The sequence below is a fragment of the Mirounga leonina genome, unplaced genomic scaffold, assembly GCF_011800145.1.
Source record: "Mirounga leonina isolate KUSES-001 unplaced genomic scaffold, KU_Mleo_1.0 Mir_180, whole genome shotgun sequence".
NCBI classification, from domain to species: domain Eukaryota; kingdom Metazoa; phylum Chordata; class Mammalia; order Carnivora; family Phocidae; genus Mirounga; species Mirounga leonina.
The window spans coordinates 10,369,068-10,513,246 of NW_023270469.1; the positions used below are offsets into that span (position 1 = coordinate 10,369,068).

The following is a 144,179-nucleotide window of genomic DNA, read 5'->3' on the forward strand; positions in this document are numbered from 1 at the left end:
ATGTCCCTTCTAGGGCCCAAAGAATGCTTTGATGGCAAAATGTAGGTTTGGACTCAATAATGGCAGCAATGGGAAGCCAGTGGGACCTTCAGATAGTTGTTTATTTTCAGATTCCTCTCTCTAAACATTGAATAAATAATGATGAAGGGAAAGGAGAGATTTTAGAAGTGGGTAGAATGTTAAAAAATATATGGTAGTCCTTTTTGGAAGGGATTAAGCCAGCATTGTGTCTCAGCAAATGGAGAAGTCTAGGTTAAGTAAATCCAACACCCGAATAAATGACTGTATATTATTGGTGTGATTAGCTGTTCTAGCATTCAACAAGAAATATCTGAGTATTAAAAAAAAGCCACCTGCTCATTGCTCTTTGCATCTTACTTATGGAATTTAGAGTAAATGGATCAGTAATTCATACAGTCTTTACACAGCAATTAAAAAGGAAGAGCTTCCCCAAGAGGAAGATGATGTCAGAAACACTTTACTTACCTGCCTTATCACTGAGTTATCCTAAGGAATGGTAAATTAGTTAACTGTCTAAATGTTATACTTTCTCCTTAATTTAGTTTTATTAATGAAGTACAGATATGTTTTAAACAAATATTTGCAATCTGAGAGACATTAGAACACCAAAATATTAGAGCTAGTGGGACTGGCCAGTGTGACCCATCTGATAGATGAGAAGGTGGGTTGGGAGAGAGATGTGGCAGGCCTGAGGCCACGTAAAGAACAGGTGGCTAAGATACTGGTCTTTGGATAGCCAGTCTAGGACTTGAACCTCCCTGCAGACCCAGGCCTTTGTGTTTCTTTCCACCTCATGTAGGGTCTCAGCCCCTGGAAAGTGTAAGCTGAAGAAGAGGCCTGGGAGTTGCTGCTGCTTTAAATGGCTTTATTAAAGTATAATTGATACACAAACCCTGCACATATTTAATGTATAAGATTTGATGAGTTTGGACATATATGTACATCTGTGAAATCATGATTCCACCTATACGAGGTACATTAAATAGTCAAACTTATAGAAGCCAGAGAGGTCCTTGTGCAGTATCCAGGGTGGGACAACGCCTTTTTTGCTCACATAAAGGCAGGTGTCCTCAAAAGTTGACCACTAGATGGCAGAAAGAATCCATGTACCTAATATGGAGGCACCTATTCCTAAAATTCTGGAGCTCTGAGTATCTCTCAAGAGACTAGCTCATCTGCCTGGTGAGTATGGGGGAATTAGGAGTCGGCCCACCGCCATGTCAATTCTGCAAATCCATACCTCTCTCCAGAGTCTGTTGGTTAATCTCATCCTTCTTTTCATTAAAATATATTAGAAGGAAATGATCTGATTTGAAAACTATTTTAGAAAAGGCTTGAATGACCATTAGGTAGTAATTCCTATCTCTTACTAGAATTTTCTGCATTACCGAAGAGATTATTTGACAATCCAGAGTGATGAATTGTTAACAGCTAGAGTGGTATCTGAAATATTTTTAGGCAAGGAGGAGTTCATCAGCCTCTGGAATCAAGTTAATGGAGGCAGCCAGATACTTCTAGTAATAATATTAGAAGCTTGTATTTGTTCAGCACCTACCACATGCCAGGCCCTGTGCTAAGCACTTTATATTGGTAAATTTAATATTCACAATAATCGTGAAGCAATGCATATTAAATCTGTTTTACAGAAAAGTATACAGAGGTCCAGAGAGTTTAATTAATTTGCTCAAGGTCATATAATTAGAAAAATGTGACTTAAAAATGTACTCAGACTGCACAGAATTAACAATATGGTGCTTGATGTTAGCATCATTTAGGGCTTTATGAATCCAGATGAAAAGTAATTTCCCCGCTGGCCCTGTGACTCACGTATGAAGAACATCTCATCACTGGAATACTGGAAGAAGTGGATCTGGAAAACTGATTTAGCTGTGTTACTCTGAGTAAGGATGAGCATAAATTCTTAAGGGAGCACTGTGAAATATCTAGGCTGTTAGCAGAGTATTTTAGACTAGGGACTGTTCTGCTGGCTCCAGGGCACGTGGCCTTCTGTGCAATGGAGTAGTTAAAGGACACAATGTGGCTGCTTTGAGAGGCCAGTTCAGGTCTATCTTCCATTTTCTCCATAGGCAAAACACATCCAGCCTGATGTATTTCTTGGGTGTATAACTTGATGTTCAGGAATTTTGTGTAACAAGTCAGCACCCTTGGGACAGAGTGAGCTTTGTTGGAGACATGGTGTCCCGTGTCTAGAGAATGACCCCTCTACTCACTCAGCCATGTCCTAACATTTGCTGCAGTTGTTAGGATTCTTGGTACAAAGTAAGAACCCAACTCTAGCCAGCTTATTTAAAAAGTGGCTATAAAATCAATTTAAATATATCTCGTGGCACACAGATGGAAAGCAGCTGGACTTCAAGAGGTTTGGAATTAGAAACTGGAAAGATCCTGAGATCTCTTTCTCTGTCCACCTCCAGTCCCCACTTTTACTTCTCTGTACATCTTCATTATTCTTACTTCTTAGCCCTGAACTCTTCCTGCTTCTTAGTAAAAATCCTGGCCATCCTCAGCTCTGAAATCCCCATGTTACCTGTTCTGCTACACAAGAAAATGTGACTTCCAAATTTCTCACAAAAATGCACGATGGGCTCATTTTGAGGCAATATTGTGCAAGGACCTTAATTTTTCTGTCTCAGGCCATAACATGCTTTAGAAGTTTTTTGTTTTGCTTTTCCATCATGATGGGGCTGTCCTTGCTCGCTTGCAGATAAGGCTGTATCAGCTCTGCTAATATAACCTGTTAATTTCAAAGGACTTTATAAGTTGGCTGTAATTCACATTCTCAGAATTGGGAAAATCTGTGTCTTTTGAGATAGAAGAGTTCTTTTCTTTTTCCTTTTAACTTTTATTTTTTCCCCTAAAATATGAGAATGCTATTTTTCCAGGTGCTATGTGGCTCTTTGACAACACACAGACTGCTTTAGTTGTTTTTAATGAATGCTATCGCCAGCTGCTCAGCTGTGGCAACTTTTGTTTTAATTTTTTTTTCCCCCAATTGTGGGAGGTGGCAGAGAGCCCCTTGTAAGATACGCGCGCGGAATGTCGCAGTCTGCATCATGGCTGCTCTCTGGGTACCAAGAACTCTGTACTGCAGGGGGCACCAGCACTCATCCTCTCTCTAAGCATGCGTACAAGTAAAGCCTCAGATAAAACTGTCAAGTGTCCACAACATACGTTTGGACCCCAGTTCCCTCCTTATGTTGCTCCTTTTCCCCTGAATGCCCGCCCTTGTGTGATGAGATGTTGGGTCTGTGGAACTTGTCCGGTTGCCTAAGAACTGATAAATGGGACCCAAAGTTGAAGGAAAAGAGGCATCACGGATTAAACAACTAGAGGCAGACCCCGGATCCTCACAGAAGTCCCCAGCTGTTCTGCTGCCTCAGTGTCACCCCTCAGCCCTTCCTGCCAAGCTTATATGAACAGAAGATTTGGAGGAGGGGCAGGGGGTGCTGTGGCTCTAGCATTTTAGAGATTCTCCAAGACCGTCCTTTATGAAGGATGCAGGCTTCAGGAAGACAGAGAAGCAATCTTTTTCCATGGCTGGGTGTGTCTGCTCATACAGGAGACTGGCTTGAAGAGCAGGAAAGAGAACTGACACAGACAGCAGGAAGGAAAGAAGACAGTGCAGTGGAACCCAGTAATTGTGGAGGGTCAAGACATGACAATGTCCCACGGATCAAGAAGAGTCCACCAAGAATGAGCTGGTCTTGAGTAACCTTGTTAAAACCAATAGTTATTATGACTTCATTCTTATTCCATAAATAAAAGTCAATTTCAGGTGGACTGTAGATCTAAATATGATAGCTAAAACAATGATGACTTCAGTACACAATTTAGGAGAAGGTCCCCATGACCCCGTGGCTGTCAACAATCTCTTCAAAAGGATACACTCACATGTGCTGTGTCAATACTACACAGTGCCAGGTGTTTTACCAAGTTATGTTCTACTCCTCGCACAATCCTAGGAGGTAAGAGTAACTCCCCACTTCTGTCCAGGAAAATAAAATTCCGAATCTGAGTGACTGTCGGCTTTGAAAACTTGACGAGCGTGCGATGGGAAGTCTGCTTGGAGTTCTCATCTGAGTGCTCATCTCAGCCCATGGGTTGGCTCCAATGATATTTCTAGTTAAAATCAGGGCTCTTTTCAAACAGAAGTGTTAGATATCTCAAATTAAGAGAAAACAAATCTAATATTCAGTAAGTGCCTAACATGTCAGGGACTAAACTAGCTCATTTATATGCTTATTCTGTTCGACCCTTACAATAGTCCTGTGAGGCAAATATAATTATGCCCATTTTTAGAGTTGATAGAAGTGACTGAAAGAGTAAACATCCTCCCCCAGGTCACAAAGCTAGAAACCTGAGGAGCCAGGACCAGATCCAGATAGTCACCTTCATTTCCTATCCATGCAGTGAAAAGGGCATGGGTTATTTGGCTTAGAAATTTTTCAGAACATATGCTTACCCACTGTTGGCCTCCACTATGGGATAATCTTAGTTTCCTTTACATGGAACCACAGGGTTTCCATGTTCTTCCTTTTCAATAGCCTGTCAAGTGGTTATTTTCCAATTATACTGAGAGACGTTTGGGGCTAGAGTCATTTGGCTTTTGGAAATTTTTGCTTAATGATTTTAAATGGAATGTCTAGCTACAGGACTATGGATGGTCTGTGCTTGATCTTTCAGAGCAGTGACCCATGCTTCCTTCAAAAACTTTAAAAAATTTAAATTTTCAATTTCATCAGATTCATAGAATTGGAAAAATATATGGAAAAATATATGGAAAAAGGGCATGGTATAATATTTGCTTTGTTGTTTCAGGAATTTTTTTTTATTGTCCAAATTTTTTTTTTTTTCAAAAAAAAGGTTCAGAAGCAAAGAGAATATCACCGATGAAGACCACTCATCCCACTCTTTGACTCAAACCTTTATATTTTTTGCCTTCCCCTATTCTTCTTCTAGATTATACACAAACTTTTCTGTGAAATCTGTTTTTCACTCAGCCTTCCCTCCAACGCTGCGCCCCGCCCCCTGCAAGCGCTGAAGACTTAAGAAGTAGATGTTGCTGTTGCTGGCTTGAAGATCGAGGGGGCCATGTGCAAGTTGTGAGAAGGAAATGAATTCTGTCCCTTCTCCCCTCCTGTAACCAGGAATTGCAGCACTGAGAGTGGACCTGACGGGCAGTGATTGCCATCTCTGTGGGACAGTCTCAGATGCAGTATCACAAACTAACCTCAGAGAGATGCTGGAGCAGTAGGTGAAACCAGAATGCCCAACCTCGGAGGTGACAGACCCATCCATGACTTTACTAGGAAATAACATACATCACAGTAGGATGAACCCATCCATGACATTTTGAGGAAATAACCATATAACCTTATCTTGTATTTCACATTATTTTAGGTGTTTATTTAAAAGTCATGAGTTAGTGCTGCTTCTCTGAGATGGAGAATCAAAGAATAATAAGGTATTATCTTGGACGGAGAATCAAAGAATAATAAGGTAATTAGTTGCTGAAGTATTGATTTAGCATGATGGGATCTAGTCCTGAGAAGTTTAGAAACTTGGGGGGTGGTGATAATCTGTAGAACTGGTAAGGTTCTTCCAACTTTAGCTTAGCTCAGGGAGAAATATGGCAGCATTACCTGGAAGGAAGACAGACAAGTCACAGAATGCCTGGAGGGGATTATAATGGTTATCCCTGGACCCAGAAACTTCAGGCAGCAGGACCTGGCAGAATATGTCAAGTCTATGGTATCTGTGCCAGATAGAGAACAATGGCTTCCTAATGCCACACAGCTTTATTCTTATGAGTGGGAACTGGAGTTAAGTTTTAAAAAGTAGTACCTAATATACCACTTGTTTGTTTAAGGTACTTATCCTTGAGGCGGGGGGGGGGGGGCTGTCTCTTTAACTCTTGTTTCATGTTATATAAGAACAAGGTTATGTTTGGTTAAAGTTAAGAACTTTATTTTTTTTTTTACTTAAATGAATTTTATTAAATGGTAAAAGTAATAGCAAAGAAACAGGAAGATCTAATGGAATTAACTATGGGTTGAAATCAGATATTGTTTTGGGCTTTGAAACCTTGATTTACCACTTCTTAGCTGGATGACTGTAGTCAGAGCACCTAATTATTGTGGTTTTCAGCCTTTTTTTTAAAAAAAAAACTAGGATAATGATATCTAACTTTCAAGGATGTTGTGAAAAACAAGTGAAATAATAAATGCAAAACCCTAGTTTAGTGCTTGAAACTTAGTATGCAACCAATAAACAATTCCATGTAAATGAATATTACTTCAGTCCCTTGGTTACACACATCAAGGGAGTTATATTTACCTGAGTCCTTCTTCCCTGGCTGGCAGCAACCTTTCTAATCAAAACAGAACATACAGGTATAGAGCTCATGAAGAAACAATTTCTTGCTAACTTATTTTGTAAATGCAAGGTATTTTAGTAAGAGCAAATCCACTGCTCACAGCTGCAACACTTACATGAAGTTTCTCCTCTTCCCATCATAAAATGCTACAGAGATTTATATTGAATAACAGAATTAAGGAGAGACCATGACCATGTCTTTAAAACCTCCAAATAAGAAGAAAACTGAGAACCCTCTGGGAAGAAAGAAAGCCCCCCCACCCCCCCTTAGCTCAATGAACCAGATGAAGCCACCAGTATTTTGCCTGAATAACAAAAATAGTTGAAGTTGCATATGCATGTCATGAGAAAACAGTTGCTTCTTGGCGGTTAAAATTTATCTACTTTAAAGATAATTCAGAGAGGTGTAGCTTTAGGCACAACATCAAAACGGTTTCTCAAGGGACAGCTCGAGTGAAAACTCACTGTAGTAGTGTTTACAAAGTGAAAGGCTGGGGACAGCCAGGCCATCCCATCCCTTTAAACTCCCATTTCCCAGAGCTCAGCCCCCGCCTCCTGGCAAGGAGGTGAGGTCTGCAAGAACTGGTGAGACTCAGCTCCATGATCAATGGAGCAAGCCAGGGAACAGCACGATGCTAGTTTCTTACAAAGACAAAACTGACGGCTGCCTTACAACCAATTCATCTCTTTATTCCAACCTATTCCTGGTGATACTAATATTTGTAACCAGGGATAAAGGTTCTTAAATACTTTTTACAGCATTTCACTGTTTTGCTGAATTAGGATAACAACAGAGAGGAGGGCTGTGGCTGCGAAGAATGGAAAATGACTCTGCATAGCTCAAATGCTAAGGGAAGTGATTTTAAGACTATTGGGTAGCTCATCAGATTGAAGGAAGAACTGAAAATCAATCAAGCACTGTAGCAAGGCAGATCTAAGAACCCAGCAGCAGAAGTGATCAGTGATATATGGATGATGTAGATCTACCTCCACTACCATGAGCTGAATTATCCTGAATATCCAGTGGGGAGGGGAAGAGCATAGGGCACCATGACTGATGCAACCAAAGATGTTGATCAGTTTTGCAAAGAAAAACCAGAGCGATGTTAAAGAACACTGAAATATTCTGGGCAGGCAAAGCTTGTCTCCACAGGTCACATCACTCTGGCAGGTAATGATTTTACCTGGAGTACAGCTTTCCCAGTAAATCAGTTGCTAATGATCAGTGAAGTAGAACAGCAGCTAATTATCTGACCGACACCTCACTCCTATTAGAGCTCAGGAACAGGAAGCACTTTGGCACAGATGATTTTACAAAAACAGGAAACGGCAAGAAAGAAGAGGAAGGAGGGAAGGGGGGAAGGAGGAAGGCCCAGTGGCTCGCATCGAAGCTACCATAACCCAGTGAGGGCCGGGGGTGGGTGGGGTAAAAGATATTTACAGCCCTTGCATCTTCCCTGTGCACAACGTGCTTCACACAGTTCTATCATCACGTCACATGGCACCTGGAAGAACATGCAGGTAGAGCCTATCCCCGGAAAGAAAATCTGTCTTCTAGATCAGCACTGCCCAAAAAAATAGAAGGCCAACCACGTAAGTAATTTTAAAATTTTTTAGTGAGGCACACTAAAAGTAAAAAGTAACAGGTGAAATTACTTTTAATAATAAATTTTGATTCATTACATCCAAAATATTATCAGGTCAACATATAATCAATGCAAAATATGAATGAGTTATGTTACCTTCCCTTCACACTGAATCTTTGATATCTGGGGTGTATTTTATACTGATAGCACATCTCAGTTGGGACGAGCCACCCTCCAATAGCCACATGTGGCTACCATACTGGACAGTGGAGGCTTAGAAGATTCTAGCATTCTGGCTTTGCTTTGAAACATCACAGTAATTGAACGATTATTGTACAATTCTACCATTGTATCCAGGGTGTGTAAGGATGGGGTGTTTTGGTTTTCTTTCATTTTAAGCAGAAGTAAAGGCAAACACACTTTATTTCCATTGCATGTTTCCCCAGCTAACATGTTTTGTTTTTGTTCTGATTTCCAGTTGCAATTTTTTCCAGTCCTGTTCTGAGAAGTCAATGTTCTGTGAAACTGCAACAATGGTTTCTTGGAGACAAAAGAGAAGACTCCTACACAGGAACATGAGACCACGTAAGGCTAACTAACTTGCCCAAAAGGCTGGGTGGTGGCAGAGCTGGGATGGGAGGCTTACCTGCCTCATCCACAGAGTGACCCTGAGCTTCACCCTGCATCAGACTGGTTGGTGTCTGACCAGGCCAATTTCTCTAAATTCCCGTTCCCTTGCTACTGACTTTGGTGTGTAGCTTACTGCTCCCTGAATCTCCAAGTGAGGATGGAGGTGGTCAAAAGGATAGGTGCCCCGCTTGAGACTAGGGGAAAGAGAAAGCTGCCTGTGTCTTCCCCCTTCAGAACCACCTTAGTCTACTCTCTACAAAGGTAGACTAGACTCAGTGGTCTAATGACTAAGTGTTTGATGATGCACTTTTAAAGCTTCATTCTCTTGGTTACAGGGAAGCCATCGGAGGGGCACAAGAGGGCTTGGAGAATGACTCTGTTTTGTTTTTTTTTTAATAAATTACTTAACATATAGTGTACTATTAGTTTCAGAGGTAGAGTTTAGTGATTCATCAGTTGCATGTAACACCCAGTGCTCATTATGTCAAGTGCCCTCCTTAATGCCCATCACCCAGTTATCCCATTCCCCCACCCACCTCCCCTCCAGCAACCCTCAGTTTGTTTCCTATACTTAAGAGTCTCTTATGGTTTTTTTGTTTCATTTATTTATGAATGAAACATGGTTTGTCTCCCTCTCTGATTTTCTTATTTTTCCTTCCCTTCCCCTATGTTCATCTGTTTTGTTTCTTAAATTCCATACATAAGGGAAATCATATGATATTTGTCTTTCTCTGACTTATTTCACTGAGCATAATACCCTCTAGTTCCATCCACATCGTTGCAAATGGCAAGATTTCATTCTTTTTGATGGCCAAGTAATATTCTTGTGTGTGTGTGTGTGTGTGTGTACCATACCTTCTTTCTTTTTTTTTTTAATTTTTTTTTTTAAAGATTTTATTTATTTATTTGAGAGAGAGAATGAGAGACAGAGAGCATGAGAGGAAGGAGGGTCAGAGGGAGAAGCAGACTCCCTGCCAAGCAGGGAGCCCGATGCAGGACTCGATCCCGGGACTCCAGGATCATGACCTGAGCCGAAGGCAGTCGCTTAACCAACTGAGCCACCCAGGCGCCCTGTACCATACCTTCTTTATCCATTCATCTGTCAATGGACATCTGGGCTCGTTTCATATTTTGGCTATTGTGAACATTGCTGCTAGAAACATTAGGGTGCAGGTGCCCCTTCTGATCACTATGTTTCTATCCTTTAGATAAATGCCTAGTAGTGAGATTGCTGGGTCATAGGTAGCTCTATTTTCAACTTTTTGAGGAACCTCCATACTGTTTTCCAGAGGGACTGCACCAGCTTGCATTCCCACCAACAGTGTAGGAGGGTTCCCCTTTCTCCACATCCTCTCCAACATCTGTTGTTTCCTGACTTGTTAATTTTAGCCATTCTGACTGGTGTGAGGTGGTGGTTTTCATTTGTATTTCCCTGATGCCAAGTGATGTTGAGCATGTTTTCATATGTCTGTTGGCCATTTGTATGTCTTCTTTGGAGAAATGTCTGCTCATGTCTTCTGCCCATCTCTTGACTGGATTATGAGAATGACTCTGTTCTTATAGGACTCACTTGGCTCATTAGTAGCACTCTTCCAACTCATATGCTGATGTGGATCAACTGCAATTTTTTTAAACTGTAGCTTTTTTTCTCATTATGACAATAGTACATGCTTAATGGAGAAAATCTGGGAAAAAACAGGTCTGAATCACAAACATAAACAAATGAAAGCAACCTGTATTCTTAGCAGTCAGGAAAGAAAGGCTCAAAATTTTGAATTTTGATATATTTCCTTCTGATATTTTTTCAAAATAAATGCATATGACATATACAGTTTGCAGTTTTAATGGGATTATACTGTACAATTTGTTTTATAGCCTTATTTTTGCCCTTTGTCTCATTGAGTCCTGTGGGTAGACTGGGGTTTCCAGTCTTCCTCCTGGGCTGCCGAGATTGCTTTACACAAGTCCTTTCCCGTTGGCCTCATGATCTAGCTGAGGCTGGACCCAGTGCCCTAGGTCTCCATGGACAGAAAGCCTCCATTAGCTACTCTGACTCCTGCTTGATTCCCTGAGGAGCCCCAGGATGGAGTATTCCAATAGGTTAATTTTTCAAAATATACAAAAACTTGCTTTGGCCTGCCAAACAGCTCCAAATACAGCTGGAAGTATGTGTAAGGGCTTCTGTGGGTTTGGAAGAAGGGTGTTTACAACTCCGGGGCTTCAGAGGGTGTGTTAGAAGAGAACACTGAGTGTAACACATGTGAATAAAGGCGAATTCTCAGCCCAATTTGTGGTGGGCAGACATGGTTACATAAAATGTAGGATGCTGCCACCCAGCCAGACCATGCCTGGTCCTCTCCACCCCCAACACCCACCCCAGCAGTCCCAAGGGAGGCTTAGCTTTCCCCTCTTTGGGGATAAGAACCATTAGATGGGCCTTGAGAGGAGGAGTTGGTTGTCCAGGTGGTATGTGTGGGGGCAAGGGGCAGTGACAGTGATGCATGTCTGCCCCTATAAGTTAATGTTCCCATTCACCAGGTACATTTGGCTAGACCAAAAAATTCCCCTTCTGCTGAGGGAGAGACCTTTTGTTTCCTTCTCCTAAGAATCAGGAAGCAACTGATTATCTTTTCAACTAACAAGCACCAGGAAGCAGTAAACATTTCTTTTACTAGTTTTCTTATGGATGCATTTGTTGACCTACTCCCCAAATTCATCATAACGTGTGCTGTTAACAGCAAGAGAGAAGCAAGGGGAGAGAGATTTTTCCAACTGCTAACACATGAATAATGGCATCTCTACTTTTCCTTTACTTAAAAAATAAAATGTACTGTCTACAAATACGGAAGATGACAGGAGTGTATGCATAGATAATTATATAAATTTAGCTATCCATTTGTCTAGGGAAATCAGCTCTGTTTCAAAGAAAATGAAAAAACAATGCTTTCTCAGAGTACTTTTCTCCTGTTGATCACCTTCTGATTGTTGACAGTGAGGTTTGCCAATTTCTTTTTCCCAGAAACTTTGTGCTCATGTCAGGATTCTCTCCAGCAGTGTTCCTGCAAAGGTATTGATTGTTCTTTCCCTCAGTAAAAGAACAGCCAAGCCCACCTTCAGCGAGGCCACTCTAGCCCTAGAATGATCAAACATTCTGCCATTTACACACTATGTGGTTCTGGGCAAGTCACACCAACTTCATGAGCCAGACTCCTCACCTGCAAGATGGGGATGAAGCTCTCTACCTCACCGGGGTGTGGTGTGGACAAAATGAGTCCTGATTGTGAGCGCAGAGAAAAGCAACAGTATTACTGTTGTCCTCTCCCCCAGAACAGAAGGATAAAAACAGTCCCTAACCACTTATGAGCATGTGATGTGTGTCAGGCATCTCACCTGCTTGTTCTTGTTTAATCCTTTGAATGTCAGAACAATGTGATGAGGTGAGCATTACAAACTCACTCTGCAGATGAGAAAAATGAGAGATTTAGGGATTCTTTTCATTACAAATGAAAGAGCCAGAATGTGAGGTCTGATGAATGGATCATCTCCAGTACTGCACCAGAGTTCTTCCTTCTAGGGAAGTCTTGTTTTCTGATATATCCTAAACAAGTGTGTGTGTGTGTGTGTGTGTGTGTATTTTACCACTTGGGAGTAAAATATGAGTAAACATTAGGCACAGAAATACTCCTCTTTCCCCATAAGGTGACACTGCTGTGCTGTTTCCCTCATCTCTGCACTGCAGAGCAGGTGGAAACCAAGCACTGTCCTAGGTTCCTTTGTCATGGTGGAAGGCTCCCTTCCAGAACAGAAGAAGCCAGAGGGCTGGGTGCCTGAGCATCCTCTGCCCTTCAGAGGCATCTGACCACTCAGTCCCTTGCTATACAAACTAAGAAGCTCACTGGAGAGGTGGCATCATCCCCTGCAAGCAGCATCTAGCCCACTCAGAGAGTGGTGAGGTAGCCCTGGGAGATGGTCCTTCTCCACCTTATCCACACATACTGCCTGTCAGCTGCCCCTGCTTCTGAAAAGAGCCTATTTATTTTCATTACTTTACTAACATATGGTTCTCTCTCTGCCACAACAATGCTCTGTGAACCTTTTCTTTGAATCCCTGAATTCCTTCTTGGGCTAGGTTCTGTGCTAGAAGCTGGGGACTCAGTGGTGGCCCAAACCGGCTGCATGAGGAGTGTCACACTCTCCGATCAGGAGAAAAGACATTACAAAACACAGCCCAAATTAGTCTTTGTTGGAGGTCTCTGTGCAGGTAAGAGAAGTACAGAACACTATGCAGACCCAAGACCAGGGCCACGTAGATCCTCAGAGCCTCACTTTCCTCATCTTTAAAACGGGTACTACAGTTTCTTGTCCTGCCAATAATACCAGATTGTTCTGAGAGTCAAATTATAAAGTGCTTTGCAACCTTTAAATGTCTTATAAATGCCTTTTTTTTTTAAGAGAGAGGGAGGGCACACAGGGCGGTGGGTGGGGGGAGGAGCAGAGGAGGAGGGAGAGGGAGGGGAAAGAATTGAGCCGACTCATTGCTGAGCACAGAGCCTGATGTGGGGCTGGATCTCAGGACCCTGAGATCATGACCTGAGCCAAAACCAGGAGTCGGACACTTAACCGACTGAGCCACCCAGGTGCCCCTTATAAATGTTCTTTTTATGCTTTTATATAGGAATAATTATTAGGATACCTAAATTATGAAAAAGCATATTACCCTAATTGATTATAAAATAAATCACATTTAAAACTTTTTCTACCTTCTCTACACACAGACTAAATAATTCCACTCCCACTTTCTAATCATTTGTATAGATGTGGATAAAGCTGTTCCTGGACAAAACTGGTAGGTGGGGGGAGTGAGGGGTCATAGGCAGTGAGGGCCAGAGGTGATAGGAGATTGCTCAAGAGAACATGCCTTGATGTCTACTATCCGTGCACATCTCGCAACTGCTTTACAAGATGGGTGTTCTTTTCCCTGTTTTCTGATAAGGAAGCAGTTTTTAGGGTTTTCATTGACCTTGTCAAGGCCACTCAGCGGGTAGGTAGCATAGCCATCAGCATCTGGAGCCCTGCTCTCCAGCCAGGCCCAGAAACCTCCCAGGAATAGGAGCTTTGCTGCCTTTTTGCCCCCTGGAGGTGATTATGGAGCTCACACTTTCTTGGTTTAAAAAAAGTAATCCGACTGACACTCACTGAAGGTATTTTTGACTTAGCTGTGAGTTCCCCATCCCAGTGCAGAGCTCCTTGAAAATGGAAACTCCTTTTTGTGATTGGTTTTTAATACTATGAAGCTTCTAGAAGGTATGCAGTACAAAATTTTAAACTGAACTAAATGACCCCTCTCAATGTCATTTCCACTATCAAAAATGACTCCGAAACGGCACTGGCTCCCTTTGGCAGTATTTCAGAGGAGAGAAAGTCTAGAGAAGCAATTAATGGTATGCATCCTGGAGTCTATGGGGGCACCCTCAAATCTGGCGCCCTACTCCACTGACTCGTAATTCTTGCTGAGGCTGGAGCTCTTTTCTGGAAGGCAGTTCTCCAAGCTCTACATCTGGCCTTGCTCTGATTCTTGGTGAGCACCATGAGACCCAAGCTCTGTAGCCTGCCAGGATACAGGGAAGTACTTCCCATTTGCTTTCTTTCCTCAGAAAAACCATTTGGTGAAGGGAAGTAAAAAATGTAGCAGACACGTGCATTTTTTTTTTTTTTTGGTGGCAGCAAAGTCTGGGATATACGCCCTTCTATAGCAATTAGGCTTCTCATTCAATCTCCAGTAATATCTTACACCTTGACATAATTTCTGATGTGACATTTTCCTACATAGATGCAAGGTAAGGTACTGGTTCTCACTTTGCATTTGAGAGGAAGTTGTTATGGCAGCTTGGAAGATACAGGAAAATAAGTCATCTTTGCATGATTTATTCCCAAAGCCCATTATAACAAAAAGCCCCTGATAATTCAAGTTCATATTAAATTTCTGCCATTCAGAGAAAGAACAATTTGGGCAAACAAGTGCTCATTAAAATTTATTTACAGGGAATATTTTCCATTAGGGTGTTTCATTATTTAAGAAGAAAATAGAAGCCAATGTAGTAATGCATAATGCTCACACCAACATGTCATTTCAGATAAATTACATTTGGATAAAGATGAACGTGTTTCAGTTTGGAAGGCTGATTGATTCTAGCGGCTACTGTAGTTGCATAATTATAAGCCAGGTTGAAAGAAGTTACTAAAAAGCAAGGATGAGCCCAAAGAAATCCACCAACATGCCAATACAAAATTATTCCATGCTGGTCTAATTTCTGTTCCCTTTGAACTGAGGTTTTGGGCCTCCATACAGGTGGAGTGGGTCCATGTGCATTACTGAGTCTGGGGTGGTTAAGGGGACAGAAAGGTAGTTTAAGGAGTGAACAGGGAAGAGTGGGCACCCTTAAGAATATAGACCCTAACTCAGGACATCGCATTTCATTATTTTTAAGGCAAAGGAAGGATGACTTGGGCCATATTTGGGGCATGACTCACCAAGGAGCAGCCGTGAAGTTAACGTAATCACACATCTCTGCAAGAGTTGTATTTTCCACTAGTAACTGTGGCTTAGTAACTGTCTTTCACACAGCCTCACAGCAAGTTCTATGGATGCCCACTTTCTGCATCAAGGCCCTCTGCCCAGACACCTTGGAAGATTTAGCTTTTTCTCTAAATAGGTTCTTTTTTTTTTTTTTAAAGATTTTTATTTATTTATTCATGAGAGACAGAGAGAGAGAGAGGCAGAGGGAGAAGCAGGCTCCCAAGGAGCAGAGAGCCCGATGCAGGACTCGATCCCAGGACCCTGGGATCATGACCTGAGCCGAAGGCAGATGCTTAACCATCTGAGCCACCCAGGCGCCCTCTAAATAGGTTCTGATACCAATTCGTGTGTGTGTGTGTGTGTGTGTGTATTCCCACACCAGCAAGCAATTCTCTGGACACCAGCAGGGGGTCCTACCGTTCAACTCAATTCTGACACCATCTACCTGGAGACAGCATCAGATTTCACAGGTTAGGGGCTCAGTCCTACAAGACTGCCCCCCTTAAGGCCCCTTTAGACACCAGTTGCTAGCTCAGGCTATTATCTGTATTACTGACTGACTGGCTATAAATTGGAGGTTCCCAAAAGCCCCTCCAGTTTGATTACTTTGCTAGAGTGACTCATAGAACTCTAGAGAAACATTTTCCAGATTACCAGTTTATTATAAACAGATGTGACTCAGGAAGAGCCAGACAGAAGAGATACAGAGGGCAAGATGTGGAGAGAGGGCGCGGAGCCTCTGTGCCTTCTCCAGGGGTGTCCCTCTCCTAGTACCTCCACGTGGTCACCACCCTGGAAGCTCTCTGAACCCAGGTCTGTTGGTTTTTGGTGGAGGCGTCATTACATAGGCATGACAGATTAAATCGTTGGCACTGGTGACTGACTCAACCCCTAGCCCCTCTCCCCGCCTCGGAGGTTGGGGGGACCAGCTGCTGAAAGCTTCAACCCTCAAATCATGTGGCTCTCCTGGCAACCAGCCCCCTTCCTTAGGTTACCTAAGGGCTTTCCAAAAGTCACCTCGGTAACATAATAATAAACACCTCTGTCACCCTTTGCACAAGAAATTCCAAGGGTTTTCGTAGCTGTGAGCCAGGACAAGCTTGAGGACCACATACAGATTTCTCAGTGACTATCACAGTATCAAACTCCCCATCCCCCATTCCACCTCCACCTCTCCTGGCCTGGAGCATCCTTTGCACACAGTGACCATGCTTACTCATCTTCTGTGGTTCCCGCTACTGGAATCCCCACAAGTTTTACAAACCCTCACTTTATGTCTACCTTGCTTACCAATTCCAACTTGCACTCCCTTCTCCCTCCTCAGCCCAAATGACTGCATGCTGCTGAGCCAGAAGAAAGAGTGACCAGAGCATGGGTGGAGGGAAGACATGATCAACCTATTGTTTTGGGACCTGGACCAAGGAGCCCATTAACTGCTTTAAGCCTCAATTTCATCATTTAAGAAATGGGCATAAAACATACCTTTCAGGGAAATTCTGGAAATGAAATAATGTGTAAGAAAAGGCAAGCAAGTCGCTATCAATTCAACAAATATTAATTAAGTCATGTTTTATGTGCTGTGTAGGACACAGTGTTTCCTGGTCCTTGTTTTCATTATACTCATCATCTGCTATTTGGAATGTGGGTGGAAGTCAATTAATAGTAACTGAGAGTGACACTGCCAAAAAATAAGTATTTTCTTTATTCTACATATTAAATTAAATGCCTAACTTTTTCTTTACACAACTTTGCATATGATCAACATTTATTTAATATTCTAAGCAGGCTGCCTGCAATAGTTTAGAACTTTTGAATGCCAAGGGCCAAATCAGATTCTTATCTCATACAAAGAAGCATTTGGTGAAAGCTTCTGATGGATTTCAACCTTATGTCACTTAGCATATATTAGGAGCAAGTCTCATCCCATTCATCAAGTGATGTCCAACATGATTAAGATATGAAATATGTACTTACCCAACTGAAATAGATAGTTGCTAGTAAGTTAAAAATCGGTATCATTCTTCTTCATGTTATTTGCCAAATTATGTAATTGCTGGATAACTTGAACTTCAACAGAAATTGCCAAGACTTGTAAGACCTACAAGGTAAAATGAATTTTAGTTCTAGACAGACCACCAGTACTTTCCTTTTTTTTGGTCCTACATTTTTTTTTTAACATCATTTATCATATTTACCTAAGTGGCTCTGGTTCCTCAGGGAAATAAAATTGATAGTAAGCTTCAGAGATGCACTTAGAGAAGCAGAAAAGAGGAAATCAAGATATTTAATTTTTCCCAAGATATTTCTGGAAAAACTGGAGCTCTAATTCCAATGTTCTTCGTTGATTTTTCCTCATATTTATATGTTGCCATCCTAGTGAGGGCCCCAATTTTGCATTCTCATGGTCTTTCACTGGAGTCAGACTTGGGGGTGGGGAATAATAATGGGGATAATCCAGGACCTGTCCTGCAGTGAAGATTAGTGACATGTTATGGAGCCAAGAAATGCTTGGGCTTTAGAGCATCTTCAGACCCCTATATCTTCAGGTACCAATCTCCTAACCAATACATGTTTAGTTTTGATTTTAAAGCCTTAACTTCAGAACTCAGATTGAGTTTTATTCTCACATGAGATGCTCATTAAAGTCAAGTGTTATTTATTTTATTCTTATGCAATTGTTACTTTCGATTCAACTGTGGAACTTCACTTTCATCCTTATTCACGTTCAACTTAGTTCACCTCATTGTGAACAAAGACATAATGGGGGATTAACACAATGGATGAGTGTATGTTTTTGTTTATAATAAACTTTTATTTCCCTTCAATCCTGAGATTTTCTATGACTATATCTTCTTTTTATGGCTGCATGGCTGGAAAAGGAAATACACGTGTAGCCATTGTTCCACCCAGAACCACAGAGAAAGCATAACTGGTATAACTTAGCAATGGTGAAGTTAAACAATGTTGGTTCCCTATCACCAATCATGTATGCTTCAAGTTCACTTACATAAGAGAAAATTTAACTGTTTACAGTTTATAGGGACCAGATACAGAAAATTATCATTTCCTCAAAAAAATTACTATTTTAAAAACACATGATCAACCAGGGCATTCAGTTGAGATCCCATAAAGTCAGTATCATTTGGGTAAAGATATATGTGTTAGGACAAGATCCAACCTAACAAAACATAAAAGTGGGCTTCACCAGGAACAAAATGATCTGTTGGTATTTTAACTGTACCTAGGACAAAAGCCAACACTCTTTAGAGGAAGATAACATAATATGGTGTCTCATTCACAATGTCCAGCATGCAATAAAAAAGTTACCATACATGATAAGAAGTGTCCAATTATAAATAAAATAGTCAACAGAAACAGACCTAGAGATGATCCAGAGTTGTCAGGCAAGGACTTTAAAAAACTGGGTACTATATAAAATAGAAGATAAGATGAATGTAAAATTGAATATTTCAATGGAAACTTATGATCTATAAAAAGAATAAAATCAATATCCTAGAAATAACAAAATACAGTATTTGAAGTAAGGAACTCATCCAATGGGTTTAATGGCAGAATGAACACAAAAGAAGACAGAATTAATAAATCTGAATAAATATCAAAGCATAGGTCAATGTACAACGAACAAAGAACTACTATAACAACAACAACAAAAAACCCCAGAAGTGAACAAAAAGGAAATGTGGGACACTTGTCAACAAGTCTAATGTATGTATCATTGGAAAACCAGAGAGGAGAAAAGATGTACAAAAATTATATTTCAAGAAATAAGAGCCAAGACTTCCAAATCTGATGACAGGACATTACTCTATTGATTAAGAACCTCAATTAACACCAAGCCAAATAGCTACAGAGAACACCACACTCAGGTACACTACATTTAAACTGCCAAACACCAAAGATAAAGAGAAAACCTTAACAGTATTTGAGCTATGTGTGTATTTTGTTGTTGCTATGGTTACCTCTAGTAGTAGAGCTAGGTGTGATTTTGTTGTTGCTATGGTTACATTTTGTTCCATAGGGGAGGAGGATGTGGGTGGGGATTTAGGCCTTTTGTACCACCCCATCCTCCATCTTTCTTGTAAGTACCCAGTGATGTCCATGAAGGATAACCTGTGAATCTGTACAAACTCCCTTTGCGTCTGAAAACCTCAGCTTGCCTATGCCTGGTCTTTAGCAAGTCATAAAAATTTTTAGCTGAAATTTGACCCACTTGTTTGGCTTATATGGGTTGGCTTGGTGAAGAAATTAGAATGATCTCCTTATTCAAGGTATAGTGTTATATCAAGTTTTCTCGGACTGTGGGAACCTCAACCTATGATGGGGAAAGAATATTTGGCCAACCTTGTCCATGGTGTTAGTTCTGCTGGTCTAAACTCACTGTCTACACTCAGCCCCAAAGCTGGGCAATTATTGCATTTGGATTGTTCTTTTTTGGGGGAGCAAAGAGCTGTGGGTCCAAGCTGTTGATCCATTCCTAAAACTATGTATTTATTTTGATTTATCAAATCTTATACTCTTTAAAATTCAGTATGATAATCTATTAAATTCCCTATGGAACTTCATAATCTGTGGATACATGTGGAGCAGAAGGAATCTTCCTAGACCCTTAACAGATACATATGCTTTTAATATGAATTGGCCAAAACCACAACTCACACTGGCTGAAGCATGACAACTGGTCTTCCTGGAGGAAGTGCACTTGTAAGATTTGAGGTCCAAACTTTAGAATAGTTAATTTAAAAAGATCATAAGGGTGGAAAGTACTTATTATGGGGGAGGAGGGATCCCTTTTACCATAATACCAGAACTTGTTGGTTGCTTATTCAAAAGCCATTACCCCCAATTTGCTTTTTTAAAGACCCTAGGTTTTTCTCAGGTACCTTCCTTTCTTGTTATCATGAGCGTCTTCATTAAGCCTATCATGGTATTAATTCCCCTTGTCAGGGACCGGTTTAGGAATGGATATGGGAAAAATTATGACAGGGAGGTGTATGTGTATGGAGGATAAGAGTGCTGGGTGGTTTGCTAAGATTGTGTGTGTGTGTGTGTGTGTGTGTATGTAGATGTTGTGAAAGTAGAGCTTCTTCTTTCGTTGGATTTTGTTGTTTTTTATGACACCTGGGATGGTGGCAGCCAATCTATGTCCTAGCAGAGTAGCAAGAGAGAAAGAACAGAGCTCCTTGATGATGATGGTAAGACACTGAAATACGAATTAAGCAGTCATATTAACAATCCAAGCAATTATAAATAAATCAAGAAATGACAGTATCTATAACTTCAAAGTATGTACCAACACTCTAATTTTAATAAGTATCTTGTTTCCTTTAATAATAAAATGAAAACATGTCCCTAGTGAAAAAGAGAAATGTACTACAAAAGTCTATCAACTTCAACATGGGCCTTTCTCTGGACCACAGTCTCCCTCTCGTGGGCCCAGTCTTTCTTTACCTCCTCCGAAGTAACCACTGGCCATTGCTGGATATCCTTCTCATTGTTCTACTTTGCTTTTGAGTACTAGCATAGGCTTACAATACACATAGAGTTTTATTCTACAAAATGGAATCACAGCATATGCATATATCTTCATAGTGATTTTTCACTTAATGTCTTTAGGTTATATTTCTGATTTACCACATACACTGTATATTTATGTACATAAAAAAAGCAATTCGGTAAGACTCCTAGAAGAGGACCTGCTGCATCAGTGGCTATGCCTATTTAAATTTTGGCTGATATTACCAGATTGCTATCTAAATCAGCTTTAGCAGGTTATGCTCTTTTTTTTTTTTTAAAGATTTTATTTATTTATTTGACAGAGAGAGGCACAGTGAGAGAGGGAACACAAGCAGGGGGAGAGGGAGAGGGAGAAGCAGGCTTGCCACTGAGCAGGGAGCCCGATGCGGGGCTCGATCCCAAGACCCTGAGATCACGACCCCAGCTGAAGGCAGACGCTCAACGACTGAGCCACCCAGGCGCCCCGCAGGTTATGCTCTTAACAAAAGTGTGTGAGAGAAAGCAATTTTATGTTTTCTGGAAAACTTTTTGGAGAGCTGAAGACAAACCCAGTAAGTTGTTTTCTGGTAGGTACCAGATTTTACATTTTTTACACCCAATTCCACTTTTAGAAATTAATCTTATAGAAATAATTACACAGGTAGTCAAAAATATATCATAAGGATGGCAGATACAGCAATATTTATAATCTTGAATTGGAGACCACTAAGTATCTGGCAAAAGGCAATTTGTTAAATGAATTATCATATGAAAGGCTGTGTGCTTAAAAAGAGACATTTAACATGTCACAACCACCCAGCTCAGGGAATATATGTTCAAAACACATAAACCCTAAAATCTAATGCTCTTAGTTCCAGCTGTCTTTGGGCAATTCCATGAACATTTACCCCACAGGTAAGGGGTTAATAACTAGCAAATGAGGCAAGAGAATATAGGATTTCAAACATATATTCTCAAATGTTTTCTTGTAGTTTTTTTTTTTTTTTTTAAAGACAAAAACCTCACAAACTATTTGACCTCAGGACTTAAAAGATGAGTATCAAAATCAGCCAGTAACAATTAAGAAGAAAAATGAACTCAGATGAAAGATGAAAATTTTAAGCAGAAGTGAAAGCAGAAACGTTTGATAGTATACACAACACTAGAACAGATGCTCCCAGTTCCACCCAATATTCATTCCTGTCCTCTCACACAGTAATAGAACTTTGACTTTTTTTTTTTTTCCCGATGGTGAGCTACTCAGGCTGCATTCCTAGTGCTTCCTTGCATCTTGCTGTGGCTCTATGACTAAGTTCTGGCAGATGGGTACACAAAAGTATGGCCAGGAACTTCTGGGAAGGCTCAGAAAGGGGGCTGAATCATTGGCAAACTGATTCTTTCATTTTGTTCTCCTTCTACCTGCTGCTGGCCAGAAATATGAACCTGATCATTAGAGCTCCAACAGTTATTGTGAATAATAAGGTTCATAAGGATGGAAGCCAGGGGTTGGGAATTGGAGCATGAAGATAAGTCTGGGTCCCTGATGATAGCAGGGTGGTGACACACCAGTCCCGAGCTGCACACCTCTGGACCTCTTTTACATGAGAGGGAAATGAAGTGTTCTCTTAAGATACTGCTCCTTGACTTTTTGTAATATGCTACGTTTTATGTTATATGATACAAAAAACCCATTTCATTGTTTAAAAAGACTACAGTAAAAAGGGAAGTCCCTGGCAAACCTAATAAACAGACATAGAAAATGAATATACAATGTTAGTAATGAAATACAATCTTCAAACACAGAAAAGCTTAGAGGTTTCTATTAAAGCAACTTGTACAAACTTACCATAATAAATTTGGGAAATCTGAGAGAAACAGGTAACTTGTTATCAAAACATAAAATACCTCATTTGACCCAAAAAGAGAGAGAAAACTTGAACAGTCCAATAACCACAGCCAAATTTGGTGGCAGGTTCAGATGGTTTTACCGAGTTTAATCTAAATCCACACATCACGCAATTCCTATGTTATTTTAAATAATTCTAGACCACAGAGAAAGATTAAAGTTCCTGAATTCATGGTATAAAGTGTTGTAAAGATAGCACACAAGAGAAAATAAGATGAATTCCAATTATAAATATAGGAGCAAATATTTCAAATAAATTATTAGAAGTCTGAATCCAGCTATTCATTTATAAAATTATGATATAAACAAATGGGATTAATTTCAGCAACGCAAGGACTTCAGAAATAGGAACTTTATCAACATATTTCATCACAACAACAAACTAAAGGATAACAATAAATGCTGAAAGCTATTCAATACATTCTAGAGCTCCGGTGAATAACTACAAGGAGAGTAGCATTAGAACGAAGCCGCTTAAGCAAATGTTATTTACTGAAGATAGCAAACACTATTTTAAAAGGTGTAATATTAAAGCCATTTACTATTAAAAACTGGAATCAGTACTAATCACTTCTCATATTTACTCTTTTAATGTTCCCATTGGCCCCTTGAGGAAAATTATTCATACCCCCATTTTAAAGACAGAGAGCGAGGCAGAAAGCGGTTAAGGTCACTTACTCAAACTAGCTAGCAGTGAGCCAGGATCTGTACTCAGGCAATCTGGTTCCAGAATTTTTTCCCCATCCAAGCAGTTTATTTGGTCTCCCGCACACTCAGGCCCGCATCCCCAGGAGGCCGGCCACGACTGCTCGGCCTGCAGCTTCACTCGCATGGGAGTGGAGTCGGCGCCACCCGCCGCAGCAGGATGCTGCGGGTCTGCGAGCTTCTACCCATTGCCGGAGTCCACCTGTCCTTCGGTATCAGCTTCCGCCCGCGCTCAAGGACGACCCAATGCCCAAGGGGCCAGAGCACCGCATTCCGCACGACGTCGCTCAAGCAATCCCAGGCCACAGCGCATGCGCAGCGCTCACTGAACGAGGTGAGCCTCACGTGGTGCGTGGAGGCGCCCAGCGGCATGAAGCGCACGCGCGTCACGTCTGACATGCGCAGTGGCTTTTCCCGCCTGGGGCCGGTTATGTTTGACAGTCGTGGTCTTAGGGGCCAGTGACAGGATTCTGAAGCTGGGAAGCGCTTTGTCCTTGTCGTTGCTTGCGGGTTGAGCATCATCTGGGCCACTCCTCGAGACAGGCTTAGGCATGAAGGGGTTGCGGGAGGGCTCACGAGGGCTGCCCCTGATCCAGGAAGGCGGCACCTGTTCCTGGGCCAAGGGCCACGGCAGCTCTTACTGCTCCTCAGACCCGGCACCCTGCTGCTTTCGTGGGCGTCCAGCTGCTGGCGATCTCCTCCTGCTGGTGCAAAATGTGCTCCAGGATGGCCTCGCGCTTGTGCAGAAAGCCACCCGCGGTGACGACAGGGTAGTGGCAAGGCCGAAGAGTTGCAGCCGCAGTCGAAGTTCTTGAGGGCGTTCCGGCTCTATTAGAAGTTGTGGGTCCCGTAGCCTGAGGCCGCCGTGTCCCTCTCATGGTAAGTGTAAAGGGCCCCTGCAGTGCGGTGCTTGGCTGTGCACGGCCATCCTCACAAAGGATTCCGCGTTTTCCCCTGGCTTTTTCACCTATGCCCCTACCCTGGCAAGACGCCAGGAAATTTTGTCTCGTATTAATTTAGTCAGTTCTCTTTGGTTTGGCGTTTTCATACTCTTTTCCCATCCTTTTACTGTTCACCTGTCTATTCTTTGTAGTGAAAGTTGGTATTTTGTGGATGACAAATAGTTCTTGCTGTTTATCCTGTTTGACCATCTCTGCCTTTTACTTGCAGTGCTTAGAGAATTTACCATTAATAGTAGTATTGGTGTGGTTGGGTTTAAATTTCCCATCTTGCTATGTGTTCTGTGGGTTCCATCTATTCTTGGATCCTTCTGCCCTCTTTTCCTGTCTTCTTTTGGGTTAATACAGGTTTTTTTTTTTTTTTTTCCTGGTTTTGTTTTGTTTTGTTTTTTGTTTGTTTTTTAGGGAGTGAGCACTGGGGGTGGGGGAAAGAAGGGGAGAGGGAGAGAGACAATCTTAAGCAGGCTCCACCTAGCACTGAGCCTGAGGGGCTGTATCTCACCAGCCCGAGATCATGACCTGAGCCAAAATCAAGAGTTGGATGCTTAACTGACTGAGCCACCCAGGCACCCCTGTACAGTAATTTTTTAAATGCCAGTGTTCTGATAAGCTATATCCAGATGAATCCAGATGAACATGTATCCAGATGAACAAACTCTGGTCATTATAAAAGAGTTGTTGTTCCAGATATGCAAACTATTTGCCTGGATAGAATGAATTGCAAGACGACGTGGATGGAACTGGAGGGTATTATGTTGAGCGAAATAAGTCAAACAGAGAAAGACATGTATCATATGACCTCACTGATATGAGGAATTCTTAATCGCAGGAAACAAACTGAGGGTTGCTGGAGTGGGGGGTGGGGTGGGAGGGATGGGGTGACTGGGTGATAGACACTGGGGGGGGTATGTGCTCTGGTAAGCGCTGTGAATTGTGCAAGACTGTTGAATCTCAGATCTGTACCTATGAAACAAATAATGCAATATATGTTAAGAAAAAAAAAAAAGAAGAAGAAGAAGGTAGCGGGAGGGGAAGAATGAAGCGGGGGAAATCGGAGGGGTAGACGAACCATGAGAGACGATGGACTCTGAAAAACAAACGGTTCTAGAGGGGAGGGGGGTGGGAGGATGGGTTAGCCTGGTGGTGGGTATTGAGGAGGGCACGGTCTGCATGGAGCACTGGGTGTTATGCACAAACAATCATGGAACACTACATCTAAAACTAATGATGTAATGTATGGGTATTAACATAAGAATAAAAAAAAAAGAGAATGAATTGCAAGAATTTCCTGAAGATAATAGTGAAATTTTATTAGGTTGCAGTCTTATCTTTTTGCATGGAGCCCTCCAGGAGCAAATAGTTGCATTTTGTTAATTCAGGTCATCATCTCTGTTCTCAGCCCACATAGCTCAGTTTAACATACCCACAGGGTAGGAGAATGGATAAAGTAAAACATTGTTACACACTTGAATATTATACAGCAGTGAAAATTAAGTAGCATTGTGAATTAACATGAAAGTGATGAATCTCAAAAGCTGAAAAAAGCAAGTTGTTAAAATGAGTACTTACAGTAAGAAATCACTGATGTAAATTCAAGAACACATAAATGATAAAATTACAAGTAAAAACAGAGGAATGGTGAAAACAAAGTTCAGAATAGTTCCACACCCTTTCTTTCACAAGATGAAATAAAAGAAAAATGGGATCAGGAAGTGTCACAGTGAAAGCTTAAATAGTCCTGCCATTTGTTAAGGTAAGTAGCCTATTCATGGTTCTTTGATTTATGCTTGTTTAAACTGTATACATGATATATTTTTTTATTTAAAAAATACTAATTTAAAAGGGCAAAATGCTAAACTTGAGTAGTACCCAAAACATACTTTATCACCCTCTTCCCTTTTCCAATCAAGCTTAACTGGCATTCAGCCACCAGTAAATTGGGGCATTTTCAAATTGCTTGCATACTCCAGTTTTATGGAGTATATTTTGCAGACAGTTTTATGTCTGCAAAATAAGGAGAAGCTGTTTTTATGACCAGTAAAGTTCCTTACAGAACTAAAATGCTTTGATTTTATAACTATATTTGAACCTGCCAAGAAAACCCCCAAAACCAAAAAACAAAAGTGGAGTCAAAGTCTATCATGACTCTTATTTTGATCTTTTTTTCCCCTCTTTTTTTTGGAGTAGCAGCTAATGCAATATGAATAAGAAATGATTTGCAATGAACATTGGAGAAAAGAGACTTGATTGTTGAGTTAAAAAAACCCATGAAACTCTACTACATAAACTATGAAAATGATGAAAGGAATTTAATAAAGTAGTGAACAAAATATATAAAGTGTTAAGTGCTATGAAGAAAAACAAGTAACAGATGTGTTAGAGGTTGTCTAGGAAGAGGCTACATAGTTTAAAGGTGATCGGAGAAGGTGTGTCTGCAGAGATATTTAAGCAAGACCTTGAATGATTAGATCTGTCTTGACCAGAGATGGAGGATGAGTGTCAAATCCAAGCTCTAAGATACCCTCCCGGCCAGTGGTTCGTGGGTTCAGAGAAGGAGGAGTTAGATTTAAAGGACCTTCAGGACACATAACTGTTTTCGGGGGAAGGTTGGAAAATACTGGCTTTCAGCTTTCAGCTGTTCTGATTCTGGTGGGCTGGTCCATGGTGAGCCAGAATGGGAGAAAGGAATGGTCTTTGCAAATCTCTGATTTACCTTTGCTTTGGGGGTAGAACAAACCCCTCTACCTAAGCCTGCCGGTTTGGGTTTGGGATCTGTTGGAAACATTCTTTTCCTGCAAGCAAGATGAAAAGTTCCAACAGTCCAGTGACCCCCAGGGGCAAACCTTTTGTCCAGCAAAGTAGGTTTTTTGACTTAATTCAATGAGGGAGCGTGTGTGAGGTGGAGCCCTGAAGTATCTCTTGGTAACAAACAGCAGGGAGAGTTTTAATTTTTTTTTTTTTTTTTTTTTATGAGACTTGTGCTCGTGTTATATGATTTTCAGGAAGGGCTAGAGGAAGCAGGAATCATCTCTGCCCTGTTGGCTATCACAGTGAGGTGAAAGTTGCAGAGCTGGGCTGGGGACATCTTTTGTGAAAAAATCGGTAGCCCTCAAAGAAGAGGGTCATTATGATATCCTACAGCTGCAGCATGACCTTTGGAGAAATACTCTTTAATGTTAACTTTGCAGTTGGCTTTATTGTGTCTGTTATCACAATCTGGTTAATGGCAGGCCTGATATTTAATACCTCAGAGAAAAAGTGTAAAATGTTCCTGACATTTTTAGGAAATCAGGGCTGTGATCAATAGCGTTTTTAGCCCCATTGTGCTTGAAGTCAGCAGAATAAACCCACAGAATAGCTACAGGTGGGCTTAAGTTAGATTGACTATCTCCCATCCAAGTCAGACTGACCCTAGTTAGGAATAGAGTCTGAATTGGAATGGTTTATTTTGCTGAACTGCAAATTGAATCGAAATACTTTTTTATTGAACTAAAGTATTTTTTCCCCCAAAAGTATTACCCAAGGAAAAGCAACCTAACAAACTACTTCAAGTGAAAATTTAACAAATCTAACTTTTAAAAATTTTTAATTTTTTGTTATTGTGTAAACACGTAACATTAAATTTACCATCTTAACCATTTTTAAGTGTGTAGTTTAGTAATGTTATGTATATTTGCATATATTTACATATTTACAACAAATCTCTAGAACTTTTTCATTTTTCAACATTGAAACTCTATGTCCACTGGACACTACCTCCCCTTTCCTCTTGCCTCAGCCCTTGGTAATCACCTTTCTGTTTTCTGTTTCTATGATTTTGACTATTTTCGGTATTTCATGTGAGCGGAATTGTACAGTATTTGTCCTTTTGCACTTGACTTCACTTGTCACAAATGTTCTCAAGGTTAATCCATGTTGAAGCCTGATAGGATTTCCTTCTTTTTAAAGATTGAATAGTATTCAAGTGCATGTAAAAACCACATGTTCTTTATTTGTTTATCTCTCAATGTATATTTGGGTTGCTTCCACCTCTTGGTGACTGTGAATAGTGCTGTCATGAACATGGATGTGCAAATTATCTCTTGAAGATCCTGCTTTGAGTTCATTTGGGTATATTCCCAGGAGTGGAATTGCTGGGTCATATGGTCATTCTAGTTTTAATTTTCTGAAGCACCTCCATATTGTTTTCCATAATGGTGCACCATTTTACATTCCCATGGATAATGCAGACAGGGTTCCAACTTCTCCACATCCTTGCCAATACTTGTTTATGGTTCTTTTGATAATGGCACTCCTGATGGATGTAAGGTGACATCTCATTGTGATTTTGATTTACATTCCCTAACTATTAGTGATATTGAGCATCTTTTCACATGCTTATTGGTCCCTTGTGTATCTTTGGAGAAAGATCTATTCAAGTTCTTTGCCCATTGTTTAATCAGGTTATTAACTTCTGTTGAGTTGTACAAGTTTCTTCCACATTCAGGATATTAACCCCTATCAAATATATGACTTGCAATTATTTTCTCTCATACTGTAGGTTAACTTTTCACTCTGTTTTTTATTATTTTTTATGTAAAGAAGTTTCTGAATTTGTTGTAGTCCCATTTGTCTAGTTTTTACTTTGTTGCTTGTGCTTTTGGTGTCATATCCAAGAAGGCATTGCCAAATTCAGTGTCCTCAAGCTCTTTCCTTATGTTTTATTTTAGCAATTTAATAGTTTTAGGTCTTACATTAGGTCTTTAATTCATTTTGAATTAATTTTTGTGTATTATGTTATTGGTGACACAAATTATTTCTGTATTGCATATCTATTAGCATAGATTTGTAATTACTTTTTATGCTTTTAAAAATATTTTATACACATCGATAAGGGATTTACTCATCTCCGTTACAATACCACAGGCTTCTGTATTTGTCTGTATGTTTATCTGTATAAGACCCTGAGGAGAGAGTGAAAGGAGAGTGTTGTGAATTACCTGCTGGGTTTTGATGTGGTTGGCCTCATGCCCACCTGTGGTTAATTAGTTTCTGCATTTCTCACCAAGGTATTTTGTTGCTTTGTTGTTGTTAAATCCATGTTTCTGGGGGAAGGAGGGTGTAGGCCCAATCTACTTTTTAAAATCAGAACCTGCAAACAGTCTCCACTCGATTTAGTTGAAGATCTTTAGCACAGAGTTTGTAGAAAATCTGTGGTTGGAAATGTCTGGAAGAGACTTAAAGAAAGCATACCAAAATACACCCAAATTTATTAAGCAGAAGCAGAGTGCTTGGTTCCTCCCTTCCTCCTTCTCTTCAAAAATATAATGGAAAATATGTTCAGATTTCATGCCAGGTGCTGGGTGGAGAAAGAGGAATGGCACTATTCATGTCCATATTTTACAGAATTATAAACTAAAGTTCAAAAGATTTAAAGAAATTAACCAAGAAATACATCTGGTAATTGACCAAGCTAGGATTTCGATTCATGCCTGTCTGAACCCAATTCCTTCAAGAAAACCATTGTTGGAGAGAAACCAACACTTTTAGACAACTATTTAGGTGTTTCCTGGGCCTTTTCACCTCACACAATCCTCTTTAAAGTTTGTTTTTTCCCCCCTTTCTTTCCTCTGTACCTCTGATGGCCCATTCTCCTTTGTCACCTAACTTCACTTAGAAGCCCAACATGGATATGTATGAAGGAATGATACAAGAAAGAGTTATCCTTAGCTTTCTCTGGATTCAGAGGGAAACAGACTTCTGTTAAGAACCAGGCATTGACTGAGCTGATATATAATTGTCAGGAGAGTAACCTACTTATTTTCTTGGTTCTGGACTTCTTTTCTTCTGTTTATAAAATGAGGGTTAGTGAGCCTCGCCTCCCAGTGAGAACGTCTATCCTTGAGATTGATAAAAACCCAGTGGAGACATCACAGACGTTTCAAAGAGCAGCATCATTGAGCATCCCTGGAGTTTTCAATTAGAAGGCTCCTGGGAATGTTGCTATCACTGTAGAAAACAATCTTCGAATGTCCACTCAAGAGTATAGGTTACTAGCCTAGGAGACCAGTGGGGATTGGGTAGTTATTATTGGAAGAGACACTACCTATCATTTTCCTCTCCTAATAAGATGTTTGAGCAGATAGATGAAATGAGAACTGGGTTCAGAGTGCTGCTTTTGAAGGCCTTCAGCCAACAAAAGGATACTCTTGCATTTGCATCCAAACTGGAAGAAGCCAGTAATGTGGCAGGAAGTTGTTTTTTTTTTTTTCCCCTTTGTTTGCTTATTTTTGTTTTTTGGTTCTCAGGTAAAATCTAATGAGGGAATAAAATTCAGGGGAGTAAGAAAATATTTGATTGCTATTTCTCTGGTGTTCTCGCTCTTCTTTCCTTTCTAGCCTGTCAGCGGCTGCTCACGGAGAGAGCACTTAATGAACTATGGCAACAGATGCCTGCTTTGTTATGCATTTCTTCAGTTTATAAAGATAGAGCAGACATGAAGAATGAATAATATTTTTCTCTAACCAATCCAGAATTGAGAGCACTAATCACTGCCTTAAAGGAAAGGTGATCTTCTCTGGGCAGGGATGATATTCTCTGGACAGTTGAAGAAGATTTGCTGTCAGAGAGGTTTGGTTGGCTTCAGTGGGAGGGCAGCATGCAGAAAGGGAATGACCTTGGCCATTGTTGGGAATAGTAGCTGAGGAACAAGGAAGACAAATGTAACGGCTAGTCTGATATTGGAATCCTGGATGGGGAAGGCAGCAGATGGGGAAGGCAGCGGAAGTCAGAAATTTAAGAGGGAAATGTAGGAAATGTAGGAATGAAAGAGCCATAGTGGACGATGATAAGGTCCACGTGTCCCTGGCAGTTTATACAGTTGTGCACATGCAGAAGGCTGCATAAGCTGATGAGAGGCCCTAGCATTTTACGTGCATCTGGCTGAACCTGATGGCTTGCACATGGGCAGAGGTGATATGATAAGGTTCAGCCAACTTATAAATTACTTGAATTATTAATACATTTCTCAACCCACACGCAGATTCGTTGACAGAGTAGAAGCCTTACTGGCTCAAAGTATTTGAGCACAACCCATAATGAATCATTGGCTGACCCCTAAGCTGTGCTGACCCAGGGGTGACATTAGGAAGCCAGACTTAAAAACTAAAAACAATATTTTAAAAAGTGAGCAGAGACTTCAGTGTCCACACACTGCAAGTCAGACACACTCTGTAGTGTTAATCCTAGCATATCACTAAATAAAGATGAAAAATAAACAAGAAAAGAAATCCATATCAGGGGCATTATAATCCAGATTTGTTATAAAATATTATCTGAAAGGTACAGTTCTCAACAAAATTTATGACACATACAAATAAATAGGAAAGTGTGACCCATCCACAAGGAAAAAAAAAAACTAATCAATAGAATCTCTTTCTGAGGGGTCCCAGATTTTGGACTTAGAAGACAGACTTCAAAGTAGCTATTATATAAGCTCATAGAACTAACAGAATGCATGTCTGAATCTGTAAAGGAAGGTATGAGGACACCGATTCATCTAATAAATCATCCAAATGAAAAGATAGAAGTTATTAAAAAAAGAATCAAATGGAAATTCTGGAATTGAAAAAGACAGTAAATAAAATGAAAAATTCATTAAAGGTGCTAAGCAGCAGACATGAGACGGCAGAAGAAAGAATAAGAAAACATGATGATAAGTCAATCGAATTTATCTAATCTGAATAAAGGAAAGAAAAAAATAAAAATGAACAAATCCTCAGAGACCTGTGAGGTACCCCCGGCAACCAGTATATGCATAATGGGAATTCCAGAAGGAGAAGAAAGATAGAAATGAGTCAAAAACATATTTGAATAAATAATGGATGATATCTTCCCACCTTTGATGAAAAAAATTAATTTTACACATTCTTAGTAAACATTTGACAGTGTCTTAAAATCTTAAACGTAGAGTTACAGTATGGTCCGGTTATTCACCTCCCAGGAATCTACCCTAGAGAAGATGTATGTCCACGTGAAGACTTTTATACATTATTCATAAAAGCCTCTGATGGCTCTGGTGGGGTAACCCTGAGTAATGCAGGGCAAAGGTGTTCCCTCCCAGCTCCCCACTCAGACCCAACTACTGGCGGGGGGAACCTCAGGGTCACCAGTGCTGATTTCACATTCAGTTTTTATAGTGCTAATTTCCTCATCTTGAATTCTAGAACAGATATTTGTACATTAGTGTTCACAGCAACATGCTTCACAAAAGGTGAAAACATTACTGAAATGTCTACCAGCAGACGGATCGATAAACAAAATGTGGTGTATACATATGATGAAATATTGTTCAAGCCTTAAAAGGGAACAGGTTTTTTTTTTTTTGAGAGAAACAGCGAGAGAGGGAGAAGCAGGCTCCCCACTGAGCAGGGAGCCCAATGCGGGGCTTGATCCCAGGACTCTGGGATCATGACTTGAGCTGAAGGCAGTTGCTTAATGACTGAGCTACCCAGGCGCCCCAAAGGGAACAGAGTTTTGACACATACAAAGATGAACCTTGAGAACATTATGCTAAGTGAAATAAGCCAGACACGAAAGGACAAATATTGTATGATTCCACTTAAACGAGGTACTTAGAGTTGTCAGACTCATAGAAACAGAAAGTAGAATGGCGGATGCCAGAGGCTGGAGGGAGGGGAAATGTGGAGTTATTGTTTAATGGTTACACAGTTTCAGTTTGGGAACATGAAAAAGTTCTGGAGATGGAAGGTAATGATGTTTGCACAATAATGTGAAGGTACTTAATGGTGCTGCAATGTATGCTTAAAAATGGTTAAAATGGTAAATTTTATGTATATTTTGCAACAATAAAAAAAACCTAAAAAATAAAAAGAAAGGCAGTCCTTTCCCCTGCCATAACAAATTGCACCATAAATCAAAATCCTCCACAAAAATAAGAAAGTAATCACAAGGAGATACTTGGTTTTATTAGTATTGTGGACAAATGTGGGGAATAGTCTAGTCCTGTTTTGGGGGATAAAAAGTAGGCAAATGGAAAAAAAAATAGCCAGGTGATTTTGAAGGATCTGGAAATGCTTTTTGGGCACCAAACATTGTACGGATGCAGCAAAATTATGTGTGTATTGTAAATACTGAAATACGTAACTACATGTTTCCAATGCTTTCTTTCCCTTTCTCACCAACATGGTTTGTCACGCATCCAGTGGCCACTGTGGGTCTGCATGAGGTTAGCAATCATCAAGGAGCGTTTAGAGTGACAAATACTGAGTGCTTTCCTTGATCCATTCCATTTACAACTCAGGAAAAACCAGGGAACCAAGAGTATTTGTTGAAATAAGTTAGTTTGGAGTTGAATTTTATAGTTTTCTCCCAGATACTCCTCATTTTTCTCTTACATTTAAAGGAATCAGATGTGTATGGTGGAAGGAACATGGATTTAGGATCCATAAAGTCGCCTCTGTATTCGTGTTGTAACCTTGAACTTCTCAAGATCAGTTTCTTCATTTGTAACTTGGGGGAAATGCCACTGACCTTTCAGAGTTTCTTTGAGGAGTAAATGAGATAAGGAAAGTGCCAAACTGAAGAGTCTGACACACAGCAAATACTGAGTAAATGCTAGTTTGTCTCTCTTCCTCTCCCTTCCCCTCTTCACGGCTGATCAAGATGTCAGAGGTGTGTGTATTAGTTTGGAAGGCGTAGTGTGGAGGGGTGGGTGAAAATGTGAGGAATAATGAATACCAGCTGTCAGAAATGGAATCCCCGCTCAGCAATCTGCCGGCTGTGTAACCTCAGGCGTGTTTCTCTAATCTCTCATTTTTCTCAGGAATATAATGCAGCGTATAAAATTATAAATGTACTCTACATTTTTTATGGAAACAGTGTGAAATAGAATTTATCAGAATTTCTGTGTTTGTAAGGCACTCTTACGTAGTAGTACTGCAAACAGAAGGTACGTCTATAAGTGAAATTGCATGTTTTATGAGTATAGACTATCAAAACTAAAAAAAAAAAAATTCAGTCAACCACGCTAGAGGAAAGACTAAATTAACATTCTATTCTTTCTAGAGAAAATGAGATTACAAAATTGTTGCCATGTAAGAAAGAGATCAGAGTATATAGGTTACAAAAAAAAAGGCAGAAAAATATTTTCTGGATGCGTACTAGGTACCTAGTTAATAAAAGTGTTATATGTCTGGATTTTGTAATAACGGTGGTATTTTTCAGATTTTTATAGATAATTTCTTGGTGATTTCTCATTCTAAACAAGCACACGCATTTGAACGTAATTCTCTATTTGTCATTTTATATTCTTTTTCTTAAATTGGATACCACAGTTGGTCCCTGGAGTTGCCTCTTACCAGATCCTCGTTCAAGCAAGTCGGTGAGGCGGGGAGGGGAGCCCAGACTAGAAGAAGTGATTTGGGGCCGTGGGAGGCAAGAATTCCACCTATGGAATGGTGTCTTCTTTCTATAACTATCCCCCAAACCTCGAGTGTTTAAAATAAATAGAAGAAAAAATAGTTCCGTAACTACTCTTTGAAGTTTTATTATTATTTTCACATTTTGAGACTTTTTTGTGCCAGGTGCTGTGACCACTTCCCATGCATTATCTCACTTAATAACCACAGCTCTGTGGGGTACATACATACTGTTATTATCTCAACATAATAAGTGAGGAAAATGAGGTTTGGAAAAATAAGCCCTTGCGCACAGTCTCCAGGCTAGAGACCACATTATCAGGTGTTTGGAAAGCATGACAGGAACAGAGGTTATGACAGGTCAGGAGGGTGGTGGGTATTCCCATCTGTTTGAAGGCACATGCCGGCACATTATTCGGTGAGTACCTGCATGCTATTTTCCTACTTGAACTTCTGCTGTGGGTTGATGAATGTGGAGACATGGCAGCCTCTGCTGAGACTTGGTGAGCCTAAATTTTTCTAGTTGCTGAATAGGGAGAGTTGCACTTTTGCAAGCTTCCATTTATTGCCACTGAAGAGGGCTTGTTGGGGGAAGGGGTCAGGTTTTTTTAATTGTTTGTGATTTTAATATGAAAAAATACCTTCCAAAACTAGCATGTTTTCGTCATGATTAAAATGATCTTTCTACCTTATGTCATTTTTTAAAAACTCTAAATGCGAAGGCTTGACTCCCTTGACATTTCTATTTAATTAAAATGATTTACAAACTAAATAAATAAGTGAATTAATCATACTAACTGCAATGATATTACCATTTTGTGACCCAGATTGAGGTCAGTATATGTAAATGATGCAAAATAAAGAGAAGAGAGGGGTCTCAATTTTTCTTTGGACAGGGAAAAATGATGTCACAAGTCAGGTACTTCATTTTCCAGATTATTTTTTAGATTATTTAATCTTTGCCTAATTTATATAAATGGAAACACATTTTATGACATAGAGCCAATAGGAACTTTTGTATAAGCTAAATGGTTTATATTAAAAATGAAGGCATGTATATGCCAAAGAAATGGATTTGATTGTATAAATAGTTTGGAGACGTCAAGACATGACTTACAGATTGATAATGTTCAGTTTCAGAAGTGGCATTTAATCATCTTAAACTCTTCACAGTTCCTTTTTTGGAACTCTTATTATGGGGACACCTGGGTGGCTCAGTCGGTTAATATCTGCCTTTGGCTCAGGTCATGATCCTAGGGTCCTAGGATTGAGTCCTGCATCCGGCTCCTTGTTCAGCAGGGAGCCTGCATCTCCCTCTGCCTGCCTCTCTCTCTCTCTTTCTCTGATAAATAAATAAATAAATAATAAATAAATCTTAAAATAATGAACTCTTATTATGGAAAATTTCGAAAATCACACCAACTAGGGAAATAGTATTTTAAAAAATCCCCACATAATCACTATCTGTATTCAGCAAAGATCAACCTTGTATTCATCTTTTTAAAAAAATCTATTCCCCCCTCCTTGTAGTTTTACTAAAGTATTTTAAAAGGGTTTCCATATATCATGTCATGTGATCCATTAAAAATGGAGTGGATAACATGGAAGGCAAAGGTAATGCACGGTCCCTGAGATGACAGTGTTTGAAATCTGGTTTAGGAGATACTACTGTGTACCACAGACCATGAAACCAATACATGGTGCATATTGATTTACAGTCAATTTCCTAAAGCCTTGGCCTGTGCTTTTTATAGAAAGTAACAGAATGAAAACAGTCATTGTGGATTGGAGCATTTGAAGAAGATTAATGGAGAATTGTGCATGTGGAGAGAGAGTGCACCAGTCCTGCATAGATGGGAGGGATTTCAAAAGAGAACAGTGGATACACCTCAGATTTTGAAAAAGATAATAGCATGGTGAAATGGTACTTAAGGAAGAACAATATATATAGGACGAAGCTGAGCATAGATGTGATGATGGGGAACTTTGGGCACTGTTGCAGTAGTGTGGGCATGAGATTATGGAAGATGAGAGTAGCAACAGTGGGATTGAAGAGAAGGGGGGAGGTCTTCAGACATCATCAGTAAATATACATTTTTTTCCTGACTGGAAAATAAAATCATTCAAAACATTCTAATAGTGATGAATTTGGACAATATAGACAAGTAATGAAAAAGGAAAGAAAAACTAACCATGTTTTCACTGCCCAAAGATGATGATTATTAACATTTGTCTTTGATTCTGTTTTTAAATTAATAAGCCTTATTTTTAAGAGCAGTTTTAGGTTCAAGGAAAAATTTAGCAGAAAGTATAGAGAGTTGCCATTTATATATCCCCTGTGCCCCGACCCTGTAACCACCCCAGCTATCAACACCTTGTACCGGAGTGAGCCTGCTTTAACGTAGAATTATCACCCAAGATCCATAGTTTACATTAGGCTTTGCTCTTGGTGTTACATATTCTGTGGGCTTGGACAAATGTATAATGACATGTATCTACCATGGTAGTATCGTATGGAATAGTTTCACTGCCATGGAGACCTTCTGTGCGCCACTTACTCATCTCTCCCTCCACCATAACTCCTGATAAAGTCGTATTATTGGAATCATACCATATGTGTCCTTTTCAGATTGTCTTCTTTCACTTAATAATACGCATTTGTTTCCTCCATGTCTTTTGATGGCTTGATAGCTCATTTCTTTTTAACACTGAATAATATTCCATTTTGTGGATGTACCACAATTTATTTTCTCATTCACCTAACTGAAAATTATCTTGGTTGCTTCCAGGTTTTGGCATTAATGAATAAACCTGCTGTAAACATCTGTGTGCAGACTTTCGTGTGGACAAGTTTTCAGCTCCTCTGGGTATGATTGCTGGATTGTAGGGTAAAAGTATGTTTAGTTTTGTAGGAAACTGTCAAACTGTCTTCCCAAGTGTCTGTACCATTTTGCACTCCTGCTAGCAGTGGATGAGAGTTCCTTTTGCTTCGCATCCTCGCAAACATTTGGTTTTGTGTTCTGGATTTTGTCCATCCTAATAGATCTGTAGTGGTATCTTGTTTTCATTTCCATTTCTCTGTTGACGAATGATGTGTGGAGGATCATCTCTTCATATGCTTATTTGCCATCTGCCTATCTTCTCTGGTGAGGTATCTGTTAAGTCTTCTGCCCATGCCTGCCCCCCCCCCCAGCTTTATTGAGCTATGGTTGACAGATAGAAATTGTATATATTTAAGGTATACAGTGTGATAATTTGATATATGTATACATTGTAAAGTGATCATTACAATTAAGCTCATTAACAAATCCGTCACCTTATTTAGTTACTGTTTTTTTATGCATGTGTTGAGAACACTTAAGATCTGTGCTTTTAGCAAATTTCAGATATACCATACATCTTTATTAACTATAGTCACCATGCTGTACGTTACATTTCCAGAACTTATTCATCTTATAATTGAAAGTTTGTATCCTTTAACCAACATCCTCCCACTTCCCCTACCCCCCCAGACCCTGACAACCACCATTCTGCTCTCTGTTTCTATGAGTTCATTCTATAGAGAGCAGGGATCATAGCTGCGTAGGCAGCTAATATAGCCCATGGCAGATAAGAAATCATCCTTTTGGACATTTAGGTAAGAGTAAGAACTATCCATTATGTATCTTCCACTTTCATATTTCTTCAGGAGAATGCCTGTCAAATGGTACCTGCTCTTTAGGTATAGGTTGAATATATAAATGAATGAACAAATGCTTGGTCTTTGATAACTTGTAATTTGGACTGAAAATTACTCAATCCACTGTTAGAAATAGAAAATCAGGAAGCTTAGTGTGAGTACCCTGAAATTTTGGGCCCAGAGAAGATTTTCAGTTATAACTGAAGAGAATCTGAAGTATCATATTAACTAAATTTTCTAGCTTTTATGTACGTGTGAAAGCTTCAGAAGTATCAAAGATTTAGTTTCCCTTAGCAGGGCTTGAGCCTCAGACACAGACACAAATGGGCTCCTTACCATCTTCCCACTTAACCATTAACACTGAGCAAGGACATGTTTCAGTCTCCTTTCTCAGAAATGCTGCTATAGCAGGACAAAAGCTTCAAGAATAAAAAAGTTTAATCAGGGAGTGCTTTGCAATATTCTTATTGGTGCTGTGTTCTAGAACAAAGCTTTCCCATAATGGTTCTTGGTGCATGCAGGCTTGGGTAATTCTCTCCGTATGTGAATCTGGGCTTGGTATAGATTAGCAGTTGATTTTGCATGACATATCCAGGTAATGTACGATGAATTTTGTCTGTTACATAAAGTTTGGGATCTTAATGGGTAAGAATTTGAAATTCTTTGAGAACTATAGGGGAATAGATGTTCACTATCAGTATAAATGTCAATGTAAAACCCTCATAATCCCATAATCACGATACTTGCTGGTACCATTTTATTAGATTTCCTTACTAGATCTAACTTAATGTCATTTAAAAGTATAAAATAAATGCATGTTCATTGTAAGAGATAAAAGTGGTACAGAAGGTAGATATCAGTTGCTTCCTCAAACCCCAAGGCTTGTTCTTCAGAATTAACTGGTGCTACTGGTTTATATTTTTTCCAGATATTTTAGCATATTTAGTTTTAAAGCTTAGAAAGCATTTGCCACTGCACATCATCTTGTCCATGAGAAGAAGAAGAGAGGGATTTTACTTAACACGGAGAGACTGTACTGAGGGTCATAATAGGTAATGCATTTGACTTGAACATGAAAATCTTCCAGCTCAGCCAAAGAACCACTTTTGCCATTCACTTAAGTTCTTGGTGCCGTTTATCCCTTTACAGAGACAGATGATAATACCTTTGAAATGTATAATTCCATTATTTTATGAAAATTTTATTTATAGCACAGCTACAATATGCTCGGTAGAGTGGTGGGTACTCAGAGGACTATGGAAAAGGTACTGAGCAGAGTTTGTGTGTTCAATGCAAAGGAAAGAATGAAAATTTGGCGACTGGTTGTTCTAGTGACCTATTTTTATATAACAGATGCACCTAGTACTTAGTGGCAATGCCCCCAGTATTTAGGTCACAAATACGCAATTTCGGCAGGACTCTTTTCTCTGCTCCATGCAGCATTATTGGAGAGGCTTGGTGGATGAAGGATATACTTAGAAGATTGCTCACACGCATGATTGGCAATGTGGTTCTGGCTGTTGGCTGCGAGCTCTGCTGGGGATAGGGGCCTGTGACCTTGCTTCTTCCCTGCATGGCCTTCTCCGCAAACTTAGCTGTAGCATTGTGGCTGGTTTCCACAAGTGAGCATTTCAAGAGATAGAATAGCTGTCAGCTTCTGACTTCTTTGGCCTGGAAACTGGACAGTGTCACCCCTGCCACACTCTGTTAGTCAAACTGGCACAGAACCAGATTCAAGTCCAGGAGACTTAGACCCACTTCTCAGTGGGAGGTGTGTTAAAGGGATCTGAGGTTGTGTTGCGCCGTGTAAGTGTGTGTGTGTGTGTGTGTGTGTGTGTAATTGGCACTCTCATCCTTCCTGTGGTAAGATCACTCATCTTTCTGTGGGAATTTCTTCACCCCTACCCCCATTCCACAGAATGCTGGTGGAGCTTCCACTCCGTTTTCTGTCCATTGACCACCAAGTGGGTATAAGATTTCAGTCTGGCCAATAGTAATGCTATGTGCATATGGCCAAAATGATTGATTGGGCCTGTAGTGAGCACATGGCTCCAGTAGGTCTATCATATTCTTTCATTGGGACTATTAAAACAGAACCAATACAGAGCATTCCTCCCCAGTTCTTCTGCTGTTGTTGGTGGCAATGGTAAAAGCCAGTGGCCATGCCTTCACTCTGCCACGTAAAAAGAGCTTGTCTACAACAGGTTTGAATTTCTTTCTTTTCAAATTTAAATTCAATTAGCCAGCATATAGTACATCATTAGTTTTTGATACTGTGTTCAATGATTCATTAGTTGCGTATAACACCCAGTCCTCATCACATCATGTGCCCTCCTAATGCCCATCACCCAGTTACCTCATCCCCCACCCATCCCCCTTTCCACAACCCTCAGTTGTTTCTTGGAGTCCAGAGTCTGTCCTGGTTTGTCTCCCTCTCTGATTTCTTCCCATTCAGTTTTCCTTCCCTTCCCTTATGATCTTCTGTGCTATTTCTTACATTCCACATATGAGTGAAACCATATGAAAATTGTCTTTCTCTGATTGAGTTATTTCACTTAGCATAGTGCCCTCCAGTTCCATCCATGTCGATATAAATGGTAAGTATTCATCCTTTCTGATGGCTGAGTAATATTCCATTGTATATATGAACCACATCTTCTTTATCCATTCATCTGTCGATGGACATCTCGGCTCCTTCCACAGTTGTGCTAATGTAGACATTGCTGCTATGAACATTGGGGTGTATGTGCCCCTTCTTTTCACTACAGCTGTATCTTTGGGGTAAATACCCAGTAGTGCAATCGCTGGGTCATAAGGTAGCTCTATTTTTAACATCTTGAGGAATCTCCATACTGTTTTTCAGAGTGGCTGTACCAGCTTGCATTCCCACTGACAGTGTAAGAGGGTTCCCCTTTCTCCACATCCTCACCAACATTTGTTGTTCCCTGCCTTGTTAATTTTAGCCATTCTAACTGGTGTAAAGTGGTATCTCATTGTGGTTTTGATGTGTGTTTCCCTGATGGCTAGTGATGTTGAACATTTTTTCATGTGTCTGTTGCCATTTGGATGTCTTCTTTGGAGAAGTGTCTGTTCATGTCTTCTGCCCACTTCTGGACTGGATTGTTTGTTTTTTTGGGTGTTGAGTTTGATAAGTTCTTTGTAGATCTTGGAAACCAGCCCTTTTATCTGATACATCATTTGCAAATATCTTCTCCTATTCTGTGGGTTGCCTTTTAGTTTTGTTGACTGTTTCCTTTGCTCTGCAGAAGCTTTTAATCTTGATGAAGTCCCAATAGTTAATTTTTGCTTTTGTTTCCCTTGCCTTTAGAGACATGTCTTTCAGGAAGTTGCTGTGGCTGAGGTTGAAGAGGTTACTGCCTGTGTTCTCCTCTAGGATTTTGATGGATTCCTATCTCACATTTAGGTCTTTCATCCATTTTGAGTTTATCTTTGTGTATGGTGTAAGAGAATGGTCCAGTTTCATTCTTCTGCATGTGACTGTCCAATTTTCCCAGCACCATTTATTGAAGAGACTGTCTTTTTTCCATTGGATATTCTTTCCTGATTTGTCGAAGATTAGTTGACCATAGAGTTGAGGGTCCATTTCCGGGCTCTCTATTCTGTTCCATTGATCTCTGTGTCTGTTTTTGTGCCAGTACCATGCTGTCTTGATGACCACAGCTTTGTAATAGAGCTTGAAGTCAGGCATTGTGATATCCCCAGCTTTGGTTTTCTTTTTCAACATTCCCTTGGCTATTTGGGGTCTTTTCTGGTTCCATACAAATTTTAATATTATTTGTTCTAGTTCTGTGAAAAATGTCAATGGTATTTTGATAGGGATTGCTTTGAATGTGTAGATTGCTCTGGGCAGCATAGACATTTTAACAAAGTTTATTCTTCCAATCCATGAGCATGGAATGGTTTTGGTTTAAATTTCATATGCCATATAAATACTTGATATATTAGATAGCTTCCCTGGGTGTCAGTTTCCTGCCTTGGTAATAGTATCTACCTTGCAAGGATGTTACAAGGACTAAATGGGACATGGTAGCACTCACTAAATGGATTATAATTATCATAGCATTATTGATTAATATAGGTATAAATGTATGAAAATCTTAAAGTTTTATAAAACAAGTTACCAGATGTTTGAAGTTATATAGATCTTACCTTTTGGAGGGCATGAAAAGTTGATCAAAGGAAGAGTTGTTAATTATTTAGTTAGCAAAAGTGAACACACATGAAATATATATTGGTTTGCATCCAGGGATCCACATTATAAGGAATCTCAAGTTAGTTATTAGAATAATTAGATATTACAGATGTGTGATACTGAATTATCCATTTGTTTCTCTTATCTAAAGTATTGTGAATTAAATAAATTTTATGTGCGCATGTGACAATAGTGGTAGTATTTACTTCCTGTAGGTAGCATCTCAGCAGATGATCTAGAAGACACCAATTGTTACAAGGATGAAGGAGGGAGTGTAATGTCAATATAAGGGAACAATACTCATTTCAGAAACGATATTCTCACGAAAGTTTAAATGTAAACATTTCATAAAAAAGTGAGAATGTACCTACAATTGCAGATATATCCACAATTAAATTATGACTTATTTTTCTTATTTTTGCACTTTATAAATAAAATCTTACAGTTTCACCAGTGATTGAATATGTATCTCATCTGTGATAAACTCTGTTTTCAGTTTTGAAACCGTATGTGGCTCAATTTTGTATTCATATCTTCTCCCAAATGGTCTGAGTATGCATTCTTTCAAATAAAGTGTGTATCATGTGATGTGGTCCCTAGACTAAATATTGCTGCTTTCCGATGGTTATCGTATATACAACTCAGCATAAAGCATGGGATGATGGTTAATGCAGTTGTTTTCAACGGGTTATTCACTTACTGAAAAGCATAGACACATATGCCAACAATAGTAAATGAGATAGCCTTCAGGAGGAACCAAAAGTAGAAGCTTAAGAAACGGAAAACATATGGTACATACACCCTGGAAAAACTGTGGAGCAGCGAAAAGTGTCAAGGCCCATTGAATGCGTTCATTATGCTTTGTATCGTTGAGTTCTCATGCAGGAAAGCTCAATCTCTAGATGTCGGAGAGGTTGCAGTGTTCTAGATGGGTAGATGGAGGGAAATCCCTGCAGAGATGCATCTGATCACTGGGCTGTTCTAACTTACAGGAATAGCCTTTTCTGTCACACACAGGTATGCAATGCCATGATGTGTCTTTGAACTTGAAGCAGTTTGGAAGTCCACTGGAGAGAAATCAGAATCTGTGGTCCACAATAATCTGGCTACCCTGGCTCATAGTTTTTAACTTTTATTACCATTTTTATTTTGTTGCTGTTCTCAGTGTTCCCATTAAGTAAAGACTTACTGCCTGCAGCATTTCGTATACCAGAAAGCGAAGTTATTAAGGTATTTTTCTCTCTGTCTGAAGGAATAGGGGGAAAAAAAAATCAACAAAAATAATGACTCCAGATAACTGGAGGAAATGACACTGCATATGTTCCAGTTTCAGGTGCTTCTGACTTACGTCTCAGGATGCTGAGACGAAAAAGTCTGGGCAGGATAACAATACTAATAAGTGGGTTCGTAGCCCATTGAGAGTTAATTTGTATGTGCCAGGGAGGGGAGAGTGGGCAGGGGAGTACTACAGGCTCTCTGTCTGTCCTTGGTCTGTTCTTCCTCAACATCTGAATGAGGACATAAGTGACATTTTTATGATTTTTTTAGGTGAAAATGATGTTGATAAGCTTGAATAATCCATAGGTTGCTTATAAGAATATAATAGAGACACATCTAATAATATTCCCCACTTAGATCTTTATATTAACTGTACTACGTGGACAAAGAAAAAAAACGCAGTATGTACAGTAGGCTCCCATTTTGTGGGAAAAAAATCAAAAGAGCTACACGTTTATATAAACATACCTGTGTGCATATCTATCTGGGACTATTTCTGGAAGGAGATGCAAATATGGTAACAGTGGTTGCTATACAGAGGGCCTGAGGGGCTGGGGACCTGGACAGCAAGTAATACTTACCTTGTTCCACATACCTTTTTCTGTTGCTTGAATTTTCTTTTTAAATGTCCATGTGTTAGTTTTTCTGAAAATATACTTAATCAGAAGGAGCAAGTGAGGATGCATAGGATTAAGGAAAATGTGGACTAACGGGAGCCGAATTGGAAAACCCCGAGGGATTACGGGAATTGTAAATTCCAATTTGAATCAGAGTGCTTGGGTGTGGCTAGTTGACAACAAAGTGAATCCATTAGATTTCAGTTGTTTGTCTTCCTTACTGGACCATGATGGTCTCTTGGAATGCAGAATATACATTCTAGGAGATACCAAGGGATACACAAAGGACTGAGGTTAAAGTGCCCGTTGGATTTATGTTTGGAAAGTTGTGTCTGGTCAGAAGGACCTGGCACCTTATTCAGTTTACCTGGTTAAGGGAGCAGGTGTAATAGTCCAGGTATTATGCTTAAATTAGTTTTTTTTTTTTTTTTTTTTTACAGGCCTAAATGGCTCTTCCATTTACTGGGTGGACTGCCCAGTGTTATTCTGTAGGTTTCTAATTTTCCTCCCAAACCAGAAGATTACCATGCTAGATCCTTAGACTTGAGCCAAGAACAAAAATAAAACCAAACACATCCAAAATGATGAATTAATTTTTTATTTGTAGGAAAGTTTATTGTCAGTAAAGATTTCTCGACATTAGCCTAAATTAGGAAAGGTGGTGTTAAAATCAACTTTCTTGACGTATTAGAATATTTGCAGTAGTATAATAGATGAAAGTATATGATTACCAAAGATGTTTTCCATTTTGAGACAATATGCAATGCTTATTTTTAGGTGGAAAATATGTCGTAATTCATTTTGCTATAATACAACTGTCCTTAGCAGAATTTCCCCTTCATATTTGCTATTCTTATTGGAATATACACTTGTTTTTGCCTGATGTTCAATAATATCAATTGTCACTTTGAAAAAAGGTAGCAATACAACAGTGCCTGCTGATGTAAAAACAGTTAAATCTACTGATTTTATTTAATCATAAGGATATAATGTGGTTAGAACATTTGATGGTATATTCTAGGTTAACCATGTAACTTGATTTCCTATGTTGATTCATACTCTATGAGTCATTAATTGCATTAGAGTATATTGGAAGGGTATTCAATATCCTTTAAGGCAGTGAGAAAAACCCTACTTCCATCAGAAACTGTATTTAAAAAAGTAGCTTTAAGTTATAGAATATAAATATATGGAGTGCGTAGATATATATTCTGTGTAAATATATGGAATAAAAAATTGTAACTGGAAGACTTCTGACCATATCGGCCTCTGTGTGCTCTTCCCTGCTCCCTATAGCCTTTTTTATTTATTTATAAGTATGGGAGAAAAACAATCTGGATGCTGGGGAGGTTGGAGCCAGCCTGGTATTAAACAAATAGGCACAGATAATCTTCCCTAGTTACCTTTGAGCTTTCTCCCAGGGATGAAGCTGAACCAACAGTACTCCCAAGCAGATCTATTTAACCACTATTTAAAGAGATTCCCAAAAGAAACAAGAAATCTTCCCCACAGGTGCAGATCATTTTTGCTTAATCTCTGCCTTCCACGGAGCGGGGGTGTTAGAATAGTTTCTGTTGCTCATGGCACTGCTGGAGGAGGTCGCGGGTACGGGGGGAGGATGTCGTAGACACCTGCTGCCGTGGGACTCTGCCTCGTTCCCACACTTGCCAAAACAGCTGGCTCCCTGCTTGGGCACAAAGACACAAAGAGCCCATTTGAATGAGTTACCTCTTTTGATTTGAGCCGGTAGGAAATTTAGTATATTGGAGGAAAAAACTCCAAAAAAGATTATGAGCACAACTGTAATGTGTATAGATGGAATGTAGCTAGACAGAGCATAACAATAGTGATCTTTGGATGGTGGCATAATGATTATTTTAACATTCTCTCTATTTTCCTGAGGTTTTCACATTTTCTGTAGTATATGCCAACACCTTTTATAATCAGAAAAAAAGTTAAACATTTTTTGCTTTATCCAAGCATCTCATATCTAAAAGGATCATAGGATAACAACTTAATAAGACATTTCAGGATTGCAGTCTTTTTTTTTTTTTTTTTTTATTTGAGACAGGGAGAATGAGAGAGACAGAGAGCACACGAGAGGGGGGAGGGTCAGAGGGAGAAGCAGACTCCCTGCTGAGCAGGGAGCCTGATGCGGGACTCGATCCAGGGACTCCAGGATCATGACCTGAGCCGAAGGCAGTCGCTTAAACAACTGAGCCACCCAGGCGCCCTCAGGATTGCAATCTTTTGTGGTCATGATTTATTTCCTTGAATCTTTTGTTTCTGAAATAGAAGAAACTAAAAGCATCTTCCAAAGCATTTCCTCCTGGCGACTAGTCTTAACCCCAATTTACGCATCCCTCTTGCCAGATTATTCCCAGTTAAGTAGTGCTGTTGCTGGATGGCTCAAGGTGAGACAGTTTTCAGAGTTCTGTGGGGAGAGACTGGGGGTCACTTGGAACCACAGTCCTGATGGAAGAAACTGAAACTTTGCCAGAGAAAAGAGCAGATGATAAATAATTCAGCCTATAAAAACGGACTCAACTGGGCCTAAGAGTCATTGGTTACTTTGATCTATTCCTCAGCTGCTTAATTTACTTATGGGGCAGTTCTGGCTCTGTGGGTCTTGAAACTGGAAAATAGACTTCTTTTTTTTTTTTTTTTTTAAGATTTTATTTATTTATTTGAGAGAGAGAGAATGAGAGACAGAGAGCATGAGAGGGAAGAGGGTCAGAGGGAGAAGCAGACCCCCTGCTGAGCAGGGAGCCCGATGCGGGACTCGATCCCGGGACTCCAGGATCATGACCTGAGCCGAAGGCAGTCGCTCAACCAACTGAGCCACCCAGGCGCCCCGGAAAATAGACTTCTTGATAGTAAATCCTTTTGAAAGATTAGGTGGAAAGTTGGTTGCTATGTTCACAGTGAAGAGGTTCATATTTCTGGGAAAATGCACAAGAAGCTGGCATTTGTGGTCGTCTCTCAAGAGGAGACTTGGCATTCTGAAGTGGGGGGGAGGCCAGTGACCTACCTTTCCTCGTGTGCCCTTAGAAGCTGTTTGCACTTACAACTTTGCACTTGTGCTGCATTTTCAATTAAGCAACAATAATTGTGCATGGCTCAAACTTTTATTTTCTGACTTTTCCTGACAAGATTTTCTACATTCTACCAGGGATGACATCAATAAAAATATGTGAAATTTTTTTTTTTTTCAGGAAAGGCAAGAATCTAAGCTTCTTCTTAATATACACTTTTATGAAATGTAATTGGATAGACTTGGCTCTCAACTTTTCCCCCCTCTCATGCAAGGGCTCTGTAGTACGTTCCTAAGGAACAATATTTTTATTTTTTGACATTACTGATACCTTTCTGTACTTTCGGAAGGGGCAGGGACCTCATCCTGTTTTCTCTCAGAGTGATTTGGTGTCACCATTTTCACTCTCTTTTATTTGTGTATCACCTGGAAGTCACACAGACAACTCATTCTCCACTTCTTAAAAACATTTATTTCTGCCTCTGCACCCAAGTCAGAAGGCTGGGAGTCACTCCTGATCGTCTCTGCATGTCACTATATATCCCCCTGCCCTTCATAGCCATGCAGTCACCCACCAAGTCCTGAGGCAGCTAAGTCGTTGAAATCCTCATGCACCTGTCCATCTTCTGTACTGTGGACCATTCTAGCTCATTTTTTTGTTTTTTTTCCAGCTCATTCTTGCATCAGTGCAGAATATTTGCATAAATATCCTTGCTTCTAGTCTGGTCCCCATCTCATCCATCCCTCAATTGGCTGACAGGTGTTTCTCTAAAATGCATATGTGATCTTGTTGCTTTTGAAATTTAAAATCCTTTAATGACACAATTTTCTTTCTATAATATTCGCATGGTTATTCCTGACCTACTCTGGATGGAAACTTCCAGCCTCGTGTCATAGTACTCTTTTACACTATAGCCATGCCTGATCTCTTGAAAACTTTCTCAGTGGGTCATGGTCTCTCTCTTCCATGCTCTTACACATCCTATTTCCTTGGTCAGAAATGCCTTATCTTTCTTAGTGCCTTCCACTTCTTCGCGAAATAATTCCAGCCTCATCTTCCCCAGTCCTATTCATACTTTCCTCTTATCTGCTCCCACTACTTAACTATGCATATTTTTGTCTCTTGCTCTTCATCTATAATTTTAATTATTGGATTGCTTATTTTTCATACTAGATTATAAATTCCAATTTATAATTTGGAGGGGGTAAGTGTCTTTGGAGGGAACAGTTTGGGGGAGGCAACAGTTTTTAATGGGAATGGTAAGGAATATATACTTATTTTGCTCACTTCTTTATCTTCCTATAAGAAAGTCTGATTCCATTTTTGATGTTTGACTACCGACAGCTTTTAATCCCCATCACTCTTCTTTCCCTTTTGCCCCACATTTGGGAAGGGTGATAAGAAAGCCCAGGTTCTTCCTCCTTTGACATCAGCATGAAATTCAAACAATGGAAGCTCTGGCCCATAGGCAGAAACCCTCCCACCATCCCATAACCAGCCCCTAAACCCAAGCCATTCCTTTTTCTCTGCGCTCTCAAGGCATTCTTAGCCATGTTTGGGAGCCCACCCAGCTCTCCACAGAGCGTTCATTTTGTGAGCAACAACCATCCCTATCATGTTGGTGAGTGTGTGGCATCATCAGTCTTGGTATCTGAACCAAAATTTGGTTGGTTGAGAGCATCCATCTGCTTCTAAGGGGTGAATACAAGCCTCCCCCAAAACACACATGAGTCTCTAGACCTAATTAATATGATATTTTATGCACATAATACTCATGTAATATTTGTTAAGTAGATGACACGTTCAGAAGCACCCCAGTATGTAAGCTCCTCCATTCAGACAGGAAGTTTGGTTTAGCTTTTTATCTGGAACATGAGAGGAGGTGAGGGAATGGGAATGAACATATGCATTTATCAACCACGAAGGGAATTTATAAATATGAACTATTATTTATCACATTATAGGTACTTGCTTCTCCTAGAGTGTGTTATGGATGCCTGAAATGGCTGTTTGTCCATTTCACAGAATACAAATGTGTTTGGGGGTATTCCTTTTGTCACAAAATGTCCTTTGACCACTGGGATGTTTTCTGTAAGCTGATTTTAATAAGAACACAGCACTGCCCCATGGCTTGTTTCCTGCAGCTGCCAACTTCCATGAATAAGTCCAGTGAGCAAGATTTCAGTCTCATAATATCACTCCTAAAACCAAGCTTGGTCAAGTCACGTCAGTCTATTTAGGTCCTGGGCCCTGTAAAAGGGTTGGACGGCTCATGATAAATCCAAGACCTCTTGCTTGAATGGTGGTATCATTGTAGTCTGTCTTCCTCTTCTGGGCTTTTCAAGGTCATGGTGTCCTAGCCCTTGAAAGGACTCAACAAAGTGATGAACTCTGCATTTCAGGCCATATAAAAATCATGTTAGTGACTAAAAGTACAAGAAGCTTCTTACTAAGTAACTAATCCCAATTCAAGCACTTAGAAAATAGCTATAATGAAAATCACACCAGGAGAAGGACATCAGACGTCTGTTAGCAAAACAAAGCATAATGAAACCCTTTACTTTACTCTATTACAAGGACCCAAATCACAGGCTACTGAAGAGATTTTATAAAACACCACTTCTTTCTTCCTTCCTTTCTTTTTAAAAAATGTCTAACACATTGATGTAACTGCACAAAGGAAATGTCAAAAATAGAAAATGTGTCCTATAATTCAGTTCTTTTCAATATGCATCATTACTGTTTGAGCCTTGTTCCAATGATTATATATTTTTCAGTAGATATAAATCTTTTATGTTCTATTTCATTTTAATGGATCATATATTTTTCTTTTGGAAGCATAGTTTTCAAAATGATCATTTAAAAATAACTGCATGACTATACATGTTATTAATGAATCACCTTTTCTAAAACTATATCCCTTTGGTTGGGCATTTAAAAGTTTTTCAATGTTTTCTATTGTAATTACACATAACAATGTTTTTTTCAAGTGCAGAATCCATTTATTTGTTGAATCTTTTATAGAAACACAGTGAGCATCTCTTACTTGGGTCTCTATATTGGTCTTTTTATAAATAGGAGTAGGAAACTATTAACAGAGTTCATGAACAGTGGTATTACTATGGTTGGAATTCTTTTAGACCAAATGGCAAAGCTGGATTTAGTTGTATGATTTTTCTTTCAACAAGCATATCAGAACTGTTATATGCTCTTTAGTGCTTGAGCGCATTGATATTAAACAATACAGCAAACTAGGTCATTACTCTCTAATACTGAAGACCTCATTTTTCAAGATAAAGACGTACTTGGGAAAGAAATGTTGTTGGCTTCCACAGTTCACAAATATTCTACCTAAGGGGGAAAACACATTATGATGGCTTTACTTGACCAAAATATTATCATAAAAACAAAGAAAATATTAATTTATTGGAGCAAGAATTAATATTTAAAACAAAGACAGGTTTGGTCTTTTTCCTTGGAAAGTTGACATTTTAATGGAGGTGATGGACAAGTAAAGAGGCAATTAAAATGTAGTGAGCTGCTAGGCCAATCCTAATGAGACCTGCCTTTTCTGTGATCAAGAGTAATCTTTTAAATTATTATGATCATGGGAGGAAGGCTGTTAGGAAATGTGACAGACTCTGAAATGAGCAAAAATGATAAATGGATGTCCTTTCTGATAACACTTTTCCAGGTTATCTGTGTCTTTCACTGGCTTTGAGCTATTTTACAACTCTGTAAATTGTAGAAAACTGATAGTAATGCAAATGATTGTTGTCTATAAAAATGTAAATAAATTTTGTTTGTTGCCATACAATTGATTGTTGCCTTGTGGCTATTCACCACTTTTATATCTATTCATAAATTCATTTTAGCATTCCTGATGGCCTGTCTGTGTGTGTCTTCTCAGAATTCTTTGAACAAATTTTAACTTTTTACTGGTTCCTTCATTAATTAATGAGTTAAAATCTCAAGTGTTCATTTAATATTTGTATGGGTGTCATGATTTTAACTTTTTTTTTTTTTTCCCCCAAAGACATATCTTTTAACACTAGGGTACAATAGCTGCTTAGTAATTCTCTTATACAACCTTCAGTAAAGGCCACACTTGGCATTTCACAGGTTTTCTAACAAGACTGACTTTCATTGACATAATTTTGCAATTATCCAGCCTAATTCAAGTCCACAAAGATTTATTGATCGCTTGCTCCGTGCATGCGGATTGGAGATCAATAAGATCCACTTGGGTCCCATATAGTCCACATGGGTGCAATTACAACTCCAAGCCTGACTCTGCTGTGTGTTATGTTATGTGTAATAATAGAATCCTATGCAAAATGCCTTGGGAGACTGAAGAGGAAGCAATGAATTCCAATGAGATAGAATGTGCTGTGCTTTACCTAGAAGGCAGAATTTTATTTGACTTGAGTCTTATAGGATAAGTAAGGTGTTTACCAAAGCAAAGCAAAGGACACATTTTCTAAAAAGTCATTGAGATAGGCAAGGGTATCTCATGTGGAGAATAATCTCTCAGGTTGGTGGGTGTGGCTGGCATGGGGACACTATGGAGGGGGGGGTAAATGGAGAGATGTGAAATTTGGGACAAGACCAGTTTTGAAAGGCTTGAGTGTCAAGCTTTGGGATCAGGACTTAATTCTAGAACAGTTAAGACCTGTCACAGGTTTTTAGGCAGAGAGTGATGCCGTCAGATCTTAACAGAGGGGAGATGGTTGGAATTATCGTACCTTGAAATATTCCAGCTGCTAAACTGCTAGAAGAGATTTGTGATACAACCAGTGTAGATGGGTTATTTTCAGCTTGGAAGGGTGCCCTGGACAAAATGTCCTGATACCATTTTTCCTCATTTTAGTCTTTCACATGTATTCCTGGCAGTCTCCCCCATCATGGTAATCTTCTCAAAATTATTCTTGACCACACACACACAAAGGCTGACCTCACTCACTGTTAGACTTCTCGTCCTGTCAGAGAGTGTTGGAGGGATCACAGGAATTTTGGGAATCCAACTAAAGAGAAAGCGATTTTGAGATATATTTGGTTATGGGTTAATATTTTGTACCGTTTGCGGTCACTTCCATGCAGAGGTAAGTTATTGCTAGTCATACTAGTATAGAAAAGTTTTCCAGGAATATTTTTATCCCACTGTGCTGACTCACCTTGCATAGGACGTGAAAGCCCAGGACCAGAAAATCTGTGGTCATGTAACCACATCCTGTGGCTGTGGGCACTATAAGTGGTGAGAGAAGAAAGGCTTATGAGATGTCCAGACCCAGATGCCAGTATCTGGAAAATTATTATTGAAGGTGTGCCAGATAAATAATAAAATGTTTTTGTGAGTATTTTCTGCTTTTTGGGATATTTGTGATTTTTTTATTCTGGTATTATATTAATAATTTTTTGTTGTTTTTCTTAAAGAGAGATCCCCCAATTACGTAAGCTTCATGTGCTATAAAACCTGGATCTACCTTCGGGTGTGTGACAATAGATTTATTATAATAAAGTTATATATTAGAATAAAAATAATAAAAATGCAACAAAAAGGTTTGGAGGTGATGTCCTCATCACCATTGTCTTCTGACTCCTACCCCCACCATTGCACTAAAGATCTTGCCAAGTTTACCAATCACCTAATTACTGTAATCTGGTGGGTAATTTTCTCATTTAATTTAATATCTTTTTTTTTTTTTTAAGATAGGTGGGGGGAGGGGAAGAGGGAGAGAGAAAGAGAGGATCTGAAGCAGGCGCCACACCCAGTGCGGAGCCTGATGATGCGGGGCTTGAGATCTCACGACCCTGAGATCATGACCTGAGCTGAAATCAAGAGTTGGATGCTTAACTGACTGAGCCACCTAGGCGCCCCACATTTAATTTTAGAGCAATTCCAGAAAACAATCTGAAAATATATGTAAAGAATGCAGGAAATAGAGATATTGTTGAAAGTGTAAATTTTTGTTCATCCCACCCCACTCTCAAATCTAAAGTCTTTATTCCCTACATCTAGTCACTTTTAGTAGTTTGCAAGTTCTTCAGTATCTCTTTTTTTAATGGATCTATATCTGTGTGTTTCTATGTGTGCGTGTGTGTTTAAATGTGTGCCTTATTTCTATATAGACAACTAACTAAAAAAATTTTCTGTTACTGAAGTATAGTTGATATACAATGTTATATTAGGTTCTAGACTAATTTTTTTACATTTTTTATTATGTTAGTCACCATACAGTGCACCATTAGTTTTATCAACAACTATATGCCAGTACATTTTTAATATTCTGCAACTTGCTGTCTTTTTATTTAAAAAAATCAGAGATTTTCCATATAGGTACAAACAGATACACTTCCTTCCTTTTAATATTATTAAAATTGCATAGGATGGGGATACCGTGGAGTTATTAACCACTACTTTATTCAGAGACACTTAGATATTGGCTAATTATTTGCTAGTGCCAATAATGTTGCATGTGAGCACGTTGAATATATAACATTATGTGCATTTCTATAGGACAAACTGACAGAAGCAGAACTGCTCTTGAGATTAGAAAATAAGGGGTAATAATGGGTGGGACGAATAAAGAGAAATGAGAAGTTGAGAAGACAGAGTTAACTGGGGATTCATCAAAACCAAGAGGAAATTTAGAGTGAAATACAGGCTCTGTTTTCAAATAGGTTTGGAGGATAATGAGGAGGGATTTGGGAATGCAGTGGGATTTGTTCTGAATATTCTTTACTAGTTTGTCTCATGGACTCAAAAGACGGTTTTCAAACAAGATCTGTGTGGGATATTATGTACCAGGACTTGGAGGCTATGCTGACAATTCATGGGAGGTTTTACATAGTAATGGGGGCCTTGGGGACAGTGGCACTTGGCAGAATATGACTTTCCTGGGAGGGAGCACATGCAGCTGGAGCCCTCCCTGGGACTGTAGAGCATTGGCTTAGGGTGACATCACTGGAACCAGAGAAGGCAAAACATCAGACGCTGCTAGGTAGCTGGGAGGAGTTGTAAGCCACTTCTAGTGGTGTTTTAAAAATAATTGCAAAGAAATGACTGAGTAAGGAAGAGCCTCAACAACACACGTTGCCTGAATCAGTGAGGTTTAAGGATAAGGTGAGCAGCAACATCTTGAGTGCCCACAAAGTGATAGTTCTCAAACCTTGATTGTACATTAGGATGGCTTAGACAGTTTTTTTTTTTTTTTTTTAAATCCTGACTCTGGGGCGCCTGGAGGGCTCAGTCATTAAGCGTCTGCCTTCGGCTCAGGTTATGATCCCAGGGTCCTGGGATCGAGCCCCATGTTGGGCTCCCTGCTCCACGGGAAGCCTGCTTCTCCCTCTGCCTCTCCCCCTGCTTGTGTTCCCTCTCTCGCTGTCTCTCTCTCTGTCAAAAAATAAATTAAAAAAAAAAAAATCCTGGTTCTCTGGCCTGTGCCCAGCCCGATTAAATCATAATCTCTGAGACTGGATTCTGGCATCAGTATTTTTGAAGCTTCCTAGGTGATTCTAATGTCTTAAAGACTAATGGAATTAAAAATCACTAACAATGAGTATTCATCAGTCACAAGGAATTATAGAAAATGGACTTGATCAGTAAGGCTCAGATCTGGAATATGCCCTCAAGTTATGTAGCATTTAGGAAAGATGCTTTCCCTATTTTATCCCCTTACAACTTGTCCACTCTCTGATCTTAGAGGCTTTTACTTACTATTAGCAAATAAGTGTATCTGTGGGTACTAAATCTATGGTACATGTTTACGGATTTCAACTCATGGCAGATGGAATAACTAGCTCCTATGAGCAGATACTTGTCAGATGTGCTTTTCCTTGGGTTTATTTTTTTGGACTTGACATTTCCTTGCAGTGTCGTGGAGATGAAATCATTAGCGGTTCACACAGCTCTCGGTGTAATTTATCATCCGAGGTGGGGAACTGCCTTGTATTCACCTGCAATTATTTCTTGTAATTAGAGCTGCCCTCACATGTAATAATGCTCTCCCCATGAGATCCCAGAGAATACATTTAAGGGTAAGGATCATTTAATTCTTCTCCAGTGAACTGATCCCTCACCCAGGTGTTTCAATTCGTATTGAAAAAGTGCGATGTGGGGTCAGTCCCTAGGTGAGTTTATGTTGTTCTGTCATTTTGCCATGAAATATTTCTCTAAAATTTTCCCCTTAGTTTAAGAAACATAGAATAAGAATAAGAATTAGAAATTCTTAGCCAGTGGGCTAAGAATAAGAATAAGAATATACAGGGGTTTGTCTTAGGTTGAGTTCTTTGGGAAGCAGACTCAGACAGTTTAGTAAGCAGAATGCTTAATAACGAGAGACCTTGGGACCAATGCTTGTTGAAGGGAGGGACAGTTAGGAGTTGAGGAATTTGAGCTGCAGTCCAGGCCCAACATCACTCTTGCCTGAGCCCGGGGGTGGAGGTGGTGCTTTGGGGCTCAAATGACCATTCAGAATTGTCCCAGGTTGGACCTGGAGGGTCAGGACTTTAAGCTCCTGCATCTTTATGGGCCACCCCAGGAAGGGACAGGACCTTGGGTGAGGCAGCTCTGCACCTGAAGCTGACAACACCCAAGCAGCTGGAGCAATGAGCCTTCCCTTGCAGGGTGGTCTGGGCAGCACATCCCAGGGTCCCTCACAAGGGTGAAAGAAATCTGTTCCTGCATTTACAAAGCCCAAGGCCTGGTGAGCTAGAAAAGGAAATTATTATATCTTCAAATATATTCCATGGGTCAGTGCTATGACTGAGGAGTAGACAGGCTGCTAAGGATGCATGATGTATGAGTATGCACACACAGGAAAGAAGCCAGAGGGAGGCGAGAGTGTCAAGTCATGCTATAGTCTTCGGCGGGCAAAGTTACCATAATCAAGTCATGAAGTCAGTTGCTGACTCTGAGGGATCGGGAGCAGTTATAATGGGGAAGACAGCAGAAACTCCGACTGTGTCCGATAACTATTTGGTGTTCATCAAAACTACATGATTGGTTAACTTTATTTTTTTATTTTTAAAAGTTTTTTAGATTTATTTATTTATTTGACAGAGAGAGACACAGCGAGAGAGGGAACACAAGCAGGGGGAGTGGGAGAGGGAGAAGCAGGCTTCCGACTGAGCAGGGAGCCCGATGTGGGGCTTGATCCCAGGACCCTGGGATCATGACCTGAGCCGAAGGCAGACACTTAAAGACTGAGCCACCCAGGCTCCCCATGACTGGTTAACTTTAAACAGAACAAGACAAAAGCCAAATACTTCTTTTAAGTGAACGTGCGTCTTGCTAGACAGGCAGAGGCAAACTTGGCATGATTTTTCTTTTCTTTCACAAACAACAGCATCTTATGCAATACACAAACTGTGATTAGGCAAAAAGTAATAAATACCCAAGCCCCACAAAACTCCCCTTCCTTACCTTCAACACCATTGATCTGAGCACAACTGCCATGGAGAATTTGCAGCCCATTGGCTGTGTCTGTCCATATAAAAGCCTGAGTCCTTTTCCTGCTGACACATGTTCCATTTTTCCCCTTCCTTTGGTAAAGAGGAGGGGTAGATGAGAAAACTGACCATGGAGCAGCTGCTGATTTATACTTCTTTTCTGGACCAGGGAATTCATATTGATTAGTTGGATGAATGAGTCTGTCCCTTTGTTTCAAATGATTAGAGTGAGTGTCTGCCCTTGGAATATATCACAGCTCCGCTGTGACATAAGAAATAAGATCCACTGTGTTTTTGTAAATCTCAATGCCTTTCCCATACTTATGAAATATACCCGTCAATGATACTTAACCTGGTTATGGAGAAACAGGTCTTCAGAGAGTTCTGAAGAATGTATGTGCCTAGCAGGGACATCAAAATATGTCAGATGCTTTCTTCAGGTCCTTTCACGTTGCTTCATGTATTTACCCTGAATTTGTCATCAAAGTGGTTGATGACATATTTGTTACTCATCTGAATTCAGTTTTCCTGTTAGTATTCTGCTGTGGGATTTCATAATTGATCAGTGCTTCTACAAATAACTTTTGGCTGAGTTTCTTTTTTACAAGACTCACTTGCTTATGGGGATGGGGGAACCGCTACCATAGGGCACTTCTGTATTTTAATGGGACATTTGTCTTTAACATTTATAATTAACATGTTTACAAATACGTATTTAACATTTTGTGTTTTCCAGGAATTGTCTAGGTGAGGAGACTGTTGATGTGAGGATATGCTTTTTATATTGGTCTTTCTGCTGGCTCCACATTGATTTTTGAGGGAAAAGATAGACTTTTTGGGCACCTGGGTGGTTCAGTCGTTAAGCGGCTGCCTTCGGCTCAGGTCATGATCCCAGAGCCCTGGGATCGAGTCCCACATCAGGCTCCCTGCTCGGTGGGAAGCCTGCTTCTCCTTCTCCCACTCCCCCTGCTTGTGTTCCTGCTCTCGCTGTCTCTGTCAAATAAATAAATAAAATCTTAAAAAAAAAAAAAAAGATAGACTTTCTAACCAAATGTGCTTCATTCCTAAATTGTTAGAAATGGATTTATTTTGTGGAGCTCAAGTTTGTTTCCTTGAGTTCTTTCCTTGGCACATCCTGGTTTTTCTCTCTATGAGACCTCAACACAATATTCATCCTTCTCAACCTGGCAATCCTTCAGATATTGAAGACAGTTCTAAGGTTTTCCATTCATTTTCTCTTCTCCTAATAGACTGTATCTAGTTTCTTCAACCATTCAAAAATTAATTCAGTAATTAATAGTTTCTGATGCTTAGGTCTACCTATTAATATCCCTCCAGGTGGTCAAGGTCCAGAGGAAGTGCCTGGAGCCCGCCCTGCTCCACCAGCTGGAAGTTATCTCTCCCTTGTCTGTGTTCCAATAGATTATGTGCTTCAGTTGTAGCATTGATCCTGTGCTACCCAGGTGATTTATGAGTTTCTTATCTCCCCTTCCAGCAGTGCTCTGAGCCCCTTGGTCTCCAGTGACCCAGAGACAGTTCTAATCAATTGGGCATCCCTATCTCAAAAAAAGTTCATACACGGGCAGGATGAGAGAATGAGGGATGTGGTGAAGGGTGAGCAAAGAGTAGTTGATAAGAAAAGTTTGGAAAGGGACTGCTGTCATCTTTTTTTTTGCAAATGCTCTCTGGGAGTCAGTGTCTCTCATACAGAATTGGCCCTGAGTGAAAAATACGTACTCCAGACATGATAACTTCTGGTTGCAATTCAACTTCAAGTAATACTCTTCGCCGTACTCAAGACTTGAGCTTTAAGTTATATTCTTGGTGGGGCGCCTGGGTGGCTCAGTTGGTTGAGCGACTGCCTTCGGCTCAGGTCATGATCCTGGAGTCCCAGGATTGAGTCCTGCATCGGGCTCCCTGCTCGGCGGGGAGTCTGCTTCTCCCGCTGACCCTCCCCCCTCTCATGCTCTCTCTATCTCATTCTCTCTCAAATAAATGAATAAAATCTTTAAAAAAAAAAAAGTTATATTCTTGGCAACTCTTCTGGATGTATATGCAATATCACTAAATCTCCACAAATGCTCCCAACTCAGACATAAATAATCATGTCAATGCTTCATAATCATACCTATCAAATGCGTTTTTATAAACTCAATTCAGAGAGCACCCTGTGCCATAACCCGCCTTTCTCCCACCCAGTGAGTAGATACTGAATCATTTTACCATTACTGCAAGTACAGAGGACCATTTATAAAGATTTCACTCCTCTTACTCTTAATTTTTGGCACGCAGCTGTATTTTAGCCTTGCTTTTCTATGTTTATAGTGTCTTTAACTTTTGATTCAGGGCAAGGTTCATGGTATGAAGCATGCATTTTGGTTTTCAAATATGTGGCATATTCTTTTAAAATAACCATGACATTGTAAATCTGTAGATCTCTTCAGATGCCATCTGATGAATTTCTCAAAAGGGGCGATTGCCAGGCTCCTCATCCTCTGCTGTTCTTGGCAGCTTCACGCTATAACGTCCCTGCTAGATCATTCTCCATTCCCTTATCTGCTGTATCATATTCAGTCAATAATTGGCAACTGTGATTAGTGGGAAGCCAAAACTAGTGCTGAGTATCCAGTGGGTAAAATAAAACATAAACTGGATTGAGAGCAGGTGAAGCAGTGAGCAAAGCACAGATGAGCGTGACTTGCTGCGCACTAAAAATCAAAGATACGAGGACAGTTGAAGTGAGAATTTAGGGAGCTATTTCTTTTCTCTGGCAGTGTCCCTGTAGAACTTCTGAAAAAAGGAGGTTGTGCCCAGAGCATGTCCCACGCACAGTGCCTGGAAGTCCCCAGTGGGCTTCCTATGTGTCCAGATTCTCCAAGGCTGTTCCTGCCCCAGTTGTAACAATTGACTCTCAGACTCTTTTTGCAGACTTAGTACTCCCTCCCCACAGCCTGTCTGGGTTCTTAAAACCAGGAGACTCCTGTAGCCTGTCCTGCAGATGACAGTAATTCTTATCTACCTCTTTCTTCAGATAGCTCCTAGATGGTACCAGCTAAATGATGGTGTTGCCAGACTGACCATTACCCTCTGCTGTGGTTTATTTGGCTTTAATGTTTTTCCAGGTCATGAAGGGGCTCTGATACGGTCTCGGCAGTATGGGTCCAGTGCGGTCCCAGGTATCCTGGTTGATGGCAGGGACAAGTTCTGGAGTTGGGGCCACCTGGTGTTTCCTTACCTTTCGGAGGCTACAGTGCGTGTTGGCCCACTCAGAAGTGAGCTGTCTCAGGCATGTGGTGTGTGTGCCTGAGTATTTTGAAGAGAAGCCACAAGGAGCTCTGGTTTTGCACCACCATATGATATGAATTGGTGAAATAAATCCAAACAGAAATTAAACTCTAAGGGTAGGGATAGCCTATCCTAAAGCCAGACCTATCCTAAAAGCATCTGGAGGAGTATGAGTCATGATCCTTGGCAATAACTGTGCTTATAACCTATAAGGGAGATAAGGCATGAGTGAGAAAAGCAATAGCAATATATTAGAACAGTGCAACAGGAAGGTACTAAGCAGGGAGAGATATGTTGAAGAGTTATGAGCCATCTTTACCAGTCTGATTTAACCCTGATTTATGAAAAACTGGTTATGTGTAGGAGTGAACTTTTGCAATCTGGCTGATGAATGACTGAGCTTTGTGATGTTGTAAATGTGAGCTTTCAAAGAACCGGATCATTAATTGATTGCTTTAATATGAAATACATTTCCTATGGAAACAGATGCTAAAAATGGTGGTTGGGCCTCCAAAAGCCAATTTAACTCAAAATAGAACTGAACTAGAGAGATGTTGTATTATAGGTTTCCATTCTATGTTCAAGGATGAAGGATTCCATATTCCAGGTCACCTAGCTGCAGTCTTTTCTAGACACACATCTCTGCTTCATTAGCACCCAGCTTGGGGTTTACTTTCTTACTTCCCAACCCTGAAACAGTATACTTTTCTTCCCTCTTCCCTCCTACACCTAGGCCATGAGAGGGTGTCTTCCTTCCCCTGCCTTTTTCCAATATGTGGGCAGTGCCAGTGGAATCCCCCTCCACTGCCTACCCCAGCCTATCAAACACACATTCCTTGTTTCTGGAGGGAGTGATTAAATGATCACTGGTGGAAACACTGGAAGAGGTTCTTTTGGTTATAAAAGAGTTGGGAAGTATATTTCAGAGAGAAGGTTGTGGGGGTGATAGGGAGGGTTGGGGTTAGCTTAATGGTAAGACAGGATTGGTTGGATTGAGAGCAAGCTGAAAAGTAAGGCTGTACATAATGATCACATGTCTCAATGACAAATAGTTATAAGCTGTGGCTGCCTATGTTTTACTATCCAAATGTCTCCAAAAAGTTGGAAAATTCTGTTGATCTATACGTGTCTTCCATTCTTTTAAATGGCTTAAAGCAGTCAGTATGTTATTTTCTCTCCCAGTGGTGTGGGTTGATTGGGTTCAACTGGGCAGTTCTGTAGTTCAGCCTTGTTGTGGTCACATGGCAGCTGAGGCTGGATTCACTGCAGGGTTGACTGAGATGCTAGGACAACTAGGTTTCTCCCCACCTCATATAGTATGACAGCTTTTCCTCTCCCTGGAACATCTGTATCAAGTTTCTTCATGTGATGTCCCAGCAGAACGTTTGACTTCTTATATGATGACTTGGGTTTCCTGAGAGCACCAGGGAAAGCTGTAAGAACTTTTTAAGGCTTTGGGTAGCTTCTGTTGCTGTAGCTTCAAGTTCACTGAGCTTTTCTTTCCCCAGTGTCTAATCTGCTGTAGAATCCATTGAGTGAAATATTCATTTCAGATCTTGCATTGTTCATCTATAAAATTCCCACTTGGTTCTTGTTTATATCCCAATTTCTTTTTTCATTATTTTTATGTTTTTCTTTAAATCCTCAATCCTATCAAAGATAATTTAAAAATGTGTTTTAATGCCCTCTGTCATTTTGGTCATTTCTCATGTGTTTCTATTGATTCCCCCGTGTGGATCACATTTTCCTATTTTCTTGTCTAGTAATTTTTGTTGGCTGTAGGACATTGAAAGATTTTACATTTTTTATTGCTTTTTTTTTTTTTCCCTCAAAAACTTGGATTTTGTTAGGGGTGGGCAGTTCAGCTACTAAAGGGTAAATTTTTATCTTTTTGCGAATTGCTTTTAATCTCTTCCATCATGAATCTAAAGTAGGATTACCAACTGTCCTGAGTCGTCTGGGAGTGAGGGATTTTCAGAGATGTAGGACTTTAAGTGCTAAAGATGGGAAAATTGTGGGCAAACCAGAGCATGTTGGTTATCCTCACGCTTTAGAATAGACCTTAGCAGACTTCTGAAAAAATTGTGGAAAGTAAAATTTTTGAGACCAGGTAGACTGAAAAACGCCTGTATTCTACCTTTAAAATTAACTCAAAGCAAGTTGGGCATAAAAATAAGTTGGAATTTATTTTATCTGATAATTTTAAAGGCATTGTTTTATTGCTTTTAACTTCCAGTGTTGTTATTAACAAGCTGGAATCTATTTGAATCCTTGAAACTTTGTATGTGACTGGTGTTATTTTGGGGAAGGGTGCATCTTTGGTTTTGTTTTTCCTGTCTGAGAACCTGTAGATTTTTTTTTTTTTTCTCCTCCCTGTGTTCTGAAATTTTGCAATGAATATGCCTTGGTCTGAGCCTTTGTTCTCATGTCATGCACTCTTAATTTGACAGCACGTGTCCTTCAGTTCTAGGACATTCTCTTGTGTTTATATATGAACAAGTACCTTTTCTCTGGTTTCTCTCTCTCTCTCTCTCTTTCTCTTTCTGGCACTCCTGTTTACATGTTAGGCATCCTGGATGCCGCCTCTGATTTTCTAACTATTTTTTTCAATATTTCCCTGCTGTTCTCATTTCTGGAAGATGGCCTCAACTCAGTTTCAAACTTTTCTATTGAGTTTTCCACTCAATAGAAAACTCAACTTTTCTATCACATTTTTAATTTGTGTAAGCTTTTTTGTGGCGGGGAGGCTTCCACATGTGAATATTTCCTTTTTCCTACCATCCTTATTTCCTGGCTATATTGTTTTCTCTGGGCGCTCTCAGGAGAATGATAGTTTTGATTGTAAGTCATCCTCTTCCTGTGTAAGCCTCTCATTCTTCTCAGAGAATGTAAAGTGTCAGGCTTTCTGTGAATGTGTGGTGAGAATCTGGGCATCTGTCTCTTCCTTCAACAGAGTTTCAAATCATATTCCTACCTTCAGCCCCATACTTTCATGCTCCTGTCCTGGCAGTTTGGGGAGTTGGGTTATAAATGCTCTTTGTATCCATTTTCCCCAATGCTGAGCTTTCTCACATTGGCTGTTTCTCAGCTTCCAAAATATGGTTGTTCTTTTTTCCTTTGTTCTTATGTTTCAATGTCTAAAAATATCTTTACTCTCACTTTAATGGAATTTGGGAAGGGATCCAAGTCTTTCTGTGAGCTCAATCTATAATTTTTATCCTGCTTGTTTCAGTTTAACATTGTAATCTACATTTTTTTTTTCTATGAACCAAAATATTTACAACAGTGTTTAGTGGATGCATCTTAGATATTTTATTTAAACATCCTCTAGGCTTACTCTGGATGAAAAAATGATTTCCAAGGGTTTTTTAAATTTTTCAAAATTTCCATAGAAATCTGAAAATAGTAATAATTATTTTTAATTTCTCAGAATTCAAATATATAACAACCTAAAATTATGAATCAGTATTTAATTGGAAATGGAGAATATTATTACTGAGAAACAATATAATTGTAGTAGTCATGAAGTGAAATTAATGCCAAAATAAATACCAGATTAAATTTTTAATGCTAACAGTTATTCTTGGATTGCAAGTATTGGTGCATTTTGTAAATTTTGTTTCTTGCTAAGAGCCTAAGCTCATTGCATGTTTTCTTGTGTTAAGTTCTTGGATAAGGGTAAGTGGTTTTAATTGTGCAAATTAAACTAATCAGTCATCAGGAAGTGTAAGAAAAGCTTAGATGTATTTTCTGATTTGTTCTTTCCCACTGTGGACACTGCCAGTAACATATTCATTTGGAGAGAACCATAGCAATGTTATTTCTTAGTGATGAAAATCAAAGAGGCTGGAGACAGAGTTGAAAGCTAGAGCAGGATGCATTTTTAGATGGCCAGACTGCTGAGTAAAATAGCTTATTGCTTTTTAAATTGCCTTATATTTTTTCCAAATTCTTAAACAGGCTCTAGAGAACAATTTGTCCTATGTCTTTCAAAGCTAGCTACTCTAAGAAATGCTGATTTAGTTTTTTAGTAGAAGTTGCACCAGTTGGGGAAGATGGTGTAAGATTTTGGTCTTATTTTTGGTGTGTGCTGGGCCTCTGGTTTGTTAAATGTAATGCCAAGAAACTCTGAACAGGTGTAGGAAAAACAATTTAGAGTTGATCATTCTTTTCTTGTGTCTCTCTGGGTGCAATTCATTTGGTTCTTTTCTGGATGCTTCTCCACATTTTTAGTGTTGTCATTTATTCTTTTTGTTTTATTTGAGTCAGTTTCTCAATCCAGTCCAATCTAGTCCAGTCCAATTCAGTTAAGTAAACATCCATGGTGTCAACCTCACCTCCAGTTTCCTTCCCAAAGAAAATCACATGGGAGCTCATGTACATATGGACCCCAGATATTCAAACTTACTTTAATTTGTGCTTCTTTTCTCCTCTTCTGTTAGGCCAAGGGACTTTACCACCTGTTTACCCATAGGACACCCATTCTTCCCCTTGTGCTATGAGGTGTCCTTGTTCATACATACAGCCTCTCCCACTCAACTGGACCCTTCCCACTGGTTTCTAAATGTGCCCGGGTTTTAAAACAAGAATGGAGCATTCCTCCTCAACTCTACTCTTTTCTAGAGTTTTGCCCCGTTTTAATCCACTCATCTCGAATGAGTAGCTTGAATTCAGGGTTTTCATTTCCTCTGGAACCACTGAGTCCTCAAGCCAGTCCCACATGTCTTCTATGCTCATCACACCACCAGAGCACTTCTGCTGAGGCTCACAGTGATGTCAGCGTGGTGGAGTGCAGTGGATGTTCGCAGTTCCATCCTTACCTGACTTTGCCACAGTTTTTGACACTGATGTACACTCTCTCCCTAAAACACTGTCTTACCTTGCTTTCCTCCTGACATTTTGTCTTTATTTCCATATCAGCTCTACACACTCACCCTCCTGCGTGGGCCTCCAAATACTCCTCATGGTTCTTAATTTGGCCTCTTACTTTGCACACTTCGTTGGTCTCCTTTATGCCTCTGGCTTTAATTATAAACACTTAAATCTATACCTGAAACCTAAGCCTTCTGTGCTTTTCAGAGCTACGTATCCAGTTGCCCACTCATCTTCCAGGGAATGTAAAGCCATCTGCCCACAGTAGAACTCAGTCTTTACTGATTAAGTGAAGTGTGTTCTTTCCAATGCTCTCTTTCTCTGTAAAAGACCTGTCCTTCCACCCAGTTGCACAGATTAGGGTCCTGGGAGTCATCTTCAACACGTCCTTCTCCTGTACTTTCATATCCAATCTCTGAGTGCTCTAAATTTTAATCTCAGGTATCTCCCAACTGTATGCACATCATCTCTCTTGTCACCCCACCCCTGCAGAAGCAGACACCATCTCTTTGGCCTTCTGCCTTCTGCCTGTTTGCCCAGATCATCCCCAAGCATCTCTCATTTAGTCTCCATCCTGGAGTCAGAGTAATCTTTTAAAACACAATCTTAGTATCTTAAAATGGTTCAAAAGTTTCCCATTGTTCTTTGAATAAAGGTGAAGCCCTTACCTTTGCCTGAAAGCTCTGCATAATCTGGTCCCATTCTATACCAGGCACCACTTTGCTTTCTGCTGTGGTCACACTGGCTTTTTAAATTTCTTAATTTAAAGCCTCTTGATCGGTTCACAGGTTATTTGCACATGATGTTTCCTCTCCCTATAAGCCTCATCACTCTTCTTGCCTGGTTTAATCTCTCTCTTCCTTGAGAATACAAGATCTGTCAGTATTTCTTGAGGAGCATCTTGCCTTAATCTCTTTGATTTGGTAAAATTTCCCATTTTGTGGCCCCACGTGCCGGTGATGCTGTGGTGTACCACCAAGATCACTCCTTCACTGACCGAAGATTCATTACTCCCACCTGCTGGGAGTATTGGCTGCTGATGGCTCCTGTCTTTGTCTCTCTTCAAACCCTTTCTCAACCAAACGGTGCTGCACCACTCAAGAGCATACCCCATCGCTGGAGACAGCCCACATCCAGTGATGGGTCAGTGGAAGATGGGAGGTTATAATCTTGGAGTCCTTCCCTCAGTACGGGGCATCTTCAAAGGATCATCCTAGCTCTGGTGCTGCTCATCACAAAGGCTAAGGCTTCTGCTCTGACTGCCTAGCTGTTCAGTGTCTCCCTCTTCTCAGTCCTGCTTTTCATGCTTCCTCACACATGTTGTTCCAAGAGCATTCTCCAAAGAACCTCTTACATACACATCTCTACCTCAGTGTCCATGAAACCCAACCTCAGACCCCATGTGCTGCCCTTCCCACTGTTTATCATGGTTGTAAGCTTATACCTGTCGCTGAATCTTGGCTCTTCTCCTTAAGAGCTCTGCAACTTTGCACAAGTAAATTTTGTTGCTTGTGCCTTAGTTTCCTTACCTATTTCATTGTGAGTATTAAACTGCTTAGGACAGTGTCTTAGTTTGGGCTTTGCTGTATCAAATTACTATAGACTGGGTGGATTCAAGAAAGGGAGGGGCAGGGGCAAGGGAGGGGAAGGGAGAGGGATCCCCTCTTTTATAAGGGCATTAATCCCATCATGAGGGCCTACCCTCATGACCTGATCTAACCATCATTACCTCCCAATGGCCTCACCTCCAAGTATCACATTGCGGGTTAGGGTTGCATTATGTGAATTTGGAAGGAGACCTGAACATTCAGTCCCTAGCAGACAATGTCTGGTAAATGACAGATTCTCAATGATAGCTGTAATTATTATTGTGTTATTATTATTATTATCCCAAAGGAGTAGTGCTGCTTTTATCTAGAGACAGTCTAAAATGTAAATGCCTTTAGGAGGTGACACCCTAACCTCAAGTTTCAGTAGAGTGTTACTGCCATTACACTGACCCATGAGAGATAATACACGAATGAAGGATTCTTTGTTTCAGTAAGTGTGAGAAGAGTTAACAGATCTCACTTTTGGAGCCTCAGGGCATGAAGACTAAGCCCTTGAAAAAAAAATAACGTGCTTCACTTTTTAAATCCAGTGGTCCCAACATCCCCACTATGGAGACTTTTCCTCAATGAACACCAGTCCGGCCTCAGTGGATCTACTAGGAGTGCTTCAGCAAGGGTGATTTTGTGAAGAGTAAGACAGGTTTAAGGTGATTGCAGGATAGGGAGAGGCAAAGGGGCTGATGACCCACATGTAGTGACTACACAACCAACCCCCAGAAAGCCTGTATCCAAGAGAAGATGGAAGCCCAAAGCAAGGAAAATTACTAATGAATATTTGGTTTTCTAAAGTCAAAATTGCCTAGAATTTCTTTTTTTCAATGTAAGTAGAAGTATCCAACAGAGGGGCTTATTACGTCCTGTGGCTATGGGCAGTGTGTGGCGGATCCTGGCATGTTACCACAGTTTTCTGATAGCAGTGACTGATGAGGTTCTCACGGGAACCCCACGCCCACTTGTCAGAGCTTTCTCATTAAACAGTTCCTTTTAGTCAACTCTGCTGACATGAATACACACATACACACAGAGAACTTCCCTTTGGAAGGGAAAAGGAAAAGCACATTTCCTTTTTGCTAAGATGAAATATATGAATAGGAATTTTTGTGTAAGTGTGGGTAATTGAGATGAAGGAAAATGGAGGAAAAGGAGAGAGGCCAAGAAGTACAGTTGACCCTTGAACAGCGGTGAGTTTGAACTTGTCCACTTGCACGTAGATTTTTTACAGCAGAGTACTGTAAGTGTAGTTTTTGTTCCTTATGACTTTCTTAATAACATTTTCTTTTCTCCAGCCTACTTTACTGTAAGAATACAGTATATAAATACAAATACAAAATACGTGTTTTTTTAAAAAGGTTTTGTTTATTTATTTAGAAAGGGAGAGCCTGCACACGCGCCTGCCGGGAGTGGGAGGAGGGGCAGAAGGAGAAGGAGAGAGGGAATCCCAAGCAGACTCCATGATGAGCGTGGAGCCTGAGGTGGGGCTCAACTGGGGGCTCGATCTCACAACCCTGAGATCATGACCTGAGCCAAAATCAAGAGTCAGACGCTTAACCGACTGAGCCACCCAGGTGCCCTACAAAGTACGTGATAATCAACTGTCTGTGTTATCAGTAAGGCTTGTACTCAAGGTTTTAGGGAGTCAAAACTTCTATGTCTGTTTTCAACTGCGAAGTGGCGGGGTCAGTGCCCTAACCTCCGTGTAGTCAAGAGTCAGCTGTACTAAAATATGATGAGTGGATGCGTGAACTACTAAATAGCCTCAGTTTTCCCAAAATGTTTGAGAGCTGAGAGTAAAAAGCTTTATATATATGTTGTTATGTTACATTATATATAGTAATGGTCCTTTTCTGTCCGCTCAAAATTCATACGTTGAAACCCTAATTCCGATCTGTATTAGGAGATAGGACCTTTGGAAGGTCAGCCAGCGTGAGTGGTATTTGTGCTGTATAAGAAGAGGCCAGAGAGATGGCTAGTTCTATTTCCACCGTGTGAGGATATAATGGGAAGATGACCATCTGCAAAGCAGAATTCAGGCCTGCACCAGACACTGGGGCCACTGGTACCTTGATCTTGGACTTCCCTCTCTCCAGAACTGTGAGGAATAAATGTTGTTTAAGCCACCCTGTCCATGATAATTTGTTACATTAACCTGAACTAATACAGAATATATAATATGTATATTTTCAGGAAGAGCAGTTAAGCCTATTTCATCCATCCATCCATCCATCCATCCATCCACCATTCATTCATTCCTTCAGGTCAATAGGGATTGAGGTCAAAAGCAAATAAAAATAAATTTTGTTTATATACCATTTTCAGTTGTGAAAGACTGAATTTCTGGATATCCTCTCTTAAGTGCTGGGTAACAGAATCAATAGCTGGTGAAACATGCTAACTACAGATAATTCTCAGAAAAGGGAGGATCTAGGAATATTCTTTATAAAATATTTGTCCTGGACTAATTTACTACGCACCTGCCTCCTGACTCCAGAAGGTAGCTTAAAGCTTTTTGTGATAGAATGGCAGTGGCAATGATGGCAATGATGTTTTGGGAGGTGCCAGGCACTGGTAAATGGTAATCCAAGTATGGAATCACTGCAGAACTTGATATGTTAGATAGGCAGGGACTTAAGAAGGAAAAAAAAAAAATAGGGTAAAAGACATACCATCCTGGAAAATCCTTCAAGTTCTCCTGATCATCACCAACGTACTTCTGACGGCACCAGAAACAATTGACCTTTCCAATACTCATCGTCACTTCCAGGTGCTAGTATATTTGAATGTGAGGAACCTTAAGTTTCTTTCCATATTGAAGTTAGTTAGCAGTTTCTTGAGAACTCAGCTAAGCATCTGTCTTCATTGCTAGCATGTATTGATTTCTCTATTTCAAAGATCAGTTCTTCAAGTGTGGACTATCTTGTTAAGGATATGTTGTTAAGGATATATGTATTATATATTTATACAGAAATATATATATTACATCTCTCTCTCTCTCTCTCTCTCTCTCTCTATATATATATATATATATATATGTATATATTTATAAAATTCCAGATAATTTTCTTTATGTTGGATTAAACACTAGCTGAAATAAGGTCTTTAGAAAACTTTACATTTTGAGAATATATTCTTATCTTTTATATCTTGTTAATTATGAACAAAAGCACAGTAGAATAAACATAGTAAAGCAAAGGGAAATAAACCATAAAGGATTAAAAGGAGAAGAAAATGATGCAAGATACAGGACAGTTTCAAAAGCAACGTTATTTTTTATTATTTGGTGCAGAAAACTGTGAAGCACATAAAACAATCTAGAGGAAGTGGGAAAGATTTCTTCTCATTACTGGCCTTGAGGCGATTTTTTAAGCTGCCATAAACTGACAAACAGACATGATGGATATCATTATAAAATACACTGAGTTGGAAAAAGGAGCACAAAATGAAATGGTCCACATCAAAAGGAAAAAAAAAAAGTCCCATAGAGTTCTTTGCAGAGTGAGTAGCGCCGAGACTGTTAAAGGCTGATATCACTAAATTATCCCAACCTTGCATTGCTTTTTTCCAGGGGACCATATGATCTTTTTACTTATACCTTGTGATTCCAAAATTCATGTAAAGGCCTATCAAGTAAAATTAGAGCTAGGAGCCCTAATACTGTACTTTAATAAACTGCTATTATAATGCATCTACTTCAGATTTAAATAATGAATTTCAAGGGCAAAAGACATTAATGCATATTTCCCAATGGTTCAAACTCAGGGAGGGTGGGGTGTGTGTGCATTAACTCTTTCAGGACCCCCCCCCCCCAGACTATGATGTTGGCACCCATACCAAATTGTTCCAGAAGAGTAAACAGCAAATCCTCTAACACATCTATGCACCCCTTCAGGTCTGAGGAGGACTTGCAGAGTCCCCCTGAGAGCCTATCCTGCAGGAAGCCCTCTCGGGTTCCACTCCAGGGCCATGCAGTCACAGCAAAACTGTGATGTGATGCAGACAAAATCTGCGGGACCTGGAACCGTGAACCCTGCCCTAGGCTACACTGTGGGACACACATCCCTTGTGTTACTGGTGTTCAGGTTTTCTTGTCTTTAACATGGCTAAAGTAAAGGCTGCTTCACCTGCTTATTGCAAAAGTGAAATAGATTAAGTTATATATCAGGGACATAATTCCTTATTATCCTATCTGTGCCTGTTGCCTGTCATTGTGTTTTGTCCTGTTATATGTTGGTGGATTCAATTTGATAACTTTCTGAGGGTTTTTGCGTCTATGCTCCTGAGAGAATTGGCCTATGGTTTTCTTTTTCTGTACTGGTTTTGTAGGTTAATATCACTATGATGCCCACATGAGAAAATGAGTTTGGAAGTGTCTCCTGCTCTTTTGTTTTTTTAGAAGAGGTGGTGTAGAATTCATACGATTTCCTCTTTAAATATTTGGTAAATTTGCCAGTGAAACCATCTGGGTTTTTCTTGATTTAAATATGAATTCAATTAAAAATTTTTTATTGTTACTGACATTGATAATTTTCATTTATTATTTTAATATCAAAAATTATTGATAATGTTTATTCCTGATATTGATAATTTATACCTTCCCTCTCTCTGTCAGCCTTCTTGCAAGAGCTTTATCAATTTTACTGATCCATTTAAAGAACCAGCTTTTCATTTTGTTTTATCTGTTGTTCTCAATTTTGTTTCTGCTCTCATCTTTAATATTTCCATTTTTCTATTTGATTTGGTTCTATTTTGTTCTCCTTTTTCTAATTTCTTGGGTTATAGATTTGATGCATTTTTTTCTAATATAAACATTTAATGCTAAAAATTTCTTTCTAGGGCCTGCTTTAGCTGCATCCCACAAATTCAAGTATCTTATATTTTCATCTTCATTCAGTGTGAAATGTTTTCTAATGTCTCTGGAGATTTACCCTTTCACATATGGATTACTTGTATATGTGTTCTTTAATTCCTAAATATTTGTAAATTCTTCTATTATATTTCTCTTAATTCCTAGGCTCATTTATGGTCAGAGAAAATGCTTTGTATGATTTCAGTTCTTTTGGGTTTGTCAGGATGTGTGTTTATGACCCAGGGTATGTTCTGTCTTGGTGAATGTTCTGCATATACTTGAAAAGAAGGCTTATTCTGCTGTTTTGGGCACCCTGTAAAGGTAAATTAGACCCACTTGGTTGATGGCATTTAGTTCTTCTAAATCCTTGTGATCTTTTGCAAACATTTTTTTTTTTTTTTCCTAAGTCTCAGAGCTCTTTATAGGGAAGCGTTTCCAGAGACAGTTTCTAAGTACTGCTGGAACTCAGGGTCCCGATGAGGTGGAAGGCCAGGCACACACACAACCATGAGGGCCTCCATTGGAGGAGAGACAGCGCGGGCCCTGGGGGGCCCCGAGGGCAGCTGCCATAGGCGGCCACCTCCAGCTGTGTGAGTTAGACCCAGCCGCACTGCCCAGAACTGGCCTGAGTCCTGCACCCCCTGTGATGACAGTTAGGAAGGCAGAGAGTGTGAGAGGGCCCTTGGGTGGCTCGCAGCGAGGTTACTTAGATCTGCAGCGCCCCTGCTGGCTCTGCCCCAAATCAGCCTGCCCTTCGTCCTCACCTTCCTGGCCTACCTCATTCCCTCCACCTTCCTTCTCCCTAATCTCTGGCCTTCAGCATCTTCCCTACTCGCCTTGACCAGCCCTATTGGGATCCACCCTGACCACACCCTACCACCAGGTCCCCACTCTTTTCCCCATCCCTGGCACTGGAGTCTGGCTCTTTGAGAGAGCCCACTGGCGAACTCTGGGGCCTGAACTGGCGAGCTCTGATGGCATGAGGAAGGGGCTCCATAAACTGTCTGCGCCCCTACCAAGGGCATGAAACAAACCCCCAGACCACTATAATAATAGCAGACGTGCACTGAACACTTACTCTCTCCTAGGAGCACAGCTAAATCCTTTAGGTAGATTATTCCATTTAATTCTCGTAAGAGTTTTAAGAGGTGGACCCTAGAAACTGAGACTCAGAAGGAAAATATTTGGTGAATGTCAGGTCCAGGTGGATTCTGATCCAGGTCTCTGACTTCAGAGCCCACCCGCTCTACTTTTTACTGTTCGTGTGTCTGCCCACCACCAAGGCTGCCTGTGTGTGCAGGTGTCTGCCCAGTACCCTCTGCTTTGGAGAAGCATCCCCGTACCCTCCAGGCCTGGTCCTGTGATCCAAACCTGGTGGCTATCACCCTCCCCCTGGGAAACTGGATTGCAGATTAGGTTGTCAAGCCCAGGATCCTTCCCCTCTCCTGGTAATTGCATCTGGATTGATTTTGGGCGCTGCCCAGGCCCTCAGTGAAAGTGGCCTCGTTGGAGAAGACTCTACCCCTGGTCTTCAAGGGGACGTCAGTCATGTGATTCAGGCCCGGCCACTCAAGCACCAAAACGTCCTGGCCAGAGTGATTGGTTCCTGAAGGACATATGACCCAAACCTGGCCTGTAGAGCTACTCCCAGGATTTTGCCTGAGCCACTGATTTTCCAAGCTGGAGTTGCTCACTGGGTATATGTCTGGCAGGATCTATCGGAAGTGCTGGCTGAGGAGATCATGCCTGAGAAGGAAGCTGACATAGGAGAGCAGAGGCCAGTCCCAATGCTGTTATTTGCACTGTGCCAAAGACAGGTCCACCCTGGACTTGTCAGGGACCAGGAGCCAATCAATTACTTCTTTGTTGTTCTTGTCTTAAGCAACTATGAGTTGGGTTGCTTCCTTTGAAACCGAGATCTAGTGAAGCCTCCCAGACATTGTTTATGACTTCATGCTATTTTTATTATTTTCTTTTTAGTTTTGAAATTCTCTTCTTTTGGATGCTTAACTTTTTTTAAAAGATTTTATTTATTTATTTGACAGAGAGTGAGAGAGACAGCGAGAGAGGGAATACAAGCAGTGGGGTGGAGAGGGAGAAGCAGGCTTCCTGCTGAGCAGGGAGCCAGATGCAGGACTCGATCCCAGAACCCTGGGATCATGACCTGAGCCGAAGGCAGACACTTAACCGACTGAGCCACCCAGGGGCTCCTGGGTGGTTAACTTTTTAAAAACCATTTTATTTAATTTATTTTTTTCATCATAAGTGTATTCTTTTATCTCTATCCCCTATTTCCCCATCCACCTCCCCCATTCCGGTAACCATCAGTTTGTTCTCTAGAGTTAAGAGTCTGTTTTCTTGGTTTGTCTCTCTCTTTGTTTCCCCCTTTGCTCATTTGTTTTGTTTCTTAAATTCCACATATGAGTGAGATCATATGGTATTTGTCTTTCTCTGACTGACTTATTTCACTTAGCATTGTACTCTCTAGCTCCATCCATATTGTTGCAAATGGCAAGATTTCATTCTTTTTTATGGTTGAATAAAATACCATGTCTTCTTTATCCATTCATCTGTCGATGGACACTTGGGCTGCTTCCATATCTAGCCTATTGTAAATAATGCTGCAATAAACATATCCCTTTGAATTAGTGTTTTTGTATTTTTTGGGTAAATACCCAGTAGTGCAATTCCTGAATCATAGGGTATTTCTATATTTAATTTTTTGAGGAATCTCTGTGCTGTTTTCCACAGCAGCTGCACCAATTCGCATTCCCACCAACAGTGCACGAGTGTTCCTTTTTCTCTATATCCTTACCAACACTTGTTTTTTAACACTTTTTTTTTTTGGCGGGGGGGGGAATCAAAGTGGATTCAGGGTTACCCAGGTAACAATGTGCTTTTGAAGTAGGTCCGGAGCACTACTGGGGTCTACCCTTGGGGTGTGTCTGTTGTGGGAGATTGTCCAGTAGGTGGGGGCTAGGAGAACAGATGGAGAATAGCTGATATAAACTGGTGATAAGACAAGACAGAGTGAGGGACATACAACCTGCTGTGAGACCATGGGGGAAAGGAATGATTCATTCTGGCATGAGCTATATGCACAGAGGGAAAGCAAGAGAAATACAGCCTCAGTGGAATCAACAACTAACCTTAAGCAATAAATAATGCGTACTGATGTATTATCTTTGGTGGTGTCTGCAGCGTCCCTTTGAAGTCTGTGTGATGTCACCATGGAGAGTTGGTGCCTGGAGCTTGGGGCATAAACTGGTGCTTTTTCTTTTCTTTTCTTTCTTTTTTTCTTTTTTCGGTGAACTCATTTCTCTGGGTGCCCAGTGACCTAATTTCTGTAATTCTTGGCATTTAGCCAATTTTCTATTCTCTGAAGTTTGAGTCAAAGTACTTATTTTTTTGTAGCCAGGCATGAATGTATGTGGCAACAATAGCTCACTTCCTCCCGTTTATGAAACTGCAGTAAGAAAGCAATACCCCCACAGCCTGCTGGAGAGATTGATGAGGGCGCTGGGAGCTGGAAGTTGCATGGGGAGCTGAGAGTCCTTAATCTTCCAGCAGAGCCACAAACTCCTTGGGTCTGCATCTAGTGCACCGAATGTTCTAGCAGCAGCCCTGTTAACCTCTCAGGAGAGGCATTTGAATAAATGCTTTTGAACTCAGGTAGTATATTTTATCTGTAAGGATGGAAGTACATAGTTCACCCTGACATCCTGCGTATTTCAAATTACTATTGATAAGTGCTAAGCTGACATTTTTGGGAGGATAATTTTCTAGTAGTTTAAAATAACATTTTTAGATGCTCTTTGTAATAGCTATGTGAAATTGGTCCAGGTAGTATCCTTCTTTTCGTAACATATGGAAACAGTGACCCCAGAGGAAAATGCCTTTAAGGAGATGAGCTCATAGTCACTTCACACGATGTATAACATTCTTTTATATCAGAACAGTATGTTTGCATTTCTAAGCCCACTTAATAACTGCTAATGTATTTTATTTGGGGGAAATGAGCAGGATGACCATGATTGTGCTCCTTTTACAGAGACAGAAATTGAGGACACAGAGGGTGCCTACGATAGGAGAGCCAGACGGATCATATATCTTGTAATTCCTCTTTCAGCCAGGAAACAGAAGGTAGTGGAATGGGTAATTGAGCCAAACACACACACTCCCTCTTTAGCACAGATGAGATAAGCTTCCGCAAAGGCGAATCCTGCTGGAAAACATTTCCAGGAAGCCTTGTGGCCAGAGGAAATCTGTCCATAAAGCTCCGAAGGCTATTATAAAAGGAGATGCGATCGTGTGACTTCACTGAAATAATAGCAGGACTGACCCAAAAGATGTAGATGGAAGGTTGAGGCTTATCTGCTCAGAGCAGAGAAAATCCTACCAGTTGTTTTGAGAGCAGGCTCTGGGTGACTTAGGCTCATCCTGGGTGGGGCAAGGTGCCTTATAGTTATTTTTTTGGTGTTTCTTTTTGGTACGCCTACCATTAGAACAAATTTAATATTCTTTTGTAATAACTGGGAAGTTTTATTAGTCTTAAAAATAATCTTATGTATATTTGAAAAGTAACTCAAACGCATTACAGAAAACTTAGAAAATAAATGAAACAAGAAAAACTGTTATATTTACTGCTCTTTCCCCTGCACTTAGCATTTTGTGCCTGGACCATAAAGTCACTTTAATGAATACTTATTGACTGAAGGAAATGAACTCACGAACCCAACCAGAGATTCACATTTGGTGTTCAGTGTAAAATGAAAATACTTTTAATGTGTTTTTAGTTTAATTAATAATACATATACACCTTGCTCTCTGTGTGTATATATGCATTAACTATATATATATATATATAGCTATATTACATATAGTGTATGTTTTTCATATATATGTATAAACACACATATCAAATGTACATTCACAAAAGATAACTAGATTTATTCCATACTGTTGGTGACTGTCGAGCACTTTCTACCCTTTTACTCACACTATTAACCTGGAGAGGTGGAATTGGAGGCTCAGGAAGTTTAAATAAATGGGCCAAGGATGTACTGGTGACATGTGATTGACCCAGATTTTAAATCCAGCTCTATTTACATAAAGGTTTGAGCTCTAAATTACTGTCCCAAATATTCTGACATGGTGTTAATAGTAAAATTTTGCAGCCATTTTATCTTATTGCTGATTTTTTCTGTCAGATGTTTTCTAACGGGGCTTGATAATTTTTCATCGTGTGAATGGAACAAATCTTATTTAAATATGCTACCATTTGGGACTATTTTGTTTTTGTTTGTTTTTTGTTTTTTTCTTCAAGCAAGCCTTAGGTTTTACTCCTAAGGCCCTTCAACTGATTAAATTTGGCCCACTCAGGTTATCTAGAATAATCTCCTTTACTCAAAATCAGCAAATTATGGACCTTAATTACATCTACAAAAATACCCTCACCCAGATTCACATTTGGTTGAATAACTGGAGACTGTAGCCTAGCCAAGTGGACCCTACAGAAAAGACCATCACACCCACCAACACCTTAGTCCTAGCCTGTTTTATTGTTCTGAGAGTAGTTTCCAGTACATTGTACACATTCAGTGAATGTTTGTGGAATGTGTGAATGAGTAAATGACTTTTGAGGTGATGCTCTTAATTGTAGGCTAACTTTATTCCTTTTTTTTTTTCTGCTTAAGAAGCTATAATAGTTCTATTTAATCTAACATTTCTAATACAGCTTTTAAAATCTAGCATTCTACTTGGTGATCATAATTCTTGATCTTCTGGCCATTGGGAACCCTCAGATTCCTACAGATACTGTGCTGGTTTTACTTTTTGTATTTATACACAATTACCCACCAAACCATGGCGCCCCAGCTCAGATCTCTGGAATGGATTTCTGCCTCTTCCTTTGCAAGAACATGGTTCAAAATTCTTCTAAACAGTAATCTTTCTCAAGGCTTCTCTAATCAGCAGTATGTTATTTATTTTGTATGTCATTGTTCTGGGTTCTTTAATTTAAAACTTGATATTTTGAACCTCTTAAGGACTTCTTTGTTATTTGTTTTTTTCCTCTTTTTGTGTTCTGAATTGATGAAACATACTGAGAATAATATCAATGTTTCTTGCACATGGTATGCTGTTCTTTAGGTTGTAAATTCTCACTAAATGCTTCTCCATAGACTTCGCTCAAGTCCCTGATTTTCTAATATCTTAGCTCTGTGACTTTGAGCTATGTGACTTGGGTTGCTCTAAAACACAGTTACAGAAGAAAAAACTAAATCTTGTATGCCATTTTAGCTCTCATCTGTCAGTAAGTTTGGTCTTCTGTTTATTTTTTGAGAGTAAATAAGTAGTAGTCATAAGCATAGTCTGCATCATTTGTATCCTATAGAATCACTATTCTTGTAATTGATCATCCAAACATTTTGGATGGCACTTTTGAGAGTAAATTTTAAATTTTAAATAGTTAAATTTCTCCAGATTTTTTTCTTAATTTCTCTTGCTGATAGTCTTAATTATCTAAATTTTGAATTATTGGTATCTTATTTGTATCTAAATTCAGTAAGTTAATAGTTAAACTTACATATTTATTAACTGATAAACTTGAGTCATTATATATTAGTGGATCTATAGTATAGTTTTTTCCAAAACTATTTCCTCAAATAAAACAATTTCTGTGAAACTAAAAATAATATATTTATGTACATTAAACAGAAGATCACTTTTCTTTTAAAGATTTATTTATTTGAGAGAGAGAGAGATTCCGTGCTGAGGGTGGAGCCTAATGCAGTAATGCAGGGCTTGATCGCACGACCCTGAGATCATAACCTGAGCTGAAACCAAGAGTCAGAGACTTAACCCACTGTGCCATCCAGGCGCCCCCCTTCCAAAAAAACTCTTTGTATTGATTATCCAGACATTAAAAAAGGGCATATAGGAGAGTGTTTCTTGCTTCATATTCATGTATTTAAATGTTACTTCTTAGCTCCATCTTTTTTTAAAAAATTTTTTATTGTTACATTAATTCCAATACACTACATCATTAGTTTTAGATGTAGTGTTTCATGGTTCATTGTTTGTACATAACACCCAGTGCTCCATGCAGAACGTGCCCTCTTAATACCCATCACCAGGCTAACCCATCCTCCCACCCCCCTCCCCTCTAGAACTCTCAGTTTGTTTTTCAGAGTCCATCGTCTCTCATGGTTCGTCTACCCCTCCGATTCCCCCCCTTCATTCTTCCCCTCCTGCTATCTTCTTCTTTTTTTTTTTCTTAACATATATTGCATTATTTGTTTCATAGGTACAGATCTGAGATTCAACAGTCTTGCACAATTCACAGTGCTTACCAGTCTTAGCTCCATCTTTAATAATGTGTATCTGGTATTTTCTGATTTCTTGTTTCTAAAAATTATTTTAATTTTTTAAAATAAAAGTGCCTGCTTTCTTCTTCAAAATCGCATTTGATGGTTAATAAATATGAAAGTATTTGCATATTCAAGTGAATCTTTTCCATAAATCATAATATTTTTAAATCTCAGAAAAAATGGTAAGTGCCCAGTCATCAGGTAAAGTCAGGGCAAATTCTGCTAAATGAAGAATAGCCTCAAATCTCTCTCTCTTTTTTTTTTTTTGTTAAAGATTTTATTTATTTATTTGTCAGAGAGAGACACAGCGAGAGAGGGAACACAAGCAGGGGAAGTGGGAGAGGGAGAAGCAGGCTTCCCTCCAAGGAGGGAGCCTGATGCAGGGCTCGATCCCAGGACCCTGGGACCATGACCTGAGCCGAAGGCAGACGCTTAACAACTGAGCCACCCAGGTGCCCTGTAGCCTCAAGTCTCTTTGTTTCACACTGAGACATATAAATAATCTAGCCCAAATACTGTCATAGGCACTGGCTTTTTGCCCGCATATAAAGTACTTTTCTTTGTCAATTGTGTATATAAGCAAAACTTGGACAAGTTGTTTCTATTATTGATTATTTTGAACATTTCATCCAATTTATTTTTAAAATATTTTATTTATTTATTTATCCAAGGCAGAGAGAGAGAGAGAGTGCACAAGCAGAGGGGAATGGCAGGCAGAGGGAGAAGCAGGTTCCCCACTGAGCAAGGAGCCCAATGTGGGACTCGATCCCAATACCCTGGGATCATGACCTGAGCCGAAGGTAGATGCTTAATCAACTGAGCCACCCAGGCATTGGGATGAACCCAGTTTCATCCACTTAGATGTTTCAACAAATTGTAGGTTTTCTCAGTATAGTTCCAAGATAGAATATTTTTCCAATTACTAATGGGAACTAGGGATACTGTAAAATACTGTTATAGAAGTCTAAAACTAAATTTTATATGCTGGTTTAGCTCTCATCCGTCAGTTTGCAAACTTTATATCAATAATTGCAGGTTCCTAAAAGTCTCCAAAACTTCCAAAGCTGTAGTTTATTAGGCTGTTCGTTTGATATGATATACCTGCAGAATTTAAGTGTAATGATGAAATGACTGATACGATGTGTGATAAATGCCAAATTTAAATACATTTCTAATCTACAGATTTCTTAATTTATTAACAGCACAGCTTTTACCAACATTCTGTGTCCCACTAAAATTTCTATTAAGAGTTATCGCTGCAAAATCAAATAATACTTTCCTCAAAATAAAACTTTACTGAACTTATAATAGCATCTGCAATAATAACAGATATTTTACCTTTCACCAAATAAACTTCTCAGAGCTTAAATTTAATTCCAATAACTGGTTGGAAAAAAACAGAACGTTTATTGAAATATATTGACAGATAATCTTGTATTTAAAGTATGTGATGGTCTTGATATAAAATGGCATTTCACTTGAGTTGTTTTTGTTGGTATTTTACAAATGGAGCTAACATATTAACAGCAATTGTTTTACTTTTATGTGTACAAAAATACTTGGGATCAAATGAAGCAAAATTAATTTAGGAGGACAGTCACTTGATCTAAATGAAAAGTTGAGCGCTTTCTGCAGATAAATGAGTATCCGTGACTTTGGGTTTGTCTTCTTAAAATAACAACCAATTTTGAAATAGATGCTAATGCTTCTTTAGTAAATCTGAGTCTTCTGGTTTTCCTGTGGTTGGTGAGATCTAAACACTGTATACACCTGACCTCAAATTTTACGATTTTTAAAAATTTAATAGGCAGTTTTGAGCTCATTGGGGTCTAAGGTTTGAAAAGAAAACAAAAAAGTATTAAAATAATAAATGAAATAGATTCACACACACGATAAATGACAAAACCTCTGTAGCAAGAGCTTCAGACTATTATGTCTTTGCACACTTACTTCAGGTACCTAACTTATAACCATCTAGCCTGTAATTTCCCACTCTCCCCACTGCCCCCTGTCTGCCCAGCAGCTTTGTGCTTCCCCACAAGCTGCAAAGCACTGCACAGCTCTGGGTGGTACACTAAGTGACCAGCAGGAACCTGGTATCCCACTTTCCTCCCATCACTGCCCAAGACCTGATGGGTTCACTGTCACTCGCTGCTCCTGTCACAGAGCACTTAATTTTATCAGCGAGTGCACTGCTTGCTGTCCTTGGGAGGGAGGTGTTAATTACCTTGTGTTTGTAAAATGCTTGGGAAAGGGAAAGGTTATAGCCAGTTACGGTGCAGATTCAACCATGTGTTTCAGTAAGCTCTCTGTTTTCCTGCACCTTTTGACTCAGATATTTCATTTGCAGGCTCTGGCAGAAGCTAAAAGGACACAGCGCAGCGCTGTCAAATCCAGCTTAGCTTATGTGAGTGTAAGTATTAAAATAATACCTTATTAAAATATGAAAAATCCAGGACAAATGCCAGACTAGACAGGATGAGACAATATGCTGGGCCAGCAGGGATAAACCGGGACACATGGCTACTCTAGTTAGGAGGATGAAACGATATGTAAGAAAATTCCATATTGAGCTGTAATATAAATTCATTGTCTATAAGTGATGGTGGCTATTATTTTGGCTTAACTAGAGGCTCAGATTTGGAGAATCATTTTTTTCTCAAATCCAGATGTAATCTTTTTTTTTCCAAGTAAAGGGCCAAGTGATTAAAATATTTTATACCTTTCATTTATGTATTTATTTATTCCACATAGGAGTTGAGATTACATACATATTGATGAAAAGGCCAGGAGAACTCATGTCTATTCATGAAGAAAGATGGAGCACGTGCATTGAGCAAACATGTATGTAGCATACATTCCATGTTCATATTGGGACAGAGACGTAACATCAGAACGAGGCAAAATTCAGCCCCTCGTGTCAGGAGGTTATCTTAGACAAGGAGAAGGGGCCATGGGCATGCTCTGAGAACCTGTATGAATTGGATGGGGTCTTGGTCTCCTTATCTTGGGCAAGGAATGCAGGCTTTGCTTGTTCCTAGGCTAGAACCATATGGGTTCACCTTGAATCCAGGCTCCTGCAGAGACAACTAGTGGGTTTGTTAGTGGGGTCAGGAAAGACACAATAGCTGATTAGGGAAGGGACAGTTCTCTGAAAAATAAGCTTTAAACTCTATGCTGGGTTCAACCTCACTAACTCTATGGAACATGGTTTCAGTTCCTTCTACATTTATTAACTGACATTCTGTGAGGTAGAATTATCTTGTTTCTCTCATTTATGTATTCAGTCATTTATTAATATCAGTACAGGCTCATGGATATTCATTTTATTATTAGGGTTATAGTCCAATAACATCAATATTTATTTTACTGCTAAAGCCAAAGCCATTCTGGCTTTGGCGATTGTGGGCTCTTTCCACAGACTCCTGTTCCATGTGATAGGCCCCCATCGTCTTCTTTTTTTTTGTTTTTAATTCTTATTTTGTTTAAGCACAGGAAGATGTTTCAGGTTCACTGCAGCTATTTCCTGCCCCAGTTCAAAATCAGTCATTTCTCCAAAGAGCCATGGGTCCTTTTCTTGGAATGGTGTTTAGAAATGAAGATTTGGGTACTAGGTGTGTTCACTGCAGCTACTGGGGTGTCACCAATTCTAGGCCCCCAGAGCTAGGAAATAAATGTTTGCATACTAACTCATGTACACAATACTCCCTGTTTTTATTTCTGTATCTGTCTATAAACATGAGTTTATATATATATCTACACTCTAATCCACATTCTAGCCCTCCCCCCTTGCTTTTTTGTAACTTCTTTCTGGGATAATGAGAAACCTGGCTCCCAGGATGTACAAATTATTTACTTGTTTGATCCTGGGCCACATATAAAGTAGCTAGCCTGTACTCCCGTGAGAAACAAAACTACCCATTAGAGTACAGGGTTTATGTGCAGATCTTTTGTCTTTAATCTTCAATATCCAGTCAGAACACTGTTTTCCAAAGTTGTGTAGGTCAGCTCATTTTCCGCCTACCACCTCCAGCAAGGATATGCCATACATTTGTAATGCAGGGTCTTGGTTTTCTAGTGCTGTGTTAATTTACCACAGCCTAGTGGCCGCAAAGAATCTCTGTTTATTAGCTCACAGCTGGATAGGTCAGTAGGGCTAGGTGGGCTCTACTGGGCTCTTTGCTTAAGGGCACACAAAGCACACATGAATATGTCAGTTGTGCTGGGCTTGTGTCTGGAAGTTCTATGGGAGAGCCTGCTTCCAGGCTCACTTAGGTTGTTGGCAGATACCACCTCCTTGCAATTGTAAGAGTGAGGTCTTCATTGCCTTGCTGGCTGTCAATCATTCTCAGCTTCTAGAAGTTTCTCTCCAGTCCCCCTCAAACTTCAAAGCCAGCGTTGACCCCTTTGCTTCAAAGTCAGCAGTGAATCCTGCTTAGAATCCAACTTCTGTTACCAGCTGGAGAAAACGCTCTGGTTTCAAACTGCTCATGTTGTTAGATGCATCTGGAAAATCTCTTTTGATTAACTGAAAGCCAATTGATTGATAATTTTAATTATATCTGAAAGATCCCATTTGACACGTAACATAACATCGTCATGGGTGTGAGATCTTATCATCCTCACCATCCCAGGGGTAGCAGAGGAAATCCAGGGACCGTTTGAGAAATCTGCTTACTATGTGTAGTTAGATTGACTTGACATCATCTGTATTCCATCCTGGGATCCCCTGATATGCAGGATGAATGTTTAAAGTTTGGTAGGTGTTTGTATGTCTGTTTCCTTGACTGTGGTAATGGTGTCATAGATGTTTGCAGATAAGTCCAAACTTATCAAATTGTACACGTTAAATATGTGCAGTTCTTTGTAGATCGATTATATATCAGTAAAGCTGTGTAGAAATAGAATAAATGTTTGCATATGGTTAAGTTCATTCTTGGTGGTGTGGAATGCATGGTTGTGTATCTTACCATCAAAGTGGCATACAGTATCGTTTTGTCACCCTAAAATGCCCTTGTGTGGGCACTTTGTAGGCAGCCCAGTTCTTGACAACCTACCTTTGGCAGCCACAGATCTGAATCTGTTTATCTGTCCTAGAGTTTGTGTTTTCTAGAATGTCACGTGAATGATGTCATATAGTATGTAGCCTTTTGGATTTGATTTCTTTCACTTGGCAAAACACATTTAAGATTCAACTACTTTGTTGCATGAAATAAGAATCCCTTCCTTTTGTATAGCTCCAGCAGTAGCCAATGTATGGATGGACCAAGCCTACCTTTAGCGTTAAAGTAACGTTATAATGTTCGCTAACATGGCAGAATTCACTTTATCATATTGTCTGTGGCAACAAAGGAACTCAACTTTGTCTTGTGATGTAAGTAAATTTTCATGAATAGCTTTTTGTTAGTAAGAAGGGACACACATTCACAGACGTGTGTGTATATGTGTGTGTAACTGACTTCTGTGTCAGTTTGGCTTCTATATCAAATTGACGTCTCTAAAATGAGACATGAGCCATACGGACATTTCAGCTGGACTTTAAGGGAGTTTCTCTAGCCTGGCAAATGAGAAAGTCATTTTTGAATCCTACCTACATAAAGCCTTCTGGAACCAGCCTCGTTTCCTTCCTACGTGTTAGTAGTGATTTTTTTTTTTTTTAATAATAGAGGCATGAACTTCCAGTATTTCCTTAATGACTATACAACATAGGAAGGACATTCTGTAATTTCTGAGTGGTGCCGCCAAAGAATATCACTAAGTTAAAAATTAATTGTGAAGTCCTCTAAAAGAAGAAAAGAATTTAAAAAGCCCTTAAATGATCATATTTTTCTGCAGGTTTAAAATTACAATTTATATCCTTTAATTCTACTAATTTAAGGGACATATTGTAAAAGGTGGACTATTTTCCATGAAAAACATTGGAAAAGGAGAAAATTTGGACTTTTTGAAAATGCATAATTTATATGCAATTTATTTAAATAAAATTGCTCTTTGTTCCAAACCCTATGTTTGCATAAAAGTGAATGACTAAAATAATGCATCTTTTTTTTTATTGTGTTATGTTAGTCACCATACAATACATCATTAATTTTTGATGTAGTGATCCACGATTCATTGTTTTCATATAACACCCAGTGCTCCATGCACTACATGCCCTCCTTAATACCCATCACCAGACTAACCCCTCTCCCACCCCCCTCCCCTCTAAAACCCTCAGTTTCTTTCTCAGAGTCCATAGTCTCTCATGGCTCGTCTCTCCCTCCGATTCCCAACCCCCTTCATTTTTCCCTTCCTTCTCCTAATGTTCTCCATGCTATTCCTTATGTTTCCCAAATAAGTGAAGCCATATGATAATTGATTTTCTCTGCTTGACTTATTTCACTTAGCATAATCTCCTCCAGCCCCATCCATGTTGATGTAAAAGTTGGGTATTCATCCTTTCTGATGGCTGAGTAATATTCCATTGTATATATGGACACATCTTCCTTATCCATTCATCTGTTATAGGGCATCTCGGCTCTTTCCACAGTTTGGCTATTGCGGACATTGTTGCTATGAATATTGGGGTGCATATGGCCCTTCTTTTCACTACATCTGTGTCTTTGGGGTAAATACCCAGTAGTGCAATTGCTGGGTCATAGGGTAGCTCTATTTTTAATTTTTTGAGGCACCTCCACACTGTTTTCCAAAGTGGCTTTACCAACTTGCATTCCCACCAACAGTGTAAGAGGATTCCCCTTTCTCTACAACCTCTCCAACATTTGTTGTTTCTTGCCTTGTCCATTTTTGCCATTCTAACTGGTGTAAGGTGGTATCTCAATGTGGTTTTGATTTGAATTTTCCTGACAACTCAAAATCCATGAAAGTAGAATCAGAGAAATAAGTGACATCATGAAACGTTCCAATGTCAGAATTATTTGGATCCCTGAGGGGGTGGAGAGAGAGGACTAGAAGATATATTTGAGCATATCGTAGCTGAGAACTTCCCTAATCTGGGGAGTAAAACAAACATTCATGTCCTAGAGGCAGAGAGGACCCCTCCCAAGATTAAGGAAAACAGGCCAACGCCCGGCATGTAGTAGTAAAACTTGCAAATCTTAGAACCAAGGAAACCATCTTAAGGGCAGTTAGGGGGAAGAAATTCCTTATATACAGAGGGAAGAACATCAGAATAACGTCAGACCTATCCACAGAGACCTGGCAAGCCAGAAAGGGCTGGCAAGACATACTCAGGGTCTAAACGAGAAGAACATGCAGCCAAGAATACTTTATCTGGCAAGGCTGTCATTTAGAATGGTTGGAGAGATGCAGAGCTTCCAAACTGGCAGAAACTGAAAGAATATGTGACCACTAAGCCGGCCCTGCAAGAAATATTAAGGGGGGTTCTATAAAAGGAGAAAGACCCCAAGAGTGTTATAGAACAGAAATGTACAGAGACAATCTATAAAAACAAGGTCTTCACAAGGAACATGATGACAATAAATTCATATCTTTCAATAATCATTCTCAACGTGAATGGCCTAAATGCTCCCATAAAACGGCACTGGGTAGCAGATTAGGTAAAAAGACAGGACCCATCCATATGCCGTCTACAAGAGACTCATTTTGAACTTAAAGATACATCCAGACTGAAAGTGAAGGGATGGAGATCCATCTTCCATGCCAACGGACCTCAAAAGAAAGCTGGGGTAACAATTCTTATATCGCACAAATTAGATTTTAAACTAAAGACTGTGGTTAGAGACACAGAAGGACACTATATCATTCTTAAAGGGTCTATCCAACAAGAAGATCTAACAGTTGTAAATATCTGCACCCCCGACATGGGAGCAGCCATCTACATAAGCCAACTGCTAACCAAAATGAAGAGTCATATTGATAACAATACGTTAATTGTAGGAGACCTCAATACTCCACTCTCAGCAATAGACAGATCATCTAGGCAGAAAATCAACAAAGAAACAAGAGCTTTGAATGATACACTGGACCAGATGGACCTCAGAGATCTATACAGAACATTCCACCCTAAAACAACAGAATACTCATTCTTTTTGAGCGCTCATGGAACTTTCTCCAGAATACACCACATACTGGGTCACAAATCAGGTCTCAACCAATACCAAAAGACTGAGATTATTCCCTGCATATTCTCAGACCATAATGCTTTAAAACTGGAACTCAATCACAAGAAAAAATTTGGCAGAAATTCAAACACTTGGAAGCTAAAGACCACTCTGCTCAAGAATGTTTGGGTCAACCAGGAAATCAAAGAAGAACTTAAACAATTCATGGAAACCAATGAGAATGAAAACACGTCGGTCCAAAACCTATGGGATACTGTAAAATAATGCATCTTATGGAAGTATTTCATTCAGATATACTGCTGGGCCAAACATGCCATTTAAATATGATTTTTTCAGAGATACTCATGTAGTTTTAAAATATATGTATATAAGTAGGAAAAAGAAAAAAAAATAAAGCAGCATAATAGATATTACCTTAATGGAACTGTCTTATGGATTTGAACGTAGTGTGTTTCATTGTGATGATTTTAAAATACTTGCATTATGTGTGTGTTGAAAACCAATATTAAAAAAATATAGAACAGAATGTAAATATGAATTTTGAAGTAATAGTCATGATTGAGGGCAAAATAATTTTCAGAAAATATTTCCTTTTCTAAGAAGCTTATTATTATAATCATACTACAGATGTTAGAAAATAGGGCAAAACACATTTAGTTGAAGTCATTTTGTGATGTATTAAGTTAATAGAAAGGTTTGCATCAGCTTTTTCTGTTCCTAGTTAAGTTCAGTTTTTACTGGAATTCACTTTTTTGGGGGGGCAAGAAAGACTGGGTTATCCCCCCACTATATACACACACAGCACAGAAACACACATGTATAGAAGTTAATGCTTCATATAGCCAGTGAGTCACAAACTGTACCTTACCGTTACTAAAACTCCCTACTTTCATACTCTGGTTTCTCTTCAGATCGTATAAAACTCCCTACTTTCAGTTGAAATGTGGAAAGATTCACCTTTTTTTTTTACATATAGAAGCAAAAATATTCCAGTAATTGCTACACACTGGGTGTACTTGGAGTGGAACTATATTTCCTTCTCAATCATATACTTTATTGAAGAATGCAGCATTCACTTTAAACCTTGCTCTTTTTTTTTTTAAAGTTTGTTTTTAATTTGTTTTTTTTTTAGATTTTATTTATTTATTTGACAGAGAGAGCACAAGTAGACAGAGTGGCAGGCAGAGGGAGAGGGAGAAGCAGGCCCCCCCACTGAGCAGGGAGCCCGATGCGGGACTCGATCCCAGGACCCCGGGATCATGACCTGAGCTGAAGGCAGACGCTTAGCCAACTGAGCCACCCAGGTGCCCAAACCTTGCTCTTTTTGGAGAGAAGTAAAAAACAAGACAAAAACCAGCAAAAATACAACCAACCCAAATCCCTGCTAGCTATTTATTTATTTGTTTATTTATTTATTTATTTATTTATTTATTTATTTATTAAAAGATTTTATTTATTTGACAGAGAGAGACACAGCGAGAAAGGGAACACAAGCAGGGGGAGTGGGCGAGGGAGAAGCAGGCTTCCCGCGGAGCAGGGAGCCCGATGCGGGGCTCGATCCCAGGACCCCGGGATCATGACCTGAGCCGAAGGCAGACGCTTAACGACTGAGCCACCCAGGCGCCCCCAAATCCCTGCAATTTAAAATGGAAGCCATAGAACTCCCTTTCCTATCTCCAGAAGACTTTTCTAATTCTTCTTGGTAGACCCACCTAAATAGAAATATCAGTGATATTCAGTTGTTTCATCTTTAAAATAAAATAATTTACTTCTTAGACTAGATTTCTTCCACCCTGCTTATATGTAGGCAATTTGTTTTACAAAGTGATTGCAGGGAAGAAGGGTAACAGACAGGGGACTGTAAAACAAGGAAGGAGGGTGGACCAGTAAACAGTCTCTTTCTGAGCTGACCAGTTTATGGAAAGCCTGTTAGATTATGATTTTAATAACCAAAGGAGAAAATTACATGGACAGAAGCAGAACGGGGAAAAGTACAGGGACAGGCTACAACAAAATTCACTGAAGCAATAAAGGAGATAAAAGTTAAGCAAAATGGTATTTAGACGTGCTGGATAAATGAAATGGGGCCACTTCTGATAATTAAGACTAACATCTCTAACATTTAGGTCCTTTTTATCCCTTTTTCTTTTTTGCAGTCACATCTCTTCTGTTTTTGAGTCTCAATTCACCTAGTGCCTCAGATGAAAAGAAATAGGTAATGCAAATATTTTGGGTATTTTACATTTTGGGGTCAGTGTAGGTTTTATATGTTTTTGTTTCCATTTGTATTAAAGAGTTATAATTAAAACATGTGGAAATACAAATTTTGAAACAAAATTAACAGCACTAAGCCGCAATATTATCAGGTGGCTTTAAAATCTCCCATTTGAGGATCAAGCTGTATCACCTGAATGAAAAATTTAGAAGCTTAAGTCATTTATGGTGGTATAATGTAAATTACAAGAAGAGAAATTATAGTCCACAGCCTTTGCTGGGTGTTGGACCTTAACAGCATGCATAATTCATAGAAAAGTACTGTAAAAGAATATGGAGTAACCTTCAAAAATAAATCAAGGAAAACCGGTTACTAATCTACAGAGTAGTTTACCTGGAGGAAGGTAATGTGAAGGAAAACAGTCCATCACTTCACATAGCTTAATGCCATCCCTGATGAAAGTTACCCAGGGCTACCTATTACACATGGAATAGAAAATATTTACACCCAAATATCTGCCACTCGGAAAGAAATCAGCCAAACAATGATAAATGAATTTAGCAAAGCAGGTATTAAATTAAGCAGATAAATTTCACTTTGATTGTGAAGTTCAGCCAGAGGGAAAAGAGTTGGGAGAAGGAGCCATAGCTGGGAGCATCCAAGTTTGTTGTAAGGGGACACACACATAATCAGCATTAGGACTGAAATTACCCCCACTATGCATTTCATCAATGAGCGGCTAAAAGGCAGTCTAATTTTCTTGATAAACAGTAAATCTCCTGATGGTAACGGAAAGCAATGCTCAAAAAACTCACCTGTCTGTGGAAGACTTTGGTTTAGATATATTGCCAATTTCATGTTAAGTTCTGATGAAGTTTATAGACTTTGTGAACATGTTTACTTCATTACTTATAAAGTGTAGTCTAATACCCTCTACCTTACACTTACCTAATACCTAATACCCTACACTTTACATAAATTTTCTTGATTTTTGCAAATATAAAATGGCCGCTAATGTAAGTTTTCAAATTTTGAATCCTCTTATTTACAAATGAGTTTCTATCAAAGTTGATAAATAAGGCAGATTCCAGAAGATAGGATGATTTGAGGATCAGATACAAAGTTTAGACTATATCCCAAAGAAATTATCTCCTATAAGATACCGTTAAGCACAACACTTGGCTTGGCTTTGATTTGTATGAGAACACACTTGTGGCCTGCTTTTGATTGCCTTTGACACCTGGACAAAAGGAAGAACTGGGTAGAGGCAATTCATAGCTATGCCCATCAGAATTCTCTTTGGCCATAAGGGAGAAAGTTAATTGGCAAGCACATGTTCTTATCTGCTATCACATTCTCTGTTGCTTCCTACCTATTTAGGATTCCACGATCAGCGGAGTGATTAGGGGAAGGGCGGGCTCTGTATTTCCTGATCGGTTCCTCACCTAAGCTACCATGGACTTGTGCTGTAATAACCTGTTTTAGTTTACAAAAAGCAGACTTCAAATTCAAGGGTTTACTTGGGAGGTAATTGCAAGAAACAATTGGTAGGGGTTTGAGAAGTGAAACAGGGAAAGGAAGGAAGTCAATAAAGGTTGTGTTTATGGAGAGATTTGCCAAGCTCCAGGCTATGGAGGCTGAATCATGGTAAACACCGAGAATCCGTGTCAGACCTCAGAATTACCCAGCCGAGGGACAATGAAGATGGGAACTTTATCTGTCACCTTCATTCCTCCCTTGCTTTTCCAGCACTTTTATTTGGTCCTTCATGCAGGGGCTGAGAGCAATAGGACACCCTCAGCATGTACCACAGTATCAAGTGCCATGGGTTGATGAGCTAGGCACAGACTAAATTTACTATAGGTGCCTATTTCTGTGTTGGAGGTTTCCTTGATAATTATTTATACATCCTTTCCAGGTTGAGTTGAGCAACGAAGTTGTAGGGGAGGGCAATCCAGGCAAATCTGTCCAGTAATACAGTACATTGAAATGGGCAGTGTTTGTCCCAAGGGTAGGGTTTGGGGACAAAGGTTGGATTTTAAGAATAATTTCGTTCATTGATCCTCAAGTCTGGATTTATCTCCAACTTATCTAAACTTCCATGGATTTGCAGCGATTTGAATTCCATGGGGAAAAGTAGACTGCAGTAAAAGGCTTCATGGATTTCAAGAGGACGCTCATTGTAGAAATTAGAGGTGGTGATATTTGCAAAGCAATTTGTTCATTTTAATTGCATTGATTCCACTCTTGTCAAGGGGGTAGACTTCCGGAAAATAAACCTCTTGAAATGAATTTAAGGGAGTGTGGATGAAGATGGTTTCATGCACTTTATGAGTCAGGCTCTCTCTGGATACCCATCAATTAGAGGTGAAGACAATAAAAGGAAAAATTTGCCCCATCTGGTTCTACATAAAACTCCCCAAGAGCTTTGACAAAAAGTCTTCTCTGTGAAGAGAGGCCAGATCTCTGGGGAGGCATTTGTTTTTCAGGCTTGTTGAAATGCTTTTCTTTTTCAGGGATGTTATTTCAGTAGAGCCAGATGAGATGCGCTTGCTATTTTTACAAGTTTTTAAAGGCTTAAGCAGGGCAAATATGTCTCTTCAAGCTGCCTTGTGCAATAAGCCTGATGCTAAGGCAGCTTTATATCCCATAAAGAGTAACATTAGCCTCATGGAGCTACCGGTGATTTTTGATAATCTTGAAGATGATTCCTTAGTATCAGATTAGTGTAGGAAAGGCTTGTATTATTTTCCAATGTTTAAAAGCTACCAATGTAAAATAAATTATGTTTTGACCAAAATGCTTTTGCTCTGTTTGGCCAAGTTGAGCCAAGACAATCTATATTTTTACTGGGTACAGGAATTTAGGCTTTGGAGGAGAAATTTTTTTTTTTTATTTGATATATGGCTATCTCTCGCTCACATTTCTGTATCTGACTCTGACCATTAATGTTATCATTGGGGTTTTGTGTCTCCTTTGCATGATACTCCCCACCTGCGAGACTTGCTACCATTTAAAACAAAGTATACTAAAGATGGGGTTTATTTCTTCATTCAAAATTCACATTTCTAGTAGCAGTGTTTTACTTGACTCACAAACTTGTATTCTTAGATTTTAAAAGTGTTTCTTTGTCCTAGAGTATTGAGTAAAATCTCTACATCTTACTTATTTATTCTAAGATCAAAATCCTTGTATGATTCCTGTTTTCCAGTCATACATCTAGTTGCTTCCCAGTTAACAGCGACAGCCCTATTTCTGGCTTTCTTGCTGTCCTAGCTTCTCCCATCTTCAGTCTGTCCTACTTGTAGAAGCAAGATTTATCAACAAATTAAGTTTTGATTATATAAAGCACTTTTTTTGGGGGGGGTAATTTTGAAATGGCTTCCAGTTATTTCTTGAAGTTAAGGTCCCTGAATGCGGTTCTCCATAAACTGTTCACAGCCCACTTCCTTCATTGTCCTAAGTTTTCTCCTGTCTTCTGTGTCATTCTCTTCTATTCACGTAACATATCAAGACACGTCCTTGTGCCTCTATCTTTGGGCATGTTGGAGATAGTATTTGCAAATCGATATCCCTGGATTTGTCACCTCTGCCACACACAAGCATGCACACACACACACTTTCTATTTTCTTCTGAAAGCTGCTCAAGATTTGACCGTGGGCAGCACCAAGTCTCAGAGTCCCTGGATTATAATGTCACTAATTTATTGTGCAGTTTGGGAAAGCCCTGACCTCTGTGAGCCTCACTCTCATTGCCAATAGGATGAAGGAGATGAAAGAGGTATTTTCTAAGGCAGAGTCAATATTGAACCTTTTAAAATTTACAATACAATAGGAAATCTTTTTTGATTAACTATACCTGGCTCTTATCACTAGTCACACCATTTCAGAGATTGTTTAGCACCTAGCTGTTTCTGTGCAGTTAATGTATGTCTTTGTCAGTTACCGCCACTAATAAATTATGAGCTTGAAGTTTGCCTAGTACAGTCATTCAGGAAATGTGCAAATCATTAGCACACGTAAGAGCTCTCCCACACAATTTGGTTGTGTTTCTAATAGATTTCTATGTGCTGAGAAATACGAGTATCAATGATTGTTTTTTTCAGTAATGCTGATTGGGAAAGTATGAACTTGCATTTTTTAAATGTGCTGTTTTTTTTTTTTTCTTTTTTTTAGCCTTGTAACAACAAATACCAAATTTAAATTTCAACATTACCTCTGAATTGGAGTTCTTTGCCAACTTCCCTTAAGTTTATGCCCCCAATGAGCTAAATGACAACACGTTGGGAGCTAAGAGCTTCATTTCTCTGCCATATTTTACTTTTAAAAACTCCACGTCATATAGCAGTGCCCAATGTGATCATTACATAAAACTGTAATTAAGGTGACATCAGCAGTTTGGGTAATTAGAGTCTTGCTGTAACTGTAAGAGTAAAAATAACATTCCCCAGTGCTGAGATGGGGCAGCTGTGGGCTCCTGCTGATAATGTACCTTGGCAATTTAACATGACTAATGGTGAGAGCACTTCTTTACAGGGGATTGTGTTAATCTCCCAAAGTTCTTCTATCTCTGTAGTTTCTAGAAGCCATATATTTTTGTTTGTCCAAGTGCTGCTATTTCTCCCTTGCTTTGTAACCGTCCCCCACTCCAGTTTCCTGGTCTCAGTGGAGTCTGCTGGGACTCATTCTTGTAGCTGTCTTGATAGACTGCCAATTCTGACTTTCCGAATGAGAAAAGACTTAGGAACAGGCAGACAGCAGCATACAGGGTGGATGCTGGGTGGGGCCTGAGAGCATCTTGTCAACCCTTCCCTTCTCAGTGGAGTATTCTGAGTGTTAGAGTTTTTAAGTGTGCTATCCAAAGTCGTTGAATGACAAGGTTTGTGATGTCCCCAAATCTGGCCACATATCAAAGTCATCAGAAAAGAGCTTTTCTTCCATTATTTTGAACCTGTCTAAGGACTGTTCTCTTTAGCTCTAGGCCCTCTTCCTCATTTCCACATGCATAGTCCCTACTCATTCTTCAAGATCATACTCATTCTGAACAGCCTTGAGAAAGACCCGTCTTGGCAAATGGTATTTCCATTATCCCAGGAGGCCAAGCAGAAATATGGTGCTCCTCTTGATTTCTATCCTTGATTCCTTCCTCATTCCCTGAATCTTTCACCTTTGATCTCTTGAGTAACCCTCTCTTCCACTCTTATTGCCACTGCCCTGGATGAAACAACTTAAACATTTCTCTCTCTTGGCCTGACTCTTGCCTTGTCCTTTCTAGCCCATTCTCCAGGCTCATACAAGGTCATTCTAACACACCTATCTGAACTCATGTCCCTCCCCTGGCCTATACTGCATTTTTGCTCCACTTTACTTTGAGGATAGAATTTTATTCTATTTCAGGACATGCAGGATTTTCTATGATGGAGCCCTTATCTGCTTTTCCAGTCTGACCTCTCAGCATTCCACATCCTTACTGCTGAGTTCTCAGTAATATTAAACCATTTACACTTCAGAGTTAGCACTTGAACAATCCTGAGTGTAAGTGCCTTAATGTAGGCATCCTAAGGCACCTTACTTTCTTCACCTTGGTCCTGGCCCCACATGATTATAGTCAAACCTCTGTTCACAATGATTGACTGCTAGTCCAGGCACACAGCCAAGCATAACTATAAGATATCGTTTGGACTTGATGAAAGTATGGAAGAGAAAAGTCTTAAAGTAAAAGTAAGGATCTGAAGAAATAAACATGCAGTTAATATCATTGCATGAAAGAGAATGGATTATGTATTTGGTGGCAGAAAAATATGCTACAATGTCCATAGAAAGCAGCTCTTTGGGATTTAGGGAAGGGGGGGAATAACAATGGTTGGAATCACTGTATAAGACACTCTTATGAAATGGTGGATCAGAATAAAGATGAGAACATGGCCTTTCACAAAACAGCACCAACTAAGGCAGAGGAAGGTGAACATAACATGGGGTAGGGACAGAGAGGTCATGCAGATGTATGATACATATATGCACACAGGAAGTCAGCAGCATCTTTGGGAAGAATATACTGCACCATTTTTTAGTCTTTTTTTTTTTAAGATTATTTATTTATTTATTTTGAGAGAGAGAGCGAGAATGAGTGGGGCAGGGAGGAGCAGAGGGAGAGGGAGAAGCAAGCTCCCCACTTAGCAGGGAGCCTGACACAGGGCTCGATCCCAGGGCCCCGGGATCATGACCTGAGCCCAAAGCAGACGCTTCACCGACTAAGCCACCAGGTGCCCCATTTTTGAGTCTTATATAACTGAGATTTAGTTATTTCTGCTAAATTACCTGTTTGTTAATAACACAATCATTTTCTTAGATTTGCTCCTTGGAGTCCACTTATTTTTCTTGTTCTTCTTACCCCTCTATGTTCGGTCAACTGCTGGTGTTATATAGAATCATTCTCCTCAAAGCTCACCCATCTGTACTCTCTAGTGGGCTTTCACTTATTTATTCCAAGCATCTTTTTTCATTTTAGTGGGAAATGGTATTTAGATTTAAAAATCTGGAGGCTGAGGGCTCCCCACTTCTGAGCTGGGTAATTATTTCCAGTCCTTTTCGATGGAGGTAGCTAGGAATGTTTTTGTTTTTAATTTTCCAGAGAAAATGTATTATATGCTCATACTGGTATTTCTGATTCAAATTTAGAATTATATGTGTGAGTATATATATGTATATATATATATTTATTTATTATGTTCAGTTAGCCAACATATAGTACATCATTAGTTTTTGATACAGTGTTCAATGATTCATTAGTTGCATATAACACCCAGTGCTCATCACAACACATGCCCTCCTTAATACCCATCGAGTTTCCATTCTTGGATTTAATATTTATATATCTTTTACAGTGAAATCTTGATTAAAATAATTCCTCATTTCCTTTATTCTACTTTGTGTGTGTGTGTCTGTACCTATTTGTGTGTATATATTACAGTTTCAGACGAAGAGTATCAATATTATTGTAAGCAGTATTACTCAACACAGTTTAAGATTTCTCTGTTTTGAGGATGTCTCCCACTAGTCAAATTGCTTTGTTTTAAATTCACTTGAATTAAATACTTCCTGGGTTGTTAAGCAATTGCAGTAGTAGTTAGGTTTATCTGTTTCACTTTGCTTTTGACTTTTATGAATTAAGTTACTTGGAAACGGTTTGATCCTGTTCAGTTTTTCTATTAAGCTTTATTCCGTGAAACCAAAGCAACATTTAGTATAGAGGTAATTTTGCCTCACTACTGATGTCAGACCCCAGAATTAAACCTTGGTGCAAATGAGTTATATATTTGCAAATGACATACATTGCTAGACTCTCCTCTATATGGGTGTTGTACCATTTTTCCTTCCTAGCAACAATGTATGGAAAGTGCTTTTTTTCAATATTGTCAACCAAGTAAATGGTCCACCTGTTTGCAATAAAATAGGTGATGAATATGTTGGTTTACAAACTGGCCCCGGTACATGGAGGGCAAGGAGAGACCTTCAGATTGGCAGGTGACATACAGGTTTTAATAAGCAAGGGAATCAGTCTACTTACAAGGCTTTTCTTGGGCAGCTGCAAGAAGAGCAGATCTCCACATTTGCCTTTTGGGATCTTAAAAGTTTATATAGAGACCTTAACTGGTTCAGTCATGTATGCCATCCAGAGATGTTCTCAACATCTTACTCTCTCAAGACTGTCTCCTTGGAACAGTTTCCACTGTGGGACCAGTGGGTGAAATATACATTCCAAGGATAGTGGAAGGTATCAAGGACCCTCCTCCAGTTGCCTGGGTCCAGCTCTTGGGTCAACTAGTGGCTATGTCCTCTTGAATACTTCCTCCAACAAAATGATATCTCCGAGTATTTCTAATCTTTATTTCTCTTGTAGGAAATAAGTAAGGTTGAGTATCTTTATTTTTTTTAATTTATTTTTTTATTCTTATGTTAATCCCCATACATTACATCATTAGTTTTAAATGTAGTGTTCCATGATTCATTGTTTGTGCATAACACCCAGTGCTCTATGCAGAATGTGCCCTCCTCAATACCCATCACCAGGCTAACCCATCCTCCCACCCCCCCCCTCTAGAACCCTCAGTTTGTTTTTCAGAGTCCATCGTCTCCCATGGTTCGTCTACCCCTCTGATTTCCCCCCTTCATTCTTCCCCTCCTGCTACCTTCTTCTTCTTCTTCTTCTTCTTTTTTTTTCTTAACATATATTGCATTATTTGTTTCAGAGGTACAGATCTGAGATTCAACAGTCTTGCACAATTCACAGTGCTTACCAGAGCACATACCCTCCCCAGTGTCTATCACCCAGTCACCCCCTCCCTCCCACCCCACCCCCCACTCCAGCAACCCTCAGTTTGTTTCCTGCTATTAAGAATTCCTCATATCAGTGAGGTCATATGATACATGTCTTTCTCTGTTTGACTTATTTCGCTCAGCATAATACCCTCCAGTTCCATTCACATCATTGCAAATGGCAAGATCTCATTCCTTTTGATGGCTGCATAATATTCCATTGTATATATATACCACATCTTCTTTATCTATTCATCTGTCGATGGACATCTTGGCTCTTTCCACAGTTTGGCTATTGTGGACATTGCTGCTATAAACATCGGGGTGCACGGAGTATCTTTATTTATTTATTTATTTATTTTTAAGATTTTATTTATTTATTTGAGAGAGAGAATGAGATAGAGAGAGCATGAGAGGGGGGAGGGTCAGAGGGAGAAGCAGACTCCCTGTGCTGAGCAGGGAGCCCGATGTGGGACTCGATCCTGGGACTCCAGGATCATGACCTGAGCCGAAGGCAGTTGCTTAACCAACTGAGCCACCCAGGCACCCAGGAGTATCTTTATTTTTAAGTGAAGAGCAATTTACATTCATTTTTCTGTGAACTCCCTGTGCATGGCTCTTGCCCATTTTTGTCTTTGGGTGTTCTCCATTTTTAGGTGCTCTTTATATAGTAAGGATATAAATTGCAAATATTGTCCTAGTTTATAATTTGTCTTTTTATTTGCTCTGGTATTTTCACCACATAATTTTTTTACATGGTCAAATTTACTGATCATATATTGTTTCTAGATTTTGAGTCATAGTTTAGAAAAGCTTTCCCTAATATTAGTTTATAGAAATTTATCCATGCTTTCTTCTAATATCTCATTTTAACTTTTCCCACACTACTAAGCAATTATCTAAATACCATTTTTAAAAAGTAAATCATTTTTTCTCCACTGGTTTGACATGAAGGCTTACCATATACTCAGTTTCCATATTGGTTATCAACTTTTGCAATATGCCTTTTAAAAAGATTTATTTATTTATTTGAGAGAGAGAGAAAGAGAGAGCAAGCATGGATGGAGGGGCAGAGGGAAAGGGAGAGAGAGAATCCCAAGCAGACTCCACACTGGGCACAGAGCCCACAATGGGGCTCTGTCTCATGACCCTAAGCCAAAACCAAAAGTCGGATGCTCAATCAACTCTGCCACCCAGGCACCCCTATCCTGTTTTTTTTTCTTTTGCAACATAAAAGTGGAACGAAAAACTTTTAAAAGTAGCATTAAAACCATTCTAGTAATCCATAAGCATTAATCTAGTGATAATTAATTTACTTTAACCAAGAATTGGTTATAGATAAAGTCTGATTTCTTAGTTCATGCAATATGACTAAAGAACTTCAGGAAGATTAAAGTGATAATCAGGTGAATAAATAATATTCAAATCCTCTGTTTTGAAATGATGTTTATCACTACCATGGTTATGAAACAATGTGGTATTATTAAATATGGCTTTGGGGAAATCTGGTTCTTCAAATAGCACAGATAAATTAGATTTTTATAATTCTAATTTATGTATAATTTATGAATGTAAGACAAGCAAGCAATCAAACAAATATATCTTCAGCCTGAAATAAAATTTTTAAAGGTTCTAAAATATAAACTGTGCTTTTTTGAAATTTAGCTTGCCACTAAAAATCTTTCTTTTTGGGGGGGAAAACTCATTATTGGATACACTTTGCTAATCTTTGCTAGATAACTTATAGCTGCAGACTTGTGTAAGATACCGCATTTGGAAAGAACATTCTCAGATCTCTTGCTCCTTGGCTGCCAGCCCCTATAGGGTTATAATCTGCTTTCCTTGTGATTGCAGCTTTAGTTTTCTTTTGACCCTCCTTAGGTAATATAATCACTAAAGGTAAGAGTTCTGTATTTGCATATTAAAACCCAAAATGAGATTACGTTTTCACATGTCAACTTGTATTTTTAAAAAGTACCCAGTTTTGGTGCTTGTGTGTTTAAGTCTGGGAAAACAGGCATTTTTAATTTGATTGGGAGCAAAAATGTCTAGAACATTCCTAGGGGAACATTTGCTTATTTGTGGAATGACTTCTTTTTACCACTGCTATTTGTCTAACCTCACCCACCTTTATAGTTTTGGATCAAGTGCCATCTCCTCCAGGAAACTTTCTCTGACCATGACTAACTCCACATCCAAAGCATTCTTATTTATCTCCATCAGAGCAATCACCTTGCTCTCTAGAAATGCTCTCTTTTTGTGTGTTTGGCCCCAATTTGGCTGTGCATTCCTTGAAGGTACAGATGATGCTTTAAGTATGATTTTGTTTCTCATGCTCCATTCACAGTGCCTCGCACAGAGGAGACACACAAGTTGTTTTCTCCTTGCTTTGTTTTTTTTGTTTTTGTTTTGGCACATGATGAAGTGTCAAAACAGCATGTCATTGACAGGTAGTCATTTCATTACTATGGTAAGTCATTTGGCACCTACTACAGTATAGCATTTTTAATAAATAATTATTTCATTTCTGTGTTCTTGTTTGCCTTGTTTCACCTAAGGCAGATGCTTTATGGCATTTTGTATCCACGTCACCATGCGAAGTGCTCAAGATCTAGTTGGTGCTCAAGATGTAGATGGTGCTCAAGATCTAGTTGGTGTATAATAAACTTGAGTGATACCCTAATCAGAATATGCTATTGCTGAGATCTTTTATCCAGGTAAAACAATTAATGTACCATGAATATTTCAGAATAGTCACAGACAACACAAATTGCATGGTGAATAATTATCCAGTGAAGGCATAATGAATCTTTGTGTGATTGAAAACCTGACAGAACATTGAAGGGCAAAGCAAGGAATGCCCAGGAAGAAAGGCATAAGTTGAAAAAAACTAGTACACTAATTTAAAAGATTTATTTATTTATTATTTTAGAGAGTATATGGGGGAGAGGAGCCGAGAGAGGGGAAGAGAGAGAATCCCAAGCAGACTCCCTGTTGAGTATAGAGCCTGACGCGGGGCTTGATCTCAAGAACCTGAGATCATGACCTGAGCCAAAAGCAAGAGTCGGACATTTAACCGACTAGCCACCCAGGCGCCCCATGAGTCAACTAATTTAAAACATTCCTAACCTGCAATAACAAGGCAAGAAGCAAATAATAATAATGATAATAATAATAATAACAATAATAATACATCACTGAAGATGAGGAAATAAAGCAATTGGCAGCAGTGACTGCCTTCTCAAAATACACAGAGGTCCTAGAACTTGCTTCGTCACTGTTACCTAGAGTTACTTCATTTTATCGGTGATGCTTCTTTAAAAAGATTTTTGAAACCTGTGTTGACTTTATTTTGCTTCCTGGTACATTTTCAGTACTCACTGAGCGTTTTCTGAATGAAATGTTTCCAGCAAGGTTGTATGCCTTGTTGTATGTATCCCTGTATGAAATCATTCAAGACTCCTTTGCCTGAGCCCCACTGTACTAATTGGTAAAGTGAAAAAGAGAGTGTCTGTCCTGCCGACAGTAGTGACAGTAGAGAGCTGTCCCAGGGAGCTTGAGGGCTGACACAGGAGAAAGCAGTTGGTATCACACATGGAATCTTAGACCTGAGCACAATGGCGTGACTGTTCCTTATAGGCGTTTTATCCCATGGCTTGCAGTAGCAAAATCTGTTATCTTCCTCTTGTTTAATTTTTTGGTTTGTTTTCAATGTGAAACATATTGAAAAGTCCAAAGGAGCAAAATTGGGAATTGTGTCCCTTTCCACTTCCAGGTCCAACCTCAGAAGAAACTACTGTTAGCAATCTACCATGTCTACTTCCGGACTTTTTCTACAGTCTTTGTGTGTGTGTGTGCATGTGTGTGTGTGCGTGTGTGTGTGTGTTAACAAAAGTAAAATCATTGGATGCTGGTTCATACTGGGTACCTACTTAAGATACTACATGTCACGCTTGGACCAAGCCATAAAATCCTAGGGCTCATGGAGTTAGTTTTCCTCCTAATTTGGCCTGTCTTCACCCTTTATATTCTGTCTTTGGAATTGCTGACTCAAGAAGGAATTAAAGGGAATGGGTGAGAATCTTGGTATAAGATTCAGTGTAAGTTCAAAGCAGAAACAGTTCTCCAAAATGTATTTTTTGGAGGTACATATTAACTATTGCAGATTTAATTCATTAGCCGTATATGGTTTTAGATCTGAGGGTTGGATTAAAAAAAAAAAACAGCTGAAGTCAACTATAGCATTCCTTTAGATTAAAAAAAAATAAAACCGTAAACCTGACTCTTGCATTCTTGTTAAAGAGTCAGACTTCTATGAAAGTTGGATTTCCTACCTATGTGCAATCTGTACCTTATGATGTTTTATTATTATTATTTTTTAATGGAGTAGCAAAGTATTTACTTGGAGCCATTCTTGTCTGCCTTTCGCTTTTGGCAAATGTGCGACATATTTCCCTGTGGAGGCCATTTATTTCCAGGTGTTTTCCTATCAAACATTTAAGTAACAAGAACAGCTGGTCACAACTCCAGAGAGACATGAGGAAGAGCAACCTCTGGAAATGAATGGAGTTTATAAGCAGAACTAGCTGGAATGGCAATTTTAATTTCATAGGAGAACATTTGTATTTGGTAGGCACTTTTTATATTTCTCTACTATATCACAATTTTAAATACAGATCTAAGGGCGACTTAAGGCCTTATTTTGCAAAATACATGAACACTCTTATTCAGAATGTGAGGAAGGACAATGACATCTAGACCCAAATTCTCCATTTCTCCAAAATGCAAAAACAGCTCATGGTAATTGAAAAAAAAAAAAAATCAATTCTGTTCCATGAGCACCACTGCTGCGTTTTACATACAAGCAACTAAAACTGTGGCTCTTTGCCTTAAGGTGACTAAAATATAAAGAGTTTCCTGGACCAATGTGAAGTATATATATTTTTTACTCCCTCAAATTTCCTGTATGAGAGGATTAAACATTAAGATACTGCCATTCTTCTAAATAGAACATTTTAATGTGTTTAAAAGATAGGGAAATATAGAGTCACAAGACTGAGGGTTTAACATGAGGAACTGCAGCTTTATGTTTTCACTCAGTTGTGTTAAGTTAGGGTGGTATTAGCACTCATTCTTTGTAAAGTTTTTTAAAAAGATCTATTTATTTGTTAAAGACTTTATTTGAGAGAGAGAATGAGAGTGCGTGCGTGCACACTAGCAGGGAAGGGCAGAGGGAGAAGCAGACTCTCCACTGAGCAGGGAGCCAGACGTGGGACTTGATCCCAGGACCGTGGCATCATGACCCGAGCTGAAGGCAGACGCTTAACTGATTGAGGCACACAGGCGCCCCAAAGATTTATTTATGTGAGAAAGAGAGAGAGAGAGAACAAGCACAAGTGGGAGGGGCAGAGGGAGAGGAAGAGAGAATCTCAAGCAGACTCCCCTGCTGAGCATGGAGCCCAGCACGGCTCTATCTCATGATCCTGAGATCACAACCTGGGCTGAAACCAAGAGTCAGAGGATTAACTGACTGTACCACCCAGGCACCCCATTCTTTGTAAAGTTTTTTTTTTTTTTTTTAAGATTTTATATATTTATTTATTTGAAAGAGGGAGAGAGAGCATGCAATCGGGGGGAGAAGAATTGGGGGAGGGACAAGCAGACTCTGCACTGAGCAGGGAGCCTGATGCAGGCCCAGTCCCACAACGCTGAGATCATGACCTGAGCCGAAACCAAGAGTTGGATGCTTAACTGACTGAGCCATCTGGGCGCCCCTTTCTTTGTAAAGTTTTATACCCTGACTTATACTTGCGTCAGGTAGTAGGATCATAGGAAATTATCAGGGTCTTGGGCTGTCCTGAGATTTGAAAGCCTACAAGATGTCTAGACCTATTAGTTGTAATAAAATAGCTTAGCCTTTTTAGAATTGTAGTCCTTTGTATTATAACACGTCAGTTAGAGATGACGAGAGGGTTTTGCAGGCATCAAAAGGAGCAGATCCAGGGGAGGAGGGTGCTTAGGTGTGAGGTACTCACAGGTAAGCCTTATGAAAGTTCGGGTATACTCCACCTGGAAACAAGAGGGGTGGGGGCCTGGGAAGGAGTAGGATGTCTTCACAGGTTAGAGGAGAAGTCATCTGGAAGAGAGCATAGTTTTAACCCATATGGACATAAAGGGCCAAAGAACAATGGTTAGAAATTACATAGATGCAATTCGTACCCACACAGGGCAGCATCGTCTAAGAAATCATTATCGTTGTCCAGAAATGAAAGAGCTTCCTTGGAAGAAGGCAGGGGTGCTTTCCCTGCGCATCTCTTGCTTTGATCCTAAAGAGAGTCAACGGTGATTCAGTGAGTCCTGGCTTTAGCCCTTTGACCACTGCCGAGTTATTAAAAGCAAGAGCGATGGTTTCCCATGGACAGAAGAGAGGTTAAACTAAAAAAAAAACCGTCTGATTTTCTTCTTTCTGAAAATGCTTTGTAGGATCAGAATGTTCCTACATGCCAGGAGATACAGGAATTCAAATTAGCTTAGGGAAAGAAAAAAAAAAGCAAAGAAAGAAAAGACACACTGAAGTCCCACAGTGCATAATAGATGGCGTCAAACTGAAATTGATGTTGATAATCAATGTCAAAATATCTTAGGGTACTATTGACAGGAGGTATGGGGACGCAAGTTAATCCAAGAAGCTTAATGAAAAATGCAAAACTGAGAGAATTGATGGAGGAAATACAGAAAGCGGACCTGGAAGATATTTTAAAACATAAGTTCAGCAATGTTTGACTTATTTCTAGACTCTAAAATGTATTTCTTAGCAAGTGTGAAGCAGAGAAATCAATAACACAGACTGTGCTTATCCGTGTTTGTTTTACTTTGTGGAGAAGGAGCCCTGTAAGCCACTGACGGATGAACTGGCCTGGGCATTATTGTGCCTGTACTAATTTTTGAGTCTGCATTGTTAACAAAACAACCGGTGTCAGAAAAGTTCCTCTGTGGTGTGAAAAATCTCTCTTTTGTCACACAAAAGTGTTTTGAGACATTGCCAAGGGAATCCTCACCCATGTTTCCATCTGCTAATACCCGGCTTTGGTACAATACAGTATCTGCAGATTTATGGCCTGAACAGGCTATAAGGAGATTCTGGCAGAGTTCATTGTTTTGTTTTTTGTTTTTTTAAGATGGCAATGCCCAAATTAAAAAGAGAAGCCTCTTTTGACCTCGTACTGTCTGAAATAGACCCGAGAATGTATTCTCACGGTCCCTGGATGCCTGTCTTCTCACGGGGGACCACCGGCCCCAGACAACCAAAGGCTCCTGCGCACTGAAGGGTTTATGAATTTGCATGATCTCCTGGCAGTTATGCAGATATCAAAGGCTTTTATTTCACCCCGTGCTTTCATTCTTTGTAACTTTTTGGTTTTGGCTGTATTTTCAAATTTACAGAGAAGTTGCACTCATTATACGAAGTCTCTTAGACCCTTTACCTAGATTTACAGATTGTTGACTGTTGATTTTGCTCCATTTGCGGTGTCTGTCTGTCTGGGCCCCTGTTTCTCGCTCTTTTTCTGTCTCTGTGGAAGGGAAGCGGTAGTCTATTGCTGTGTAACGTATAACCAAAACTACAGTGACTTAAAGCCACACGAAATTCTTGTCTCACAGCTATGCAGAACAGAAGGCTGGTATGGTCCCACAGAGTTGAAATCAGCGTCAGCAGGGCTGCCTTCCTTCCTGGGGTCTCTGAGGAAGAATTCACTTCCAGGGTCATTCAGGCTTTGGTAGAATTCAGTCCCGTGCACCTGTAGCACCGAGGTCCCATTCCTCACTCAGTGGCTGGAGGCTACAGGCCTCTCTCCCAGCTCCCTAAGATCATCACATTATTGCCCATGTGGTCTCCCTGTCTTTAAGCCAATGACGGTATATCCAGCCCTTCTCACATTGTCCATCTCTATGTCATGTCCTTCTCCTACCAGCTGGGAAAGCTGTTTGCCCCAAGGACCCATATGATCACCCCCAAGTCACCTCCCTAATATAAGGCCCACTGTGCCATCTAGCATAACACTGTCACTGTGCTGTGTTTGGTGAGAGTGAAGATGGGAAAAGTGTCTCTTCAGATTCACAGGATCCAGGGATCAAGCTGTGACTTCTTAGGGGCCATTCTTAGAGTTCCCCTGGCTGCAGGAAGGGATGAAGAAAATGAGGCTTTGTGTCTTGGGTCTTGAGAACACAGCTCTCTGTTTGCAGGTTGATGTGGTTCTGCAGTGAGGGCGTGTTTGGAGGTGGGTGATCGAAGGTTCAGTGATGACCGGAACAGTTGGCTGAAAATTTAGAAGAGCCAGGAGCTTTACATTACCTTATCCGTTTAGCACAATAATCCCTTGAAGTAGGTTTCATTCTGACTTCAAACAAACAAACAAACAAAAAACAAAAACATAAACTGAGAAAACCAAAGCATAGAGAGACCCATGGAAAGACTTACCAAATGTTGCCCAGTGGGCAGGTAGCAAACCCGGGTATCAAGCCTGGTCTGTCTGACTCTGGGGTCCAGCATCCTTCTGCTCAGATACCAGCTTCTTGCAGCTCAGGCTGCAAGTAATTATATGCTCCAGGCTTTTCCTGACCCTCTGCCTGGAAATTTTCACAAAACTTGTCTGTTTGGTATCAGATTTCTTTGAAGATTTACTTCTGTCCAAGGGATATGTTTGCTAATGAGATTTCCCCAAGAAGTGAATGTCTATGAGCCGGGCCTTCAGGTCTCTCAATGCAAGGAATAGGATATTATTGCTTTCCTGGAACAGCCAAGTGGTGGGAAATAGGACCTTAAACAGGTCCAAATCCCCCTGGGCGGAAATTCTCATTTGACTAACACTTGCCTATATAGTATTTAGTGGGTTTAGTCGGTTTCATTGTTATTGCTTCTTTAAACAGGAGAAGTATCCATATACAACATACTGTCTTAGCTTCCTCTGTTTTAAGAGCCAGGTTTCCAAGAGCTTCTACAGACTTTTGCTCTTTCTGAAAGATTCAGTGTAGACCTTGTGGTTTCTATTTAAGGAAAATGGGCATGCAGTGGAGTCAAAATGTCGACAATAGGTCGAAAGAAAAAAATTCTGCCAAGAATAGCTTCTAACTGGTTTCTCAGGCAGGGACCTTTTCCAGGGGGAAATATGTATTTGTTCATTGGAAGCCCACAAAAGAGATGGTTTTCTCCAGTGTATTTTCCAGTTCCCAACAGCAAGAAGAATTAGCGTGGGGTAATTCAGTTCTGTAGTGATGATGTAGCAATTGTTGCTACAACATGTTCTGAATCCTTAGGGTAACTATGGAACTTAACTACTGGGGGAAGAAAGCTTTTTGGGAATGTGAACAAACCTAGCATATCTTGTACTTAGTTTTAGAAGAGACTCTGTGTATCATGGATGCTAGCACATGGTTTTGTTGGGGGACAGTGTAAAACCTTAGTGAGTAGATATTTTATTTACTTGATTGCGAGAAAGAATGCTACAAGAACAGCGTAATTTATATATACTGGGGATAAGGATAAAGTTGAATAGATAGATAGATAGATATAAGTTCATATACATGTGAGTTATATGTGTATCTATTCTTCCATATATCATCTTACACATGTATATATAGAATTCTTCATGTGTGTGTATATATCATAATATATATGGTATTTTTGCCCAAACTCTTTTATGCAGGAATGATTTTTGAGTACATATGCTGAAATCTATTTAGAAAGCCATCAGTGCAAGCCAAGGAATCAAGTCTTTTTTTGTTTTTTTAAAGATTTTGTTTATTTGACAGAGAGAGACCAGCAAGAGAGGAGAGGGAGAGGGAGAAGCAGGCTTCCTGCTGAGCAGGGAGCCCGATGCGGGGCTCGATCCCAGGACCCTGGGACCATGACCTGAACCGAAGGCAGATGCTTAACCAACTGAGCCACCCGGCACCCCAAGGAATCACAGTCTTAAGAGAACCCTAAATTTTACGATGTTCACATTGTTGAGTTACAACCAACACTTTTCCCCAGTTTTAAAAACAAAATAGGATGCCCTTGTGAGATCCACTTCTATTTATCTTTCTTTAGAAGTATTTCTTAAGATTTGACATTTTAATCTGCGTGGTCAAGATAGCCCATGGATACCTAAAGTCCCTGAATGATTTGTTTTGGTAAAAACTGCCAAATTTGATTGTATTTTTGTTTAACTTGGTTTAATTATATATATTTGAGCAGTCTCGAACTTGTCCTCATGTTTTCTGCTTTGGGTTTGATAAAGTCATTTATTTAAAAAAATTTCCTGTGTAAGCCTAAAGCTTATATGATACTGTATGTTAATTATACTGGAATCAAAAATAAAATAAAATAGGGGCACCTGGGTGGCTCAGTTGGTTAAGCATCTGCCTTTGGCTCAGGTCATGGCACAGGGTCCTGGGATAGAGCACCATGTTGGGCTCTTTGCTCTTTGGGGAGTCTGCTTGTCCCTCTCCTGGGTCATGATCGCTCTCTCTCTCTCTCTCTCTCTCCCTCTCTCAAATAAATAAATAAAAGTATTTAAAAACGTGAAATAAAATAACAAATTAAAAAAATGAATAAAGAAACAGAAAGCAGAATCAGACGTTTATAAAAAGAAGTATACACTTATCGTAATGAGCACTGAGTAATGAATTGTTGAATCACTATATTGCACACCTGAAACTAATATAACACTGTATGTTAACTACACTGGAATTAAAAATAAAAATAAATAAAAATTAAAAAATAAAATGAGATAAACAATTCCTCCTGTAGCGGAAGGCCAACAGAGCTATCCATTAAAGAAATGTTTTGGAGCAAAAAGGTAGGTGTGGGGAATGTGTGGTGCCATGGTTAAGAGCATAGGCTTGAAAGCCCCATGGATTAGATCTAAACTCTCTTCATGCTTTATAAACTACAGGAATTTGGACAAGCTGCATTTCTCATTTTCCTCAAATATAGAATGGAGGCAGTAATAAAACCTACTTCCCTGGATTTGGGCAGAATTAAGTGAAATGGCCCATGTAAGTATGTAGCAATGTCTCTAGTATTTGGTGTGGGTTGTTAACAACTAGGATGATGAAAAAATAATCTTTAACTGGTTTAAAAGTCTAGGAGATTTACTGACTCACATATCTGAAGTATTCAGAAGTAAATGGAAGTCAGGTATGGTTTGATCAGGGCTGTCTTCATTCTTCTGTGATCTACTTGGTTTTGACATCTTCTGTGTACCAAGGAGGTCAGACTTTGTTTCCATACTGAGTTCTTTCATGGTCATAGGATAGCTACCATAAGGAATTGAGGTCTCATACTTGCACATACACCTCCAAGAGAAGGGAGATAGAGCTTCACTTTTACAATCACTGAATAAAATTTTGGATGGACAATTCCTGTGCAAGTTCTGTAGCCAAGGGAATATCATATGCTGATTACTTTATGCCTGGGTTGGTGACCACCTGTGAACTACTGTTGTCAGACTTACCGGGATTTCCCTGAATGGTTTAAACATATCATGACTGTATTCTCCCCATAGGGCTGTGGTCACACCCATCCAAACGATAAGGCTGTGAAATAGCGAAAGAGGGGTGGAGTCCTCTTTTGGAAGGCAACCGTTATGTTTTCTACCATATTTCATAAAATTAGTTACAATTATTAATATTTGATAATTATAGACAATAATAGTAATGACAATAAGTGGTGTTTTATTTGCTCACAGGACAGATTACTAGTATGTTTATATGCTAATACATGCATGCACAAGTACTGTAAGCCATGCACGTTCCTGTATGCCAGAGGGCAATAAGGCACAATCTTTGCTGATTTTTCCTATTTGACTTCTGGATTATCTTGTATATTTTAGGTTTCTGTATTTACATAACATAGCATGATCAATGGGGATAGTTAAGTGGATTTTAGCTGGAATACTCTTCTGTGTGGGAGGCAATTGCCTCTTTCACTCCACGTCTTCTAATGTGTTTTCTTTAAGGTGTAAAAATCTGCACAGTTGTTGTGTTGGCTGTTTGCCTGTCTGTACTCAGAATCTTTTCCAGATCTTCTCTGATCTGCTCAGTGGGCAGGGGTTCCACTGCTGTAATTCACCTTGCCTGGTCTCCCTTCCCTACTGGCCACCAGTGAAGGCCAGCCACTGGACAAAGCCAGGTATTTCGCCCTTTTTCTCTATACTTCCTGTGGACTCATCAGCTACTGCTTCCTGCTATGTGGAGATTCTGGCCTTGGTTTTCCTCCCTAGACCTGCTGTAGGGAGCACCCCAGCTGTTATTGCTCTCATGCCCAGCTGGCCTCTCTCTGTTCTCCGTTTGCCCTTTCAGATCAAACAGTGCTGTGTTCCAGGTGCCTCATATTATTAACTTCTATTGAATCACGGGGGGTGCACTCTGTGTTCCTACCTTGCCCCCAACTGATACAAATCATTGAACCTCAACATCCTCAAATTCTGATCTCACTAATGACTTTTTTCCAGGAATAAGTCCTGTTGTCTATAATGCTAATGTGATTTATTTTTTCTAAAAATATAGATTTCTTGGTTAAAAAAAATGACAGGGGCTTCCTTTGAAACGTATAATTTCTATGCTGATTTAATTTCTTAACTTCAAAAAGGCTCATGTTGAGATACATTAAAACTGATTGATAAGCCCATTATTTGAAAAACACTATTTCATCATATGATCTCACTGATATGAGGAATTCTTAATCGCAGGAAACAAACTGAGTGTTGTTGGAGTGGGGGGTGGGGTGGGAGGGATGGGGTGACTGGGTGATAGACCCTGGGGAGGGTATGTGCTCTGGTAAGTGCTGTGAATTGTGCAAGACTGTTGAATCTCAGATCTGTACCTCTGAAACAAATAATGCAATATATGTTAAGAAAAAAAGAAGAAGAAGAAGAAGGTAGCGGGAGGGGAAGAATGAAGAGGGGGAAATCGGAGGGGGAGACGAACCATGAGAGACGATGGACTCTGAAAAACAAACTGAGGGTTCTTGAAAAACAAACTGAGGGTTCTAGAGGGGAGGGGAGTGGGAGGATGGGTTAGCCTGGTGGTGGGTATTGAGGAGGGCACATTCTGCATGGAGCACTGGGTGTTGTGCACAAACAATGAATCATGGAACACTACATCAAAAACTAATGATGTAATGTATGGGGATTAACATAAGAATAAAAAAATAATAATAAAATATGTGACAGAAAAAAAAAGAAAAACACTATTTCAACTCATTTTGGTCAAATTCAATTATTGGGTCATATTTGAAAGAAAACTGCAGGCATCTGTTCCATTAAAAGCTAGCTATTGAGGTGGGAAACCACATTCTTCTAATCAAAGCTAGGATAGTTTATTGAAACACATGCAAAGTGAACGAAAAGCACTTTGGTAAACCACACAAAATACAAAACTTGACAGCCATCTGGAGCATTTGGAGAATCGATCCTTTTGACAGCCGGATTGTTTTTCAGATGACTGAGATTTTGCCCATTTGTCTTAGTGATGAATTGTTGGTCACACGGAAGAGAAATTCATTGGGACCGGGTTAGGCCAAAGTAAGTAAATAAGTGAAATGATTGGAAAGATGGTGGGGGACTCAAAGGCAGAAAGTGCTCCTGGGTCTCTGGACGGGGGTGGGACTTGGAACCTGGAAGTGGTTAAGGTCCCTCAAGCACATGTCCTGCAGCCTGGCTTCTCCTGAGGGTTTGCCCCCCCCCCCCCCCCCCCCCCCCCCGGAAGGTCTGTCCCAGGAGGACAGATGGCGACTTGCCCAACCAGGGCCACAGACCCACAGTGCAAACACATACATCCAGGGAGTGTGCTCTCATGCTCCATTTCCTTCTCAGCAGGCATGGAGGGAGCAGCTAATCTGCCAGGCTGTCCACCACACTGCGTGTACACCCAGGCTTGTCTTAAGAAAATATTAGCCTTTTCTAATGATGTAAAATATTTCTATAGTATAAACTCATAAAAAGAATATTTTGAATATAATTGAGTCATTTCTCAATGACATGTAGTGATATTCACCGAATGGCAAGGTCTGTCCTGATAACAGATGACTTTAGATTGCTCTGTATGAGTGTGTGTGTGTGTGTATGTGTGTGTGTTAGATATTATACTTACATGTTACACTTTTTGATTCCTTCTTTCTTGCCAGATGTCACTTGTCATTGTTGATTGGTATTTGTTACTGCTGGATTTGTTTGGTCTTAGAAACCGAGTAACCTTTATTGTAATTGTGTATAAAATAGAGTTGATTAAAGTTAGTGAGAAGGCCTTTCTCTCCACTGAAAAAACTCAGGGACCTAAGGGCATGCACTTTGCCATCTTATACTGCTGACCACAGGTGAGAAGGGAAATCATTTGGTTAAATAAATGTGCATTATGTTTGTGGAGTCACTTCATGGAGGCCCCCAAATCATTGCATTTTAACATTGATTTCTTTAATGATGCTGCCATGGTCTCTATTTAATCAAACACATTATGTCTACAATGGGCAGGATTATGGCTCCCAAAGGTGCCCAAGATCCTAGTCCCTCATATATGTTACTTTACTTGGCAAAGAACTCTACAAAAGTGACTCAGGTGACAGATCTTGAGGCATTTTCAAGGTGGGCACAGTTGAATCACGTGAGTCCTTAAAGGCAGAGTTTCTCCGTCAAGGGTCGGTCAAGAAGATATGATGGAAGACAGGGAGGAGGGGTGAGATGTGAGAGTGAGAAGCTGTTGTTGGCTGAGGATGGAGGACAGGGGCCACGAGGCAAGGAGTGCAGGTGGCCTCTAGAACCTGAGAACAGGGGCAGCCAGCCAGGAAATGGGGACCTCAGCCCTACAACTGCAAGGGATTGAATTCTGACAACAATCTGTGTGATCAGGAAGACTGATTCTCCCCTAGAGCTTCCAGAAGGGAACACAGCTCTGATGACTCATTGATTTCAGCTCTGTGAGACTCATACCAGATTTCTGAACTACAGAATTGCAAAAAAAAAATAAATTTGTGTCCTCTCAAGTCACTACATTTGTGGCAATTCTTTAAGGCAGCAAAAGAAAACTAATACAATGGTCAACAGTCTGTTTTCTAGGAGTAAATTGGAAATTATTTCTTAAAATCATTGAGGTCCTCTTTTTCCAAACAGCATTTGATAGATTGTATTTTCCAAAAATCGATGCCCCAGGATATCCCATCTCACATGCTCTTCCAGAACTTGGCCATACTTCCACAAGAAAGGAAAATCTCTATTGCACTGAACCTGGATGGAACTTTGTGACTGCCTCCGTGAATGTGATTTGGCAGAAGTGATTCTGCATGACTTTCAAGACTAGCTTAGAAAAGTCCATGATGTCTCCAATAGTTTTTTCTTGTGACACTCAACTCTGGAATCTTTTGGCCATCATTTTAGAAGTCTGGCTACCCTGAGGCTGCCAAGTAGAAAGACTATGTGGAATGACTACATAAAGATAGACAGGGATGCCCACCAAGCCCCAGATAACCCTGTCTTTAGCTCTTTAGATTTTCCCAGTCCAGGCACCAGACATGTGAGTGAAGAGGCCTACAGTATGACCTTAGTCATTTGCTTATGGCCTTGAAAGGACCCTGAGCAACAACTTTCTAGATGAGTCCAGTAAACACCAGATTCCTGAGCAACGTAAATTATTATTTTAATCCATTCCTTTTGGGGTGGCTTGTTATGTAATAATAACTGGAAAATATATTTTGGGCTATGAATTTAAATTTAAATTTATACAGAGTTGTGTGATTTTAGGACTAGATGAAAGAAAATCCATATACCCCTCATTTAGTCCATAAGTACTCTGTATTTAAGACAACACTTTACTTGCCAAAACTCACCAATTTTGTTCTCAGTTATCTTATATGGTTTACTCCTCATTTTCTTGAAATCATAGAAGACATTTCCTGAATCTTCTCCTGTGTTCTCCTGGGCCCAACCACCTGTGGTCCCTGAAGTCTGCATGCCCCTAGAGCTGGGCATGGTTTCAGTTTTTATAGAGAGTCACGGTTTTATTTTAGGGCTCATCTCATTGATGGAAGACCATTCATGCTTTATTTTTTGCTCAATGCCTGGGAGACTTGGAATTGGCTTTCCAAATCCATTACGAGGTTCTTGAAGTGAATTAGATGAATCTGTTTTCAATTCATATTGATTAAGGAGAAACAGTGGAACAGTACTTAAAACTTAACCCAAACTAAAACTTGCTTTCTTATTCCTTTATGTACCTCATAGTACATAGCTTAGAACATATTTTCACAGTTTTGGAAAATCTCTTGCAGGTGCGTAGTACTCAGTCATTAATAACAATTGAAAACTCACTTCTGCTGTGTTATCTGAGTATATATAGTGTATGATATGGTGAGAACATTAATAATCCTTTATTTTAATTGAAGTTTATTTTGATTTTGAGAATGCTGCTGTATCCTTCTTTTTTCAATCCATAATCTTTTAAATCATACGTGAGAAGACGGGGGATTTAGAATATTTTAATATCAGTGTGAAACAGAATAATAAAAATTACACAGCTAAAAGAGATTCGAGGGAACATCCAATCCTAACGTTTTTAGATGTGGCATCATTAATCCAAAGAACTAAATTAGCTGGTCGCAGAGCCAGAATTAGACAACTCATGCATCCGCATGTGGCAGGGATGTCTTCCTGCAAGGCGGGTGAGAATTCTGGGTACACCAACGGCGCTGCTGCATTATTGGGCTGCAGAACCCAACAAGCAAAGTTCTCTTCAAGATAATTTGTGTATTGGGTTCTCAAGAGAAGCTATGACTTAATTAACTGTCTAGAAAAAACTAAACTGTTAAAATGAATCTCTGTTATTCCTATTGCTAGTGTGGCTGGATTCTATTTTTGGAATACTTTTTTTTTTTTCCACCTTTGGGTTCCCTATTGCTTTTGTTTGGTCTTTTCCATCTTTACCCCCCCCCCCACGCTTGCCATTTGGTCAGGAGTCAGGCTGCTGCTGGCTCACTGTCTCACAGAAGGATGAAGAGCAAAAAGCAGGGGAAATATGAGCCTTTTCCAGTCATTTTACTTTGCGAAGTCCAGGCTCTCCTTTGCTCTATGTTAGAGTTAAAGGGTTTCAAATTTAGGATCCATTATGACCGCACCCTCCCAAATCTCTCGTCTCCTTTGAGCAAACAATATGTTCTTTTATCAGGAAGATGTTTGCTTTCAGAAAAAGCGTCCATCTCAGACCCTATTTGCTTTTGCAAAATTAAAAAAAAAAAAAATATATATATATATGCATATATCCATAGAGGCAGACGTGTTCATCTTAGGGATTGATTAACGTTAAGAGATTGCATGTCTCTGTGTTACACTGCCATTTTACAGTGGATTCCATTTTGGGAGTTGCTTTTCACCTCTGACCATACTTGGGTGTATATTCTCTAGTTCATGTTTCATATTAATGAGTGTTTTTTATTCTTGAATCGTTGTGCTCCTGGATTGTTATAGTCATTTTGGGGCTGCTGTAACAAGTTGCCATAGATTAGACATTTATTTCTTGCAGTTCTTGAGGCGGGGGAGTCCAAGATCCAGGTGCCAGCAAATCTGGTATCTTGTGAAGGCCCACTTCCTGGATGATCTTCTTGTTGTATCCTAACGTGATCGAGTGCAGAGAGAGAGGAAGCAAGCTCTCTCCTGTCTCTTCTTAAATAATCCCATTATGAGAACCATAATGACCTAATTACCTCCCCAAAGCCCCATCTTCAAATGCTATCACATTGGAGGTTAGAGTTGCAATATATGAATTTTGGAGAGGGTGTGTGTGGGGGGGACACAAATGTTCAGTCCATAGCAAGTATCTTTTGTTTTTTTTAAGATTTATTTATTTATTTGAGTGGGGAAGATGGGAAGAAGTGGAGAATCCCCAAGCAGACTCCCTGCTGAGCATTGAGCCCCTGCGCTTGAACTCATGACCCTGAGATCATGTCCTGAGCCGAAATCAAGAGTTGGACGCTTAACTGACTGAGCCACCCAGTGCCCTGCAAGTATCTTTTTTTTTTTAAATGCTTTTAGTACTTTGAGCTATTTTTAGTACTTTGAACTATTTCAATACTTATTTTAAAGTTTTTGTCTGACATTCTATAAAATGGGTATTACCAGTAGTGAATTCCTCTTCAGATCTCCGGTTGTGTTGGTTGTCTTTCTTTGCGTTAAATTTCTTCACGTGGTTTTAGAATCTGGGTTTGGAAGCATATTTTGTATACAAATTTCTCAAATTGGTTTGGGTCTTTTTTTTCTCCCCTGTGCCCTGTCTTTTTGCCACTCACCTGTCCAGCTGGGGGTTTTGCATTCGATTCTACCAGGCCCTTTCAGGCCCCATTTCTTCCTTCCTTCCTTCCTTCCTTCCTTCCTTCCTTCCCTCCCTCCCTCCCTCCCTCCCTCCCTCCCTCCCTCCCTCCCTCCTTCCTTCCTTCCTTCCTTCCTTCGTTTCAGGGGTACAGGTCTGTAATTCATCAGTCTTACACAATTCACAGCACTCACCATAGCACATACCCTCCCCAGTGTCCATCACCCAGCCACCCCATCCCTTCTACCCCTCTCCCCTCCAGCAACCCTCAGTTTGTTTCCTGAGATTAAGAGTCTCTTATGGTTTGTCTCCCTCTCTGGTTTTGTCTTGTTTCATTTTTCCCTTCCCTCCCCTATGATCCTCTGTCTTGTTTCTCAAATTCCTCATATCGGTGAGATCATAAGATAACTGTCTTTCTCTGATTGACTTATTTCGCTTAGCATAATACCCTCTAGTTCCACCCATGTCATCGCAAATGGCAAGATTTCTTTTTTTGATGGCTGCATAATATTCCATTGTGTGTGTATATGTGTGTGTGTGTGTGTGTGTATGCATATATACACCACATGTTCTTTATCCATTCATTTGTTGATGGACATCTAGGCTCTTTCCATAGTTTGGCTATTGTGGACATTGCTGCTATAAACATTGGGGGTAGGTGCCCCTTCAGATCACTACATTTGTATCTCTGGGGTAAATACCCAGTAGTGTAATTGCTGTGTTGTAGGGTAGCTCTATTTTCAACTTTTTGAGGAACCTCCATACTGTTTTCCAGAGTGGCTGCACCAGCTTGCAATCCCACCAACAGTGTAGGAGGGTTCCCCTTTCTCTGCATCCTCGCCAACATCTGTCACATCCTGACTTGTTAATTTTAGCCATTCTGACTAGTGTGAGGTGGTATCTCATTGAGGTTTTGATTTGTATTTCCCTCATGCTGAGTGATATTGAGCACTTTTTCATGTGTCTGTTGGCCATTTGGATGTCTTCTTTGCAGATATGTCTGTTCATGTCTTCTGCTCAGGCCCCATTTCTAAATCCAGTTATTTTAATGGCCATGTGGAGTTACGGCTTCAGAAACTGTTGGAGTCATGGACAGTTCATTCTCAGAGCCAGGCAGAGGCTTTGCTCCCATGACATCCCTCCTCCTTGGCATTGCCACTTATGGGGAGCCCCGGTCCCAGCTGGTGTTCAGCCTTCTTTCCCACATGCTGTGTTATTTGTATTGTATTGGTGTCGTGACAAATTCACACAGACATAGTGGCTGAAACAAGACAAATTTATTATTTTATAGTTCTGGAGGTCACGAGTCAACATGGGTCTCACTGGGTGAAAAGCAGGGTGTTGACAAGGCTGCCTTTCTTTCTGGAGGATCCAGGGGAGAAGCTATTCTTCTGCTTTTTCAGCATCTGGAGACTTTCCTCATTCCTTGTTTGTGACCCCTCCCACAATCAAAGTCAACAGTGGCCAGGCAAGACTTTCTCATGTCCCATCACTCTGACACCTATGCTTCTGTCTGTCTGTGCCACATTTAAGGACCACCCAGATAGTTCAGAACAATCTCTGTATTTTAAGGTCATTGGATTAGCAACCTTAATTCTATCTGTATCTTTAATTCCCCTTTGCCATGTAATGTATCCATCGGTTCTAGGAATTAGGATGTGGACATCTTTGGGAGGCCATCATTCTGCCTATCACACTGGAATACAGGGATGACCTTGGGGTTCATTCACCAGCTCTGGTCTCCAACTGTGTGCCCGGATCCAGTTACCCCTCTCATAATGAACAGTGCTGGCCCCATTGACTCATCCAGCTGCTTTCCTAGAGACCAGCAAGCTGAGATCCTCAAGACTCTAGCAGTTTAGGATACTTGTTTTATTTCTCATTGAGAGAGCTATTCATTTTGTATTTTGGGTCATGCATGTCTTTGTGATTTTCTATTTTAATATTTGATCTTTGTTTCTTAAGAGTCTGGAGCAGTGAGGGTTATGAAGTATGAATATGCTTTGTCATCCTGACGTGGAAGTCCTCTAAATTCTAGTAGCCGCTGAGCCTGGAGCACTTAGCTGCATCCTGAGAAAAATTTAAAATACTTGGCAAATTGTCAAATAGGAGCAATGAATGTTGTATTAGTTTCCTAGGGCTCCCATAACAAAGTAACACAAACTATGTGTCTTAAAACAAGAGAAATGTATTATCTCACAGTTCTGAATGCCAGAGGTCTAAACTAAAGGTGCTGGCAGGGCCACGCTCCCTCTGAAGGCCCTAGGGGAGAATCCTTCCTCGCCTCTTCCAGCTTCTGATAGCTCCAGGCATTCCTTGGTTTGAGGCAGCAACCCTCCCATCTCTGTTTCTTCCATCTGTGTGTCTCCTCTGTATCCCTGATTCCAAGTCCCCGTCTCCTTTCTCTTACAAAGACACCAGTCATTGGATTTAGGACCCATCCTAATCCAGTGTGATTTTATCTTAATTTGATTATATCTGCAGAGACCCTATTTCCAAATAAGGTGACATCCCCGGACAGCAGGGGTTAGGAATTGAAAATAAATTTCGAGTAAACATAATTCAACCCACCATAGATGTATTTTTTTTAAATACTTCATGAGTATTTCTTTTGTTTGCCCATTTAAAGTTGACATTCATGGGGCACCTGGGTGGCTCACTCGGTTAAGCTACCGATTCTTGATTTCAGCTCCGATCTTGATCTCAGGTTGTGAGTTTGGGCCCCGAGTTGGGCTCCACGTTGGGTATGGAGCCTACTTTAAAAAAACAAATAAGTACATAAAAATAAAGTTGACTATAGGGATTGAGTCAGCTGTCCTTTCCTGTTTCCCTCTCCCCTGCCCAGTGTTTGCTCACGAGTCACTGTTCAATAAACACTGTTGACTGGCTATTTGCCACAACACGCTAACTTTTCCAAGATCTGCCAAAACTTGAGGGGAAGTGGAGTTAGCGGTATTTTCCAAAGCACCTGTGTTTATAGATTCACACTGCAGTAAAATACTGTCTCAAAGGGAGACTTTGTGGAATGCAGTGTGAAATAAAGGAAAAAACACAGAGCGAGAAGATACTGTGAGATGAGATCGAGTTGGCTCTGCATTTGGAGGGTGGGGTGGGAAAGACATTTCTGAGCATGTTATTAAAGGTGAAAACCAAAAAGAAACATCTCAGTAGATTTGACTGCCTTTTGATACTTCATTGTGTCAAAGAAGATTATTATTGAAGTAAAAAGTAAAGGATAAGGAAGGAAACAAAAGCAGTCAGGAGAACGGACGTCTGTTCGACTCTGAGCATTGCAATGATAAAATAAACGGGAACCTTCCCAGTAGAGAACTATCAGTATTGCTATAGCATGAAGGATGCTCATTTTCAGTTTAATAAGACATGATGCTTCAATCTGATTTGGAAAAACTAAACTAATAATGCTTTTTTGTGTGTGTGATTGTAATTTTACCTTATCTTTTAAAAGCATGACTGTTTGAAAATCAAGACTGTATTTCCAAAAATAATATATGTGTGTGTGTGTGTGTTTAAAACCACGTTGCATTGAATTTTTATTAAGGTAAGATAAAACCATAAATAAATATTCTTATGAGAGTGGAGAGATTAAATCATGTTTAAAAAGTTATTTAAGCTGACTTGATATAAATACATTTCACCATGTGGATAGAGCTTTTCTTTAAAACACAACTGCAAATTAATAATTATTTTTTTAACTCAATTTATGAGGTGTTTCATTTTGGCTTTATGTGCAAAGAAACTCACAAATCCCTATAGAAATTTCGCAGCTTCTCAGCCTCCCTTCTCTACCCATCCCTCATGCTTTTTTCTTCTTTGCCCCAAAGCCTCAGCCATCTGCTTCTCAAGGTGCTGCTGCTGCATTTGTAAAGCAGGGGTGCTTGGTGCTTGCTCTGTGGTCTCCCCCAGACAGAGCAGGTGTCAGGATTTTCTGCTTACCATCCCGTTCCATCCTTTTTACAAATTAGGGCTCAGCTGCAGTATCCACAAGGGGGAGAGGAGTCTAATAAAACCTGGGCATCCCTCATGCTGTCTGAGATGTTCATCTCCTCCTCCCCCTGATCCCCTGCACCCATTCCAGAAGCATCTCCTTTCATCCTCAAGTGGCTTCAGTTCTTTGGTGTTGGTCAAACAGGCCAGGTCCCGGATGTGAGCACAGGACCACCATCTCTGGGCCAGGTCTCTGTACTCCACAGGGCTATGAGGACACCCTGGGGAGGACCAGCCTCTGTCTTACTCATGAGCAGTTTCCCAGATACCAGAGGTGGGGTGGGGATAGAGGTAATCACAGAGGTCATGAAGCCACTAGTTGTATACAAGTTTTATACATCCTAAAACTCTATGGCACACAGAAACAGTATCAAAGTGTTACTATTACTTAATATCCACTGGTTAATGGCTACTTTGTTTTTACCCCTAATGTGTCATTTTTATCAAAGGAAAGAATCCAGAATCTTGGGTTTCAAACAGAAATCAGGACAGATTGTGGGGTACCCACTGGTCCAAAAAATGGAAGAGGTCATTTGCATTTTGAAGCAGGGGCCAGGGAAAACTTCCAGAGATGCTCTCTTTCCAACTATACCCTGCCACTTCTCCAGATGATCCCTGCACAGAGTTTGCAGTGTATTTCAGATGTGTCTGTGTGAAAGAAGTGACTGATGGGTGCAGTGAACATGGAGGTGTCCTTGTTTTAACACCCAGCGATCTGGGTTCCGTAAGTCTGGAGTACAATCAGGAATTTGTATTTTTTTTTTTTTTTAAAGAATGTGTCCTGTGAACCATCTCATGAGCAAGGTGTGATTTTCACTTTTCAGATAAGGAAACTGAGACTTAGGGAGATTTATTTACTTGCCTAACGTCACCTAAACATCAAGAGGTAGAACCAAGATTTCCCTCCCGTTCTGATGCCAAGACTTGTGTTGTTAACATTGCCGTGAAACTACCACAGTGCACACATACAGGTTCCCTGTTGTTAGTTCAGAAGGCAAATATGGTATAACAAAGGATGGTTCTTGCTGAGCCTTGAGCCTGTGCACACACACTTGATCCTGGCATGACCCTGAGCGTGGAAGGTATGAGAGACTGAAGCGGCCAGTGCTCGGGCATCAGCAGGAGGAAGGAGAGCCGCTGCCTCTCTGGAAAGCTGAGCAGAATGAGCAGAAAAAAAGAGGTTGATGGTGAACATGGAACTCTCAGTAGTCTGGACTCAATTATACTATTTGGATGCAATCTAACAAATTTGACAGGCCAACACAGTTCCTAAAAATCAGAAATAGCATTGTGGTTCAACGACTGGTCCACACATGCTCCACGGTAACCCACCCACCCTGAGCTGCCAAGCCCTGGGTTTGTTTCCTTCGACTCTTCCCTATGAAATGTGTGAGGTTGATCTTGGCAGTCCAACCCTTTCCTGGCCTGTGGCCAAGAAGATAGTCTACACAAGGTCTGGTCTGCCTTGTAATACCTATATAAGAAGATACTCCTCGTGTTTTATTTATTTATTTTTAAAGATTTTATTTATTTATTGAGAGAGAGAGAGCATGAGCAGAGGGAGGAGCAGAGGAAGAGGAAGAAGCAGGCTCCCCGCCGAGCAGGGAGCCCGACACAGGGCTCGATCCCAGCACCCTGAGATCATGACCTGAGCCGAAGGTAGATGCTTAACTGACTGAGCCACCCAGGCGCCCACTTCTCGTGTTTTAAATTGGAGCACATTTTAAAATGTGGCTGTGCTAATTTGTCTGATGAATCACTGAATCTCTGGGAGGTGGGATGGAGCCTGAAGGCTTCTGGCTAGAACTACCCAGTGCTCCTGATATCCCCTCAGTTGTATGAATCATGACCCAGCTGACAATGTGAGACCATCTAGCCCCGTGGAAATAAGGATGCTTTGAGGTTCATGAAAATTTTAGTGAATCTAGTTCAGCTTTTGAAGCCTCAACTTGTGGCACTGATTCAAGAAATTATTTCTGACAGGTATTAAATACTGCTCTGGCTGAGTAACTCAAATATATGTAGATTATTATTTTTACCTTTTCTTGGTAGCAAAAGTTGGAAGTAACAAGGAACCTTCCAGGGCATAGAAAAATGGCAAAAGCCAGAGACGATTTGTTCTGGGGAAAGGCACTGAGCTGAAAAATGGGAGCTTGTTTTTGAAGGTAGTGAGCAGGAACAAGAAGAAGACTCTACATGAAGGGAGTTTGAGATACGTGTTGGAATATAGAGCTTGTGACGGTGGATGGCCTGGATGGCGAACGGACACAAGGGCCTGGTAGAGATGGGGGCCCCGGGTGAAGAAGCGTGTTCCCCACATTGACAAATGGCCCTTGTCTTCCAAATGAGGATGTTGTGTTGTCCTCGTTCTATGAAACCCACAGAAACACAGTTGTTCAGGATGGACAACAATGACAAAATAGTACAGTAATCCTTCTCTGGTTTCTCTCTGTGAGAGCCTTTGGGGACAGATGAACCAGGCCTGCTCTATCTGACACCGTGCGAGCTGTCCCACAGTAACCAGAGACTGTGGGCTTCTGTCAAGGGCTTCCTTGTGACCTGTGGTGGTTTTACGAGCTCACCTCCTTTCTTCTCAAAGGCAGTGTCTGTTGCCCTGTGATCAGTCTGAGGGCACAGAAGAGAACTAGAGTATTTCTTTAGAGCTTTAAATCTTTACCTTTCAACTTTATTTGGGACTGAAGCTAAAGGAAAAAAAAAATTAGATTTTTTTAAATACCCTAAATATCAGTAATTGTGCTCTGCAGCTGCTCCACCAAAATATATATATATATATATATTAGAGGAAAATTCACAGCTTAATTGAAATAGGAACTTCAATTAGAATACTTGGTATTTGGAAAAAACTGAGTTGATGTATTTATATGAAGGGCAGGATTTAATATGCACCTTTAATTAATGGATGAAGATGATCCATAGGGATGATTAATGAGCACGATGAGAGATAAGGGAGGTGTGGTGGTTTGAAAGTGATGATGCTAGATCACATATAAAAATGGAAAGGCAGTGAAACATGAGAGTGAGTTTTAATTTGGAATCAAAATGCTGGGGGCACCTGGGTGGCTCAGTCGGTTAAGCGTCGTACTCTTGATTTCGGTTTAGGTCATGATCTTAGGTCATGAGATCCAAGGCCCAGGATGGGCTCTCCCTGCTGGTCATGGAACCTGCTTAAGATTCTCTCTCTCCTTCTCCCTCTGCCCTTACCCCCCACCCCTCCCTTGCATGCTCTCTCTCAAGAAAAAAAAATGCCTATGTTTATGTCCAAGTTTTGCTGTGGCTGGCTACTAAAGTTAATGAATTTGAGCCTCAGTGGTTTTTAACCCATCCAAAGAGAATAATAACCCTAGTCTTGCTAATATCAGGCTAGGTCCAGGGACATAATGCTGAGGAAAAGTACACACAATCCTTGCCATCAGGGAGTTTACAGTGTAATGGGGGGATGGAGAGAAATACAATAACCAAATAATTTAATGAATGCCTATAAAATTATAGCTAACAGTTGTATAATCACAATCCACGTTTGGAATTCTGAAAATCGGGAAATTAAATACTATTTTATTTTATTTTTTTTTTTAAAGATTTTATTTATTTATTTGACAGAGAGAGACACAGCGAAAGAGGGAACACAAGCAGGGGGAATGGAAGAGGGAGAAGCAGGCTTCCCGCAGAGCAGAGAGCCCGATGTGGGGCTCAATCCCAGGACCCTGGGATCATGACCTGAGCCGAAGGCAGACGCTCAATGACTGAGCCACCCCCCAGGCGCCCCTTAAATACTATTTTTTTTTTTTATTTTTAAATATTTTATTTATTTATTTGAGACAGAGAGAATGAGAGAGAGAGAGCACATGAGGCGGGGAGGGTCAGAGGGAGAAGCAGGCTCCCTGCCGAGCAGGGAGCCTGATGCGGGACTCGATCCCGGGACTCCAGGATCATGACCTGAGCCGAAGGCAGTCGCTTAACCGACTGAGCCACCCAGGCGCCCCTTAAATACTATTTTAAACCTGTGTTTGGAAAGCAGCATTATTTCTTTAGAGGTGTGCTTTATTTAGAGGACCTCTAAAGAATATACTTAAAATTGATATGAGAAATGGTTTAAAACTGTAGAGACAGTCTTGCCTTCGCTTCTGGATTTTTCCTCCCTGCTTCAGGTTAGTATGTCAAGTCAGTGGGTAGGTAAAAATTTGTATTGAAGATACTCAGAGCCCACAGTCCAGACAGCCTGTCTTGTGCTCAGCTAGCAACCATCAGTCTACCATTTCCTATTGTGTGAGTTTTAAAGTAAAAAGACACAGTGGTGGACCAGAAGGGCAGGTGGGATTGTCCCGTGAGCCTGGCATTTGAGGACTGCCCCTTTGATGATTGTTACCAGGCACAGAGGAGGTGGCCAGCCTCCCTTTGTGGTAGGTGCTGAATGTTCTCGAGATAACACCTCAGGGCCAGGGCGGGAGTCAAGACTAAGGCAAGTGTTGCTATGGAGGTCTTTTTTCAAATGAGCAAAACGTTTAACAGAGGAATTGAAAACACGCAGAACAAAGAACCCTAAATGAAAGGTCTGTTTATGTTTTGGTGATTTACTTGGCCTAGTTTCCCCTCCCGTTAATGCTGCTTTAGTGCTTTGGAGATCATACGTCAGGTGGATTATCAGGCATAGTTTCACCTTTATTCTATAACTCATTACTTTCCTCATTATTGGAGGACTCTTTCCCTTTCATCATCATCACCAAGATACCAAAATGTGTTTGATTTAGTGACTTTATTATGATAGTCTATCAACAGTTCTTTCCCTTCAAGCCTGTGATTAGCTGGCATCACGTCATGGGGCATGCCACAGCGCATGCAAGGGTCCAGCCACATGCATTTCCCTGTGACTTTCCCTCGCTAGGCAGGACATTGCCATTGATCAAAAATTGGCTAAATATATTCATATTATTGCTGGCAAATAATTACCCTTCCACACTTTGTAAGAGTCTCATACCATTTCTTGCAAACACAAAGAGATGACTAGTTTGGCCACATTACCAACTTTCAGAGCATGGAAATAAACATTTTTTGAAATGTGATTGCAAGAAATAAAATTCTAAGGAGCACCCTTATCTGAAAGGGACCAACTGCAAAATCATGGCAAGCCACATTTGTAGGGAAAAAATTCAGTATATCACTGAAGAAAGTTTGTAAGAATTCTAAGACATGCCAAGGACTGTCTTCTCACAGTTTTTCCTGCTTTCGTTTAAAAGTATTCTTCATGGTTTATTCCAGAAAGGGACTGTTTTTCAGCAGTCCACGTAACCTGCAAGGTCATACATTTTACCTGTATTTGTTTAAAGTGTCTGTGGTGCAAAAAATAGGCAGGGACAGCAGGATGTTCTGGTTATAATGTAACTGGTTCACCTTTAAAAGTCTTTATACCCTTTCTTTAAAGAGGGAAGAGAATGTCTCAGCAGTTTGTAGGAAATCGCACTGCTCAGTTCGTCAGAGAGTGCTGGGTGTTTTTCAGCAAGGACCAGGATGTCACAGTCATTCTTGGTCTTCTCTTTCCTCACCTTTGGCACCTAACAGATCAGAAGCTTCCCAGGGAAATTGAGCCTCCTGGGAATCAGTGCATGGAGATCTCCAGAAAGTTTCTATGGGAAAGAAACATCAGTAAGGACTTTGGAATCACACCATTTGAATATATTCAAGGTGAAGCTTCTCTTTTCTTTTTCCCTGGATATAGAAAAGGAAGAGAAAGAATATCTGCCTTTGTCTCTGCTTCATGACTTTCCGTACAATGACTAAAGTTCTAGTGTTTATTAGTGCTTATTATTATGAAAACGTCTGCTCCAGAACTAAGCCCACAGATAAAACGTGGCCCTTTTGAAAAGATACAACAATAAAACTTACAAAAGAAAACCCAGGAAAATATTTTCGTGACCTTGGGATAAGCAAAAATCTTCTATAATAGGGCACAAAAGCACTAGCTTTAAAGGAAAAAGTTGATCAACTGAACTACATTAAGAATTTCCATTCATCAGAAAACATCCTCGAGAAAGTAAAAAAGGCAAGCTACAAAGTAGGAGAAGACATCTGCAATATAATTTTCAAACTCTATGAAGAATTCCTTCAAAGCAGCAATAAAAAGGAGAATCCTTTAAAAATGTGCAAGAACTCTAAGTGAGCACTTTATAAAATAAGCTATTCCAATGGCCAATAAACACATGAAAATGGGTTCAATATTTTCTATTCACTGAGGAGACGACAAATAAATGGATAGATAGATAACATGAACCTAAAATCAAAAACATGATGAATAACAAGTGTTGGCAGGGTGTGGAGGAAAAAGGAATCCTCATGCACTGTTGGTGGGGATGCAAACTGGGGTAGCCACTCTGGAAAACAGTATGGAGGGTCCTCAAAAACTTAAAAATAGAGTTACTGTATGATCCAGTAATTCCACTACTAGGTATTTACCCAAGAGTGTGAAAACATTAATTTGAAAAGATATATGTACCCCTATGTTTATTGTAACATTATTTATAATGGCCAAATTATGGAAGCAACCCAAGTATCCACTGACTGATGAATGGATAAAGAAGATGTGATGTATATATAAATATATATAAGCAATGGAGTATTATTCAGCCATAAAAAGAATGAAATCTTGCCATTTGCAACAACATGGGTGGAGCTAAAGGGTATAATGTTAAGTGAAAAAAGTCGACCAGAGAAAGACAGATACCATACGATTTCACTCATATGTGGAATTTAAGAAAGAAAACAAATGAACAAAGAAAAAAAGAGATAAACCAAGAAACACTCTTAACTCTGAGAGGTAAGAGAGAACACACTGATGGTTACCAGAGGGGAGGTGGGTGGGGGGATGGGTGAAACAGGTGAAGGGGATTAAGAGTACATTATCGTGATGAGCATGGGGCAATGTATAGAATTGTTGAATCACTATATTATATACCTGAAACTAGTATAACACTGAATGACAATTACACTGGAATTTTAAAAAATTACCAGAGGAGAAAAATAACATGATAGCATTGAATGCACACCCGAATGGCTAAAATGAAAAAGACTGAAAATTTTCAGGTGTTGGGGAGGAAATGGAGCGACTGGAATTCTCATACACCTCTCAGGTGAGGCTGGTACAATCTCTCTGGAAAACTGGCAATATCGATTAAAGAGAAATATTTGAGTAATGGCCTAGCACTTCCACCCCAGAAGTATATGCATATCTTCACCAAAAAACACGAAGAATATTTGTAGAAATATTATTTGTGATAGCCCCAAATTGAAAACAACTTGAACGTCTATCCATAGTATAACAGAAAAGTGGCGGAATATTTATTCAATGGGATACTCCACAAAAATGAAAAAGAACAGACTATTTCTACAACACAACATGACCTGATTTCATATACATTGTGGTGAGTGAGAGAAGTTAGATAAAAAAGGAATACATAACTGTGCAGTTCTATTTATAGGCAGTCCCAAATCAGGCAAACCTAATCTGTTATGTGAGAGTTCAGAATAGTGAGTAGTTTTGGTAAAGTAGTGACTAGAAGGGTCTAAGGGGGGGTTGAGGTTATGAAAACCTGTTTTTGAGTCTAAGAAGTTAAGAGGGGAGAAAAAGAAATCTCAAAGACAAAAATCATGACAGGTTGTTTTGTTTTTAGAGAAAGAGAGTACACACAAAGCCGAGGGTGGGGTGGGGGTGAGAGCAGAGGGAGAGGAAACAGAGAATCTCAAACAGGCTGTGCATTCAGCATGGAGCCTGATGCAGAACTCGATCTCATGACCCTGAGATCATGACCTGAAACGAAACCAAGAGCTGGACACTTGGTTTGAGCCACCCAGGTGCCCCAATCATGACAGTTCTTGAAACCTGTGTAGACATAGTAGAGGAAAAAAATGTCAACTAATATATGTATGTTTTTGAAAAGCTAATTAAGTGAAGACATTTTTTTCATGTGAACAGAGGGTAGGTTTGGTTATAAAAGAAACATTTCTTGATAGATTTACCTTCATTTTCCCTGGAATCTATTGAAGTGGTAACCCATGATCAACATCTAAGCTTAAAGCAAGGTATTCTGAATCTCTAGATTCCATACTTTGGTCTCTCTTCTTGTTCCTGACTATTAGCCCATTAGGTTTTTTGATTCCCCAAATTTAGATTTGTCAGAATTTCTTCTAATGCTTCAAGCCATTGTTTTTGTTCTGTACCAAGAGCCATTTTAATGCCAGCATACCATGGGACAGATCTCTGGATCTGTTTCTAGACAGAGTGGTGAGGATGTAGGGATTGCTTGTCTATGGTGGGGCAGAGGGAAGAGACTGGTAATATGATTCCTGGATTTCTGGGTTGGCCATTCAGATAGGTGGAGGTGTATACATCAAGGGAGAATGGAGAAGAGGAGAGAAGCCTTGTGAGCTCCAGAGTGGGATTAGATGTACTAGATGCCCATTTCCAAGGGAGTTAAACATAGGGTTTGCAATCTCTAAAGAGTAAGCTGGGTTTGTGTTGCAGAATATGGAGTAATCGGTAGATAATAAGTATTAGTACTGCTAATGTGACAAGATAATTTATAGTTGAGGTCACGAAATTTTATTTTTCAAAATATTTTCTGTGGCACTGGATCAACTGCAAGTTAGCAGGTTGCCTCCTAACTTGGCCTCCAAGCTTCATAAACTTTAGATGAAAAACTTTGAATTTTCAGTTACTGTGAGTGTAGGTGATTTGTTTTAGAAATGTCTTAATTTTTTTTTTTTTAAGATTTTATTTATTTATTTGTCAGAGAGAGAGCGAGAGAGAAAGCACAACCAGGGGGAGCAGCAGGTAGAGGGAGAAGCAGACCTCCTGCCGAGCAGGGAGCCTGATGTGGGACTTGATCCCAGGACCCTGAGATCATGACCTGACCTGAAGGCAGATGCTTAACCCACTGAGCCACCCAGGCATCTCTGTTTTAGAAATGTCTTAAATAATATCTCTTTGTTTTATAAAATACAAAGGAACCAGTAATTTGCCAGACTTATGGTCGGCTTCATTAGACAGAGTGAAGAAACCAGCCTTAATTATTTATGCGATTTTTTTTTTTTTTTGGTTAAAATTGTTGTCTTTTAACGATACTCAAGAATATGTGAGAATTGGAAAGATAGATTAAATATGTATTAACGTCATTGCTCAAAAATGAGTGGGGATATATTGCATTGTAGGTATTTGAGTACATTTCAAGGATATTTTGAATTTACTCGTAGGAAAATAAAGGCAAAAATTAAAATTAGGATTTGTAAACTCAAAGAAGATGAGTTTACATGAAAGTTTGCATGAAATCCCTTAACGCAAAGATGAACATTTAAATTCAGCAGTAATTCAGTGATGCCAGTGCATTCACCACAAATTGACTTTCTGTTAATAGTTTCAGATGAGAAGCAGTGTTAGCTGACCTTGCTTCTCTTTTGCGAACCTTGCCCTGTACTCATGGATTCTCTGATTTATTAGTTAACAGATCATTCTTCATGCTACTATGGCTTAGACAAATACCAACTGATACACTTAAAAGAAAAAGTTTAAATCAAGCCATAGAAGAGCAACTGTAAGCACTGAAAAGTCCAGAATTTCAAGTTTTAGAAGCTACATTTTTACAGGTACCCTGCCAAGGGCCATTGGTAATATTTTTATTGATTTATGTCGCTATTAAATGTTAGGCCTTCATTTGTATTGCATGGAGATGCAGAATATTTTGATCACAGTATTACACAAGCGTCCTGTATTTCTGGTCACAACTGTATCTAATGGTAGGGTCTCATTCAGATTTTGCTTTTTGAAGAGCTTTTCTCAGATGTTCCTTCTCTATGCTGTAGATCAGCAATTCATACAAAAATCATTCCCAAACTGTTTTTGTTTTATAATTCTATAGCCCTAGAATACTTTTGTATTCAGGACAAAACAATAGCAATTATAATGAAAAAAAGAAAATCTTGATCCGCAATCAGAAAGATTGTTAATTTTCTTCCTAAGTGACCCTTTGATTTGAACAGCAATTGAAAACTCAAGTCTTGGGGAAAAAATGCACCAAATGGCTTTGGGTCTTTAAAAAGAAAACTATTTTGAAAAGAACAAACTATGATTGATTGCGCATTGATATAAACATGCACATGGGGCTATTTCTGCAGTCCAGAGATGGAAAAGTTCCTGTAGGAATCACAGAAAAATAGATGCTTTTAAAGGGAGCCTAAGGCAGTAGAAGCAAGAGGATTGACGATTGGGGAAACAGCCTGATTGCATTATTTGAATGTTATTAGAGTGTGTGTCTGGGATGCCCTTTTGAGTAGTTTATTTTAAAGAAGTGTAGCTTGTGGGATGCGAAATAAAATCAGCAGGAGCCAATAGCGTGGCTCTGGCCTGGACCTCACAGAGCACAGTGGGGGCTCAGGATGCATGCGCGCCCTCCGGGAGTCCTGAACCAGAGTTAGAAGTCAATGAGACCGACCTGAGTGGAGAGATAGATTCGAGCGCCACTCTGTCACTGAAGAGCTGGAGAACTGGGGCACGTTACTTCACCTCTCTGGGTCTTAGTTCCATCAGCTTAAAAGTAAGAGGAGTTGACACCATGCGGTCTCTACGGCAGCTTCTAATTCCGACACGACATCCTGGGACTAGATGTGGGCTGATATTTACCTGTGAGGAAAGGCTTCACCAAACAAGGTGTTGAAACAAAATTGTGGGAAGGTAGGACATTGAGTAAAACAAAACAAAACAAAAATCTCTGAGTGCTCTTAAACCACAGTCAGGGCCATCTGCAAATGCTGTGCATTGGTTTATTCACCAACAGATAGTTATTGTGCTGTCCACATGCCCAGACCCATACCAGGTCCTGGAGCTAGCAGGGGAAGGCTTCTGCACAGGTGATCAGGTGGCTACACTGTGGACATGTTATGAAATGGTAAGTCCAAGGTGCTGTCGGAGTTTGGGAGGGCCACCTGGGCTAAGAGTAAGAGTGGGTGTGATAGCGTGTAGAAAGGGGATGTCTGTGTGAAGACCTGGGGAGGAAGGATACCATGACGAGCTGGAGTTTAGGAGTAGTGAGAAATGAGAGCAGAAAGGGAAACACAGGCAGATCTCCTAAGACCTGGGTGTTTGTTCCTGGGCAAGGGGATGGGAGGTGTGTGGGGCAGGGGCCTTACCCCATGCCTGCATCTTGCTCCTGGACCCTGGGGCTCTCAGCACCTCTCTAGCTTCATTCTTGTTCTTTCCTGTGGGAAGGGGGGCATCCCCTTCCTGCCCTGGAGGGGTTCAGGTGAGGGTGGGCAGCTGGTACCAGTCAGGGAGTAGGTAGGGGTGGAGTCCAGCCACCTTGTATGCCTTCTGTGGCCTTAAACAGAAGCCTCCTGGTGTGCAGCCCTCTGGGGATCCCAACCTCAGTTCTGCCTGAAGTGAGGACCATACCTGGGGCCCAGGATAGGGGACAGGTAGATAGAGAGTATTCCAGGAGCCTGGAGCCCTCTATCTTGTTTTATTTTTAAAAGGAACATGTGGAAAATTGTCTGAAATAGGTGTAAAAGAGAATGTACTAAGGGGGGAGCCAGAAAGGTAATTGGAGCTGTTTTGGGTTCAGTTGTGTCCCCCCTCAATCTAGATGTTGAAGTCCTAGCCGCCAGTACCTCAGTATGTGATCTTGTTTGGAAATAGGGTCATTGAGGATGTAACTACTTAAGATGTGATACTGGAATAAGGTGGGCACCCACTCCCATATGATTGGTGTCCTTATAAAAAGGGGAAGTTGGACACAGACACATACACCTAGGGAGAATGTCGTGTGAGGTTAGGGTGATGCTTCCACAAGATAAGAAATGCCAAAGATTGCTGGTAAACCAAAGAGCTGGCGGAGAGGCATGGAACAGCTTCTTCTTCCCAGCCCTGAGGAGGAACCAATCCGCTGACACCTTGATCTTTGGCTTCCAGCCTCCAGACCTGAGCCAATATTATTTCTGTTGTTTAAGCCACCCAGTTAGTGGTACTTTGTATGGCGGCCCTAGCAAACTAATATTGGGACAATTAAAATAATTCAGAGGTTTACTGTTTTATGGGGTTATTTCTTGTCAAATTGCTTAAATTTACAATAAAAATAAAAATATATGGCTCTGATGAGGGCACTGAGGGCTAGGCACTGGCTGCCTAGCATGAATAAGAATATAAAATGGGGGTATCAACTTAAATCCTGGGACTACTACCTATATTGATAGGATTGACCTGCCCACAAATGTCGAATGTGAAATAAATGTCAGTGTGTTTTTTTGAGCTTGAAAATAGTGATATCAGGGCTATTTCTTTTGCACAATTTAGAGTTATTATTAAATAGATATAGACATACCTGTTTATCCTTAGAGGAAATTACACAGAAGTATTGAAGAAATGTTAATACTGACAAGTGACTTTTTTGATATTTTATTAAATCTTTGGGAATTAGACATAATGATCTTAAAATCAGCAGAATGGAAATTAAGTTTCTGAATTTATTTCAGACTCATTAATGACCTAAGAGCACCCACTAAATTAATATGTTATATTCAGTTTCTCCAGATGCAAGCTAGAGATTAAAAATTACCTGTTTTTTTTTCTTCTTTGATTTTGTCAAGAAGATTAAGGATGACATTGTTCTCAAAATACAAAATGACATTATTTTGTGTAGACAGCACAATTCAGAAACAACATATAGATGTATGGTGGTACATGCCCAAAGGAGCAAAATGTATCTGTGTAACTATGTGATAAATATTATGATTGTTCATATACCTAGGGAAGTGAACATAATTAATGCACTAGATTTCATTATATTACAAAATAAGCCCCAGTGTATTTGCTGTGTATTTAAGGTGATACGTATGATAATGACTTGTTTCAAATAAGTTGGAATAGTTTACCCTTGAAATCATGAATGTAGAGGTAAATTCCCTTATAAATATTTTCTAATCAAATTCATGAGGGCATAATTTACTTATACAAAAAAATACACCAAAAATGTACAATATGCAGAGTTTTGACGAATGATATACCTATATAACCACCACCATAATCAAGATATAGAACATTTCTATCACCCCCTAAAATTCTTTTTCTCCCCTTACAACCTCCAGCCCCAGGCAATCCCTGAGCTGCTTTCTGACTATAGACTGCTTTTGCTTGTTTTAGAACTTCATTTAAATGATGTTTTGGGGATTCATCCATTTTGTGGTATATATTAGGAGTTCATTTTACTGCTAAGCAGTATTCCCTTGTATGGATATGCCACATTTATCAATTCACCTGTTGATAGATATCTGGGTTGTTTCCACTTGTTTCACTTTTGTATATAAATGATAGAAACATTATTATATGAGCATTTTAATGGACATTTGTGTTCCTTTCTCTTTAATAAATACCTAGGAGTAGAATTTCTTCACTATACTATTTTAAAGCCTATTTTCCTACCTGGTTAAATTCAAATAAATCTGAAAATTATTGATGACATGCTACCTGGCAGTATATTAATATATATTTATTTGTATATTTACTTGTGCCAACTTCATTCCAAAAACATTCTCATTCAGACTACCAGTGTTTTGTAAAAATCTGGAATTTAAAAAAGTAATACAATTTGAACCAAAGGAAAGAAGGGTAGAAGGATATTTTGTGCATTTGTGTACGTTTTAGAGAAAATATGTAACTCTTATTGGATCCAAAAAAGGGGGGGCAGGGAGGGGTGAGGACTCAAAATAAGATAAAAGTGCTGCTTTAGATTCTCTAATTTTTATTCCTGGATTTTTAATATTTGGGTATATTTTCTGAAGTGTGGCCTTTCCCCATATGTTGCATTTTAAAATCTCTTCTTATGGAATGAATCACTGGTCTAACCACACTTTGGTTTCATTGTGCTTTTTTTTCCCTACATTCTCACCAACACTTGGATTGTCAGCTTGTCAATTTCAGCCATTTTTAAAAGCTGTTAATAATATCTCATTGTGTTTTTAATTTACATTTCCCTCATTAATGACTAATGAAGCTGTCCATCTTTTTATGTGCTTATTGACCATTCTTACATCTCCTTTGCTAAAGTATTCTGTTTTGTGACAATTTTATTTTTTGTCTTTTTAAAATTTACTTGAGAGTTCTTTATATGTTCTGGACATAGTAACTTTGCTAGCTAGATGTATTGCAAATATTTCTGCCCATTCTATGTCTTGTCTTTTTATTTTCTGTACAATGTCTTATGAAGAGTAAAGGTTTTTAAATTTGTTAAAATCCAATTGGTCACTTTTTTTTTCTTTTTTTGGTTTTTTTTGTGTGTTTACTTTTGCTCTGTCCTAAGAAATCTTTGCCTATTTTAAGGTCACAAAGATCTCCTGTATTTTCTTCTTTAAATGTTACAGTGTTTGCTTTTATAAGGTTAACCTTAAAAATAAAACTGCTAGTTGTTTTATCAGCAAATATGGGTTTATTCTGGAATAAAAGAAAATCGCAATCCAGAACAAGCAAGCTGTAGCAAAACCATAGGTAAATCCACAGCACAAAGAAGAGGATCACTCTTTTATAGAGGAAGGGGGAGGGGGGATTGGGAAGGCCATTGGAGTAAACTGGGAGTTTGAAGCATGGTAGCTTTTCATTGGCTGAGTTGTGACTGTCTCTCATTGCCTGGGCTGTTGCCAGGGGAGTACGAAAACCCTTCTTCCTCCTAATGGGGTAGCAAAGGAGTATCTGTGGGCAAGGTCTGTCTCTTCCTGTTGAATTTGCAATCACTGATAAGTGATAGGGCAGAAGAGCTCCCCCTGCCAAACTCCCAACTCCATTTTAGTGAGGTTTTCCTTTATTATTATTCACCACATTTCAGGCTATGATTCATTCTGAGTTAATTTTTGTCAATTTGATTTGGTACCACTTTCTTTTCTATTTTAGAAAGAGAAAATGCAATCGGGGGTTGAAGGGGTGGGAGGGAGGGGTCGAGGGAGAGAGAATCTCCAACAGACTCCCTGCTGAGTGTGGAGCCCAGCGTGGGCTCCCTCTCACCACCCTGAGATCATGATCTGAGCCGAAATCAAAAGTAGGTCACTTAACCAACTGAGCCATCCTGTTACCACTTTCTTAAAATAGACTTTTCTATCACAGTTGAATTAAATCTAACCTGTATAGTAGTTTTATTATTGTGGACAGTAATTTTCATTAAAACAAGATTGTATTGAAAATTCTTAAGTAGAAACTCCCTAAGAACATCCAAAAAGTGGTCTTTCAGCTTCATCTTGAATATCTCCAGTGATGTAAGACTCACCCCTGTTAGAAAGCCCATTCCATTTTGTAAGAGTCTCACAGAAGAACATAAGCACCCGTTAGATTCTTAGGGAGCCATGTGAAGCCTGAGAGTCTCAGACTTGACACACAGAAGGAAAAGAAAGCACATTTCTTGACAATAACTTCCATTCAACCTTCTGCATTAGATGATGCAAATCACATTGTTTTAATAGGGCTTTTGGCTCTGGTTATTCTCAGCCAGGACCCTGACATCCACCACAGAAGCCAAACACCACTGGGAGGAGAAGGTACACAGCATAAGTCTTACAGTTGACTTCAAATGAAGCTGCAGAGAGAGCTATGTGCAGGGGGAGACTAACCCTGCACTTGACACTGGTACTAAACTTCATGTCTTTTCTCTTAAAAATCATCCCCAGTTTCATCTTCACTATATCACATGTTATTTCCTTGTTGCTCAAATACTACTGCTCTGTACTCAGTTGAAAGGAACAGGAAGACTCCATGCCAAGACATGATAATATGAAAACAGGTGACTCAGTTACTGCATAGACCCTCAAGTCATGGCTCTGTCCAGGAGGGGCCTGGGCTGGCCATTAGTGTCTTGGAATATGATTTGCCATAATTAACCATAATTAACCAAAATTAACCAAAAACGTGCAACACATGTTAAATGTATTTTCAGCTGCATTGAAAAATACTTACATTTTTAAGAATCAAATTTTATTAAAAAAACAGAAAAGATTCCAGTTAGCTAAAAATGAAGATGGGGTGAAGATGGGGTGGGGGTGGTATATGTGTTGGATGCATGTGTTTACTTTTTAATTTTTTTCTGTCATTTTACTTTTGGGACAATGTGGGCCTAAGAATAAAGAATATCTACATGTCAGTGGGAGTGTTCTTCTTTCAGTGGTTACAAAGATCCAGAAATGCAGCGGGAGAGCTCAGTAGGAATGTGATGTCATGTAATAGATTTCCATATATAGGCGACTAGTTATTTTAATCATCAGATGATTTGGCTTTTCCCTAATATACAGCTGGTTTCCAGAGTCACAGTGCTTTTCTTTGATGAAGGTCTCAGGAGATTTAGTGCAACTACCCTTTGCCATTCAGCAGATCTGCTGGGATATGTATGTTGATGCACAGACAGGATTTATGAAGAAACAGTTCATTTACTTCATTTGACCATGTGGTAGGCAAAACAATGCCCCCCCACCCCAAGAATACCATGTACTTATCCCTGGAACCTGTGAATATGTTACAAGGCAAAAAGGATTTGGAAGATTTGAAAGATTAAGGATCTTGAGATGAGGAAATTATCATAGATTCCCCAAAGTAATCACAAGGGTCCTTCGAACCTTTTCCAGCTGCGATCACAAGAATATGTGACCACAAGAAAAAGACACCAAGATATGTAACATTGCTGGCTTTGAAAATGAAGAAGGAGGTTTCTAGAAGCTGGAAAAGGCAAGGGAATAGTTCTCTAGAACCTCGAGAAAGGAAATGCAGCCCTGCCAATATGTTGATTTTAGTCCGTGAGACCTGTGTTGGCCTTGTGTCCTACGGAACTTGAAGATAGTACATTTCTGTTGCTTTAATTTGTTATTGCAGCATCAGAAGACTAATGCAGTCTGTGTCCCTCAGGTGTGGAGAATGGAACCACAAAACCACAATTAATTATTGTTAGAGTCCAAAGTGATACCTGTGTCCGTATCTGTATCTTTGTCTATATATATATAAACATATATATATACACAGTGTGTATATATATATGTTTATATATTACATATAATTTCTAATTGTTAAAATTAAAAATTTCTGCTGAGTTGCTGTCTCAGTAGAGGGAACTCATAGAGTCAATAATATATATAAGCAGTAAAATTGGGGTAATTCCCTCGTCTTTGAATAGCAGCTAATGAAAAAAATGGCATTTCTGAACATTTATCAGTATCTTGTTAGTTATACATTACACCCACCCCTTTATTATAAGTGCCTTTGAAAGATTAAAACTTTCTGAATGCTATTGATTATGATTCAGGAAATACAGATTTTCTTCTTTCCTTTTCAGAAATGACAATAAAATAGGCAACTGCTATAATGTGTGTTTCATTAAGATAAATGAGATTATTGATGTTATGCTAAAGCAACAAATCTCAAACTTTTGTTCTTAGGACATTATGGTCTTAAAAGTGTTCAAGAACCAAACCCCCAAAGAGTCTTTGTTAATGTGGGTTACATACAGTGTTGTTTATCATACTAGAAATTTAAGCTGATAAATATTTAAAATACATATTCAATAATTCATTTAAAATAACAAAATGAACCCATTATTGGTAACATAAATTATATATTTTACAAATAATACATTTCAAAAATTAAAAAAAATAATGAGAAGAAAGGCATTGTTTTAAATGTTTGTAGGTTTTTAAAGATTTTATTTATTTATTTGAGAGAGAGAATGAGATAGAGAGAGAGCATGAGAGGGGGGAGGGTCAGAGGGAGAAGCAGACTCCCTGCCGAGCAGGGAGCCCGATGCGGGACTCGATCCCGGGACTCCAGGATCATGACCTGAGCCGAAGGCAGTCGCTTAACCAACTGAGCCACCCAGGCGCCCCTGTTTGCAGGTTTTTAAAATGACTGCCTCAGTAGAAAATTGCTTGACTTCCAAGGCTGCTTCTGCATTCAATCTGTATGTGAAAAAAATCCAACTTTGGACAGATATGTAATTGAAAGGGATGGAGTATTTTAATAGCCTTTTCAGGTGATTGTGGACATTCTTTTTTTTTTTATTAACATATAATGTATCAGGGGTACAGATCTGTGATTCATCAGTCTTACACAATTCACAGCACTCCCCATAGCACATACCCTCCCCAATGTCCATCACCCAGCCACCCCATCCCTCCCAGGCCCCTCCTCTCCAGCAACCCTCAGTTTGTTTCCTGAGATTTAAGAGTCTCTTATGGTTTGTCTCCCTCTCTGGTTTCGTCTTGTTTCATTTTTCCCTCCCTTCCCCTATGATCCTGTCTTGTTTCTCAAATTCCACATATCAGTGAGATCATATGATACTTATCTTTCTCTGATTGACTTATTTCGCTTAGCATAATACCCTCTAGTTCCATCCACGTAATTGCAAATGGCAAGATTTCACTTTTTTGATGCCTGCATAACATTCCATTGTGTATATATACCGCATCTTCTTTATCCATTCATCTGTTGATGGACATCTAGGCTCTTTCCATAGTTTGGCTATTGTGGACATTGCTGCTATAAACATCGGGGTGCACGTGCCCCTTAGGATCACTACATTTGTATCTTTGGGGTAAATACCCAGTAGTGCAATTGCTGGGTCGTAGGGTAGCTCTGTTTTCAACTTTTTGAGGAACCTCCATACTGTTTTCCAGAGGGGCTGCACCAGCTTGCATTCCCACCAACAGTATAGGAGGGTTCCCCTTTCTCCCCCTCCTCGCCAACATCTCCCCCTCCTCACCACTTGTTAATTTTAGCCATTCTGACTGGTGTGAGGTGGTGTCTCATTGAAGTTTTGATTTGTATTTCCCTGATGCCGAGTGATGTTGAGCACTTTTTCATGTGTCTGTTGGCCATTTGGATGTCTTCTTTGGAAAAATGTCTGTTCATGTCTTCTGCCCATTTCTTGATTGGATTATTCTTTGGGTGTTGAGTTTGATAAGTTCTTTATAGATTTTGGATACTAGCCCTTTATCTGATATGTCATTTGCAAATATCTTCTCCCATCCTGTCTGTTGTCTTTTGGTTTTGTTGACTGTTTCCTTTGCTGTGCAAAAGCTTTTTATCTTGATGAAGTCCCAATAGTTCATTTTTGCCCTTGCTTCCCTTGCCTTTGGCGATGTTTCTAGGAAGAAGTTGCTGCGGCTGAGGTTGAAGAGGTTGCTGCCTGTGTTCTCCTCAAGGATTTTGATAGCTTCCTGTCTCACATTTAGGTCTTTCAACCATTTTGAGTCTATTTTTGTGTGTGGTATAAGGAAATGGTCGTTTCATTCTTCTGCATGTGGCTGTCCAATTTTCCCAACACCATTTGAAGAGACTGTCTTTTTTCTATTGGAGACATTCTTCTTTGATACTATACCAAAGCTTGACAAGTGGTAGTTTCTTGAGGGTTGGTTGCAACATGGAATCTCCAACATGTAGCTTGTTTCATTAAAACCCTCACAGAGTATCTTTACTCATTGATATAACACTCTGCATTAGGCATTAGGGAAATATTGGCTCACTCTTAAAAATTTTGGCCCATTTCATGCAATATTAAAAAAAAATGTAATGGCCATTCTCATTTAAAAAAAAAAGTCTTTAGTTTTTGGAAAGCTATCAAGCTCATGGTAGCAGAAGTTTTTTAAAAATCTATTTTTTTCTGGAGAGCTCAAGTTTATCATTGCTAATGGCTATATACTGTTCGCTGTTTTCCTTAAAGTGATAGCTCACTTCTTTCATTTCCAAGAAAAGCTCTGCTAGATATTTGATACCTACCTTGTGAGTTGTTCTCCCAAGAAAAAATAGTGTTTCATAAAAAAACAAAGCTACTCCAGCTTGCAGTGAGATCCCACGAGCATTACTCTTGAGCCAGTCGTCATACCTGGACATGCAGCAAAGGTGCTTTATGGGCAATTTCTGTTTTGTCAGAGAATTATTAAGGAGTTGAGTCCTCAACTCCCAAACCCCAAAATTTAATAAAATCTAATTTTACTTAATATAATTTATTGTATTGTATTGTAAGTTGAGTCCTCAACTCCCAAACCCCAAAATTTAATAAAATCGAATTTTACTTAATACAATTTATTGCTTCATTAGTGACATTCCTTTTTTTTTTTTTTTTTTAGGTAGGCTCCATGCTGGGCCATTGTGGCGCTTGAACTTCTGAACCCGAGATCAAGACCTGAGCTGAAATTAGGAGTTGAATGCTTAACCGACTGACTGAGCCACTCAGGTACCCCCATTAGTGACATTCTTAAGTGAAGCCGGATTTCCTTTATTTTACTTCAAGCATGTGGCATTGAAAAATATAATGACGGCTTTTGCTCTTTGGTGCTACCGCCTTGATTGGTGCTCTAACTCGCACAGTTTTACTCTCACTGATTTTGTCCTCTCCGTGCAAATATCCACGTAGTGAAAAGTTAGTGAGCATCCTTACTATGAAAATAATTTTGACCTTCGGGCAGCATGGTAGGATCATGGGGACCCCACAGACTACAGTTTGAGAAGCCCTATGTTCTGGAGAAGGACGGCTCTCTGTATTCACAAACACCCCTCCCCACTGTGGATGAGGGCAGTCTACCCAGTGCTGGGGACGTAGTAAGCAAGCATTACACACCCACATGTTTACGTGTTCTAGAGATTAAATGGATGCCTGGTGTCGGACCACAGGAGGAGGTCAAGACTTCGGCAAAGGCGGGAGCACGTGCTCCACGCAAGGGGAGACATCCAGCCCTCCATCCTAGCTGATGTTGCATACAGAAACACAGTCCCAGTGTGGTCACATCTGTTTCTCAAGAGACATTGTGGATTTGTCATTTATGTAAAACTTTCTGATTTTTAAAACGTGCCAGCTGATTAAGTATTTGGATTGAAAAACACTACCCAAGTACAAACAAAACCCCTCTTCCCTTTGAATTTGGCCTGCAGCCAGCCTCTGGAGGACACACACAGTGACTACTTGTTAAATGAATCAAATGAAGAGGGACCAGATTTAAGAGTCAGCAGTTCATAAGCCGCCCACCCCCCCAGTGAAGGTTGTGATAATATTTGCTGGGATCAGGCTCCTTGAATCTTTAACTGTCACAGATACAGGAGAATGGTGAGCACATAGACCAGGGTTGGGAAAAATCCATGTTCTTTTTGTCATCGGCTCCTGTTTTAGCTGTCCCAGATAGAGGACAGGTAATAAAGCCAGAAAAATTTAGTATCAACAGATACCCGTTTCTTGGATTCATAGGATGTACTTAACCTAAAATGTTTATCTTACAAATGATCTCTGATCTTTCCATTGTGTTCCGATGCATATTATAAGCCAGTTGGGTAACAGGTGATAGAACTGGCAGGATAGTTGTGAAAACTACGCATTAAAAAAAAGGTGTTGTGATACAAATAGGCTGATCACATTACAGACTTTTTTGTGAAATTCACATTCAGCAATAAATAGTTTTTATGTTCACATCACCACGGAAGGTGCTGTGGGCATAAAAAGTCGACCAAGATACAGACTTTCTCTGCTCAGTATTTACTCTGTGATGAATGATAGTCAGAGATACAGAGCGAGTTGTGCAAAGTGCTAGACCTTATTCGCCCATAGCATAGAGTGCTTGCTCTTGGCTATGTGTCGTTCTGGGCATCAGGGAAGGAGAAAAGTATAAAGAACAAACGTCCCAGACCTCAAGGAGCTAACATGCTAGTATTCTCTAAAGTAAACAGTAGCGGGAAAACAGAGAACGTGGTGAAATTGACTCCCCTGAAGGATCAGAGATTTTAAGCAGAGGGTGGCTGGCATTTGAGCCCAAATCCAGGACATAAAGAACATTTATAGGTGAAAATGGGAAGATGTATGGGAGATAGGGGCCTTCTGAATGTCAGAATGACTCAAAGTGTGAAAATATAGGGTGCCTTTGGGGTATTGTGAGGGGACATTAAAGAATTAACCACATTAGCTTCTGAAACTGCTTCACAATGTCATTTTTTTATGGAAAAAAATAGGGCTGTAGATTGAATGTTACTGAGTTTGCAATCTCAATTTCCAAATTCTAATTTATACAAACTATGACAATATAATTATATTTGTTAAGGCGTTCAGCCCAATGTGGGAATACACCAGCAATTTAGTAACTGTCAGCAGATAACGAAGTAAGAACTAAACAGTCAGTCTTGCTAAGGTTTTGGTTTGATAATAAGGAAAATATCAGTAATTTAGAACAACAAAGGTTTCTATTTCTTGTTCATATTGTATTTTAGCTGCAGCGTCTTGCTGCTTAGCTGTGTCTTTGCTCAAAATGTCTTTATCCCTCTAGGATCCAGGCTGTTTGGGACAGGTTGTAGGAAAAAATACCAATGGATAAAGGAGCAAACACTGTCAGGTCTTCTAATTGGATATGGTGTGAATGACATCGTTATATCCCATTGGCTAATACAGGTCACATGACCAAGTCTGCCATTTATGGGGCAAAGAAATCTGTTCCTCCCGCTAAAAGGCATTATTGTAAGTCACATGGCAATGGTCTCAGATGCAGGCTAGTAACTAATTGGGACCAGTAATTCTATTGCAATTCTCCTGTTTTGCTTTACTGTAGCTTGAGTTCTAAGGCATATATAATAAAGAGTGGATGGATTGTTTTATTGAAGTATAGTTTAGAAGCAAAATCTGAAAATTTTGCACAAGTCAACGATAAAACCGAAAGAAGTTTGTTGTTGTGGTACTGGGCCCAATTCCAGAGGCAATTGTATTGAAGATTTATATAATCGGCTAGTTATACAGGCTGTAATTCATTCATGAATTCAGAAAGTGCAAAGCCTATGAAAGCTCCAGTTTGAGAATGTTCCTTTCACTTGGTAAGATTCTCCTAATAGAGATGTGAATGTCTTTAATACATTTTTATAGACTTGACTGAGAAGAATTTCTTATACCTGTCTGAGAGCTCAAAATATGCACCTTTTTTGAGCAAGAAGCCCACAAGGCCATTCTCTATTCTAAGCCTGAATAGAAATTGCTTTGGAGCATTTAAAAATCTACTACTGAAATTTATATAGCAGGACTAAGCACCATATTCACTTTTCAGAGGCTCTCAGGCTTCTGTAGTCCAAGCAGTGAGGACAAATTCTCAGTCCCATTTTGTTTTTCAAGGATGCAGGAGCATCTGGATAGAACTCCTGTTGTTATCCATGACTCTTCTCTTTAATTAGATGAAGCATTGACTGATATATGGGCAACATTTCAAAGGCTTGTGATTAGCCGCTCCTACCAGTGCATGTCTTTTTTGATACTGAATTTTGAAATTCAGTTGTCAATGTAAAGCAATGAGTACCCATCTGGTCTTAAATTAGGTGTTGCTCTTCCTGAAAATATCACTGACAGCATTTGACTAGAAGAAAGTTTGGGGGAAACCCAGTCGCTCAAGAAGCAGATCTCTGTATTTATTTTTAAAGCTTTTCTATAGAAATGAAGACTGCTCACATCTGCTTTGTAGCACAACAACATCCTTTTGTAATGCTTAGCTCCCATAAACTGTGTAAGAAACTGTTTTGGTCCCTCTGGTAATGTTTGATTCTTTTGACGAAGTATAATACAAATAATTAAATAGCGGTGTTTGATACCCCCTCCCACTTCTATCAAGTAGGGATTTGCAAGTTGGTGTAATATTTCTATATCGTACAGTATATTTTAATTAAAGTCAGAATGCTATGTAAGATTGAGCAAATTGTGTTCCATTTGAAGAATTAAAGAATTACTCAGGCTTGCCAGCTTGATCTAAAATTCTAATTCTAAACTCTGCTATGAATGCCAGATGCGCTGGGTTCTTATTGTCCATCAAATACCACCTGGAAGTATTTATCACAGCAGAAGGAGGAAGCTTCTCATATCTTTTTGGAGGGAGGCTTTTATTAAAATTGGCTTCTTTTGATATTGTCCCCATTTACAATAAATGGAGTCCGTGAAAGGCCCTTAACTCTAATCAGAAATGCAGAACTGATTACAGTGTTTTCATGATCACATAAAAGATAAAACCCTCAAAAGATTTTGCTTGAGTTGATAAATCAACTTTTTACACACCAAAGAGCAACTCAAAAGCAAGTAGAAATTTGGTGAAATAGCCTCATTTGTCAACCAACTGACTCAAAAGAAAATAGTTCAGAAATATTTTCTTCTTCTGGAAGAATACCAGTTGATTTGGGCCATGAAGTACTTTACATGTTCAGGAAAAGAAGAGCACATTAGAGTTTTCCAGCTGACACTGCTGCTTTTCA

The 144,179-nt window shown here is 39.8% G+C and overlaps 2 long non-coding RNA genes across 2 annotated transcripts; one reads left to right on the forward strand and one right to left on the reverse strand.

Annotated features, from left to right (window-relative positions):
* The first annotated feature begins 7,951 nt into the window (after positions 1-7,951).
* On the forward strand, positions 7,952-81,373 carry LOC118023549. The gene is made up of 3 exons (XR_004682840.1): positions 7,952-8,010; positions 8,482-8,588; positions 81,315-81,373. It is a non-coding gene; the product is annotated as an uncharacterized LOC118023549 (long non-coding RNA).
* On the reverse strand, positions 49,904-56,992 carry LOC118023548. The gene is made up of 4 exons (XR_004682839.1): positions 56,959-56,992; positions 52,709-52,779; positions 50,840-50,885; positions 49,904-49,925 (listed from the first exon to the last, which is right to left on the reverse strand). It is a non-coding gene; the product is annotated as an uncharacterized LOC118023548 (long non-coding RNA).
* Positions 81,374-144,179: the final 62,806 nt, after the last annotated feature.